Here is a 112,155-nt window from a genome sequence, read left to right on the forward strand (position 1 = left end):
TAAATCAGCATTGTATGTTGCAGGCAGTGCAAGTATTTCGGGAAGGGTTAAAGGTGTGAGTGTGGAGTGAAAGGTTCCTTTCCAGGTTGCAAGAGGCCGAAGAGGGAGGGAGGGAGGGAGAAGAGAACGGGTTAACTCGACGCCTCAGCTCAGTCCAAAGATAAGACGCTGGCTCCAGTCCAAGGTCGCTGTGCTTGAACAGACTCTATGCAGCCAAGAAGCCTGCAGCTGTATTTGTATCTTACCCAACCCCAGCCAACTGTGAGAAAAGAGAAGTAAGCTGAACAAGACTGCAGGGGATTGCAAAAACTAGTGAGACAGTGAAGGCCAGCGAGGGGGAAAACAACAGTTTTGCGTCCCTGAAGCCGGTGTGTTTTGGGAAAGCTGAAGAAGCCACAGAAAGCCAGTTTGGACTGGTACAAAGAGCACGGGGGACAGAGGTCCCTGAACGAAATGCCCCCAAAAGACCCCAGGACTTAAAACCCTCCTGAGAGCTGAAGCAAATCAGAGATTAACAGCAGACCCTGGATAGCCTGTGCACAGGACAGAACTCTTGTCTACCCTTCCCCCTCTTCTTCTTCCGTTACACCCAGACTTGGCCAGCCTGGGGTTGTTTGTGTGTGAGTATGAAAGTGGGTTAGGGCTCGGGCACTAATGCTTTTTTCCTTCCTCTGAGTGACGTGGGGGCGGACCCATCACTCACCGCTGTTATTTTATTAATAAACCCTTAAAATTTAGTCACTTGGTGAGCTCCTTCATCTCCTCCCCTAACGATCCTGCGGCCTCAGCCTGATCACCTGATGCCTCAGGCAGATTGGTAAAATAAATCTGTCACATTTTTGGTGGAGAATTGCACGGCGGGGGCACCAACTGTTCTGTCCTTGATATTTCATGTTGGCCTGCCCAGCACTGGGCCTTTCAAGTTGAGGATTTTGTGATAAAGGTATGCCTACCCTCAATCGTAGCAGAAATGGAGAGAGGTTTAGCATTCCTTTCTCCACCCCAGTCCAATCTGGGCGGTGGGGGAAATAGTTGCAGGTGAGTATATCCCCAGTTGTAGTATGGCAGGGCAATAGGAGGAGGACTTAGCGATCCTCTCTCCACGCTGGTAAAATCCTCGGTGCATGCACCCTCAGCCATAGCATGACTGCACATAAGAGGAGAACTTAGGGTTTCTCGCTCTGCCCCTGGGTTTTTGCATGGGGTGTATGGAGCCTCAGTGGTAGAGGCCGAGTAATACAGAGGGAGGCTTAGCGTCCCTTCCTCTGGCCCAGTGGGGTAACATTGTAAGCCCCAGTGCCAGCTTGGGCAGCGTGAAATCTTAAGTGACTAGAGAGATTTTAAGAATGGTACCAACGGATTGTGATGACATGTTTAGGAAATGGAAGGGTTCAACTGCAGACTCGGGTGTCCCGCAGTCATGGGCGATGGCGGCGTTCACGGTGGGATCAGGGCTGGATGCACAGGCATTAGGCAGCGTGGATACGGGAGTCCAGCTGCCTGGCCCGCTGGTGTCACGGGAGGCTGGTGGTCTTGATGCCCGAGCTACAGAAGTGGTGACAAAAATCCGGTTGCCTCTTTCACGGGGGGGGGGGGGGGGGCGAGGACCTCTCCCGGCTGGAGAGGACTCTCACCAAGGTGGGATATAATCCTTGGGGTTCCATCGCAGAGCTTCAGAGAAGAGTGCATTCTTGGCAGGATTTGTTAGACCTATATGCTGAGTATGAAAAGCAGAAGAGTAAAAAACTAGGGCAGCTGAGGGATTGATATGGACTGCAGCAGCCATGTGGTATCAAATGTTGTCGGGACAGAAAGAGGAGTTGGGGAGAAGGGAAGCAGTGTGTACCCGACAGCTAGTGGAAATTGAGCAACTGAAAGTGCAAATTACTAACCAGGCGGCAACCCAAGCTTACGCCCAGGACAAGTTGCTGGCCTTGAGACAGGACTTCCAAGCAGAAAAAGCAGAACACACCTGCCTGGAAGCACTGGCTAAGCAAGTACTGGTCCTTCAGGGACTCGTCAAAGATTTGACCATTCATGCCCAGCATATGCCGCAGCAGCAGTGTGTTCACCATGAAAAGGAAATCGAACAGTTGAAACGCCAATTGGCCATGCGTTCTGTCCAGGTGGCAGCCATTATGGTGGGTGAAGGGGGAGAAGGTTGTATGTACGGCGCCCCCAATTATGAAGAAGAGCACCCCATGGGGTGATTATGAAGAGGAAAGGGACCAGGAGGGATGGGGGCTAGTTGAGGAGCCCACCCTCCTTGCTAAATTGGTAGCTGAACAAAGCTTGTGCCCATGGAAAGGGACGGTTCAACGAGAAAAAACAGGATCGGGCCCAGACAAGCAGGCAGGCAACAAATAAAGAAATCAAAAAACAGGTTGGAAGCCCTGAGGGCATAGTGGCAGGAGTAAGGAAAGGAGTAATTGCAGACATGGGGAATTCAGATCCCTGAAATAGTATTTGGAATGGTGAAATCTGAGTTGATGAAGGTGTCATTTGGGGAGATAAGCAAGTGATTTAAGGAAAGAGAGTGAGAAGTTAACTCTGCAGAGGCTGGAGGGAATTAAGCAGTTAAATGTTGTGAAAATGTCAAAAAGGAAAAGTGTTACGAAAAGAAAATTCTTGGTTTCTTTGCAGCCATTCTGAAGGAAAAATGGGCCCTTTTCCAAAGAAATGTCTGTAAATAATCCAGGCAAAGAGACTATATAATTGAAATCATTTGACTATGAACAATTTAGTCAAATTTGCTAAAAGAATATGAGGGGGTTCTATTGGATCTTAAATGCCCCAAATGTATAAAGGGAGTGTAATTTATTTATATAGCTATATACATTTATTTATTTATATAGCCTCCCCCGCCGCGTTGTTGGGCATCTGGGTGAGGAGGATATGGAACTTGGGGAGGAGGGCAGGCAGTTATTCAGTGGATGCAGTGGCAATCTGTGCTCTTGTTGGCTTTCCTGCAGCTCCACCAGACGTCTGAGCATGCCCGTTTGCTCCCCCATTAGCCTCAGCATCGCATCCTGCTTCTTCTCATCGTGCTCACTTAATGCTTTCCTGGACTCTGCCACTGAATGCCTCCATGCATTAAGCTGTGCCCTATCAGTGCAGGAGAACTGCATAAGCTCGGAAAACATGTCATCGCGAGTGCGTTTTTTCGCCTTCTAATCTGCGATAACCTCAGGGACGGAGATGATAGGGGGAGCATAGAAACATTTGCACCTGTGGGGGGATAAAAAGGGAGAGTAAAATTTAAGATGATACATTTCTGAGAACAAAAGGGAGACTCTTTCACAGTGAATCAAGCAATTCACAGCAGACAGCACATGTGCTTTTGGTACAAGGTCACATTTTGCCTTTTATATTGAGCACCTGCCAGTATGGTGACACATCACACACGGCTGGGCAACAGAATTTGGTTTCCACGCAGCCATGGTAAGCCAAAGGGTTGGCTTCTAACGCCTTCATAACATGTGGGAATGGTTTCAAACTGCAGCGCCCTTCTTTCCCATAGCAAGCAATGCCAGTTGGGTTTGCCATTTAAAAGGAGGGGCTGCAGTTTTTGGGTGGATGTGCAGCACACTCTTCCCCCCACCCCATCACGAGGCTATTCTCTGGGATGATCCCTTCACCCCTCCCCCCGCTGCATGGCTATTCTCAGGGGTGATCCCTTTTAGCCAAGCGCAAACAGCCCAGCATGCCCAGGGTCCTTTTACTGTTCCCTTACAAAAATTCCCCTATTTCAACCAGGTGACCATGAATGATATCACTCTTCTGAGGCTAACACAGAAAGATATAGACCGAATGTTGCTTGAATGTGACCAAAACCCAGGACCATTCACTGCCATGCTTTGTGCTGCAATGATTCCAGACATCTTGCTACTGGCTTGGCATGATAAAGTGTCCTACTCTGGAGGACGAAATAAGGCAGTCCTCCCCAGAAACCTTCTGCAAAGGCTTTCAGAGTACCTCCAGGAGAGCTTCATGGAGATGTCCCTGGAGGATTGCCGCTCCATCCCCAGACACGTTAACAGACTTTTCCAGTAGCTGCACTGGCCGCAAACGCATTGCACGTCTTCAGGGCAAATCAAACATTAAACACTATTGCTTTTAAACCCTGTAGTGTAGTTACAAATGTGCACTGACCAGAGGTGCCTTCTCTGGCTTCAGGGTTGGGGATCCCGCCTTGGGAGGGTATTGGCTCCAGGGTGATGAAAAGGTCCTGGCTGCCGGGGAGAACAGATTCACCACTTGCCTGTTGCGCATTCTCCTCCTCCTTCTCCTCCTCTTCCTCATCCACAAAATCCTCCTCCCTGTTGAGTGAGACTCCCCCCTTGCAGGTGTCCACGGACAGTGGTCAGGTAGTGGTAGGATCTCCCCCTAGAATGCCATGCAGCTGATCATAGAAGCGGCATGTATGGGGCTCTGACCCGGAGCAACCGTTTGCCTCCTTTGGCTTTTGGTAGGCTTGCCTGAGCTCCTTAACTTTCACGCAGCACTGCTGTGTGTCCCTGTTGTAGCCTCTATCTGCCATGCCCTGTGCGATTTGGCATATATATTAGGATTTCTTCTTTTTAATCAGAGTTCTGCCTGCACAGATTCTTCTCCCCATACAGCAATCAGATCCAGTGTCTCCCGTTCGGCCCATGCTGCAGCTCGTTTGTGATTCTGAGGGGACCTGTGCTGCTGAGCTCGCCACGCTGACCAAACAGGAAATGAAATTCAAAATTTCCCAGAGCTTTTCCTGTGTATCTGGCTAGTGCATTGGAGTTGAAAGTGCTGTCCAGAGCGGTCACATTGGAGCACTCTGGGATAGCCCCGGAGGCCAATAACGTCAAATTGCGTCTGCACTACCCCAAATTCGACACAGCAAGGTTGATTTTAGCACTACTCCCCTCACTGGGGAGGAGTACAGAAGTCAATTTTAAGAGCTTTTTAGGTCAACGGAACTGGGTTGGTTGTGTAGACGTATGTGTTATAAAATCGATCTAACATGGCTAAATTTGACCTAACCCTGTAGTGTAGATGAGGGCCTAGTTGCAGTATTAACTCCCTTGCCCCCATGAGAGAAGAGGGAATGTACAACCACAAAGGGGAAAGCCTATTTATAAACTAGGCACAAAAAACCCCTCAAGAATGAGTGAGCAAGAATAAACTTGTTTTCAGTAATTACAAAAGCAACTGAATCTGTAAATCCAAGTTTATGAAAGAAAGAAAGAAAGAAAGAAAGAAAGAAAGAAAGAAAGAAAGAAAGAAAGAAAGAAAGAAAGAAAGGAATTTTTAACAACCCAGCATTGTTAGTTTTCAACTCACTGTGGAGACTGGTTCAAAGTGACTTGCACTCCACTCATACTTGTACACACAGATGGTGAATTGCATGTTTGCCTCTTTGGTGAGGGCAGGTGCTAAAAATATGAATTTCAGCAAAATACAGGCGGAGGAACAACAAGAGTGACAGCTGTTCATTTTCCTTCCCTTTCAAAACAAGGTTCATAATGATGCTGCTAGAAAGCGCTCAGCTTCAAAAATTAAAGAATTTCACGGAGACAACACTTTTCAACAAAAACCAGAGAGATATAATGCTGATTACATTATAATCAAGCTGCCAGGTATCCTGACTTCTGAATGACAGTACTTTTTGCTTTAATAACGCCTGGGTGAATTCTGTGCCACTGCACAAGCGCAGAACTAATGTCCCCTGCAGATTATCCCCCCACCCCGCAGATTCTGATAGGGAGGCAAAGAGAAGCTGAATTTACACCTTTTGCCCACTAGGGGCTGATGTGGCACCAGAAAAGAGGGCAGCTGGCTCGCCAGCCAGAGCAGCTAGCTGCAAAGAAGGAGGGGGCAGAGGCTGCCTTCCTGACAGTTGCCTGCTGGTGGGGCCAGGTGAGGAGGCACGGAATATGGGGGGACAGACAGAGTGGGGGACAGGAGACTGCTGGGGGGGTCACAGACTGGGGTTCAGAAAGGCTAGTGGGAGGACAGACTGGGGTGGAGGCACAGGAGCTAGTGGGGTGACAACATTGAACCAGGGGCTGAATGGGAGTTGGGATGTAGGGCCACATGGGGATGAGGGGAGTCGAAGTGGCTGAGTGGGGCTGCAGGGACACATTGGGACAGGGTCAGCTATGCCTGGCTGAATAGGGCGTGGGGGTGCAGGGACACATGGGAACGGGACAGGAGGGTGCAGGAACACATGGGGACATGTGTAGATATGCCTGGCTGAGTGAGGCTGCAGGGAGACATGGGGATGGCGGGAGTGGAGGTGCAGAGGCACACGGGGACGGGGCAGATATGCCTGACTGTATGAGAGAGGCAAGGGGCCAGCCAGGGGATGCATGGGGGAGGCTCCCCAACTCCCTAACAATCCTTCCCCTCCCCAAAAAAACTCTGTTCCATACTTTTCCCACTTACACCCAACAACCATCCAGGGTCACTTCCAGGCTTTTTCCTAGCAATTCCTTACCTTTCAGCTCCTCTGTTACCCCTGACTCCCCCAAGCCTTTGCACTGCTTCTAAGGGTGTGGGAAATATGTTTCTGTATTGTAGTTTAAATGAATTATTACTCAAAGGTTAGGGTCCACTATTATTAGAATTACAGTTCAGTTGGAAACTCCGACCTGCATGGCTGCAACACTCACACCTAAGAAAATGCTTCTGCATTTGTAATAGTTTTATTAACACAGTTAGAAAAGTTACAAACACTCCAATCCAGCAAGCTAGAGATAATACAGAATGAGCATCTGAGCATTTATATATTCACACTATCCCTTGCAGAACAACCTGAAGTGTTAGTCATTATCATCCTCCTCAGCATCTTCCTCATCACCATCACCTGTTGCTGTCACCCAAGAGCTATATCTCTCAAGGCACATAGGCTGGGATACAACTTTTGTAAAGTGTTACGCTGATGCTTATGCATAATGCATATTCAGCCAGGGTTCATCTCCTTTTCCATATTTGTTTTCTCACCCTATGATGACTAATATATGTAGGCTAGCACATAAATATATATCATAATAATATGTATTATCCACACCATGTATATATTAGTATGCATTAATCACCAATAACATTAAGCACAAATATTGTAATAGTGATATAGCCTAAACTGGCCTATACCATAATCCTGTTCACTTATGCTAAGTATCCCATAACTCCTTGCATTTGCTGAAGTAAGCATTTGGCATAAGCAGATAGGCAACTTGTCAAATCAAGACACATTTGTTCCATGTCTTAGTGCAAGCTAGGGAAGTATCTTGATGGATCAATGCCTGGAAAGCTGGTATCCAAAACAAAAATAAGGAAGGAACAGAACAACAAGTTAGGGAACTGGGACAAACTGGTGGGTTGGATTTCAGTGATGTGTAAAGAAATGTGTAACTTATAAAGTCATATAAATAATACCAGCTGAAATGTGCAACTTGGGGAGCATACCTGCAGTGTAAGGTGAATGCAACAGGACTGACTGCTCTTTGGAGACTGGTATTGTATAGAACCTTTTTTCTATATTATATTAATAAACCTGACTGATATTGGTTATCTGGGATCTTGAATGTACACCTCTACCCCCGATATAACGCGACCCAATATAACATGAATTCGGACATAACGTGGTAAAGCAGTGCTCTGGGGGGGCGGAGCTGTGCACTCCGGAGGATCAAAGCAAGTTTGATATAATGCGATTTCACCTATAACACGGTAAGATTTTTTGGCTCCCGAGGACAGCGTTATATCGGGGTAGAGGTGTATTTCATAACAAACCAAAGTGTAGTCAAGCAATTGACTATACAATTTATCAACACCCTACTTTTTTTTTTTTTTTTTTTTTTAATGGAGATATCCGATCTCCTAGAACTGGAAGGGACCTTGAAAGGTCATCGAGTCCAGCCCCCTGCCTTCACTAGCAGGACCAAGTACTGATTTTGCCCCAGGTCCCCAAGTGGCCCCCTCAAGGATTGAACTCACAACCCTGGGTTTAGCAGGCCAATGCTCAAACCGGGGTGCCCTTCTCCCATTGGTTACTAATCCTTTTACCTCAAGTTTATTAGCATATGCATCCATTAGTTACCATGGTATCCATGTGGTTGGATACCTGCTGATATTCCTAACTTTAAAATATTGAAAACTGGTATAAACTAGCATCTTGTGGTTTTCTGTCAGCAGTTTAGTCATACTTGTGTATTACAGCATTCTATCTTGTGATACCTTATGATCTAGGGTTATTCTTGGTTAGCTGCTTATGCTAAGGTTTTTGGGGGCCATATGCCTTGATTAGTTTAGCTAAACTATTGTCTTACAGGCCTTGAGGCTTGTAAACTCATTGCATTACTACCTTAACTTATACCAAAGTCTTACCTATAAGCTACAATATAACCCTGGCAAGGATTTTTCCAGCACAATGATTATCTACAGATAATGCCAGAGTGATTATCACAGTTTGTCCTATCACTTTTATGTTTGCAAAGGTGAACACTTTTGGCATCCTTTAAGTCCTGTGGCACTGACTCCTGCTCCCAGATAATGTGGAAGACCCTAGTAAGATGTAATCTCCAGTTCATCAGTATGAGGGAGTCTGGGAGGGAATGAGAGCCATTCTGAGGTCTCCCTGCTAAGAGAGCATGTGGAGGTGTAGGCTGTCAGTCACTCCGTTGAGTGGAAAAGGGGCTATGAAGGCCAAAGAAAAAACCTACATGGGTTTTGGAAGAAGCTGTGAAAGGACCTGGATAGAGACAGCTGGCAGAATGGGAACCCTGGGGTGGGGAACTTGATATGGACTTTCAGGATAGAACAGGAGGGTTGACAATAAAGAGTTTTCCTGAATTACCATGTGCAGAGGGGTTCTGAGGTTAAAGAGCCAAACATAGTCAAGTCCTGTAAAGGAAGTTAATGGACTGTAGCAGAATGAAATAAGAGATCTTTGGTAAGGGAGCAGAGGTTTAGAATGTGAATTGGTCACTAGCTTCCTGTTTTGGGACCAAAAACTGGGAATTCCAAGGCAGGATGGTCAGAAATTCCAATTCTGTCTTCCCACCAAGGAAGAAGATCACACAAATGTGGAAAACCTGTGAACAAGGATGGATTGGTTCAGACCTTTTCTGCAGAGCCAGTGACGTTACCTAGGGTGAGTTTTGGTTTAGCTGGAGACTAAACTACCTTATTAGTGAAGGAGGCTGATGCAGTAGTCACTTGGGAAATAAGAGACCTTACCACATTCCCCTATTAGACTTACCATAGATAATGATGCAAATTATGAGGTAACCTTCCTTAGTTACCTAAGACAATAGGTAAGTTTTTAAGGGTGATCATCGAAGCCCTAGTTTGTTAGAGATACACATGGCAGGATTCAGGGGCAGGGGGAGAGGAGTTCTCATCCATTTTAATTCTTTGAAATGACAGATTAATTAAAAGTCACAACTTGTACATTTTGAGTAGGGCCTTGCAGAAGCTGGAGCTAACTCTGCTCAGAGATCCTGTGTGTCCTGTAATATGGATAAACCAGGCAAGGAATCAACAAATGCTGTGGTCTTCTGGCTAAAATCAATCTTGAAATTTTGGATACACAAAATCAGAGAAACAATCTCTTTTCTGTTAAGAGCTGAAGTTAAAAGTTAAAAATTCTTTCCAAAGCCTTTTAGAGTAGGCAGTCTAACCCCCACCACACCTGCTGTAACACAACATAACTAAAGCTTAGCGCTCGTTGAATTTTTTTTGGAAATTACATCAATTTGTTTTCCACTGAATTAGAAAAAAAAAATCCCCCCAAAATTCATCACTTTTTTCAATCAGCTTTGCTAAAGATAGAACATTTAGCCTAGATACATTCACATACACAATTTGAGAAGCATTTGGAATTATAAAATCTGTCTAGATGGAATTTTTAGTCTACTTGCAAAACCAGTTTAGACCAGAGACTGCAAATTTCACATGGAGCCCACACTAAACATTGTGTTCATCTGATTTTAATACAAACCCATAAATGTATAATATTAAAATGTGTTTCTTTTCCACAGTCACCTAAGACAGTGGTTCTCAAAGTCGGTCCGCCGCTTGTTCAGGGAAAGCCCCTGGCGGTCCGGGCCGGTTTGTTTACCTGCCGCGTCCACAGGTTCGGCCGAGAACCACAGACCTAAGAGAAGTCAAGTGTTTTGGATTGTATGAACTGTTGGGGTACCATTGAAAGCAACTAAATATGAAGGCCCTGAAATTGAGACACCCCTCAAAATGCTTTCACAGGAAAATTTCTAATCAAGTTTCTCTGCCATGATTCACTAATAAAACTGGATTTTGAATTAAAAAAACATGTTTAAAGAAAAGAAATGTTGACATTGAAGAATCATTATGTTTTCCATCACTCCCCCTCCCCTTTCTAATAGATTATGGGCAGCACAGAATAACATATTCTGACTTATAACATTGAAATCCAAAATGAAGACTTGTTAATGGTAAGATTAAGATTTTGATAACTGTATTTTTAATGATTTGTAATTATGACTAATGAATGGATACAGATGAGGTAACTCTTAGGCCGTGTCCTTGCTGGCATAAGTGTGGTTTTGCTAATTCTTCTTTTGCACAGAATTGTTAATCTTCTTAAAATGTTATTGCTGATGAAACAAATTGTGCTGGAAGATGTAAGTAAAAGATATGCAAACAGGTAATGATAAATAACCCCTCCTCTTTTTTCTGGGTAGACCTAGGGAAGGGTGACACAAAACAACATAACTCAGAAATTACAAATCCAGCAGGAAAAATACAGATGTTGTGTAACTGAAGCTTGCGCATGCATAAAGTACAGGTTACCTAAAACCCAAAGGGTTGATATGTTAAAAGCCGATTGCATAAAGGGTAAGTAATCTGTAATGTAGAAACATGTAACAGACCTAAGTGAACATGGGCCCAAACAGGAGAAACACCAGACGAGAAACTGAAGAACGGGACTGAAGGACCAGACCTAGTGATCAGAGAAGGTGGCAACTACCATTGAAGGTGGAAAAACTTCCCCATGTCCTAGAATGTGGTAACTTGGGCCCACTTATCAATTCTGTCTTGTCTGTTATTATTTGTCTGGCAAAAATGTATGTCTGGACACTACATGACAAAATTCTGTCTGAAATTGTATAAATAAAGGTGAAAATTGATTTAGTCCAAACCAGGTGGATTTGTGACTCAATTTCCCAATTTATACCCCCAACATTGGCATCCCTGTGTGGGCATGAGTCCAAGACATCTTATTGTCACTTCTAGGTCTTAGGGATTGTGACCTAGAGATTCTGGGTATTTAACAAGGCTTGGGAGATGATAGGGAGAAGTGCCTCTGGCCTCCACCTGTCAAACACCCAGACAAGAAAGTAAGTACTTATAACAATAATGGAGGAGTATATGAATATAAGCTCCCATAGAGGGAGATTTGTTAAAAATGTTTTAGCCAAGGAAGAGCATTGGGACATGGTGAAAAAGATTTTTAAGAGTAATGTTGTGATTAAGGAGAAATATAAAAACTCCCAAGAAAGGAGAGTGTGTACAGAAGAAGTATATCTAATGGTCTTGTATCTGTCGAACAAGTTAAAAGTAGTTAAAGAATCCTGCAAACAGTTAAAATATAGAATAGAAGAGCTTTGGCCAATGGCCAAGTGACAGCCACAGTGTTTCCTCCTGGAAAAAATCAACGGTGAAACTAAAAGCAATACAGAATATGCAGTTATTGGAAGACAAAACACACAGTAATATGTCCAAGAATATGAAATACAATCAACCTATAGAGAATTTAAGGAAATGTAAGGGTACTGACACTATTGTGGACTTGCCCCATCCATACCTTTGGGGAAAGGATAATAGCTAGCCTGATTTTGTACTCCCTTCCATAAACTCTCTTGCTCAAATGCTGGTCACTGATAATTTTGATGATTATAGACTTTTTGAATTGTTTGTTAAAAGGGATGTGTTAAGTCATGGAAGGTGCTGGAGGCCACTCACGACCCGGATCCGTGAAATTATGTTTGTTAATTTTTTTTGCTAAAAAACAGAAAAAAAGATTGAGTAAAACTGCAGTTTGGCAATGTGAACAGTTTAAATGCGTCATTGGCTCACAATCTGAAAAATAGAGAGGAAAAATTCCAGGAGTGTCAAACCCCAGTTAAAGAGGAAGGTATGTGTAAAAAATGAATTGGCTTTTGAAAGATTTCCACTAAAAATCCATTTACCTTAATATTCAAAGAGCTTAAATCTTTGATGATTTTAAATATGTAATTGCAAAGGTAAAGTAAAGGTGTAAATTAGCTGTTACCATTCAAGAAAGAGATCTTGGAGTCATTGTGGATAGTTCTCTGAAAACATCCACTCAGTGTGCAGTGGCAGTCAAAAAAGCAAACTGAATGTTGGGAATCATTAAGAAAGGGATAGATAATACGACAGAAAATATCATATTGCCTCTGTATAAATCCATGGTACGCCCACATCTTGAATACTGCGTGCAGATGTGGTTGTCCCATCTCAAATAAGATATATTGGAATTGGAAAAAGTTCATAAAAGGGCAACCAAATTAATTATGGGTATGGAACAGCTTCCATATGAGGAGATATTAATAAGATTGGGGCTTTTCATCTTGGAAAAGAGATGACTAAGGAGGGATATGCTTGAGCTCTATAAAATCATGACTGGTGTGGAGAAAACAAATGAGGAAGTGTTATTTACTTCTTCTCATAACACAAGAACTAGGGGTCACCAAATTAAATCAATAGGCAGCAGGTTTAAAACAAACAAAAGGAAGTATTTTTTCACACAATGCATAGTCAGTCTGTGCCAGAGGATGTTGTGAAGGCCAAGACTATAACAAGGTTCAAAAAAGAGCTAGATAAGTTCATGGAGGATAGGTCCATCAATGGCTGTTAGCCAGGATGGGCAGGGATGCAAAACCATGCTAGCTAGATTGGTATAGGAATCAGGGCTGGCCTTACCATGAGGACAACTGAGGCGGCCGCCTCAGGTGCCAGACTGTGTGGGGGCGCCACTAGGACCCAGAGTGTAGAAAATTGTGTCTGCTGCTGGTCCATATGTATTCTCTCTGCTCTAGATGCACAGAGATGGTGGAGTGCTGTGCTGGAGGAAGGAGGGCACAAGAGACATAACAGGCAGGCAGGAGAAAAGGTGAGAGGGAATAACAGAAAGCAGCAGGAGCTGCAGGGAGAGCGAGGAGGAGGAGCCTCTTATGTACCTCTTTAGCACCCCGAAGAGCCTGGACCGATTAACACCAGCTTCTCAGGGAGCTTCCTGTTTCCTGCTGCTTCCCTGAACCCACTTGAGGAGAACAGGCAGTCAACTGAAGTAGTAGGAGCCAGTTAGGCCCTTAAGATGCTGAGGGCCCTCACTCAGGCCCTGCTACCAGCCTCCTTATTTGTCCCCTTCAATTGAGTGTTAACAGCCACTATAGCTGGCACAGAACAGCAGTCATGAGTGAAAGAAGAAAACGCCCCTCTGGGGCAGCATTCAGAAAAAAAAGGATAGCAAAGGAAGCTTTTCTATCTAAGCAGGAAGGAGCTCTCCTGAGATACATAGACACAAATGTTCACGGTGAGCCTTCTGGCTCTAGTGAGGATGTGAGTGGTGAGGAGATGTCTGATCTACCAGTTAGTCGGAGTGCAGGTGACCTGGCAGCTACTGCAGCATCCATATCTACATCTCAAATGGATGTAACCATGCACATTCCTGAAGAAAAATGTAGATCAGAGAAGAGTGTGGTGGAGGCGCAAGAAAGAGCTGCTGCTGAGTTTAGTTCCTTAAGTCTAGATGATCCAGGACTGTGGACCAACTTGAGCAGTAGCCTGCGGGACTTCCTTGTACTGCATGGGCCACAGCAAGTGAAAAACTTCATGTTCCCCAAAGACAATGAAAATAGAAGTTTCCATCCAACAAATTACTGGCGTGAAATCCCCAATGGTGACAAAGTGGAGAGGCCATTGCTTATGTACTCAAAAACCCAGAATGCTGCATACTGTTTTTGTTGCAAACTCTTCCAGTCTAATGTTCCAGCCACACTGGGTTCTACAGGAACAAAGGACTGGAAAAATCTGGCTAGAAATCTGGCATGCCATGAGAAGGCAGTAAATCACTAGAAAGCATTCCATAGGTGGAAAGAGCTTGAGATGAGACTAAGGTTAAAGGCCACCATAGGTGGAAAGAGCTTGAGATGAGACTAAGGTTAAAGGCCACCATAGATGATCAGCATCAAGAGAAGATTGCATCAGAGTCTCTTTACTGGCAAAATGTTCTGAAAAGGCTCATTGCCATTGTGAGAATGCTTGCTACCCAAAACCTAGCACTGCGTGGCACTTCAGATCAGTTGTATGTGCCAAACAATGGGAACTTCCTTAAAATTGTGGAGCTGATGGCTGAGTTTGATGCTGGACTCCAGAAGCATCTAAGAAGAGTCACCACCCAAGAAATGTACACACACCACTACCTTGGAAAAACAATTCAAAATGAGATCATACAGTTACTGGCAACAAAAGTCAAACAGAAGATTGTGGCAGATCTGAAGTCAGCAAGATATTACTCTGTTATTCTGGACTGCACACCTGACATCAGCCATACGGAACAAATGACTTTAATGGTGCGTTTTGTAATAACAACAGAACCTAGTGAAAATGCCCCTGCAATGGTGACTGTCGGAGAGCATTTTCTAGAATTTATTGATATTGATGATACTACAGGAGCTGGTATGACAAATGTGCTTCTTAAAAAGCTGGAAGATACGGGAATTGCGATAGCTGACATGAGAGGGCAGGGTTACGATAATGGTGCCAACATGAGAGGAAAGAACAGAGAAGTGCAGACACAGATCCGAGAGTTAAACCCTCAAGCTTTTTTTGTCCCATGCAGTTCTCATTCATTGAACTTGGTGGTCAGTGATGCAGCATCATCTTCTAGTGAGGCTGCTGAATTTTTTAATGTAATTGAAAGAATCTATGTATTTTTCTCTGCATCAACTCACCGATGGCAAATTTTGAAGCAACAACTGGGAACATCCTCTTTGACACTGAAACCACTGAGTGCCACATGATGAGGAAGTTGAGTGGAGACGATAAAGCCTATCAAACACCAAATTGGGAAGATAGATGATGCCATAGTTGCCATTTTGGAGGATAATGCTATGACAGGAACTGTTCGTGGGAGAACAGTGGCAGAGGGAAATGGAATCACCAGAAACATACATCGCTTCAAATGTCTGTGTGGCTTAGTGTTGTGGCATGACATACTGTTTGAAATAAATGTTGTAAGCAAGAGACTCCAAGGTGTTGACCTTGATATATCTGGAGCAATGGAACAACTGGACAAAGCAAAGTCATACTTAGTCTTACCAGTCAGATGAGGGATTTCAAAACGTTCTGAAGAGTGCACAGAAGTTGGCAGAGGAACTTCACACTGAAGCTATTTTCCCACCCATTCAAGAATACAAGAGTCACTGAAGAAGAAGACATTTTGATTACGAGACACGGGATAATCCCATAAGAGACTCCAAACAACAATTCAAAGTTGAATTCTTTATCCAGGTGCTAGATTGTGCAATACAGTCAGTTGAAGAAAGTTTCATGCAGCTCAGGGAACACAGCAGTATATTTGGGAGGTTGTATGATATTCCAAAACTCCTCACTATACCTGTAGAAGACCTACACCAGCAATGCAGGGCACTAGGGACAGTGTTGCCACATGATGACATGCGCGATATTGATGAGAGTGATTTAGGTGATGAATTGAAAGCTCTTTCAAGATACATTTCAGCAGGATCAACTCCAAAGGCTGTTCTGGAATAATTTTGCACAAATAAGATGACCACCCTCTTTCCAAATGCTTTTGTTGTTCTGCGCATATTTCTAACCCTTCCTGTAACAGTTACCAGTGGAGAACACAGCTTCTCCAAGCTGAAGTTAATAAAAACATATCTATGCTCCACAATGACACAGGAGAGGCTGATTGGCCTTGCAACCATCTCAATAGAGCATGAGCTGGCCCAGACTGTGGACCTTCAGGAAGCAGTTCAAATCTTTGCAACCAAGAAGGCCCAGAAAGCACCACTTTGATTATTCAAACAGATAAAAATGCCAGTGTTTACTATGCAGACAAGAAAAGTTACATTTGCTGTTCAGGCGTTTGAAAGTTAAGTGTTACTTACAATTTTTGAACAAGGCATTTTAAGTTAGTTCTCCTTTACTGGGGTAGGTAGCAGAGCAGTACCATGAGAGGAGTAGAACAGGAAGAAGGCAGAATTGAGACCTTTCAGAGTTTTGGCCCAAATGAGGGAGCATGGGGGCATCATTTGAGCTCCCCGCACAGAGTGGCTACATGAGCGATCTTACAGCAGCGCAACTGTATTGGTACAGCTGTTCCACTGTAAGCTTGCTAGTGTAGACATGGCCTGAAGTAGCAGACTTTCTTAGGGCAGGTCTTCACTACGGGTGGGGTCGATTTAAGATACGCAAATTCAGCTACACGAATAGCGTAGCTGAATTCGACGTATCGCAGCCGACTTACCCCGCTGTAAGGACGGTGGCAAAATTGACCTCCGCGGCTTCCCGTCGACGGCGCTTACTCCCACCTCCGCTGGTGGAGTAAGAGCGTCGATTCGGGGATCGATTGTCGCGTCCCGACGAGACACGATAATTCGATCCCCGAGAGGTCAATTTCTACCGGCCAATTCAGGCGGGTAGTGTAGACCTAGCCTTAGTCATTGGAGCCAGCCACAATATGATACTATTCTCTAAAACCAGTGTATGACAATAGGATGAATGAGCAGAGATATGTGAGTTGATGCTGCTGGGGAGAGATCTGAAATGGGATTACTAACAGCCATTTAGAAGTCTGCACTCCTGAGGGTGAGGCATTTCTGTTGAGGTTATTCAGGTAAATACATCTCATTCTGTGATGCATTGGTCATTTGTAAAGAGCATGAACCCATCTTTCTTTACAAGCAATTGCAAGCCAAAAACTGTCCACAGCTGGCAGACAGCTAGAACTAGGCTTCAACTCTAGCTTTAGAAGAAACACAACTCTAAGAAAAGACTAATTGAAACTTTTTAAACAAATGAGGAGCAGTTTTTGAGAGGCTACAGCTTGATGCTGATGGCACTCAATCAAGGACAAACACATTATTACTGGAGGTGGAAGGGAAATAATTCTTCCTTAAAAGAAAAAATCTGTCTCCAGATTACTCACTCTAATCAGAAGCACAAGTATTATTCTTCCCTTAAATTAAAAGCAGCTGAACAACAGAGTATAATATCCCCAGTCTTGCAATCAGATATAGACAGATGACACTGGTCCCTGTCTGAAACCTGTGAATCTGCTCACATGGCTCTGGTTGCAGGATTGGGGCCTAAATTCAGAACAACATTAGAAAGTGCAAACAAAATAGCAGATGACCAAAAGCAGGAGCCATCAACCTGGGAAACAGTTTGGTTCCATGAGAGTTCTGTTTAATTAAGAATAGGGAATACCTGGTATATTTGCAGGAAGCAAAGTAACACACATTAGTTTTTATTAGGAAATGTTCTATGGGAAGATTTTGATAATACAGTACAGTATTGCATGTTCCATGAGCAATGATATTCAGGACATTCCACACCCCTTATGCAGTGCATCTCAGCAAGATATTCTGTAAACATGTACCAAACAATGCATGCTTGATTTAGTGTTAGCACCTTAACATCATTGCTGGATTACAGGCGGCTTTTATAAATTTGACTGATAAGACAAATTGTGATCATCTTCACTTTCCATGAGTAAGGGCTGTGTTTCTGCAGTGCTTCCCCTTCTCTTCTTCCTACACCCCAGAACAATGAGTCCTGTGATCAGAGCAGTAATTATACCACCAACCACAGCTGCTCCGACCAACCACTGCCAGATCTGACGGGCTTGCTCCAGGTAGGGCATCAAAAACTCCTGGAATGAGTCAACTGCAAAAAAAATGACAAAACTCATTTTATGTTATGTAATGCACTGTCAATTTGTGGAAGCTAGCAGTTATATGATAGCTCATGCTGGAAGACTCTGAATAATAATAATAATAATGCTTTGTATTGCTGTAGTGCCTTTTATTTCAGAGTCACACAGTATTTTAAAATCTTTAATAAATCAAGTCTCTCCTCATTCAATGAGGGAGAGAAGTATTATCCATAACTTACAAATGGGAAAACTGAGGCACAAAACCTAGCAGCCCCTAAATGACTTCACCCAATGTCACATAGGAAATGGATGAAATTAAGAATAAAAGTAGTGCCAAAAATTTCAAATGTAGGTGCCTAAAGTTGGGGACATAGCTAACTCCATTAGTGAATCACCTAGATAAGTGGCCTAACTTTCAGAGGTGATAAGGAGCCACAGATCCTAATAGCACTAATGTGAACTGCAGGTGTTAAATATATCTGAAAACAAGGCCATTTACTTAGGGCTAGTCTACACTTACCCGGTAGTTCGACGGCTGCGGATCGAAGTTCCGAGTTCGATTTATCGCGTCTGGTGTGGACGCGATAAATCGAACCAGGAAGTGATCCCCGTCGACTGCGGTACTCCAGCTCGGCGAGAGGAGTACCGCGAAGTCGACGGGGGAGCCTGCCTGCCGCGTGTGGACCGCGTCTGAACCGCGGTAAGTTCGAAGTAAGGTATGTCGAATTCAGCTACGTTATTCACGTAGCTGAATTTGCGTACCTTACTTCGACTTGGGGGGTAAGTGTAGACCAGGCCTTAGATGCCTAAATATGGATTTAGGTACCTCATTTTTGGCACCAGTTTTTGAAAACATTGATCTGGATCTCCCTCCGCTCCCCCCCCCCCCCCCCCCGGCTGTGTCTTAACCACTGGATAATTCTTCATCCTGAATCTGACCCTGCTTCTACAAGCTGTGCGGTACTTCTCAGTCTTTGCAGTAAAGCTGTGATTCTCAAATGCAAACAGGCTTATTCTGTCCTAGTTAAGAATCAACTGATTTCTCTTCAGGGATTATTTCAGTCCATTATCCCAAGGGCACCATGAGAGTCAAAGTTCTCAGTTTAGCTCTTCATTATGTAGCACTATAAATGTACACAAGACTCTGGAGTAGAAGACCAAACATGATACTGTTCACCCAATGGGGTTTATATTCTATGGGGTTGATTCTCCATTACCTTGTCTGTTTTGCAGGCATTTACATCTGAGGAAAGTGAGTGCACAAGGCTACCATGCTGGTTTGGTAATGTTTTCCACCTATTTTATACTCACTTTGCGCAGGTGTAAATGTCTACTCAAGGTGCCAGGTAGTGGAAAATGCATCCCTCAAGGTAAAGAATGGGGTGGAGTCCCTAAAGTCTGAGTTAGTTGCATTATCAGAGTGGACAAAGAGGCATTCTTTCTGAAACACTATGAGCCTGAGTCTGATCTTGGTTATACTGGTGAAAATCTAGAGTAACTCATTGACTTCACTGGTGTTGCACTCTGGATTTGCACTGGTTTAATTGATGTCAGAATCTGGTCACCCAACTCTAGTTATTTTCACTGGTGGGAACGAAGAGAATGAATCTGATGCGAAATTTATTCATCAGTTTTAATTACAGCTGAGAAAAATATTCAATGAAACCAGGCCAAACTTTGGATGAGCTCCTCATCCCCCTCTGGGCTCTTTATGCAGGATAAAAGGTCCAGAGTGGTATAAAGGGTTGTCAAAGCCATGTATCTGACTGGTTGAGGATTCTCCCAGGCCGGAATTGAAGATGACAACCATAAGTCTGTCCTCCAAAGACCTCCTCGCAAGCCCTGCCATAGGGGACTTGCCAGGGGCAAAGCTGGGGGCGGGAGAGGCATGTTGAAGGCAGAACTGCTGCACACAGCACTTCAGAGATTCCTGGTGGAGCTGTGGTCTACAGGGGACCGCAACTTAGGCCCCCAGGCACTTCAGCCCCTGGTGCAGCCCCAAAAATGGGAGGTGGTTTGCCATCCACTGAAGACTCCTGGGATCCATTTAAAGTAGACCCAAGATGGTCTGTGGTTTCCCTGGGAAAGTATGAACTTCTGCAATCTTGACTGACTTGTTTTGATGAAACCAAAATGTCAAAACCAAACTCTGTGGAAAAGGGCAAAAAAAGCCACATGAATCAATACTGGTATTAATGCTGGTGTGACTCCTTAGTGAAGCACAACTGGTGAATTACCAGTTATAACCACTTATAAGTTATGGGTGAGGAAAGCATAAACTGCTGGATGACTGTACACCTGTGCAGTAGGAAATTTGCTCAGATGTTTAGAAGTAAGGGTGTTGATAGTAAAAAGGCGGGGGTGTTAGTGCTGTTGGATATTAAATATGGAATACCCTCTCTATAGTTAAGGATTCCATTTTAAGTCTGAATTGGACCTCACCTAAGCCCTTAGCTATTTTCATTTTAAGCTTTGCATGTGTGGGATATGGCCAGCAGATTTTTAAAGATAATATTTGAGGTGACTTAGACAAGCTGTTCTGGAGAAATGAGGCTCAGAAAGCATAAATATTAATTATGCTTTGAACATCCTCGTAGCATTCTTGCCGCTTTTGTCCCCAAATCCCTTGTCCTAGAAACTTCAACTGAGGTTCACTCAAAGCACCCTTTTAGAAGGGAAAAGCAGTGCTGGGAAGCTGTATCCAGGTGTATTCCAAATGGTCAATTGGTCTCTAAAGGAATTTCAAACAGCACTCAATGACTAGTGGGGACCAACACATTCATCTGAGAAAAAATAACAAGTCTCTCTAGCCCTTTTCTTATGAAGACAGCCTCCAAAATGAAAACCAAATCAATCTCTAACATATCTATCCTCACAACACCCCTGTGATATAATCCCCATTTTACAGATGGGGAAACTCAAGCAGTGAAAGATTAAGTGACTTGCCCAAAGCCATGTAGGAAGTCAGTGGTAGAACAAGGAGTTAAACCCAGGTTTCTTGGATCCCCAGACAGCACCTTAACCACTAGACCATCTTCCATTGCTAGAAAGAGTTTTCCCTGTGATGATCACATCAAAATGAACCCCCTCTACTGCTCTCTCTCTAGTGCAGGGTTACCCTTTTGTAGGAACATTTTCTCCCAGCATGCCTTTATGGGACTAGCCCTTACACTCAGCAGAGCCAAGCAGCTACAACTCTAAAGGGGCCATTTTGGAGCTGGTTGTATTTTCCTCTCTTCTAGCTGGTAAGTACCTGTTTTATTTTCCCTTTCTTATTGTTGAGTAGACGGCACTTTCTCACAGTCACAGCTATTTTCCATAAAATACAGGGTTTGTTGCTGTTTTTTTTAAAAAAACTATCCTATCCATTTTATACCAGCCAATGTATGGGTTTCTTTTAGCTCCAACCTTAATTCTGAATTTCCTGGCTGCCAAATGATTGTTTTTTGTTTGTTAATACTGTTACTCTAAAGTTTTCTTTTTACCCTTAAGTTTCTAACAATGGCTATTAGAGAGGCAAGGTGGGTGAGGTAATATATTTTATTCGGGCAGCTTCTGTTGGTGAGAGAGATAAGCTTTTGAGCTACACAGAGAACATCAGGTCTGGGAAAGGTACTCAGAGTGCCACAGCTAAATACAAGGTGGAACAGATTGTTTAGCATAAATAGTGAATACGTATTCTAAGAGCCCGTTCAAGGTGAAGTAGCCAGTTAACACCTCGACAGTCATAGGACAAAAAGGGGAGGTTAGCGGGTTACAGATTGTTGTAATAAACCATAAATCCAGGACCTTTATTAAGTGAATGATTTTTAGTGTCTAGCAAAGTTATGAACTTAAGCTCCCAGGCAGTGGATGTGCTCTTTATCATTCCAATCACTTCCCTATGACCTTGTCTTGCTCAGTTTTTTTCCCACCTGTTCGGCCACAGCATATCTGCACTGAAAATTTCTGGCCCGTTGTGTCTCATATGTTTAGACAGTAAGCTATGTAGGGCAGGGCTGACTTGTTGTCATTCCACAATGGGGCCCTTATCCCAGTTTGATGCATCTAAGAGTTACGGCAGTGCAAACAATAACTGGTATCAATACACTCTCTGGTACTTGACTCTAGTTCAATGTTTTTTGTCTGAGAATAGGGAGAAAAGAAAAATCTAAAAGGGGTGATAAAATAGATGCTTTGTGGAAGGGTAACAGGAGGGAGCGTAGTTCTTGAGCATTTTAACATACCTAAGGACTTATTTAAGAAGTATTAGAAGCTACTTATGTAGTCGTCCTTATGAGTCTGGCTAATATGTAGAAAGAGTATGAGTGGCTTGCTAGGAAGTATAAAAATATGAACCCAATTTTTGAGAAAAATGTGAGATATTGAGATCTTAGTTACAACTTATTCTAGATGAAGCCCTGCTTCTCTTATTTTTTTATTGGGCTCTTTCAATCCCTTCCCCATTTGTGTTATGCCTTTTGCTATAAGATTGTGAGTATAATGAGAACTGTGTTGTTTACATATATTGTCTTGGGTTTTTAGGTCTGTGTGTACTTGTGTGTGTTTACACACACATCACAGAATCAGGAAATATTTCAGCTCCTTAAGTAAATTGGAGCAGGAAACTTACCATGGAAATCTTGATACTGCCAAAATGGCACTGAAAATGAGCCTTGTTGCGCGGTCCTCCTTCCTGCAGAGTTTGACTGAAACAAAATATGTTCCTCCGTGGCTTCTTAAAACCTTACACTATGCTGCAACCATCTTTTGACTCCATCATTATCGATCTGGAGGACAAGGGCTCCTCATTTGTCAGCCTTAGCCTTGGTAAAATGTAATGTGGCACGGGGACAGATGGGGCTGCCACATGATCTAACAGAGGGGAACAACTACTGTCTTCCATTTTACCACTGACTTAAAAGCAGTTAAGCATGTCTCTGCCCTGTTTTAACCTCAACCTGCACAGGATTTCTCTAACAAGCTAGAAGCCAGCAGCCACCTCCAGGCATCTACTGCCTGTTTTCAGTTTCCTTTGCCACAGAAAAGATCCACGCAATCGCTACCTTGAAGTTACCATGGCAACTTGGATGCCAGAGCATGGAGTGTCCCCAGAGGCAGTGCTAACCAACTGGGAGCCCTAAAAAGGAATATTTTGCCCCCCTACAAACAACACATACTACTAGTTAATAGGGGGTCCCTTTGAGCTGCTCAAGCACCTAAGCAATTGCTTAGTCTGCTTATGCCTACTGGTGGCTTTGGCCCAGTGATCTGTAATGCACACCAGTAAAAATACGTTTGTTCCTGTACATGTATGTCTGCCGATTAGAACCCCCCAGAATTCCAAAGACCCAGTTACCACAGTCAATTACTTTAATCCATAATACTGCCAGGTCAGAGAGCACGGCAAAAATGGCCCCTCTGAAACACTCAGAGTAAAACTGGGTGATTAGGAAATGCCACTGAACTGAAAAATCCATTAAATAAATAAATGAATGAATAAATAAATAGTTTGGGGTCCAACAGAACATTTTTTTGACCCCAAATGAAATACTTCATTTCAGTTTTGAGCATTTTTTTAACAGTTAAAAAAATCTTTAAAATAAAATTAAAGGAATTTTCTGAATGCAAAGTCATTTTTAATTTAAAAAAATCAAAATGTTTTGTTTGGAAAATGTCAAAATGAAACATTTAGATTTTGGATTTTTTTTTTCGGGTGGAGAAGGCTCTGACACAGACAATTCAATGAAATCAACATAAATTCACAAAACATTTTGGTGTCGCTGAATCTGCATTTTTCAACAAAAAAAGTTTTGGGTGAAAAATTTAACTCCGCTCTACTTGAGAGACACTTTGGTGAGTCAAATTCAGTTTAACTTATTTGTTTGTGTTTTACTTTAATAAACTTAAAAGAATGCTCATCCTAAATGCTAGGTGTCGTTGTCATTGATTAAAAATGAACTCTTAATTAAGCTATTGCAAAACCAAAGAGCAGCCAATCCCCTCTCCTGACATCTAACCATCAGTTAGTAACAATTACCAGCAAAATCTCCCAATCCCTCAGTTTTCCAGAGACAAATTAAAATAATAACCCCAGCACAGTCCCCACATTCCATTTCTTAACTGCCTATTTTTAAAAACAAACAACCCTGCAATCATTCAATGTGTCTCTGTTGCATTCGTGGAACTATATGGACTCTCTCTGGTGGCTGCTAGGAGAAACACTCCTATTCCCCAAAACAACGAGGAGTACTTGTGGCACTTAGGAGAAGTACTCCTCGTTGTTTTTGCTGATACAGACTGACCTGGCTACCACTTTGACTCCTATTCCCAGTGGCTGGTCTAGCACAGTGCTTCCTGGAGATTTTGCCAGGGTGGTGTTGCCCTGAAAAATAGGCCGGTGCACTATTGGTACAATAGAACACTAATAAAGAACAAATCCACCTTTAAATTTAGAAGTCCTTTTAGTGGTACACAGCTGTAACAAACCTGCTGGGACTTGGAGGATGGAGCACAGGTTGCAGGAGAGAAGAGTTTGGAGGAAGCACCAGAAAGTTAGTCAGTGTGCACATGATTAGGATGCTAGTTCAATTGCAGCAGCTCTGTAAATAGTTCTCTTAATAAAGAGTGTGTTTAGTTTGATAAGAATAGTCATTTTGTGTTATTACTTGGTATGTGATGCATGATACAACAGACTTGTAAACATTTCTTCTACCCAATCTGAGTCTAGGATAAGACCATTTCAGGGTTAATTTTGGACACATCAAAACCAAAATTCAGCTGCCTAGCAAAAGGGAAAAAACAAAAGCCATTGAATCACTTACTCATTCACATACACCCCAGGATATATTGGCAATGACTTGCTGCTTCCTGTCACATGCATTTCTATCGCCTTATCCAGTTAGCTATTTGACACCAAGTTTAAAAGCAATATTTGAGACCACAAAGAAATTGTATGCATCTAGCTCAGCCTTGCAAAATTCTGCTTCCCCAGGGTGAGTCATTGTTTGTGTTTGTTTGTTTGTTTTTTCTTGATGGACAAAGAAAGCGTCAGTTGGATTTTAATCACCGTTAGTTATGAGGGGGGAAAGGCCAGGAAAGTAGGGTTTGGTTTTTTTTTTTTATTTAGCCAGATTCTTGTTTGCTTAGTCCACTTTGCACTGTGTAATCATGGCTGTAGAGATGGTCGGTGGAGAATTCCTGCTGTGCAAGGGACATTTTGGGGGCAGGGCATTGCTGAGGGGGTAGAGCATCGTGGTGCTTGATCATCCATTGTGGCAATTAGAGTGGCTCCCTTGAAGTTCTAACTTGTGTCAAAACTGGGCAGATTAGGGAGCCATGACTGGGTCCCTGGCAGGCCTCCTCTCACTCTGCTTGGCAGCAGTTGAGAATCAGTTCCTGTGTGTGTAGGCTGGTGAAAAGTTTTATGATCGTTTTTAAAGGCTGAAGCTGGGAAGAGCCTTCTACCTCTCACTGCAAAATCACATTGCAGTAGGTTCCAATCCACACACCTACCACTGACGACACACGCATATAAAATGGTTACTGACAAAAATGGGTTACTTTTGTATCTTTAAGTGATATCAATCAAATGTTCCCCGATGTATCTATAGCACAATATAGCATGTTTTCTTCTGATTTACCCAAAGTTAACAATTACATTGACAAAGCTGCTCTTTAACAGCTTGCTCATCTTTACTCCAAGAAAGAAGGCTGGCCACAGCTATACAATATCCAATGTTCTCCAGTTATATATTTTTTTAATTTGTTCCTGGCTTCCCAAATGATAGTTGCCTGCTACAAAAGGACGTGCAAGTAAGGAGAGGTGCTGACTTTTTACAATCCATATTTCCTGTTATCAGTTAAACAGCTTTAGCTAACATCCAAACTTTCCACTCCTATTCTCTCCTCTCCAAGGCTCATTTTTAACATTGGTTTCCTCCTCCTTTTCCAATTAACCTTATTTTTCACTTTCCAGAGCCTGAGGAAATTCCCATGATTGAATCACTGTCTCATCTTTTCTTTTCTTTTCTAACTTGATAGTCTAATTCTTTTTTTTCAGTCATGCAGTTTAGGGATTTAAACTGCATCCCAAGAGGACATTTAACACGCACTGTTGATTTTAATTACATACTATCATCCAAGCATCTGCATTTTATCTCACCTAGCTGTTGCTATTTTATTGTCAGCTCTCCAATTCCAAACTGAGCCCTTTCTATTCTAGCCATAGTGTATGCTGCTGAATACCTCAAAGATGGAAAGGGTCATCAAGGTCTCTTGAAGTTGGCATGGGTCTGTCTGTGTGCTACTATGCTGCTGGTCAATTTGCCATCACAGGATACTTTTGAGTGGAGATGACAAAGTTCGATTCTGGAAATGGACTTCCCCAAAGTCATGGGTGTCAGCAGTCTTGTCTCTTTAAGAACTCCTCAGACTAGGCCTTCAGGAGCACACCCAATATCCACCAAACTGCAAAGCTGCACTGCAGGCCTATTAAGCATCTGTGATGCTGGTAGGCCAGATACCAGCTCTTGCCAAGAACTAACAAACTCATAGCTGGAGACCAGTTCACCTCTGTTTTAGTTTTGCTCAAAATAGGCATTAGTCTTATAGGAATGTATTTAGTGTTTAGACTCTATGGAATGCTTGTAAATTGCTGCATGTGTTAATCTCACTTGTACTGTCTCTATTCCATGCCACAAGAAAACATGTAAGTTTTGCTTTATAACTTTGAAAATGTTTTCTCTGAACTTCTGAACCCAGGCACGGGAATCACAATTCCCTTTTCCTAGTTAATAAACTTTTAGATAGTTTATTACAACATTGGCTACAGGTGTTGTCTTTGTTGTAAGATCCAAGGTACCAAGTGATCTGGGGTAAGTGACTGGTCTCTTGGAACTACAAGCAACCTGAATGTGGTGCAATTTTTGGTGTGAGTGACCATTTATCACTAAGTCAAGTTTGCGTGGGTGGCAAGATAGACTGGAGAGTCTAAGGGGACTGTCTGTGAGTCCATGGTAAGACTCTTATAGTGATCCAGGAGTTCACATTTGTTACTGGCTTGGTGAAATCTAATTATCGACCACACCACCAGTTTTGGGTGTCTGCCCTGTTTGTGGCAGTCTGCCCTGAGGTAGGAACTCACAGCTGTGAGCCACTCCAGACAGTATCCATACACCATTTTAATCATTACCATTTTACTCTGCCTGCAGCCCAGCATCAACTGCACCTCTCTTCACCTTAGGGTGACCAGATGCCCTGATTTTATAGGGACAGTCCTGATATTTCAGGGCTTTGTCTTATATATGTGCCTTTCACCCCCCCACCTCCTGTCCCAATTTTCCACACTTGCTATCTGGTCACCCTACTTCACCTGTATCTGTTGAAGTTACAGCATCAAACACCTTAGTTAAGTATTTCAAAAAGGGAAACTTGTAGTTAGGCTCCTAGGTTTATATTTAGGTATCTGCCTGACTCTTCAAAAGTGTGACTCAGCCAGCAACACCTAGTGAGGTCACCAAATATCTCCCACTGAGATTAAGGGGAGCTGTTGGGTGAAAGTTGGGTATGTGTCTAAAAATGGATTCAGGAGTTAGCTTTAAGGAATTATTTCTGGAAATAACTTGGCCCGGGCTTCAAACACTAGTACTCAGCATCCTGTTTGTACTATAATAATACATATTATGGCAGGCATCACCAGGTGGTGCTGTTACAGTCTTCCAAGTCTTTTATTAGCATACAAGCAAATGTTCAGTCTTGGGAAGATAAGCTGTGTGGTGGCGTTAATTTTACAGGCAAGTCTCATCTTACGCGCATTTAACATGCGCGAATTCAGCTTTGCGCGGTTGGCAAAAACAAAACAAACAAAAAAAGAGAGAAAAATAACAATTTAAATACTGTACCTTTAGTGCGGGCGATTCCGCCCGCCATTACACTCAATGTAATGTTGACTATACGCAATTTTCGCTTTACGCGCTGACAGCGGAACGTAACCCCAGCGTAAGATGAGACTCGCCTGTATTATGCAAGGTGAGTGGGATAGTGGGCTCTTTGCCTCAGCCTGAGTTAATTCTTGGGGCAGAGTTGGTTCCTGGGACTGGGCTATGCATATTTGCATTGTAATTCATGAAAGAAGGGATTACTCTTTGTGATCACCTCTGTTCCAGGAGTGGTGCATGTGTCTAAATAAGACACTCTGAATATATGCAGACTCCACCTTATTGATTTCTTCTCCACTGGGAAGCTAGCCTGCAAGACTCCAGACATCTACTACTACTCAGCAGAAGTGCAGCAATATAATTCCTGTCCTTGACTGACCCTTTCTCACTGGGTCCCTTTCCATCTTTATATGTCTCCTACCTCCCTGCTCATGTTCTATCTATAATCACAATTAGTCACTTCATTTCAACATCTCAACTGAATCTCTGCTATTGTCACATCACGCCTTTCCTCCATCTGCTTTGAAATAAAACTTTTATTTGACCATTCTTCATTCTCCTTACTCCTGTCCCATTGCCCATCCTCCTACTCATCAGCAAGGTTCTGCATAAGCTTCTATCTCTTCTCAGACCATGATCTATGAGACAATCGTCACTGCTAATTTTTTTTTTTGGCATTGTACCTTTTCACTGTACCTACCATGCAAATCAACCGTAGCTCCTTGCCTTTGATCACAGAGTCCTCTTTTCTAGTCCTTCTTGATCACGTTGCAGCATTTTGGTGTCTTGTAGCACATGAGCTCAAACAAGAAGCCAGCACTTGTCTCTCTGAGGCTATGTCTACTCTTCAAGTTGGAGACTCAAATAGACATACCTGCACTAGCTCTGATTGAGCTAGTGTGCTAAAAATAGAAGTGGTGCTGTGGCAGGGTGAGTGGCAGGAGGGCCTAGCCATCCTCAGTAAAATTCTATCCGAGTCACTAGGTACGTACTTGGGCAGCTGGCATCTCTGTCACTTGTGCCACTGTGGCTCTGCTTCTATTTTTAGCACGCGAGCTCGATCAGAGCTAGCATGGGTATGTCTCCTCAAGCTGGAAATTATACTTCCAGTTCAAAGTGTAGCTATATCCTTACTGTGAATCCAACACTTCTAACTAGGGAAAAGCCCAACTCCAAACACTCAAACCCACCTGAATCTTTGGATATCCAGAATCTGAATGTTGTTGCTCTGGCCCATTTTTAATTTTGAACCAATTATTTCTTTCTAATAAAGAATGACAACTTAGGCTCCAGCCCTGCAAATGGGACTGAAGAGGAACTTGAGTGGCACATAGACATTGTGCAGGTTCTCTGTACAGGTATGAATTTCACCCTTACTGCTGATCTTTCAGCAGAAATAAAGAACCATCTTAACCCACCCTTCTGCAAAGCAACTAGAAAGGACAGACTTGATTTTGTCTGCAGTGTAGTTGTAGCTGTGTCAGTCCCAGGATATTAGAGAGACAAGATCACTGCGGTGGTAATATCTTTTATTGGACCAACTTCTGTTGGTGAAAGAGACATGGTTTCTAGCCAAACAGAGCTCTTGAAAAAGAGGTCTCTCACCAACAGAAGTTGGACCAATAAAAGATATTACCTCACCCACCTTGTCTCTCTAATATTGAATTTAATCACTTTTAGTTCTTTTTTATACCAGATTCCTCCTGTGTCTGATTTCCTGTATACTTCTGCAATGCTAATGTGTTCTGCAGTGTTTTGAACTTTCCCAATATTTGCCATTTTTTCTTAAAGCCCCAGTTCCTGGAATTAAGCGATTGATGTGAAAATCACAGTTTTCATTTAAAAATAAATGAAAGGTTCTAGTTCAAGAGAAAAGCTTGAAAACATGAACCCTAAAGATTCAGAAACTAGAATACAAAATAAGCCCCAAATGTATCACTTAAAAAAAAAAAATCTCAAGAAGGGTTTAAAAAAAATCATAGGAGAAACACTGATTCCTGCTTATGCTGTAGTTCTAAAATGGTCATCAGATTAGCTAGGGCAACGATACTTGAAATAACCAGCCATAAAAATAAGCTTTCAGGGTAGCAATGAATCACAAGCTGCTAGACTGTGTTTAACAAAAGAATTGAATGAGCAGGCTGAGCACTATTTTGGAGCAGTTTACTAAGCATGCAGAAGTCAGACCCTGTCATGAGGAAGCAAAATCTTTCCAAGGGCCAGAGCTGCCTGAAAGTACTGTAGTATTGTTCAGACAGAGTAAAAAAAGCGATTAGGGTAAACGTTAGTCTTGCTAAAATGTCTCTGCTGCCTTTGATATATGATTACTGGACTCTTGGCTGCCGATTGCGTTTGCAACTGAACAGACACATTCACAAAAGGTTGCACAGTTCCTTGATCTCATTCATTTCTTGATACTTTATAAAAGTCTTGATCTTCTAGCTGTACCTTGTGTCCCAGGTTTGAGTCCCTGATCCAAATGCCCCTCAACATTGGTCTAATCATCCCAGTGGCCTATCTTGGTAATCACTGAACTTAAGTCCAAGATTTGAATGCTCCTCAGCTCTGGGGAAAGTTTAGGTCTCGAACAAAATTTGTCCTTTATCTTAGTGCATGCAGCTCTTATTGAAGCCTACACTGCTAAATGGCTCCATCCTACATATCAATACTATTTCTAAACAATGCACATTTAATCTATTTTAAGTAATAATAAAGACCCTCATGCAGCCCTTTAGTTGCATTCTGTAAAAATGACACTGTGTATCTCATGGTGAAATTCACCCCTGTGCAAAGAGGCAGTACAAAGCTCATGAATCACTTAAGTCCTACTTAAGCTTTATTTTGAGAACTTAAATAGTTCATTGGCCATTTGCTGGGGTGAAGTTAATCCTCGATAATTAAGATAACAGATTTATTAAGTTTCCAAGTATAAAAGGTGGTTTTCCAGCTGCCGGTCCTGAAACCTGAGCCTAGGATCTGAAACTCCATCCAGGTTCTGTGTCTCTTGCAATTATCACCACTAATAAAGAATCTGCAGGACAGATTCTGCCCTCAGTTATGCAGTTACATGGGGCCAGATCCTTGGCTTGTGTAAATCGGCATTGATTTATGGAGCAGGGCTAATTTACACCAAGCCTGCGGCCTTTGTATTAGGCCCTCAGTGAAACCTGACTTAGTCCTGCTGTACTCATTGGGTTTGCACTGGTATAGCTGAAAGCAAAATATGGCCCTGCCTTTGGACATTTTTTAAATAATTCTGTTGATAATTACAGTCTCCCGTAGCTGCCTGTGTTGGCTGTGCAGTACTGACAGACGACAAACTTCCTTTGGTCACTAAACCAATCAGATATGACTGTGAATACTCTCACTGAATAAATCTGATTAAGAAGGCACCTTTTGAACTTAGTCTCTTTACAGATATATGCTATATAAAGGTGGCAGATTCAGAATCTGCTTATCACTAAACATTACCTGGGTCTGCTAGATATTCATAATCATATCCCAGCTCCCTTGATGGGGTAAAAAATTCTCCATTTCTGTAGAGAGGAATAAATGGGACCATGTAATATTCACGATTGTGTCCAATGGGTGCATTGGCTGCTGGGTAAACTTCTCGCAGAGGTCTGTGTCTTCTAAGCCATTGTTCAAAAATACTGTAGAAGAAAGAGAATGTGGATTAATACTGTAAATAGACAACAATGCTCCTCTTTGCAACAACAGAGAAACTCAGTGGGCCTGATTCGCTACCTTGATCCCTAAGGAGTGATTAATACCTGTCCAAAGTGAATTTGGGGGTATGTGTAAAATGCTATCAAATCAGCATGGTAGCATTTTACGCCTACCAGGTTCTCAGCACAGCTGTAAGTGCCTGCACAAAGTGCAAGCCAGTGAAGGCTCAAGCTTGGTATCTGCAATGCTGTGCAGATACTGGTTATGTTTTATAATTCAGTGACTGTAATTTATGCAGCACTTATAGTGTAATTACACTGTGGTTGTGCTTTCTGATAGTTAATTTCTACTAATTCACATAACCAGAATGTTAACTATGGGACTGAATTAAGTATATTACTGCCCCTTTGATTTCATACTTAATATGTGTGCTCTTTAGAATCTAGGCACATTATCTGTATTGCATTCACATTGTAATCAGTCTAAGCATTCATTTATTATAGCAGGGTGGTAGCACTATAGTTAAGGTTGAGACTAGCTTACTCTTGAACAACTGATTTCTCCAAGTGGTCTAAAATCCACATGCTTATTTAGATTGTCTTGAAAACTGCTGGGCATCGTGATGGCTTGGGGCAGTGTTAGTGGTCCAAATTGGAGGTGGTTTGAACAAGGTGGTTTGACATACAGCCCCTCCCCCCTCAAAATCAGGTGATATCAAAATGTCATGGTTCTTAAAGCTCAGGGCGCCATGCTGTGGCCACTGAACCCGAACAGCAGCACTGTACTGTGAGTTGGAGTCCTGGTAGCTTTCTGAGAATGTATTGTGCATATTTATTGCTCAGTTCTGTAGGAGCTCCTTCTGGAGATTATGCTCCAGGAACAAAGTTTCTGGCTTATGAGCTGATATTTCAAAGTGCTCTGATATTCACATGCATGCTCAGATTTTACTTAAGAAGTATCATCTAGGAAAATGACATTAAATAAATAGAGGGAGGACAAAAGTTTGTGGTAAGCAGCAGCATTAGGGTAATGAAATCATGTGGTAGGGTCTTCATCCATTTCCTGAACAGTGGGACTGACTGGAGGAAAGTAAGTAGCTGTGACTCTCATTGATGTCAGCATGACCAAAAGGGGTTGCTGAGCACCAGGAAAAGTTCTATTCTAAGGACTGGGGTAAGGTTGACATTGTCTGATACAGTGCCAGGATACAGACACACAGCAGTAACTTAAGTTTATCACGAAAAATAAACACAGACACCATTTTCACAATTACTCATCTCATCTACACAAACCAAGGGATCACACATAGAGTTCTTGGGGAAAGGGGTGTGAAGGAAATGTCAGGCACTAGAAAAATGTAGTCACGTGGGCCAGGGTCCTTTTAAAAACAATCATAGAAATCTTCCAGTGATATTTTTTACCCCACAAACTGCTACATAAAAGTAAGCAGTGGAAAAGCTACAATAAACTTTTACAAATGATACTCTAACCCAAAGGGCAGAATGTTTGGCCACCTTTCTCACCTCTTGTTAAGGTGGCACCAGATTTTCATTTTAACTGTGGTGATACTATCACTCCACCATAATATTGCTGTGGCATATTAGGAGTAGCGGTATGAGCTGTGGTCATTTGGTCAATGGTGTCCTCAGATAACCCCCATCCCTCTCTCCCTCAATAAGGAGCTGATTTTAATAGTCAGAATGCTCTAAAATCCACAAGCATAACTGATTGCCTTGAAAACTGGTATGCCACAATGGAGGCTAGTATACAGTTTGTGATGCAAATTTGGGGTAATTTGACCTAGGGGTTCCCAAGAATACACCCCCCCCCTCGGTAACAGGAGCATCTTTTAATTTTTAAAATACTCTAGAATCATTGTGCATAGTGAGATTCTCAGAATGGGTATACTTCTTGGTACAAATTTGGAGTCATTTGGTCAAGAGATTCCTAATATATAGCGCCTCCAGCCCCCATTAAGGACCTTATTTTATTAAATCCACATGCATAGAGAGATTGTCTTGATCATTCATATTTAACAGAGGTTGGGTTGACAGTATGAGGGGGGCGGGGAGGAAGAACACCTATTGAGATGAATGGGTTAGTTCACACTTAGAACTGTTGTGTCAGGCGGCATTCATCTCCATGGGGTATTCTGATTTGTCTGAGAAGAATGGGTCACTTTACATCTCTCCAATTCTCCTGTGCCATTGAAGCTTGTACAGAGCCCTTCTCCCTATATTAGCTCCCTTGCTGGTATGGGGCTCTCCTCCATTCTCCTTTCTCCTCAGAGACCATCAGTTACCACCTGCCTTCCCCCCTGTAGTCCTACTGGGGGCATGGATGGGCCAGGAGGAGGGCAGAGGTCATAGTTGAGTGACAATGGGTATTTCCTGGAAGCCTCTCTCTGCCCCCTAAAAGATGATCCTCAGTCATGACCTCCTCATTCCCACCACTTCCTCAAAATAAAAAAAGGGGGGAAATTCCCTGTTTAAAACTTTGTCAATGCAGAATTAAGGTCAACCAGCAGTGCTTTGTACCCTTCCAGAACAGTGAGTGTACCTATGCTTAACCTTCTAGAAACCAGGAAAGAAAAGTTAACATAAGACCAACATAAACCTCTGAAAACTAGGAAATGTGGCATTAAGGTACACACTAGCCCTACCCCCCAATCCTCCGCACGGGAACCTGCGAGTTAATTCTGCTAAAATCTGATGCAGGTTTCTGCTCAGAAATTCACAAGGTGTTGAGTGGTACGGGGAGAAGCTGTTCTGTGGCTCCGATCCCTTCTGTTCACACCAAAGCCTTAGGGTGCCAAGGAGGAGGTCATGAGGTCTTTTGAGGTAGGTCAGTAAGGTACGGAGCCATGGCTTGGGCCTTTTCGGCATGAGTTTGATCCCCTCTACGCTACGCAGCTGTTAATTTCATAGAATCATAGAACTGGAAGGGATCTCGAGAGGTCATCTAGTCCAGTCTCCTGCACTCATGGCAGGACTAATTATCTAGACTATTCCTGACAGGTGTTTGTCTAACCTGCTCTTAAAAATCTCCAATGATGGAGATTCCACAACCTCACTAGGCAATTTATTCCAGTGTTTAGCCACCCTGAAAGTTAGAAAGTTTTTCCTAATGTCCAACCTAAATCTCCCTTGCTGCAATTTAAGCCCATTGCTTCTTGTCCTATCCTCAGAGGTTAAGCAAAACAATTTTTCTTCCTCCTCCTTGTAACAACCTTTTACATACTTGAAAACTGTTATCATGTTCCCTCTCAGTCTTCTCTTTTCCAGACTAAATAAACCCAATTTTTTCAATCTTCCCTCATAGGCCATGTTTTCTAGACCTTTAATCATTTTTGTTGCTCTTCTCTGGACTCTCTCCAATTTGTCCACATACTTCCGGAAATGTGGTGCCCAGACTGGACACAATACTCCAGTTGAGGCCTAATCAGCGCAGAGTACAGCGGAAGACAGACATGAGAAGTAATTCTTACAACACTCCTGCTAATACATCCCAGAAGGATGTTCACTTTTTTTGCAACAGTGTTGCACTATTGACTCATATTTAGCTTGTGGTTCACTATGACCCCAAGATCCCTTTCTGCAGTACTCCTTCCTAGGCAGTCATTTCCCATATTGTATGTGTGCAACTGATTGTTCCTTCCTAAATGGAGTACTTTGAATTTCATTCTATTTCTCCAGTTTGTCCAGATTATTTTGAATTTTAATCCTACCCTCCAAAGCACTTGCAAACCCTCCCAGCTTGGTATCATCCGCAAACTTTATAAGTGTACTCTCTATGCCATTATCTAAATCATGGATGAAGATATTGAACAGAACCGGACCCACAACTGATCCCTGCGGGACCCCACTTGTTATGCCCTTCCAGCATGACTGTGAACCACTGATAACCACTCTCTGGGAATGGTTTTCTAACCACTTTTGCACACACCTTATAGTAGCTCCATCTGGGTTGCATTTCCCTAGTTTATTTATGAAAAGGTCATGCGAGACTGTATCAAAAGCTTTACTAAAATCAAGATATACCACATCTACCACTTCCCCCCCATCCACAAGGCTTGTTTCTGTGTGAAAGAAAGCTAACATGTTGGTTTGACATGATTTGTTTTTGACAAATCCATGCTGACTGTTACTTATCACATTATTATCTTCTAGATGTTTGCAAATAAATTGATTGATTAATTATTTGCTCCATTATCTTTCCAGATACAGAAATTAAGCTGACTGGTCTGTAATTCCCTGGATTGTCTTTATTTGCCTTTTTATAGATGGGCACTATATTTGTCCTTTTCCAATCTTCTGGAATCTCTCCTGTCTTCCATGACTTTTCGAATGCCTCAGATATCTTCTCAGTCCGCTCCTTGAGTATTCTAGGATGCATTGCATCAGGCCCTAGTGACTTGAAGACATCTAATTTGTCCAAGTAATTTTTAACTCGTTCTTTCTCTATTTTAGCCTCTTCCGATCCTACCTCATTTTCACTGGCATTCACTACATTAGACATCCAATCACTACCAACCTTCTTGGTGAAAAGCGAAACAAAGAAGTCATTAAGCACCTCTGCCATTTCCACATTTTCTGTTATTATTCCCCCCCCCCGCCGCATTGAGTAATGTGCTTACCTTGTCCTTGGTCTTCCTCTTCTAATGTATTTGTAGAAAGTTTTCTTGTTACCCTTTGTCTCTAGCTAGTTTGATCTCGTTTTGTGCCTTGGCATTTCTAATTTTGTCCCTACATATTTTCAATATGTTAGGTTTTGTGTCTGAAATCCCTGTCCTGATCTCCAGGTGCCTACACTGCAATAATCTAGTCACACAAGGGGAAATTCACACATTAGCAGCATGCTCATGGACGGCTCAGGAATCTCCTTGAATGGGGAAGGGAGTGATCAGATACAAGGGATAGCCTGTCCACCCACTACATATGGGAGAGGAGGGCTCCATGCTGGCTTAGAAATTGCTGTTGCAGAGGCAAACTTTGGGGACAAGCTAGGGGCGGGATCAGGGATTCAGAGGTTGGAACCACCAGGAAGGTGCAAGACAGAGCTGTGAGTCACACTTCAATCCAGCTACAGTGACTGGTGAGGGGCTGTGGAGAATGCTCTATGCCCTGGCCATTAGTTGGGGGATGTGTATTTCTACCATAGGTAATTTAATCTTTATCAGTTCAGGGAAAGGGTTTCTCCAGACTACCCCAACAGCTGAACTCGGCACTAACATGTCTTTAAGCTACACAAGGTTTCTGCATGCAAGTTGCACCTTTCATCATCGGAGAAAAATGGCTGACTTTAATTCAGAAACATCCTGCTTATGCCAGCAAATTAAAGCTCTCTCCCAACCAGGCAGAACTAGGACCAGAACCTCAGTTCTTTTTTAGGACCAAACAATTTAATAGATGAAAGAGTTGCAGTGTTCATCCACCTTGTCAACCCCCCAAAATGAAGGTATTAATCTTGATTAAATTCTTCATTTGTGGCTCTCATCTTTTTAGCTAATTTCATCAGCCTTGTCTAGAAGAACTCTCTTGTCAGAATAATAATGCTCAGCTGAGGCAATCAGATTGACAAAATTGAACAATTATTTCAAAACTTTAACTTCTATTTAAACAAAAAAAGGAAGTTGGAATAAAAACTCTGATCAGCTTAAACTTCCAGAAAACAGTTTGCAACATAAAGAGGTTCAGTGACCACTAAATAAATGTGCAAAACCATGCAGGATGGATGGTTCTGTGGTTAGAACACTAGACTAGGGCTTGGGAGACCTTGGGTACATGACTTAGTCTCTGTGTCTCAGTTCTCCATCTGTGAAATGGGATAATAGTACTTCTCTGTCTCATAGAGAAGTTGTGAGGTGCTCATATACATATGGTACTGGAAACCATAGCAGTATCTTTAGACAGAAGTAGGAACTAAGACCAGGATTTTTGAAGGTGGGTGGGTGGGTGGCTGTCTCAACTTATGGGTGCCTTAGTTTTTGAATGCTCAGCCTGGGATGCCTTATGGGTTTCTGAGCACCTTGGTTCTGAACATCCAGCCTTTGTAAGGTGTCTTGAGTTCAGAACCTAAATTGCGAGTCATTGGAAAACCTTGCTCTAACCAATATGCAGTTTTACAAACTAAAAGGGAGATTTTTCAAAGGCACAACAACCGGCCAAACAATGCTTATGCCTTTGAATATTATTATTTGTATTATGGTAGCACCTTAGAGCCCTAATCATGGACTCCATTGTGTTAGGCACAGAACAAAAAGGTGGTCCCTGCCCCAAGGAGAGATCTCCCACCAAATCAATACATCACACTTGCATTTTGCCTTTGTTGACAGAATCTGGTCTCTTATATAGTGTAACCAGCGACAATGTGGGCTAGTAGGTACAGCAGGGAACTGAGAGTCGGGAGACCTGACTTCTGTTTCCTGGCTATGCTAATGACTTGTTGCATGACCTTGAGGAAATCACCACACCATGTCACCATGCCTCATTAAAATGATTTAAGGTTCTCCGATGACCGATGCTATATATGTGCAATGTGTTGTTATTACTGTAGCAAAATAACTGAATTCATAAACAGACATTTAGTACCATTTTAATAATAATAGGAAAAACTAAGGGTAAATAAGTTCTGGCATAGGCTTCCTAGGGAGGTTGTGAAATCCCCATCACTGGAGGTGTTAAGAACGTGTTGGACAAACACTTGTCAGGGATGGTCCAAGTTTATTTGGTCCTGCCTCAGTGCAGGGCTGGACTTGATGACCTCTCAAGGTCCCTTCTAGCTTTACATTTCTAAGATCCTATTCTGAACTTCGCCACAGACCTGCTCTGTGAATTTCAGCAAGGTCACTTAACATCCAGGTGCCTCAGCATCACCAGGTGAAAAGGGATGGTAAATGATTCCCCAAGATGAAAGGTAATGAAGACTCCCACTAGGTTGACACTTCAATTGTTTGAATTTTCATGCATGATTGTGTTCTGTTGAAATGTACTTTGCTTTTGCAAAGAGCTTTGATACGGTGAGTTGTAAGGGGCAGACCTTTCCCGTACAAAGAAAATTAAACCCATCCATAAAAAGCAGGAATATAACATTTTCCTGTGATTACATATCAGATGGATTTGAATCTTTTCCTTGTAGCACTGTCCAATACATACCAGATTATAGAAAAATAACTGAAATGAGCCTTAGTGGAAAATTAATTTTAAGAAGGTTGGTTTAGGGGATCGGGGGCAGGGGGAGGAGGAAGACGAGTCATTTGATGGTGATTTAAAAAAAAAAAGCCACCCAAAAAAATTGCTGGATATGTATTGTTCCATGAATAATATATGCAGCACAGATTATGGCTAATGAAGCAATGATTCAAGAAAATGAATAAGCGTATGATAAAAATAGTCACATTTGCTGCCAGTGAGAAAGATAAAGGATAGCATAAACTGCATTGCTGCATGTAATTTCATTATGGTGTTAAATAATGTGCTCTCCTAGAACATGTTGTGCACAAGAACATATTGTGTACAAGGAGAGAATCTTAAAACCTGGAACAAGTGATGTAGAATAACTGGAGAAGTTATTTCCCTTGTAAGTCCTCCGCTGTGGTGGATTCTCTGTTACTGGACATTTTAAAATCACAGTTAGATGTTTTTCTAAAAGACATGCTGTAGTTCAAGCACAGTTATTGGACTTGAAGCAGGAAGTCATTCAGGGAAGTCCTATGGCCAGTGTTATGCAGGAGGTGAGACTAGATCAGTAATTTTCAACCTTTTTTCATTTGTGGACCCCTAAAAAATTTTGAATGGAGGTGCGGACCCCTTTGGAAATTCCAACTGTGGTTCGTGGACTCCTACCATAGAAATCTTAGGGCTTGTCTTCACTACTTGGGTAAGTCAACCTAAGTTAGGCTACTCCAGCTATGTGAATAATGTAGCTTAGGTAAGTAGAAGTAGCTTAGGTTGACTTACCCGGGTGTCTTCACTGTGCAGCGTCAACAGGAGACATTCTTCAGTCGACTTACTCTTCTCGGAGAGGTGTAGTACTGGAGTTGACTGGAGAGCGCTCTGCCATCCATTTAGTGGGTGTTCACTAGACCTGCTAAACCGACCCCTGCTGCATCGATTGCAGCAGTGTCGATCTCCCCGTAGTGAAGACCAGCCCTTAGACTGAAAACTGGCTGAACAGAATTAAACTATAAATGTTGCATGTGCTCAGCAGAGCATTTGACGCAGCATGAGAAAGGGTGTTAAATGCAGGTTTCTATGGTAAAGACAACACTTCTGGGTTTTGACCTGTAGATGGGGGTATTCACATACTTTTGATCAGAAAAATGGAATGCCTTTTCTGGAATCTGAAACTTTATTTTCATAGTCACCTTGTGTGGACCCCTTAGACATAGTCTGCGGAACACCCGACTGAAAACCACTGGTCTAGATAATCACAATCATCCTTTCTGGCTTTCAAATCTACAAAAGATTCACCTCTCAACAGTTTTACATCAATGTCACACCACAAACATACTGTAGGTTTTGCATTTAGTAAAATAGATCTAGCAAGAATGGTGTATTTTCCTTTGGAATTTACAGCTTTTATTCTTTCTAAAACGGAAAGAAAAAGGAAAACAAATGGAGGGAGAATTTAACTACAGTCCAGTTCTGGCATGCATTGTGTCATGCAGTGGTCCCCATTTACATAGTTAGCGCTTGTCATCAGATACTATAAAGTCACCACAGGTATTTCTTATTCTTAACAGTATATTTACACTGCAATCAGAGGTGTGATTGCAGCACATGTAGACATATCTGAGTGGGCTATAATGGCAGAGAGAAAGGAGAATCAGGGCAAAACTGGGAGGCAAGATCAAACCAGTATCTTAGATGCCTATATACAAATGCGAGAAGTATGGGTAATAAGCAGGAAGAACTGGAAGTGCTAATAAATAAATACAACTATGACATTGTTGGCATCACTGAAACTTGGCGGGATAATACACATGATTGGAATGTTGGTGTGGATAGGTACAGCTTGCTCAGGAAGGACAGACAGGGGAAAAAGGGAGGAAGTGTTGCCTTATATATTAAAAATGTACACACTTGGACTGAGGTGGAGATGGACATAGGAGATGGAAGTGTTGAGAGTCTCTGGGTTAGGCTAAAAGGGGTAAAAAACAAGGGTGATGTCATGCTAGGAGTCTACTACAGGCCACCTAACCAGGTGGAAGAGGTGGATGAGGCTTTTTTTAAACAACTAACAAAATCATCCAAAGCCCAAGATATGGTGGTGATGGGGGACTTCAACTATCCGGATATATGTTGGGAAAATAACACAGCGGGGCACAGACTATCCAACAATTCTTGGACTGCATTGCAGACAACTTTTTATTTCAGAAGGTTGAAAAAGCTACTAGGGGGGAAGCTGTTCTAGACTTGATTTTAACAAATAGGGAGGAACTCTTGAGAATTTGAAAGTAGAAGGCAGCTTGGGTGAAAGTGATCATGAAATCATAGAGTTTGCAATTCTAAGGAAAGGTAGAAGGGAGTACAGCAAAAAGAGACAATGGATTTCAGGAAGGCAGATTTTGGTAAGCTCAGAGAGCTGATAGGTAAGGTCCCATGGGAATCAAGACTGAGGGGAAAAACAACTGAGGAGAGTTGGCAGTTTTTCAAAGGGACACTATTAAGGGCCCAAAAGCAAGCTATTCCGCTGGTTAGGAAAGATAGAAAATGTGGCAAAAAAACACCTTGGCTTAACCACGAGATCTTGCATGATCTAAAAAATAAAAAGGAGTCATATAAAAAATGGAAACTAGGACAGATTACAAAGGATGAATATAGGCAAACAATACAGGAATGCAGGGGCAAGATTAGAAAGGCAAAGGCACAAAATGAGCTCAAACTAGCTGCAGGAATAAAGGGGAAACAAGAAGACTTTTTATCAATACATTAGAAGCAAGAGGAAGACCAAAGACAGGGTAGGCCCACTGCTCAGTGAAGAGGGAGAAACAGTAACAGGAAACTTGGAAATGTCAGAGACGCTTAATGACTTCTTTGTTTCGGTCTTCACCGAGAAGTCTGAAGGAATGCCTAACATAGTGAATGCTAATGGGAAGGGGGTTGGTTTAGCAGATAAAATAAAAAAAGAACAAGTTAAAAATCACTTAGGAAAATTAGATGCCTGCAAGTCACCAGGGCCTGATGAAATGCATCCTAGAATACTCAAGGAGCTAATAGAGGAGGTATCTGAGCGTCTAGCTATTATCTTTGGAAAATCATGGGAGACGGGAGAGATTCCAGAAGACTGGAAAAGGGCAAATATAGTGCCCATCTATAAAAAGGGAAATAAAAACAACCCAGGAAACTACAGACCAGTTAGTTTAACTTCTGTGCCAGGGAAGATAATGGAGCAAGTAATTAAGGAAATCATCTGCAAACACTTGGAAGGGGGTAAGGTGATAGGAAATAGCCAGCATGGATTTGTAAAGAACAAATCGTGTCAAACCAATCTGATAGCTTTCTTTGATAGGATAACGAGTCTTGTGGATAAGGGAGAAGCTGTGGATGTAGTATACCTAGACTTTAGTAAGGCATTTGATACGGTCTCGCATGATATTCTTATCGATAAACTAGGCAAATACAACTTAGATGGGGCTACTATAAGGTGGGTGCATAACTGGCTGGATAACCGTACTCAGAGAGTTGTTATTAATGGTTCCCAATCCTGCTGGAAAGGCATAACAAGTGGGGTACCGCAGGGGTCTGTTTTGGGACCGGCTCTGTTCAATATCTTCATTAACAACTTAGATATTGGCATAGAAAGTACGCTTATTAAGTTTGCGGATGATACGAAAATGGGAGGGATTGCAACTGCTTTGGAGGACAGGGTCATAATTCAAAATGATCTGGACAAATTGGAGAAATGGTCTGAGGTAAAAAGGATGAAGTTTAATAAATACAAATGCAAAGTGCTCCACTTAGGAAGGAAAAATCAGTTTTACACATACAGAATGGGAAGAGACTGTCTAGGAAGGAGTACGGCAGAAAGGGATCTAGGGGTTATAGTGGACCACAAGCTAAATATCAACAGTGTGATGCTGTTGCAAAAAAAGCAAACGTGATTCTGGGATGTATTAACAGGTGTGTTGTGAGCAAGACACGAGAAGTCATTCTTCCGCTCTACTCTGCGCTGGTTAGGCCTCAACTGGAGTATTGTATCCAGTTCTGGGCACCGCATTTCAAGAAAGATGTGGAGAAATTGGAGAGGGTCCAGAGAAGAGCAACAAGAATGATTAAAGGTCTTGAGAACATGACCTATGAAGGAAGGCTGAAAGAATTGGGTTTGTTTAGTTTGAAAAAGAGAAGACTGAGAGGGGACATGATAGCAGTTTTCAGGTATCTAAAAGGGTGTCATAAGGAGGAGGGAGAAAACTTGTTCACCTTAGGGCAGGTCTTCACTACAGGGGGGGGTCGATTTAAGATACGCAAATTCAGCTACGCGAATAGCGTAGCTGAATTCGACGTATCGGAGCCGACTTACCCCGCTGTGAGGATGGCGGCAAAATCGACCTCCGCGGCTCCCCGTCGACGGCGCTTACTCCTACCTCCGCTGGTGGAGTAAGCGCGTCGATTCGGGGATTGATTGTCGCGTCCTGACGAGACGCGATAATTCGATCCCCGAGAGATCGATTTCTACCCGCCGATTCAGGCGGGTAGTGTAGACCTAGCCCCAGTCTCTAAGGATAGAACAAGACGCAACGGGCTTAAACTGCAGCAAGGGAGGTTTAAGTTGGACATTAGGAAAAAGTTCCTAACTGTCAGGGTGGTTAAACACTGGAATAAATTGCATAAGGAGGTTGTGGAATCTCCATCTCTGGAGATATTTAAGAGTAGGTTAGATAAATGTCTATCAGGGATGGTCTAGACAGTATTTGGTCCTGCCACGAGGGCAGGGGACTGGACTCGATGACCTCTCGAGGTCCCTTCCAGTCCTAGAATCTATGAATCTAGCTAGCTCAAATAACAATAGCTGTGAAGCTGCAGCAGTAGAGACTGGGTATTTACTCAAGCAGCTAGCCTGTGCTGCCATGATGTCACTGTTATTGTTGTTCAAGCTACTTAGATCAAAGCTAACTCAGGTATGGCTACATGTGCTGCAGTCACATCTCTGACTGCAGGGTGAACATACTCTAGGCACTGGGGGAAACTGGTATCTCAGGTATCACTGTGTCATCTGGTGAACTGTTGGTGAATGGCGAGCTATAACTGCTGATGTTTTGAAGTTGAACCACAGTATATTACAGCGTAATTTTTTTAACTTGTCTATTGGGCACCATGGGGACTCTCAGTCGGGTTGTCGACAGATTACACAGACCACAAGGCAAGTGCATAATTAAAAATTAAGACATTGCACATGGCTTTTGTTAGAAAACCAGCTGAGGTTTCCAAGAGTCTGAACAGTTATCACAGAAAAACAGAAGCTTTTCTTTTAAGATGTGTACTGGACAAAAAAAAATTCAAATATCATATTTTTAGCCCACCAGAGGGTCTCCCATACCTAATATTATGGTAGTAAATCTCTGTGTACAGTATTTATCCACACAGGTTGACCATGTATCCCAGAAAAACTATTTTACTCTCTTCCCTCCCCCCACTCCCACCAAGGGAGTTTTTTTGGTGTGGTGTTTTTGTCTTTTGTTTGTTTGTTTGCAGACTAGACTACCCAAAAAAGCCAGGTAATATTCAGATACTATGGGAAATTTAAATATCTAGGTAGAGTGATATTGACAGCAAGCTGCATACACATCCCTGAAAAGGTGGAACATCCAGACTCAAAGATATAAAACATTTGTGTTTATCTTGGCTTTTAAAAATACAATTTGTGCTGAACCTAGACATGGGAGTGCTCTGACCAGTAGTCATAAAATATCAGGGTTGGAAGGGACCTCAGGAGATCAGCTAGTCCAACCCCCTGCTCAAAGCAGGACCAATCCCCAGACAGATTTTTGCCTCACATCCCTAAGTGGCCCCCTCAAGGATTAAACTCACAATGGTGGGTTTAGCAGGCCAATGCTCAAACCACTGAGCTATCCCTTCCTCCCAAACAAAAATTTGGCTCAAATGAGTATGCTTATTATAATTGGGAAATGGTACCTAATGATAGGCTATGACTGTCTTTGCACGTACACTGGTGGACGTCAAGTGTAACTGGATTGAAGGCCAGAGTCCTACACCAGTGCAGAAAGGATGCGAGTTGGAGGAGAATCCGAATCAGAGTTTTGTTTTTAGCTGGATGTGGGTATGCTCAACTAAAGAAGACAAGGGAGTTCCAGAAAATATAACTCCTTCCCTCCAGCCCTGCTCCCAGGAACCTGTGTATCTTCATTTCAGGAACTGAACTCAAAGTGAACATTCTTTAAAGCTCCAGTGTTCAAATTACCGTAATTTCTCCCACTTAACCCTCATTTTTCATACCTTTGCACTTCTTGGAGCAGATATGCTGGAAATAGCACAAGGAACCCAGCTGTCGTGGAATTGCTGGTCTATTATTATGTATGCAAAAGCACTTGAAATTCTGGGTGCGTATCCAAACTTTTCCCAAACTCTAAGCCTTTTGAGGTGTGCCTATGGATGCAAAAGGGGTCCCAGTTTGCAGCAGAATATTTTGCAAGCCATTATACAATAATAATTGTTATGCATTTATTGCCTAAATAGAGAATCAGGCTCTCTTCTTAAGAGTCTCTTCTCACCTTGATGAGTAAAAGTGGCCTGGCTTAGCTAATGCATGCTAAGCCTGGCCTAAACTTGACCCTTTTCTTAGGCTATGTCTACACTACAAAATTAGGTCTAATTTATAGAAGCCGGTTTTATAGAAACCGGTTGTATGCAGCCGATTGTGTGTGTCCCCACATAAAATGCTCTAATTGCATGAAGTCGGCGGACCGCGTCCACAGTACCGAGGCTAGTGTCGACTTCCGGCGCATTGCACTATGGGTACCTATCCCACAGTTCCCGCAGTCTCCGGCGCCCATTGGAATTATGGGTTGAGATCGCAATGCCCGAATGATGCAAAACAGTGCCGCGGGGGGTTCTGGGTACATTGCGTCAGGCCCCTCCCCCTCCATCACAGCAACGGCAGACAATAGATTCGCGCCTTTTTACCTGGGTTACCTGTGCAGACAACATACCACGCCAAGCATGGAGCCCGCTCAGCTCAGCTCACCGTCACCATATGTCTTCCGGGTGCCGGCAGACGTGGGACTGCATTGCTACACAGCAGCAGCAGCTAACTGCCTTTTGGCGGTAGATGGTGCAGCATGAGTGGTAGCCTTCATCGGCGATCGGGATGCTGGTAGCTGTGGGGCTGGCAGCCGTAGGGCTGCATTGCACCAGCCCCTTGCCTTTTGGCAGTAGATGGTTTATTACGACTGGTAACCGTCCTCGTCGGACAATCATGGATATCAGTCATAGTATATTATTTTCTGCCAAGTATTGTCTGCTGAGCACCCAGAAGAGGCCGAGGGCGATCTGGGTGCTGGCAGACATATGGCTGGCACACGTGGGGCTACATTGCTACACAGCAGCAACCCCTTGCCTTTAACCGTCCTCGTCGGACAATGATGGCTATCAGTCGTAGTATACTATTTTCTGCCAAGTATTGTCTGCTAAGCACCCAGAAAAGGCCGAGGGCGATCTGGGTGCTGGCAGACATGTGGCTGGCACACGTAGGGCTACATTGCTACACAGCAGCAACCCCTTGCCTTTTGGCAATAAATAGTATATTATGATTGGTATCCGTCATCGTCATACTGGTAAGCGCCCAGTATTTGCTGCCAAGCACCCTGAAAATGCCGAGGGCTATCAGTCATGCTGCACTGTCGTCTTAAGATGTAAAAAATAGATTTGTTCTGTATTCATTTCCTTCCCCCCTCCCTCCGTCAAATCAACGGCCCGCTAAACCCAGGCTTAGGAGTTCAATCTCTGGGGGGGGTGTGTGTGCATTCTGTGTGACAGTTGTTTGTATTTCTCCCTGATGCACAGCCACCTTTCTTGATTTTAATTCCCTGTACCTGTACGCCATGTCGTCACTCGCCCCTCCCTCCCTCCCTCCCTCCCCTGGTCTTTAGATACTAGTTTCGCGCCTTTTTTCAGACCAGACGCCATAGCTATCACTGGGATCATGGATCCCGCTCAGATCACCGTGGCAATTATGAGCACTATGAACACCACGCGCATTGTCCTGGAGTATATGCAGAGCCTGGACATGCCAAAGCAAAACCGGGACCAGCCGAGGAGGAGGCGATTGCAGCGTGGCGACGACAGTGATGAGGAAATTGACATGGACATAGACCTCTCACAAGGCACAGGCCCCAGCAATGTGGAAATCATGGTGTTACTGGGGCAGGTTCATGCCGTGGAACGCCGATTCTGGGCCCGGGAAACAAGCACAGACTGGTGGGACTGCATCGTGTTGCAGGTCTGGGACGATGCCCAGTGGCTGCGAAACTTTCGCATGCGTAAGGGCACTTTCATGGAACTTTGTGACTTGCTTTCCCCTGCCCTGAAGCGCCAGAATACCAGGATGAGAGCAGCCCTCACAGTTGAGAAGCGAGTGGCGATAGCCCTGTGGAAGCTTGCAACGCCAGACAGCTACCGGTCAGTCGGGAATCAATTTGGAGTGGGCAAATCTACTGTGGGGGCTGCTGTGATCCAAGTTGCCAGGGCAATGAGAGACCTGGTGATATCAAGGGTAGTGACTCTGGGAAACGTGCAGGACATAGTGGATGGCTTTGCTGCAATGGGATTCCCAAACTGTGGTGGGGCGATAGACGGAACCCATATCCCTATCTTGGCACCGGCGAACCAAGCCACCGAGTACATAAACCACAAGGGGTACTTTTCAATGCTGCTGCAAGCCCTGGTGGATCACAAGGGACGTTTCACCGACATCAACGTGGGCTGGCCGGGAAGGGTACACGATGCTCGCGTCTTCAGGCACTCTGTTCTGTTTCGAAAGCTGGAGGAAGGGACTTTCTTCCCGGACCAGAAAATAACCGTTGGGGATGTTGAAATGCCTATCGTGATCCTTGGGGACCCAGCCTACCCCTTAATGCCATGGCTCATGAAGCCGTACACAGGCAGCCTGGACAGGAGTCAGGACCTGTTCAACTACAGGCTGAGCAAGTGCCGAATGGTGGTGGAATGTGCATTTGGGCATTTAAAAGCGCGCTGGCGCAGCTTACTGACTCGCTCAGACCTTAGCGAAAAGAATATCCCCATTGTTATTGCTGCTTGCTGTGCGCTCCACAATATCTGTGAGAGAAAGGGGGAGACATTTATGGCGGGGTGGGAGGTAGAGGCAAATCGCCTGGCCGCTGATTACGCGCAGCCAGACACCAGGTCGGTTAGAGCAGCACAGCAGGGCGCGGTGCGCATCAGAGAAGCTTTGAAAACTAGTTTTGTGACTGGCCAGGCTATGGTGTGAAACTTCTGTTTGTTTCTCCCTGATGAAATCTCCGCACCCCCACCCACCCGGTTAACTCTACTTCCCTGTAAACCAAGCACCCCACCCTCCCCTCCCCTCCCCTCTTCAAGCACCACTTGCAGAGGCAATAAAGTCATTGTTACTTCACATTCATGCATTCTTTATTAATTCAGCACACAAATAGGGGGATAATTGCAAAGGTAGCCCGGGATGGGTGGGGGAGGAGGGAAGGAAAAGGACACACTGCACTTTAAAACTTTAAAACTTATTGCTCTGGAAATCATCTAGGCTGGAGTGACTGGGTGGCCGGAGCCCCCCCCACCGTGTTCTTGGGCGTCTGGGTGAGGAGGCAATGGGACTTGGGGAGGAGGGCTGTTGGTTACAGAGGGGCTGTAGCGGCGGTCTCTGCTCCTGCTGCCTTTCCTGCAGCTCAACCATACGCAGGAGTATATCAGTTTGATGCTCCAGCAGCCGGAGCATCGACTCTTGCTTTCTGTTTACAAGCTGACGCCACTTCTCCTCTTCAGCCCGCGTTTCAGCACGCAACCTCTGCTCTTCAGCCCGCCACCTCTCCTCTCGCTCATATTGGGCTTTTCTAAAATCAGTCATTGACTGCCTCCACGCATTCTGCTGTGCTCTGTCAGCGTGGGAGGCAGTCTGTAGTTCAGTGAACATTTCGTCACGCGTCCTTCGCTTCCGTTTTCGAATATTCACTAGCCTCTGTGAAGGTGAAACATTTGCAGCTGGTGGAGGAGAAGGGAGAGGTGGTTAAAAAGATACATTTTAGAGAACAATGGGTACAGTCTTTCACGTTAGATTTTGCTGTTCACATCACACAGCACATGTGCTTTCGTTACAAGGTCGCATTTTTCCTCTTATATTGAGAGCCTGCAGGTTTGGTGTGAGAGATCACTCACGCAGTGCCAGGCCACAGATTTCAGCTTGCAGGCAGCCATGGTAAGACACAGTCTTTTGGCTTTTTTAACCTTGTTAACAAGTGGGGATGGTTTAAAACAGTACTGCTCTCATTAACCATACCAAGCACCCGTTGGGTTGGCCATTTAAAATGGGTTTGCAATGTAAAAGGAGGGGCTGCGGTTTCAGGTTTAACATGCAGCACAAACCCAACTAACTCCCCTCCCCCACAAACCCAATTCTCTGGGATGGTCACTTCACCCCTCCCCCCCACCGCGTGGTTAACAGCGGGGAATATTTCTGTTCAGCAGAGCAGGAAGGGGCACCTCTGAATGTCCCCTTAATAAAATCGCCCCATTTCAACCAGGTGACCGTGAATGATATCACTCTCCTGAGGATAAGAGAGAGCGATAAGGAATGGATGTTGTCTGCATGCCAGCAAACACCGGGACCATACGCTGCCATGCTTTGTTATGCAATGATTCCAGACTACGTGCTACTGGCCTGGCGTGGTAAAGTGTCCTACCATGGCGGACGGGATAAGGCAGCCCTCCCCAGAAACCTTTTGCAAAGGCTTTGGGAGTACATGAAGGAGAGCTTTCTGGAGATGTCCCTGGAGGATTTCCGCTCCATCCCCATACACGTTAACAGACTTTTCCAGTAGCTGTACTGGCCGCGATTGCCAGGGCAAATTAATCATTAATCATTAAACACGCTTGCTTTTAAACCATGTGTAATATTTACAAAGGTACACTCACCAGAGGTCCCCTGTGTGCCCACAGGGTCTTGGGTGAGTTCGGGGGTTACTGGTTCCAGGTCCAGGGTGATAAACATATCCTGGCTGTTGGGGAAACCGGTTTCTCCGCTTCCTTGCTGCTGTGAGCTATCTATGTTCTCTCCATCCTCATCTTCCTCGTCCGCCGAACCTGCTTCCCTGTGTCTTTCTCCAGTGAGGGACTCATAGCACACGGTTGGGGTAGTGGTGGCTGCACCCCCTAGAATGGCATGCAGCTCCGCGTAGAAGCGGCATGTTTGCGGCTCAGCCCCGGACCTTCCGTTTGCTTCTCTGGATTTGTGGTAGGCTTGCCTTAGCTCCTTAATTTTCACGCGGCACTGCTGTGCGTCCCTGTTATGGCCTCCGTCCTTCATGGCCTTGGAGACCTTTTCTAATATTTTGCCATTTCTTTTACTGCTTCGGAGTTCGGCCAGCACTGATTCATCTCCCCAGATGGCGAGCAGATCCCGTACCTCCCGTTCGGTCCAGGCTGGAGCTCTTTTGCGATCCTGGGACTCCATCACGGTTACCTGTGCTGATGAGCTCTGCATGGTCACCTGTGCTCTCCACGCTGGGCAAACAGGAAATGAAATTCAAACGTTCGCGGGGCTTTTCCTGTCTACCTGGCCAGTGCATCTGAGTTGAGAGTGCTGTCCAGAGCGGTCACAATGAAGCACTGTGGGATAGCTCCCGGAGGCCAATAACGTTGAATTCCATCCACACTAACCCAATTCCGACCCCCTAAGGCCGATTTTATCGCTAATCCCCTCGTCGGAGGTGGTGTAAAGAAACCGGTTTAAAGGGCCCTTTAAGTCAAAAGAAAGGGCTTCGTCGTGTAAACGTGTCCAGGCTTAATTCGATTTAACGCGGCTAAAGTCGACCTAAACTCGTAGTGTAGACCAGGCCTGAGTGTAGATGCAGCATAACACCTTAAAATGGATTTTAACTGAAGGATGAGACAATGAACCATACATGACAGGTGTCACTTAATGCACTACTGGAAGGCTCTCAGACACTGCAGTGTTGTGTATCCTGTAAGACCCTATATGGAATAGAATACTATTCTAAGATACATCAGGGCCATCGGATAGACTAGCAGGAACCTACTACTTCATTCGTAACATTCAAGCTAAAGATTACCCTGCACCTGTATTAGGAAAAGGTTGAGTTTGTCAGGCTTAGAGAACACTTTAGCTAGGTTTGAACTAAACTCAAGCATTTTTCCTATTCAAAACAGTCTGTTTATTAAATGAGTCCAAGTCAGCAGTATCTCCACAGAAGTGTAGGAGGAGATTCTGTTCCTTGATATAGATACAACTGTGAGCCTCTTTCTCGTCTCATTTTCAAAATGATGTAACTCTGTTTGCTTAGGTAGTTGTTCCTAATTCACACCAGTGTCACTGGGTATGTCTACACAGCAACTAGACACCTGTGACTGGCCTATGCTAGCTGGCTTGGGCTCGGGTTGCAGGGCTGTTTTATTGCTGTGTAGACTTCCGGACTAGGGCTGGAACCTGGGCTTTAGGACAGTGCAGGGAGGGAGGGGCGCAGAGCTCAGGCTCCAGCCTGAGCCCAGAAGTCCACACAGCAATGAAACAGCCCTCTAGCCTGTGTCCCGCAAGCCTGAGTCAGTTGGCATGGCACAGTCACAGGTTTTTCTTTGCTGTGTAGACACACCCAGTAAGATCAGAATTGTGTCCTCCTATAGTGTGTAAAAGACAAACTACATATAAGGGGGACTATGACATAACCTGCTTTCCAAAAGAGGAGAAATAAGGATTTATAAATGCAACGCTGTGTTCCATGAATAAATTGTTAACTTAAGAATCATCCTCCGAAAGGTCTTATCTCTATTTGGTTCAACAAAGCCACATTTTGCATCTGGGGGGATGGAGAGAAAGGAAGGGGAAATCGCTTGAAATAAGAGATGGTACAAATGCCAGCTGCTCCAAAGTTTAATAACTAGTTTCCCCTGAAGAAAAAGATAACAATATAGTGTCCAAGTAGATTAAAATGGATGGCCACAGAGGTTGCTGGATTGCCTATATGGATCGTACTTCTGTGCTCTGTAATTTATTTCTTCTGAGCTTGTCATTATTAAGGTGCACAAGGGCCCATAAGCATATACATCACAACCATAGATCATTTCTTTTTTGATGAATAGATGCTGCCTGCATGTGGGTGAGAAAAATACCATGTTTTCCTGTGATTTTTACAGTATGATCAATTATGGCAGCTATGACCGCAAAGGTACGGTGGGAAGGAAATTCAGGGTCACATTGGTTGTCTGTATCAGAGTTCGTCTGGATCAACTGTACTGTGGAGAGAGCTCTCTTCTCTCACAACGAGATTTCTCTCAGCAGAGCCTGAAGGCAAAGTAACCTTTTCTTTTAAAATCACTAACTGTTTGCATAATATGTAGCCCGGACAGTAATCCATTCTATAACTGCCCCAGGTGGGTTGGGATATAGATACACCTTGGGTGGTAATGTTATGGGACCTTCGCTTACATTGACCGTACTCGCTTGAGGAAGTGCTCACCAGCTGACAGATTGCTACGGCCAGAAGGGCTAGTCTCACCTCCTGCATAATACAGGCCAGAGGACCTCACCCTGCCTTTAGCCAAGGGGGTTAGGGTGCTAGTCTGTGACTTGGGAGACCTGGGTGCAACTCCCTGCTCTGTGTGACCATGGGCAAGTTGCTAAATTTCTTTGTGCTTCAGCTCCCCATTTGTGAAAGGGCGGTAATAGCTCTGCCCTACCTCCCAGGGGTGTTGTGAGGATAAATACATTAAGGATTGTGAGTTGCTCAGATACTGTGATAATGGAGGCCATAGAAGTACCTTATCTCAATAGATGTAATGGTTCCAAAAATCACTACCTAGGCGTATGATTCACCTCTCAAACACAGACCCTAGCGTACTGGGGCATTTTGTGAGAGATCCTGAGGCACAACGCCCTCTCTCAGCTCCTCTGGGACAGCACAGCCAGCCCCCAAATCAGAGATGTGCCATAAAAGCCACAACCCTGTTTGGTTCAGCATCGATAGTGCGCTCAGCACTGTGTGAAAAACCAAAAGGAGACCATCTCTTCCCAAAGAGTTCACAGCCTCAGAAACAGACACAGAGAGGAGAGGTTACATTGTGAGACCCACAGGAGGGAGGGAAACCTTGAACGTGACTGAAGTGATTCTGATAATGAAGACTGATTGGCTTGCTCTGCTTTAGATGTGCTTAATCAACACCTCAGAGAAAAGTGGGGTTTAGATTTCCTTTAGCTACTGTAGTTTTAAGATGAAAACCATATTTTCCAAAAATTGCTGTCATACACCCTTGTACCAGCCTCCAGGAACTTTGAAAGCCCCTAACCAAGCCCTCCTCTGGCCCACCCTGACTGTGCTCACTTTGGTTTCTGTGATGTCCCGTCTGTGACATGGTGGCTTTCAGCACAGCAATGGCTGCTAATAAAGCAATTTTGTTATTCCTTTGGGAAGTGCTAGGGATATGCATTGCTGCCTCCCCGCTATCCAACACATTTCCATGCTGCAGAGCAGTCTGTTAGATGTGCATTGTGCATGCTTGCCCTGGCACACTTCTCAGCACGGGTTTTGTAATGTATGCAAGGGGGAGAGAGGCAGAAAATCTGACAGGCAGCTGCCAACATGGAAGCATTGTGAAAAATGTAATTAATTTGCGTGTGGGCTTTGAGAATAGGGAAATATCCTGAGACTGCTTCATAGCCTAGGACATCTTTGAGCATAGAATCATCTTTCTCTAATATTCTTTTAGAGTGAGGCTAAGGGAGTTAGGTACCAAAAATCACAGGTGTCTAACTCCTTTAGGCATATTTGGAAATCACAGCCTTAATGTATTTTCATATTGGCAATTAGTGTATCGTTATTTGTATTACAATAGTGCCCCAACTGAGATCTGTAGACACATAGCAAGAGAGAGCTCCTGCCTAAAGAGCTCAAAATCTAAACAGACAAAGGGTGGGAGGGGAAACAGAGGCACAGAGATGAAGTGACTTGCCCAGGTCACCCAGTGACTGAACTGGGAATAGAACTCAGGTCTGCTGACTCCCTGTCCACTCTGGCTCAGTTCAACTAGCTTTACATAAAAGGAAAGTGTTATGTATATATTAACCAGACGCAAGGTCATGCTGGGGTTGTGAAGGGAAACTGTGTGATCTCTAACAACCCACAGAAAAAAGGGTACAATTGATACTCCTGAGGGAATTCTGTGCCACTGCACAATGCAGAATTTAATGTTTTTTCCCCAGAATTTCCTTCCCCCCACAGAAATGGGCTGCAGTGCTGCTGGCTGCCACTAGGGGCTGCTGGACCCAGCAGAGCCCAGCTTGCACATAAAAGACACTGACTGGGGGTGGGGGAGGGAGCTAGAGGGTTCCCGGCAGCTGCAGTTCCCAGCACACCCTGAGGGAAGGAGACGGCGGCAGGCAGTAAACTCCACACAAGCCTGGGACCCAGCATCAGGCTGTTTCTCCCTCTGGATCCCTGAGTTTCTGAGGAGTGGGGTGGGGGGGTGTCAGGGCTGGGGCCCCCATGGCTGGGTCTGAGGAGGAGGGGGCAGATGTCTGAGATAGGGGAGCTCATGGATGTGTTCTGGGTGTGTGTGTCTGGGCTAGGAGGGGCCCATGGCTGGGCTTGGGGGGAGGGACGGTAGGTGTCTGGCCCCCCGGCTGGGCTCTGCAGGAGGGAAGGGGCAGAGAAACAGGAACTGGGTTGTCATAGGGGTTTCTTTAATACTCTACTCCTGAGGGAATTTTTTTGTGTCTGTATTGTTACAGACATACTCGTCAATAGGTATTTTGAAATAAATTACAAAAATAATTGAAACTGGTGTGATTATGTACTGTTATTTTGACAAATAAAATTTGCAGAATTTTAAAATATTGTGCACAGAATTTTTAACTTTTTGGCGCAGAATTCCCCCAGGAGTACATTGAATATTGCTGCCCCTTTTGACCCAAGCAATTAGCCACTGTCCTTGGTCTTGGTGGTGGTTTCCATTAGTAGGAGAAGTTGATGGATCAGTCAGGTATGTCTCTGTTAGGATCTGTTTATTGACAAAATTCTCCCTGAGCTTTTCTCAAGGTCATGCTACAAGTGTTAATCTGGCTGTCCTTGGTTTTCTTCTGCCTTCTCTGCTTCTATGGTGTTTCTTGACTGCTTCTCTCTCTCTCTCTCTCACACACACACACACACACACACACACACACACACACACACACACACACACACACACACACACACACACACCACCACCACCACCACCACCACCACCACCACCACCACCACCACCACCACCACCAAAACAATATCCATCTCCCTGTATTTGTGTTCAGTCCTCAGTGAAACCCCTCCACCCACAGAGCTCAGTTTCTGATAGACCTTACATATGACATATGTTTTGGGTTGTGGCTCCTATGATTTGAGCTATCTCACTCCAAACAGGGCTTAACTTCTTACATTTGTCCTGAATGAAGGGCAGCTTTTACATTCATCAGCTTCAGAGAGATTCCACCCAACTCCCAGCATGATGATACTGTATATCATCATCATGCTGAAAACTGTTATGGAATGAACCAGCAGTTGGAAACACTAGGGGCTATATTGTTGCAGAACATCACAGCCCTGCACTGGAAGCAGCACAGAACAGCCCCAGAGGCCGTTCTTGTACCGCTCTTGAAAGCATTGCAGAGTCTAGCACTGTGTAGTCCTTGCTGTCCCTGAGTGCAAAGACTTTAATTGTGCCTGGCCGTTCTGCTGGGGGCAAGTCAGGGAGAGACTTCTCTTATGAATGAGCTGGGAACAGACTAGTACTAACCCTCCCAGACACAGACAGATCAGGACCATGAGTTGACAAATCCTTGACATGAAATGTTATGGGTTTACTGTGACTGTGGATGGTGGTGCATTATTAATGGCTGCCTCTTGAACTGCCTTTGTCTAGCAAATCTAATATGACTCCAAGCCACAGTTCATGCAGTTCCAGAGAATATTATTTGTCACATATGTCATCATTTTTTGCCAATATATCTGACAAAGCAACATGAGACTCCCTGAGCCCCATTGAGTGAAAAATGTAATAAAACTTAGCATTTACTCAGTGTTTTTCATCTTTGCAGCGCTTTATAAATATTAACCAATTAATCCATGTACTAATGTCATACAATCCCTGTTTAACCACTATGGTTAAGGTACTGGACTCAGGTGATCCTGATTCAGTTGCCAGCTCTGCTACACGCTTCCTGTGCGACCCTGGGCAATTCACTTAATCTCTCTCTCTCTGTCTGAAGTCTCCATGAGCAGACGGGATAATACTATCTTTCTCCCCACTCTGTCTCTTTTTTCTATTTTGATTATAGTCTCTCAAGGTCAGGGACTCTAGCTCACTTTGTGTTTTAGAACAGGTTGGAAACCTGAAATGTTTCTCATAAGAAATTTCAAATGAAAAATCTCTGATAGTAATTTTTCAGCTGAAAAATTTCAGTTTTTTCTGCACACCATTTTGAATTAGTTTGAATAAAATCATTTTTTTGAATCAGCATTTCAAAATAAGATAACATTTTCCTGCCATTTTATGGTTTAATGATATTTTAAGATGAAATGAAAAAAAGCATTGCATTTCAAAATATTGATTAGAAATGAAAGCTTTTATTTTGACATTTCTGTGAGGAAAATTGAATTTTTTTTAGTTGGAATGGACGTTTTTCCAGAAAAAAATTCTCAACAAAATGTTTTTTTGGCAGGAAAAATACCCACACAAAATATTTTAACTATATAAAGTGCCTTATACAACAGGTCATTAATTCAACTGGGGCCTCTACATGTTATTTTAATACAAATAATAATAAAAATAAGCTGAAGAGCACAATACTAGAATGAGATTGCACCGAGACATATAGCTCCAGCCTGTCAGTTCGGCAGCCATCCAGAATGGGCTGAGAGCACCTGGGGAAGAGGAATAGGACAGCTGGCATTGCTGTATAGCCTTGACCAGGCAGAATAGTGGAGTTCTCATGGGGCTCAGAGGATGATAGCTAGGGGAGTGCCAACTGTACCTGTTTGGAAGAATATCAGTGGCCTCCTCTTTCAGTGTCTCCCTCTCTAGCAGCCTTTGGGTGGTAGTATGCTTAATTTTACATCCTTAGACGGTAGAATGTTCACACATACACGTGTGGACACACATCACTGTGTAATGCTGCCTCCTAAAGCAAGAATCTAGCCCTAAATGGCAGCTAGCAAAAAGATCATCATACAGCCAACAGCAATGTCAAAATATGGACGCCTACATGTTTATTGTGATGTGAAACTTCAAAGTCAGTAATGTTCCAGTTAGGCTCTGAGACCATCATTGAGCTTAGTGAAATCCAAAAATGTATCCAATTGCTAGGACCTCAGTTTAATTTGACGGTACTAAATTCTATTATTTGTGAGACTTGGGTGCTACTAATGATGGCTTGGTTGAATAGGTGTATCCAATCCAACAGTGCTGTAAATAGGCTGACAACAAATCCAAGAGAGTTGTGGATAGGGCTGGTCAAGCAATGATATTTTTTTATGGCGAAAAATTTCAAATAACCCCCCTTTTTAGGAGTCATCAGTACTTTTTTGGGGTGTCATTGAATTTTTTGGGGAGGGGGAAGGAGGCTGTTGAAAACCAAAACCCAGAAATGTGGGGGTTTTGGCTACCAATAAATTGAAAGTTTGAGGGTTTGGAATCTTCAGTTTTTTAACAAAAACCTGAAAGGTTTTGACAAAAATGGAAATTTGTTGATGAAAATTTCTGTTTTGTCAAAAAAACTATTTTCTGTCAGGAAAAAAAACAACACCCAAAGCAAAATGCGGCATTTCTATCCGTCCTAGTTGTGAACAAGAAGTTCCAGGGCCTTCTGCTCATTATCCATTAATATCACATGACCACTTGTCCAAATGGGGTCCATCCTTTGAGTCCAGCCATTTCAAGAAAGGATGAAAGCCCTGATGAGTTATGTTCAGGCTTGCTTTGTGCTTATGACTTATGCCACTAGTTAAGGGTCAGCAACAAAATCCCGTGGCCTGAGACCAATTCTGAAACTCCATTTCTAACACTGGATGCTTTGTTTGAATCATCCACATAATAACAATTAATAATTGTTATGAATCACGTTTATTATGTAAACATGCCTAGGGATCAACTAGTAGTGCCTAGGGATCAACTAAGAGTGTAGTTTGTGATCCACCCTCAGATCCTTTTCTGCAGAACTCTTTCCTAGGCAGTCATTTCCCATTTTGTATTTGTGGAATTGATTATTCCTTCTTAAGTGGAGTACTTTGCATTAGTCCTTATTGAATTTCATTCTATTATTTGGGACCATTTCTCCAGTTTGTCAAGATCATTATGCATTCTATTCCTGTCCTCCAAAGCACTTGCAACCCCTGCTAGCTTGGTATCATCTTCAGACTTTATAAGTGTACTCTCTATGCCATTATCCAAATAATTTATGAATATATTGAATAGAACCAGGCCCAGGACAGATTGCTCTGAAACCCCACTCAACATGTCCTTCCAACTTGACTGTGAACCATTAATAACTACTCTCTAAGTACAGTTTTCCAACCAGTTGTACAACCATCTTATAGTAAGTTCATGCAGATCACCTGCTTTTAAAAATTAGATTCTGGGTTTGGTCCTTAGTTACCAACTAACGAGCAAATAATAGGTGAAGAACCCGATCCTGCATTGACGACAGAGCTGCTGGATGGGCACCAAGTTACTCCAGTCTAGCTGTATAGGTGGGACTGAAGAAGGGACTGTATTGCTAAGTATCCCATTAGCATAAGGCACATTGCAGACACATCATTTTCCACCTAAATCTGCTGCCCTTCCCCTTTTTATACCCTGCACACTTGCAGGTAGGGGAGAGTGTGAATAGGAGACCCACTATCACTCAGTATGGAAGACCACCCGTAGTGCTTGATGAATTTCAGCCCTGCCTCCCAAGATCCTACCCACACTTGGGGTTGAACATCTCATGGCAGAAGACCGAGGTCCAGAACATCAGAGCTGGACCACCAGAACCCCCCGTGCAGGTGTAGTCAAGTACCATGGACAGAGTTCGTGAATTAATCTACCTAGGCTACAAGCAGAGTTCAAATGGTTTCAGCAGACCGGACGTTCTTTGATTAATGGGTCTCACCACCTCCTTTGTGAAGTCCATGTCTCACCTATGGATGCAAAAACATCTTTGACTGAGACATAGTTCAGGATCTATCAAATCTGTATTGTTATATGGGTCAGAAACCTAAATCCTCTTACAAGCGGACTTGGAGTGTCTAGAGGTATTCCAGTGTGCTGCCAGCACCAAATCCTGAAAATACAGTGGTTTGGCTTTGATTGAAATGTCACAATCTCACAGAGATCTAGCCTTCGTCAACCGCTCATTATTTTCAAAAGTGGCATTGCTCTTTGACTGTCACCAGGATGGACAAAATCATCCCAGCATATTGTGCTGTCAAACTTTATCAACACATGTAAGGGATGCATGTCATGACGCTACCTGACGCCATCTGCAGGGCCACACCAGAGATTTGTGGAATCACAGGATTGAGCCAGATCTGGGTACTTCACTACACAGTCCCTAGTGGAGCACCATCAACCATGGTCACCCTGGCTGGTGCAACGGTCTGCAATAGATTATACGTGTTTGATGATGCCTAGTGCTTTGCTTGCACTTGGTAGACTCCACTCTACACTTGTGCTGGAGCAGAGCAACCATGCGTATCCTGCTGTGCATCATGTGCCTCTATGTAAAATCAATTAAAATTCATCTATTGCCCTACTTCTATGGCCCCCATAACCAGAATAGTTGAGCACTTCATCATCGTTAATGTACTTGTCCACACAATAACCCTGCTAGATAGAGAGACACAAGATGCAGATTCTCAGAGTTATGCAGACACCTAACTTCCATTGATGTCCATGGAAATTAGGCACCTGAGTCACTTGTCCAAATTCACACAGGGAATCTGGTGGAGTGGGGAATTAGACCTGAATCTCCTGAGGCTATCACCAAGGCTATCACCCAATGCACTAGACCATCCCTCCTCTCTGAAAAAAAGTTAAAGATATAGCACAGTTCTCTGCCTCTACGAGGGTCTGAAGGTCGACAACAGTGGTTGGTATCACTGTCTGTGTGTACCTACTTGCACTATAGGCTTTTTGTTTTTTAAATCTCCCTTCTATAGGCCATCACCTCACAGGTCTCCTAATGTTTACTAAGTACTCCAGTGGGTAGGGAACTCCTATTGAAGTCTTTAGGCAGAGAGGGTTAGAAATAGAAACCCACTGACCCAACACTGTAATTACAATCGGAGTTCTAATGCATTCTGACTGAAGCATAAAAGTTGAGCTTGAGACAAAACTTTCCCCACTGCTGCAGTGATTATTGTTCTCTCTTTCTACACTATTCTTTGTATGCCCACCTGCCTCTCAAAAAAGGAATCCTCCACAGCCCTTAGACTATGTAGGAGAGGAACAGTTTATTAAATGTACTGTACTTACCTATCAGTCACCTACTTACTAATTACAACTAAAAGCATGATTAATCTGTCATGGATAAGGCTGCTAAGTAACCCTAATCATGCTAATGTATTTTTTGTCACTTATGCAAAAGGCAGCATTATTACCATTAGCTGCAAGTGGTGGTGACATTTATTCTGCCACAGACAGTATGAGGTTGCACCATAGCTTTTGCATTGTCTTCACAGTTGTGTGCGGTGATTTACTTCGTCAATACCAATAGGATCCCATGATGTTTTCTTTGCAAAGTTTATCTTAGAAAATTGATAATGATTACAGTTTTTGAAAGTGTTTCCAGAGGCTCATAATAACTAGGAGTGAAATTCAGCATGGGGGCCTATGCAACATGTAAGCCTTGGTCTCAGTGGGACTGAAGTGATGCATAGATCTTGTGCTGGTCCCTCTGTGTGGGGTGAATTCCACCTGGGAGGACTCTGTGGCTCTAGGCATATAATAAATTCTGAAATTATTGAAAGACTGGGCACTGGTCATCTGCTCTGAGGGTTGTGGTCTCATGTCAACTATCCTGTTCAATGTGTCCTGGGGCAGTTAGGATGGTCAGTGAGGAAATATGGGTTGCAGTGTGTGGAAGGCATCTCCTTCATCTCACTGGACCAAGCACTTCCCCCTCTGGTGATGGCGGTCCTGGGATAAATTAGCCCCAGCCCACTCTGGGCAGCATTCATCCTCCCCCTTTCTGTGCTCCTTTGGCCATATTCCCTGGGTAGGCCCCAGGGCAGGCCTACAGGATGATCCTCCACCAAACAAAAGGGGAATAGTCCCATAAACACAAAACCAAAGGGTGATACCTTCCCCTGCCTCCTCACTGGGGCTGGGGATTGCCCTGTAGTCTGCCCCAGGGTACCAGTCCTTCCCCTAGCAGGCACTCAGGTTTGTCTGCTTCCCCTATGGGGAGAAGCCGTAGCCTCCCCTCCTGGAGAAGCTTACTTTCCTGCTGCTACTATCCTGGTAGCAGATCATCTTTCTCTCCTGGTTTTAAAAGGTCTCAGGCAGCCCTTAACTGGATCCAGGTGTTCCTAATTGACCCGAGGTAACCCCTTCTCAGCTTATAGGGAAGAGGCCTTTAACATTCTAGGGCTAACATATCTGCCTTCCCACACCGTCTTGCAGCTGTCCGGCCTGAATTTGTCACAAGTGTCTTTAGTACACAGGTGATTCCTAGCTTTATAGTTTCACCTCTCCCAGCCCAGCTAACTGATTGATTTACTGAGCAGAGTGATGTATGGAAGAGGACAGGGCTTGGGAAAACCACTCACCCTCATGAGCAGGAATTTTTCTGTGGGGGAGTGACATCAACTTTTGCAAAATTCATTTTAAAAGAACAAAATTATATTTCTAGGGCCAGATCTTCAGCTGGTGTAAATCTGGCCTGGTTCCACTGATATCCATGAAGCTATTTTAATTTACATCAGCAGAGGAACCCTCTGTGCCTTCCCAAGTCTGCAGACAGACTATTCCAGTGTCTCTGCTGCTGCTCAGAGCTTCTACAAGTACAGCAGAAGGAGATCTGACCAGAATCTTGCCATTTTCCATTGCTGCTATTCAGAACCATGTGGGCAGCCACATAGCTGATAAGAATCTGGTAAATTTCAACCTATTTTAAAAGCATTGCTCATCAGATATTTATGATTTTGCAGTTGTCTTTTGATTAACTGGCCATGTCTCTTTCTTGCTTGCTTTCTGGTCTTTACAAATGAATAGCAATGCTATAGTACAAATATTTGTAGACACATATATAAAATCTATTTTGGCAAACAAAATATTTTACATTTTTAATTTCAGCTTCAAATCTTGGAAAGTCACAGAAATCATAGAAGTGTAGGGCAGGAGGGGACCTTGAGAGGTCATCAAGTCCTTTACCTTGCACTGAGGCAGGATCAAGTAAAACCATCCCTGACAAGTGTTTGTCTAACCCAGGGATCGGCAACCTTTGGCACGCGGCTTGCCAGGGTAAGCACCCTGGTGGGCCGGGCCGGTTTGTTTACCGGCCATGTCCGCAGGTTTGGCCGATCGCGGCTTCCACTGGCCGCAGTTCGCCATCCCAGGCCAGTGGGGGCTGCGGGAAGCAGCGTGGAACGAGGGATGTGCTGGCCGCCGTTTCCCGCCGCCCCCATTGGCTTGGAGCGGTGAACTGCGGCCAGTGGGAGCCGCGATCGGCCGAACCTGCGGACACGGCAGGTAAACAAACCGGCCCGGCCTGCCGGGGTGCTTACCCTGGCGAGCCATGTGCCTAAGGTTGCCGATCCCTGGTCTAACCTGTTCTTAAAAACCTCCCATAACAGGGATTCTATAACCTCCCTTGAAAGCCTATTTCAGACCATAACTAGTTAGAAAGTTTTTCCTAATATCTAACATAAATCTCCCTCCTGTGAAGTAAGCAGATTTCTTCTTGTCCTACCTTCAGTGGACATGGAGAACCATTGAGCACTGTCCTCTTTATAACAGTCCTTAACATATTTGAGAACTATCAGGTCCCTGCTCAGTCTTTTTTCCCTCAAGACTAAACTTGCCCAGTTTTTTAACCTTTCCTCATAGGTCATGATTTCTAAACCTGTTCTCATGTTTGTTGCTGTCCTCTGGACTCTCTCCAATTTGTCCACATTCTTCTTAAAGTGTGGTGCCCAAAACTAGACACAGTACTCCATCTGAGTACTGAGTAGAGCAGAACAATTACCTCCTGCATCTTAAATGCAACACTCCTGTTAATACAACCCAGAATGATATTAGCCTTTTTTGCAACTGCACGTTAGGGACTAGGACATAGGTGGTCTGGCCTACTGGTCAGAGCAGGAGTCAGGTGTAGTGGGCAGAGCAGGCGTCCAGGTCAGGGAACTGAGTTGAGAGTCAGCAGCTGAGTCAACTGCTGACTACCAGAGCCAAGGATCAAGCCAGAGTTGGCGTCAAAAGTCAGAGCTGGGGGTTAGAGCCAGGAAGCTAGGCAAGGATCAGGCACGGAGCAGGAGCACAGTGGGAACTAGGAGAGAAGGCAGGGCCAGGAGTGGAGCAGAAATCAGGAGCAGGATTGGGTGTAGAATGCAGACATGAGCAGGGTCTGCTGTTGCTGCTACTGCTATGGTAAATCACCTAGTTGCTCAGTCAACTTCCTGTGCTTCCTTCTGGCTTAATTAGCATAGCTGGACTAATTAGTGGAGCTGGTCAATCCTCCAATCAGCGCTTTTGTGCATGATGCCTTGGCTGAGGTTGTAGTCCTGCTAGCTCCTTGGCCCTTGGGGTTTCAGAAGACTTCAGGTGGCAGCCAGCATGTGATGGCTGTCTGGGAACTCACAGCCCTGCACGTCACATGTTGGCTCTTATATAGTCTGTGATCCATTGTAACCCCCAGATCTTTTTCTGCAGTACTACCATCTAGCCAGTTATATTGTGTTTGTGCATTTGATTTTTTTCCCCCTAAGTGTAGCACTTTGCATTTGTTTTCATGTGTCTGGCTGGAGAATCTTGCCCGCATGCTCGGGGTTCAGCTGATCGCCATATTTGGGGTCGGGAAGGAATTTTCCTCCAGGGTAGATTGGCAGAGGCCCTGGAGGTTTTTCACCTTCCTCCGCAGCATGGGGCAGGGGTCGCTTGCTGGAGGATTCTCTGCGACTTGAAGTCTTTAAATCATGGTTTGGGGACTTCAACAGCTGAGTCAAGGGAGAGAATTATTCCAGGAGTGGGTGGGTCAGCTTTTGTGGCCTGCATCATGCGGGAGGTCAGACTAGATGATCATAATGGTCCCTTCTGACCTTAAAGTCTATGAGTCTATGAGTAATTTCATCTGGTTGAATTCTATCAGTTTGACAGCAAACCATGGATAACTACTCTTTGAGAACAGTCTTTCAACCAGTTGTGCACCCACCTTAGAGTAATTTCATCTAGACCATATTTCCCTAGTTTGCTTATGAGACTGTCACGTGGTACTTTGTCAAAAGCCTTACTAAAATCAAGATACATTATGTCAACATCTTCCCTCCATCCACTAGACTAGTTACCTTGTCGAAGAAGGAAAATAATCCTTCTCTTAGCAATTTTGTCCATTGTTTGCAGAACTGAAGTTCTTTTCCTGTTTCTAACGAACCTGGCTTCCTTCGGTTTGATTTTCTTTTTGTCTGCACAACTACAGCTTCTTTCTGTTCCAGCTGAAGGCTTTCACAGTTTTGTGTGTCGCACTGAAAAGTTGGATTTTGACATTTTTGTTTATGAACAATCGATATGATTTTTTTTCTTGTGAATGATCGATTCAAACAAAATTAATATTTGGAATTGAGAGGAATTCCATCTGATCATAGCAATGTTAAAGTAAATCACATTTTTGACTCAGACTCCTTGACACTGAATAAGTTTCTATTCACCACAAAATCACTGAATTATTATTAATACATTTGTCTAGTTTTTCAACACTCTTTTAATACGGTGAACATAAAAGTATGAAAATTAAAACACGATTGCTGTCTATTAGACTAAATTAATGAAGAGCTCAGTTATGTATGTCTGAAAATATTGTAAGTTTAATAGCATCTAAATTATCTGAAGTTTGATACTAATGTAAAAAGCACATTTTAAATACACAAAACAGATCAGTTTTACGAGGAAGAGTCAAACTCACCTGTCAACGAAGGCATGGTGAAGGATAAAGATAGGATCGTTAGCAGATCCTTGTACCTGGGACATCGAGCCATTCATATAGATGTGAAGTGCATTATGTAAACTGCTTTGAGACATGTTCGCTATTCCAGTCTGTGGATTGGCAAAGCCTATATGTGAAGAGGAAATCATACACTGATATGAAGATGTGCTTAATTATTCTTTCAGTAAAACAGAAGCTCAAAGTACCTACTAATTAGATTTCATTTATGTTCAGCTCTTTAGTATAATACTAAGATAAATGTTTAAAGAAAGAACACTAGTATACTTGGAAAGCACATCAGAGATGACATTAGAAGAAACTAAATTAAAACTATTGCCATAAAACTAAAGCAACATGCCATTACATGAACTACTTAATTGATTTATATTTTTAGTTCTTTGTCCAATATTTCTGGCTGTTAAAAAAGCATTCTAAGATCCCAATCTTGCAAATATTTATGCATGTGAGTAACTTTAGTCATATGAATATGAAATTTATTTGGGCCCAAACCTACTAAGGGAATTATTTAACTGACTTACTGTATCTCTGACAAATCACAGATAATTGGTGAAGCAGTAAAAGTCTGAGAAAAGTAAATGAAAGGAGATTGACCCTGGCAATTACTAGTCCATAAGTCAAAACAACCTGTTGTGTTTTGTGATACAATTAGACTGCAAGCTCTTTGGAGCAGAGATCATAGTTTTATTATGCGTGTACAGTGCTGAGCACTTTTCCCTGACTGGGGCCCTTAGGAACCACCGCACTGCAAAAAACAGTAGTAGTAAAAGGATAGAACAAATAATTGGCTATGTAAGCCCCTTCCATAATCAAACCTACAGGACAGGGTTCTGGGGAAAGAAGTCTCTTTGAGGGTTGCCCTGAGGATTGGACTTTTAAAGGCCACTGGGCCCATCCCCAAACCCAGCAGACCCTGGAGAATATGTGACACCTGGCCCCTACTCTAGGGGCCATGTGTCCCCTTACTGGTTCTGGCCCTGGTAGCCCCTGGTGGTCCCTTCTGGCCTTAAACTTTATGAGCCCTAACCTAGCTTCCTGCTAGCACAGGTGATCCCTAGCCAGCAGGAGATCCATCAGAGTGTCAGTACGGCACTGTATTGTCTCTTTCTGGGAGTCTCCACGGCTATGTCTATACTGCAATTAAAATCCCATGACTGGCCCATACCAGCTGACTTGGTCTTGTGGGGCTCAGGCTAAGGGGCTCTTTGATTGCGATGTAGACATTCGGGCTCGGGCTGCAGCCAGAGCTCTAGGACCTTTCCACCTCGCAGGGTCCTAGAGCCCAGGCTCCAGCCCAAGCCCAGGCATTTACACCTCAATTAAAGAGCTCCTTAGCTCAAGCCCTGCGAGCCCGAGTCAGCTAGCACACGCCAGTCACAGCTTTTTAACTGCAGTGTAGACATACCTTATGGTGTCAGGGTTAGGATAATCTGTATAGGCCCTCCTGGGTCCTGTCCTACCCATAAGGTTGGAGGACTTTCTAATTGCACAAACCCAAACACCCTTGCCCTGCCCCCTGCCCCACCCCTCTTCTGCACCCCCCGCATTCAGCCCCCCCCCCTCGCTCTCCCCCACCCTCACTCACTTTCACTGGGCTAGGGCAGGGGGTTGGGGCAGGAGGGGGTGAGGGGTGCAGGAGGGGGGTGCAGGCTCTGGGGTGGGGCTGGGGATGAGGGGTTTGGGGTGCAGGAGGGGGCTCTGGGCTGGGGCCAAGGGGTTTGGCATGTGGGAGCAGGCTCAGGACTGGGGAAGGGAGTTCAGGTGTGGGAGGGGGTGCAGGCTCTGGCTAGAGGTGTGGGCTCTGGGATGGAGCCAAGGGGTTTGGCGTGTGGGAGCAGGCTCAGGACTGGGGTGGGGGGTGCAGGCTCTGACTGGGGGTGTGGGCTTTGGGATGGAGCCAGGGATGAGGGGTTTGGGCTGCAGGAGGGGGCTCAGGGCTGGGGCAGGGGTTTGGAGTGCAGGAGAGGGTGCAGGGTCTGGGAGGGAGTTAGGGTGTGGGAGGAGGTTTCTACCTTGGGCAGGGGTTGGGGTGCAGGTGGAGGTGCAAGGTCTGGGAGGGACTTAGGGTACGGGGGGGTTCTGACCTGGGGCAGGAGGTTCGGGGTGTGGGCGGCGCTTACCTCAGGCGGTTCCGGTCGGTGGTGCAGCAGGGCTAAGGCAGCCTGCCTGCCTGCCTTCCCTGGCTCCACGCTGCTCCCAGAAGCAGCTGCCATGTCCAGCCCCTACGCCAGGTGGCTCTGAGCAGTGCGTGCTGCCCATGCCTGCATGGGCCTCCCCCGCAGCTCCCATTGGCCATGGTTCCCAGTCAATGGGAGCTGTGGAGCCGGCGCTGGGGGCGGGGGCAGCACGCGGAACTTCCCTGATCACCCCTGCACCTAGGGGCCGGACATGCTGACCATTTATGGGCAGCTGCGCAGAGCCAGGGCAGGCAGGGAGGCTAATTTAGCCCCACTGCGCCGCCAACCAGACTTTTAACAGCCCGATCAGCGGCGCTGACTGGCGCCACCAGGGTCCATTTTTAACCAGGCATTCCAGTCGAAAACCAGACGCCTGGCAACCCTACCTACCCACTGATGCTGTAGTGGGGTATTACTGAGGTTGGTGTTAAACATGGTGTTTCTTTAACCTAGCCTACTATGCTTCTACTCTCTCTTCTGAATCACTCCTTAAAACACTCTACCAGAACACACACAAATGCTAGGCCTCCCTGACACTGAAGTATATCAGAACAGACAGAAAATCTTTTAAAAATAAAAACTTAACAAAAAGAGTGGAACTAACAAGATGCCTTCAGCGCTAAACTTCAGTGCTCCATCACTTTATTGTCACATCTCATCCCCGTCCATACATTTTACATTGTTTATTGAGATTGTAAATGTAGTAAGGCAGAAACCTTGTCTCTTTGTTTGTCCGGAAAGTGCCTTGCATGCTTTGAGAACAGCATAAATCATAATATCTCATGAGTGACCTGGGAGAGTGTTTTATTATATCACGAAGCAGTAAAGTCATGGGGGAAGCAGAGTGGTCTAGCACAGTGTTTCTCAACGACTGGTCCATGAACTGCTGTCGGTCCCTGAGAACTCCCTGACACAGGTTAGGAAGGTAGCAAGTTGGTTCCTGGAATCAAAAAGGTTGAGAAACACTAATCTAGTGCAGAGGGCCCTAAATGGGGATTTTGGAGACCTGGGTTCTACTCCCAGCTTTAGAATTGATCTTTTTGTGTGGTCACTTCACGCCATCTGTCTTTGTCTTGTCGGTTTAGATAAGATCTTTTTGGGGTCAAGGACTGTTTCTTACTACGTGAATTCGTGGTGCCTGGTATAAATGGGGCCTTGATCTCATCTGAGGCCTCTAGGAGCAAGTGCAGTGCTTCTAATAGAAGGAATAGTCCCTCTCCATAAGACTAGAATTTTGAGCTCATTTCCAGTTGTTGAATTCTCACAATGAGGTTGCCAAATCCAAGGGAAATCCGAGAAGAAGAATGATGATCCAAGAGACTGGAGGAATTGACTTCTGAGGAAAAAATTAACAGTTCTAGATAAGCATAGCTGGAATAAGATGAAAAAGGGGCACATATCTGAAGGGTCTGGACACAGCAGGAGAGGAGTGGAATTACCTAAGGCGGTATATAGGGAAATAATTAGTAATTGGATGAAATTAATATCAGGGAAATTTAGATCAGGAAAAGCTTCCTGATAGTAAATATTAAGCTGTGCAATAGTCTCTGGAGGGAAGTGATGGGAGCCACATCACTTAGAAATTTTAAAACTGGATTGGAGAAAACACTAGAAAATGTGTTGTATGGGGCAATCTGGCATGGACAAAGAGGTATGTTCTACTTCAGCCAGAAGTTATTGGGTTTGCTGGAATTACTGGTGAAATTTTATGGCATTTTTTTTTTCAGGAGACCACATTAGATGATCCTAATAGTTCCTTTTGGTTTTAAAAGCTATTAATCTAGGTACTTAATAACATGGTAAGTTTCTTTCAGATCTGACTTCTAGGAAATGTTCTATGAAAATCAGCTGAAAAAAATCTACTTGTCAGTCTTCTTAAAATGGATAAGACTTCAGGCCCTTCACTTGTATCATACTACAGCTCAATATGGGGGGCGGGGGTGAAGGGAGATTGGTAGAGTACTATTTATATTGCTTCTAGAGTACTCTGGCCAGGAAACTAGATGTTCTGCATCAGTCTTAAAGAAGCTTTGACAAGTTTCAGCCCTAAAAATGATGTTAGCACTTGAGTTATCGTATGAAAAGGGTTATACAGAATACTTCTGTATACTAAGATGCACTTAATCAGGGCAGCCTTTTCACAGGGACATCTCCCAGAGAGTCAATTTCGCCTAATGTGGACATTGTCATTCATACCAGCTACTGATTAACTGGGACAGTATTAGCACTAAAGGCTTAGGTCATGTTTAATTCTAAACTGTGGGCTCTTAATGTGGAAGATTTCATATAAATATTAAAGAAAGAAGAAATAATAATTAAATGCAGCGAGTATCACTTTTACCAGTGTGCTTTTACACAGTACGACCTTTATTATGATTTCATTTGAATTCTTTTCAGACTTGTTTGAAAGGGTCTCAGGGCAACCATTTACTCCGGGCAATGGGTGATGAACCAGGTTGAGCCAATTCAGAGAAATCTACAATACGAAAAGACTTTCATAGCACTTAGGGAAAATTGTACTTCCACGAGGAGGAGAGGGTGTGAATCTGTAATTCACCACTATGATAAATCTCAGAAGTTCTTGGAGGGAAGCCCCATTAGAACGTGATGTGCTAGAACCAGTAGTTATGGCTGGAGCTTATGTTATTGAGGTCAATAGGAACTTTGCAAGTGATTTAAATTGGAGCCAAATAAAATTCTTAAAGACCACATGCCTGGTTCTTCTCTTGCTCATAGCACTGTAAATCAAGAAATCAGTGGTTCAATGGAATTGAACTGACCTCAGTGGAGCTGTGCCAATGTACACCAGTTGGAACTGTGGCCCAAAGTTTATTAGATTGAGCCGATAGTGCCACCTACAGTTGCCCAACACTTTCCATTATAATTATAGACATGCAGTCTTCATAAAGCATTCAAGTGTATCAGGTGTCTGTCTTTTAATAGATGCTATTTAATTATACTAACAACAGTCTAGCAGCAGAGATCAGGAAACTCCATATACAATCAGTCAGGGACACAGCTGTATAAATATAGTGCAAGTCAAGTGGTGTCTTCCTTCACTACTCCTCATTTGCTGCTGAATTGACAGCACTAAGTGCATTTGGTAGATTTCAGAGTGTATTAGGGGCTTTGATAGTATTATCAACATTAATTACTGCAGTGATGCGGCAAATGTCCCATACATCATACCACCTCCTGCATTCTTTTGGTGTATTATTTAACATCTGTGACACTCTATCACTTAACCACATTAAGCTATTTAACTCTTTTCAGGGTTGTTGGATTTTATAAATGCACTTAAGTAAAATTCACTTTGCACTATTTCCAAGTCAAGTACTAAGGACATCAATCACTTTGAAGGTGAAATTTCACTCTGTAAGGTGCATGCCTGGGTCGCATTGACTCCAACACATCTAGGGATGTACATCTGGGATGAATGTGGCTGTAAGAAGAATTCCATGTTGCAGAGAAGCACCCACTCAGACTGATGTATCTATTTTAAATACATGAGAAGGGGAAAATAAGGCTGTGTCTCTGCTATGGGCACTAATGTAGCATAGCTTCAATGCTGTAGCTATGCCACTGTAACCCCATAGAATAGACTCAAATTACAGCAACAGCAGGAGATTTCCATCAGCTGTAGGAACCAAGCAACCAGTAGCTAGGTCAACAGAAGCATTCTTCTATCGATCTAGCTGTGTCTACAATCGGGGTTAGGTTGGCATAACTACAGCACTCATGGGGGTGGATTTTTCACACCTCCGAGTGCCATAGTTATGTAGACCTAAGTTTTAAGTGTAGATCAGGCCTAAGATAAATAACATGATTCTGAGGGTCGGATCTTCAGCTGATTATGGAAAATACTGGCACTATACCTGTTTACGTCAGCTGAAGCTCTAGCCCTTAGCGATCTTTTTATAGGAGACATTTCAGGGCTAAATTCAACAGTGCATAATCCATCCTTTTTCAGCCAACACTCCTATTGGTTTCTGTTGGGATCTTGCTGGAGTGAGGAAGTCATAAGGACTGCAGAATTGCCCTCAGGAGCTATAGTCAACAAAAAGTTCAGAGCTGTCTGATTTGGACAATGTCACCCCCCTCTGCGGTGATTGGAAATGACTATCATGGAACTTCAGTGTGACCCTGGAGCCAACAGTATCCCTGAAATGTGCCCTTGGTGATGACACTCCAGGGTTTGGCAACAGTCTCTGATTGCGGAGCACAAACTTACACCTCATTGTTCACAAGTTTGCCCCCCCCCTTTGTACTAAGCATGTGCCAGGAGTGATGTTCATATAGGCTAGGGCTAAAAGTATGACAGTGCTACCAACACCAAACCATAGACAGAAAAAAGCGCACATCTCTGCCTCGGACAGCTATAGTGATCCATTTTTGGTTTTAGGTGATGCATGTTAACAGCCAGATTTATATTCCATACTCTACCCGCATGCCCCATATAATCAGGCATGTTTCCCAGGCAGAACTAGCATTCACAAAAGCTTTTAAAATGTTTGCCTCTCCTTTAAGGGGCATTGCACAATCTACCATTGACCTGTTATTTTTCAGTTCCATTGGATGGCCATTTCACCGTGTGAGTGAACAGCTTGTGCTCTAAGCTCCTTTGGGTGCGGGTTTTATTGGCTGATGTTGACCTTTGTTTTCCGTGGCATTGTGGTTGGTACTCTGATGTAACATACATTTTGTCAGCCTAAATAGTCTTCTTTTTAAGTTAGCCATTGGATTGCAGCTTATGTTGTTGATAGCTACATATAATAATAATACTAATAATAATATCTAGCTCTTACATAGAGCTTTTCATCAGTAGATCTCAAAGTGTTTTACAAAGGAAGTCACTTTCATTATCCCCATTTTGCAAAAGGGGAAACGGAGGCACTGAGACTTACTCAAGGTCACCCAACAAAACTAGTCCCCAGAGTTCTAGTTTACCAGTTTAATCACAAGACCACACCATAAACTTTATTTTAGCATATGATTAGTCTGATACTTATCTCACATTGGCGTAAATTAGGAGTCATTCTACTGAAGTCAATGGGTTTGATCCTGAACTCCAGTTCCACTCACGTAAAATTGGAGTAACTCCATTGAAGTAAATGGAGTTATTCTGGATTTACACTAACTGAAATCCGAATCTGACCCTATGTGGAGTTACAGTGGTACAAAAGCTGTGTAAATAAGATCAGAACCAGGTGCTAAGTATCTGGGCTCAAGAGCTCTTGTAAAGCTGTGAGGGTAACAGCAGGTATCTTGTAATGCAGTGGCAGAGGAAATGACTTCATAAGCAGTGAATTCATAAGCAGAAGCAACAGGCTGGACTCTTCAAAATAAGGCTTTATTATAATCAAATCAGAGCTACATAAGATAACGGAGAGCTAAGTGCTCCTAGCAGTGTGTCTGGTGAAGCTGCTGCTAGACTGTGTCCAACAGGTTCTCATTAGCACCAGTCCAGTTCTCTCTAACATGCTTTGCTCTTAAAGGCACAGTGCATCCTCCTAACATCTCCCCTGTCCAGCAAAAGCAATTCCAAACAATTTAGCGTACATAACAACTTTTTCTCTACAAATAGCACAACAGCTCAACTTTGTTAGCAGTACTCCAGGAGCCTTTCAGGTGCCCTGCACAGACTATCAAATCGGTGAGGTACCACTTTCAGCCCTTGCACTAGCGGACTCAGCAAACTGCTCTGCTTTCTGGTCCAAAAGATCCTCAGTGGTTTCCTCAGTGCTTTGTCCTGTAGCTGTCAGTGAATTATCTCCCTCCTTATCTCCCTCTTCTTCAGGAAGATGTTGTAGATGTCTCTTGTTCCTCTGAAAAGTATGTCCATCAGGAATCTATATCTGATCAGATCATGGGGTGACCTCACGAGTCACTGCTGCCCTCTGTGCCCAGCAAGGACCATCATGAATCCGCACAGCATCGCTGAGCTTCAACGGCTCTAACAGACTCTGTCACAGTGTGTCTTTATTTACACTTACGTTACTTATACACATCTAAGTCAATATTGCCATTAAAGATTGCTACTAAGTTAGGGAGTCTGGTTCTCAACTTCCTGCCAAACAATATCTCTGCAGGTGACAGTCCATGACTCACTGGTACTGCTCAATAGTTCAATATAGCCAAATATGGATCTGTACCTATTTCAAAAGTCATTTAACAATTTTCGCACCATTCTCTATAAGGCTGTTGGGTTGAGGGTACTTAGGACTTGAAGGTACATGCTTAAACCCATATACTCTAGTTAATTTTTTAAATTCATGTCTATCAAACTGTGGACCATTATCAGACATGATAACTTCAGGGATTCCATGCATGGAAAATATGGATTTCATGCACATCATAACATGTTTTGATGTGATATTTTTTTAAGAAAACAACCTTGCGATAATGAGAAGAATAATCCAAAATCAAAACCTAGTCTTTACCTGCATATGCAAAGAAATCCACACCAACTTTAGACCATGCCCTGAACTGTTCATTGTTTATCTAGACTGTTTTTCCTGTTTAGGTTGATATTTTTGACCTTTCACACATTTTAACAGTTTTCTTTATCTTCATTTGTGGCCAGTGCAGTGTATCTCTGGCTCTGTGTTTACATTTCTCCATGCCCAAGTGTCAATGTATTGTTGTGAGCATGTCAGCTTGTAACATCTTAGGCACTACTGTTCTATCTCCTCTAAACAACATGCCATCAATAACAGGCAGTTCTGCTTTGAACTCCATATGCCCCCCCACACATCGCCTATGACTTCAAGGGTTTAAGAAGATTGCTATTTTCTGCTGATCTTCTTTCCCACCAAAGCCAGCTTGAATCTCTTCCAGGAGTCTGCTGCAGTCCCTGAGAGTTTCAACTCCGTGGGAACTTTTAGTTGCTCCAGCTCTACCAGGACTCCTTTTCTCCTTCACCAAAGTGCTCACTCTGGTACCATGTGCTGTCTTTTGAATTCATAAGAAGGAGAAACAGGTTGGACTCTAAGTAGTAAGGCTTGATTACAACTTTGCCAAGGGGAACATTTCTATTGTTCCTTTTGCTACTTTTTCACACCAGAAGGCTAACTTAGACCTAAACCCATGCTGTGCTGGAGAGAAGATGCTTGTTTTCACCTTGCATTTTCCTGTTCAGTTCATTGAGACAGCAGAATCTATCAATCAGATAGGCAAGCTTTGTGCAACATCTACACAGATTTGATTGCTGATGTGCCATTGATTTTTCCACAGTTAGGAAAATTTTGACCTCCTCTCTCAGCTCATACAAGCATGAGAGAACTTTTCCATGGTTAAACCAGTGTATTTCAGTATGCAAAAGTAAACTCGGGTGCTCCACTCCCGTTTGCTTACACAGCAAGGCGAAAAGGCATGATTTTAAGGGCTGTGAATTTGTAAAGTTCACTATCTTTACTGCTCCATCCAACACTAACAACAGTTCTTTTGGCGGTGTTTTGGTGATGAGCGCTTCACAGTGCAGGAAACAGTGGCTCACCAACATGGGGTTTTGTTCCCTAACCTTGCTTACAAACTCCTTCACTTTGCCAGTCATGGAAGCTGCTCCATCGGTGCAAATACTGATACAATTTTTCCAGTGAAGTTCTCCTTCCTCAAAGTAGACTTTTGTCACACTGAATATTTCCCCTCTAGTCAGGTGACCTGGCAGTTCTTTGCAAAACAAAACCTTTTCTTTGATACTATCTCCATCAACGTACCTTGCATTAGCCAAAAATTGAGCATGGCCACAGATATCTGTCAATTCGTCAAGCTGCAATGCAAACTTTCTGCTTGATTTTAATTTTTCTTGTATCACCATCTCAATATCACTGACATGTCATCAATGCAGAGACTTATGGTATCTGAAAGAGGAACTTTTTCAATTTCCTTGGCTGCATATGCACCTAACAATTACTCTCATGATTTCTTTGCATGCTAGTAAAATTAATGTTTCTGCGATTGTATGTGGCTTTTTTGCCTTTTCTACAAGCTCAGTGGCCACGTAGCTTGCTTCCAGCACTTTGTCAGAAACAGCTGCACAGTCGATCATCAGTCATGCTTGATTTTCATTCTGATCCCTCAAATGCATAAAAAAAAATGTCCTTTTTGGCAAGGGATAAATGTTTGCTTGTAAGGTGTCGTTTTAACTTAATTGGCACCATGGCATGGTATGAAAGTTTCTCCCTGCACACGAGACATTGTGGAAGAGGGCAAGATGGTTCCCCTGTAGACTAAAATCCATATTGCAGATAGCTCTCACAGAAGTGTTGGTTCACCACTTTTACTTTCTTAGTTTTATGTTCATCCCTGCAAGTAGAGGTGGAACAGCCAAAATCTTTTTTCTTCAAATATTTGTCCATTTTTGGGTCAAAAATTTGAAATTCAATGCTGTAACTTTCGAGATTTGTAAGATCTGAAAAACACACTGACCACCATTTGATTCCCATAACGTCAAGTTCATATGAGTGTAGACGCAATGTTACGCTATCATAGGCCATTCTTAATGTATATTCATGAGCCGATCAAGGCTAGTAGGGTTAAAATCAAAACCATGGTGGCTAATGTTAGATTGTGATCTGTCTTTTGTGCCAGAATTAACATTTTCAACAGTGGAAACTAACATTAAAGCTAAATATAAGAACTCTGGACAAAAGCATGCTCAATGGAGAAAGTGGCATGCACTTGAGAATAATATTTTGGCATGACAAGCAATTAATAATTAATCGTTTCTTCTCATTTCCAAAATGTGTGTAACTTTCTCTGCTGTTTTTAAATGCAATATAAATAATGACAGTGTTGTTCTGCGTCAGGCTCATTCTAGCTTTTACCCCCAGTCAAATGTAAATATAAAATTTAGGCTTGAGTTGTATGTCTTTTTTTTTTTTTTAATATGCATCATCATCAAAGGCTCATTACAGCACGTTGCGTTCATCAGGGCACGCCATCTTTGCTTACTTTTTATCCCTCTTAACCTCACTTTGGGGACTGGAATGTGACACCTGCGTAATATTGAAAGGGGCCTCGTCCTGAGAAGCAAACGTACAGAATGCGATCCGGCTCCGACACTAATTAAAATATCAGGGAAGGTTTAGTTCTCACATGTAGTTTTTAAAAAAATCCCACGGCACGCCTCTTCAGGCCTGATGGTTGGGAAACACTGCTCTAACATGTGCTCTGCTCTTAAAGGCACAGTACATTCTCCTAACAACAGTGGCAGTGTTATGCAAGCTGGCAATTTAAAGCTTGCCATCTGAACACAACTAAAAATTAGCCAGTCACAATGACACACCTTACTCATGGTCCTGAGCATAAACTTGCGCAGTGATCTTCTATGCCTATCAAACATATTTATTCAAGGAAGGAGCCTCAGCCAAAAGCATCCAGACTCCCATTCTTCATGTGGCTTTGTGTCTATGTTTCATAGGATGGGACATGATCCTGTCCCTTTCAAAAGTATAAATAGCTTCTTGAACCACATAGTCACAAGGTTATTGGCCGGATTCTGTGTTCACTTACTCATGATTTACATTTTTGGTGTAACGCCATTGAATTGACACCAGTGTAAAACTAATGTAATAGGAGAATTAGGTCTGGTGACTTAGAGGTGGAGGGGAATGAATAGATCACAATCTATTAGAGTCAAAGTCCCTTAAGGCATTCAGGGGAATTGCAGTGTGCAAAAGTCCTATGCAATAGCTTTATGCGCACATAAAAAGTGTGCATCATTTTTGCTGAACAAAACCTGTATATGCTGTTCTGAAAATCTGGTCTTATATTTTGCTATTATTTGTTTTTCTGTTTAACTCTATTAGAAGAAGAGAGCTGAAAAACTTACTTGAAATTGACATTGTATCGGGTCGTGGTTTGGGACCAGGTGTCATGTGAATGCAATTACGGTTCTTGTATCGACCTAGTCCCGTGTCAATACCCCTGCCCCTTTCCAACACCCTCCACACCTGTTCCCTAGCAGGGTGGCTCCATTTAGACTTTGCTACAAGAGCTTCCAATAGCCATGACTTCGCTCTTAAAGGAGGATCCCCAGAACAGACAGAGAGAACCTGCAGAAGTGGACTGTGTTGCCTTCTTTGTGTAATCTCTGCAGAACGGACAAGGTGAGGAGGTTCATGCTCTTAGTGTCACCACAGACTCAACCTCTCTTCCCCAGGCCCATCTTTCCCTGAGGTGGATCCTGGAGCCTGTGAAGACCCCTCTGCACTGTTCCAGGAGCAGGGTAGTATCTGACCATCCTTCCCACCCCCTTAAAACCAGAACAGGAATTATCCTATCATGGATCTCAATGGGCCACTTAGTCTCCATTGGAGTGTAGTCGATGCTCCTTCACTGGAACCATTTAAATCTGGACTAGACAAAGCCCCAGTTAATATACTGCCAGCAGCCATCATTCACCGTCTTTCTATGATTCTTTTAAATTAGCATATGTGTGTGGTGGAAGAATAGGTGTTGGGTTAGAAGAAAGATATCAGTGTCGAACTTCTGAGAGGTTATTATAAAGAACAGCGGATTTGCTGTATATATTATAAAATACGCCTCAATGTCCTTTCAGCTGTAGCACAATCCAAATTAAAGCAATAACCCATTCACAGTGTTGGTGGGAGCACACGCTATGATATTAACAAGTCTCAACACAAACTGCTGTGACTGTGCGCAGCAGCCATGAAATTAAAGTGACGAAGATACAGCATTGGAGAAAGGGTTCAATGGATTAATCAGACAAAACATTGATTGCTAGTTTAGCAGACTGCAAAATAAGAATTAAAATAGGTCTTCCCAACCTATTCAGGTACTGCAGGTTTTCAGTTCTTTCTTGATTCTTGTGCAATTTTGTTGAACATCTGTGCTACTGCCTTTTAATATAACTTTAAGAGCTATCCCAGAATATATATAATATTTCAAAGTGTTTTGTGATGCATCTTGCATGAAGACACTATACAAAAATAAATTCTAATTGTAATATGAATCATAATGTCAATACTCTAACATTCCCTGCCTGTCTTTCTGACGTCCAGACACCAATTTAAGCTCAGCAGTAGAAAAAACTGAGCTCTTCATTTTTTTTTTCTCCAAAGCCCTTCACACTCCTTCCATTCTCATGAAGCAAGGACAACACTTTCATCCTACCTGTCATTTGGGCCTACAACCTGGGTGTCTTTTTTGACTCTTCTCTCTCTGTACTTTCACACATCCAGGCTGTGTCCAGGACTTGCTGCCTTTTCTTGTGCAACATCTCCAAGGTCCAGCCCTTCCTCTTTGTCCATGCTGCTAAAACTCTGACTTAGGCCCTCATAAAGTCATGTTTTGACTACTTTTATCTCCTCCTTTCTGGCTTTGACATAATCTCCCCCTGCCTCCCAATACTTAAATCCATTCAAAACACAGCAGCAAAAAAAAAAAAAAAATCCATTTTCCTGGTTCTCTGGCTTGTCTCTCCAGCCATATCACCTCCCTCTTTCCAAAAACTCCACTGCTTCCCTGTTTTCCACTGCATCAAGCACCAACTATTTCCGGGACTGGGGTCATTCAATGTCTGAAATCGCTTGCGGCTTCGATGGAGTTACTCCAAATTTTTCACCAGTGTGAGAGGAGACTTTGGCCCACAGTTCTGATCTGAGAATATTTCATTGTATGTTGTGAAGGAGGTAAAGTGTTTTATGCATAAATTTAAAGGCTTCAACTGCTGGTCCTTGCTGCAACTTTGTGTTGTGGTGGAATATGATCGTGGCCCTTTGTCGTCTCCATGTTCTGTGAGAAGGTTACATACCTGCCAACTATATGGGGCATTAATGGAAACATGACCTGCCCCATGCCCTGGGCATATCAGGCAGCACTGAAGCAGTTAATACACACATTATATAAATAGAAATAATCTTCCAGCATCATTAGCAAGGTAGCAAGATTCAAAAAGGGACTGGCTTATAGTTAATTGTGCCTTTTGCAACTTTTCATGAAGGCAAAGTTGCAATAAAATGTTAACATGCTACATCTTATATTTCTTATTACTTACTCAGGATCAGATTAATATTCAAGGAACTTGGCTAAAAAGATTCTGGCTTGCTAGCTGAGGTGCTCTCCTCCTCTGAATACGCTAAAAAGGGTGACCAAATTTCTAACTACCTATCCTTTTTTTGGTGCTTCTCTTGTGTAAGTACTTGGTGTAAAAGTTTGTCCTTATTTTACTATACCACTTCCATAGGAGGAGAAGTCACACTTTTCCAATAATGTGCATTTTTGGAAGGGATATTAAACCTCATATCTCAAGGCTTAACCTAATCTCTAACTATGGGTATGTCCACATTGCAAAGAAAAACCCACGGCACTGAGTCTTAGTGCCCAGGTCAGTTGATTTGGGTTTGTGGGGCTTGGGCAGCAGGGCTAAAAATATCAGTGTAGACATTCCTGCTTGGGCTGGAGACTGGGCTCCAAGCCCCTCCTCCCTCACTAGGTTTACAATCCCAGGCTCCAGTGCAAACAGAAACTACGCTGCTATTTTTTAGCCCCTCCGCCCAAACCCCACAAGTCTGAGTCAATTGACTGGGCTCTGACACTCAGCACCACAGTGTAGACACTTGCAGTGTAAACATACCCTGTGTAGATATGTCTACACAGCAGCTGGAAGGTGTGATTCCCAGTGTGGGTAAACGGACATGTGCTAGCTGTGCTCGAGCTAGCAGACTGAATAGCCGTGTTGCCAGAGTGGCTTGGGATAGCCACCTGAGCACACACCTAGGACCTTGGATGGGGTTGTACTCAAGCGGCTAGCCCGAGGCACCATGTATGCTGTACAATCACATTGCTATTCTTAGCCACTAGCTTGAGTTAGTGCTTGTACATCTACTTGAGCTGGGAATCGCATCTCCCAGCTGCTGTGTAGACGTACCCTTAGAGATTTCCAGGAGGAACTGTGACATCAGGTATATTATCAGTTCCACCCCATGAAATCAGTCCAAGCTGCCCCAGGTTTACAGGCTCTACTTATTTACACGTTACAACTTCCATCTTGAAACAGCATTATTCTATATCCCTGGAAAGGATCATCCTATGACTGGAAATGCCATAGTAGAATAAAATGTGTTACCTTCCAAAGTGTTTCTGAAGCTGAAATTGGCCAATTTATCCATGGACCCTGATTCGTATTGAGTCAACGTTAGACAAAATTCAACCTCCGCTGAAGATGGGAGCCGAGGTGTCCTTGTTTTATCATGGTTCCCAGGGTTTCGAAGTATAGGGCCTTCATTGGTGGCATTGCATAAAGCCTGCCGGCTGTTGTACTCCTCCGATAGGCTGCAAATTACCTGTGTAAAATATCAGCACAGTTGTCGTGGTTACAAAAAGGATAAAAGCAAACATTGTTTTACCTTTCAGAATAAGTTCTTTGACCTATAAAAACCCAAGCAGAAAATGCAAATATGATAACCTCTGTATAAGAAATGATGTTTGTATTAATTTCAGACTACAAAAATGACTCGTATGTAAGTGGCTCCCTTTCATATGACAAGCACATGTAAAATATTTAAAATTGACACACACTTAACATTTTGAAATTATGTATTTTTCCCCATATGAAATACACATGGCCTTGCCACTTGGGCTAAGGGCAAATTCAGCCCTCATTTAGAACATAAGAACGGCCATATTGGGTCAGACCAGTGGTCCATCTAGCTCAGTATCCTCTCTTCTGACAGTGGCCAATGCCAGGTGTCTCAGAGGGAATGAACAGAACAGGAAATCATCAAGTGATCCATCCCCTGTCATCAACTCCCAGCTTCTGGCAAATAGAGACTAGGGACACTCAGAGCATGGGGTTGCCATTGATGGGCCTAGCCTCTACGAACTTATTTAGTTCTTTTTTGAACCCTGTTATAGTTTTGGCCTTCACAAATCTCCTGGGAAAGAATTCCACAGGTTGACAGTGCATTGTGTGAAGAAATACTTCCTTTTGTTTGTTTTAAACCTTCTGCCTGTTCATTACATTGGGTGATCCCCAGTTCTTGTGTTATGTGAAGGAGTAAATAACATTTCCTTATTCATTTTCTCTACACTAGTCAAGATTTTATAGACCTCCCTCATATCCCTTCTTAGTCATCTTTTTTCCACGCTGAAAAGACCCAGTCTGTTTAATCTCTCCGTATATAGATGTTGTTCCACATGCCTAATAATTTTTGTTGGCTTTCTCTGTACCTTTTACAATTCTAATATACTGTATATACTCGATCATAAGCCGGTTCATTTATAAGCTGACCCCCCTCCCCAAGATGGATAAGTAAAACTGGAAAAATTTTATGACCCATTCACAAGCCGACCCTATAATTCAGGGGTCAGCAAACTTTGGCTCCCGGGCCATCAGGATAAGCTGCTGGTGGGCCGAGATGGTTTGTTTACCTCGAGCATCCGCAGGCACGGAGGTAAGCACCAGCTACTTACCCTGACAGACCGGGACAGCAACTGGTGGGGAAATTTTTTGGGGGAGAGAAGCTGGGGGTCAGGGGTGTAACCCCTGTGACCACCCGCGACATGATTCCACCCCTAGCCCGGGACCCCCACACTCTCCCCATCCCATCCCTTCCTACCTTATCTGGGGAGGGCCAGGGGAGGATGTCCCTGACCTGGCTGGAGCTGCTCAGGCAGGCTGGGCAGCACGGCCGCAGCCTGCTACGGCGGGCCAGACCAGGCAGCGCTGCCGCAGAATGTTCCAGTGGGCTAGGCCGGGGCCGCGTGGCCGCAGCGTGCTCCGGCGCCTGGGCGGCGCAGCCACAGCCTGCTCTGGGTGGCGGGGCCGAGCGGCACGGCTGCAGCCTGCCAGCCCCAGAGCTGCAGCTGCTTTGGAGGCTGGGGGGAGAGCAGCGTGGCCAGAAGTGGAGAGACTCTGGCCCCGCCTCTTCCCTTCTGTCTCTCTGGCTGTGCTGCCTCTCCTTGCTCCCTCTGTTGGGGGAGGGGCTGTCTCCCACCTCTCCCTCTCTATACCCATTCATAAGCTGACCCCCGTCTCTGGTGCTTCCCTTTTTTATTAAAAAAATTCAGCTTATGAACGAGTATATATGGTATCTTTTTTGAGATGGGGAAACCAGCTCTGCATGCAGTATTCAAGATGTGAGTGTACCATGGATTTATATAGAGGCATTATAATATTTTATGTTTTATCTATCCCTTTCTTAATGATTCCCAACACTGTTAGCTTTTGTGACTGCCACTGCCCATTGAGCAGATGTTTTCAGAGAACTATTCATGACTACAAGATCTCTTTCTTGAGACGTAACAGCTAATTTAGACCCTCTCATTTTGTATGTATAGTTGGGATTATGTTTTCCAATGTGCATTACTTCACATTTATCAACGTTGAATTTCATCTGTCGTTTTGTTGCCTAGTCACCCAGTTTTGCAAGATCTCTTTGTAACTCTTCGCAGTCTGCCTTGGATTTAACTATCTTGAGTAGTTTTGTATCGTCTGCAGATTGTTTGCCCTTTTTTCCAGATCATTTATGAACTGCACTGCTCCCAGTAGAGACCTCTGGGGGACACCCCTATTTAGGTCTCTCAATTCTGAAAACTGATAATTTATTCCTATCCTTTGTTTCCTATCTTTTAACCAGTTACTGATCCATGAGAGGTTCTTCCCTCTTATCCCATGACCGCTTACTTTACTTAGGAGCCTTTGGTTACGGACCTTGTCAAAGGCTTTCTGAAAGTCCTAAGTATACTATATCTACTGGATCCCCCTTGTCCACATGTTTGTTGACCCCCTCAAAGAATTCTAGTAGATTGGTAAGGCATGATTTCCCTTTACAAAAGCCAGGTTGACTCTTCCCCCAAAATCATGTTAATCTATGTGCTAGATAATTCTGTTCTTTACTATAGTTTCAACCAATTTGCCCGGTAATGAAGTTAGGTTTATCAGCCTGTAACTGCCGGGATCACTTCTGGAGCCTTTTTAAAAAATTGGCGTTACATTACATTCCACAGTTAGTAGTTCTGCAATTTCATATTTGAGTTCCTTCAGAACTCTTGGGTGAATCCCATCTGGTCCTGGAGACTTATTACTGTTTAATGTATCAATTTGTTCCAAAACCTGATTCTGTTACTCAGTACACTGAGTAGTACCTTAACCGCAAGTTGTCCCATTGAGTAAGCACAGCTGGGCCTTAGTGCAAATAAGGAAAAGGGCATACTGGTTTGACTTCTTAAATTGTCTCTGTTTTATGCTCTGACACAGCCTTCCTGTGTGAATGTGGGCAAGTTGCTTAGGCCTGGTCTACACTAGGAGTTTATGTCGAATTTAGCACCGTTACATCGAATTAACTCTGCACCCGTCCACACAACGAAGCTATTTAGTTCGACATAGAGGTCTCTTAAATTCGACTTCTGTACTCCTCCCCAACGAGGGGAGTAGCGCTAAATTCGACATGGCCATGTCGAATTAGGCTAGGTGTGGATGGAAATCGACGGTAATAGCTCCGGGAGCTATCCCACAGTGCACCACTCTGTTGACGCTCTGGACAGCAGTCCGAGCTCGGATGCTCTGACCAGCCACAAAGGAAAAGCCCCGGGAAAATTTGAATTCCTTTTCCTGTCTGTGCAGTTTGAATCTCATTTCCTGTTTGGACATCGTGGCGAGCTCAGCAGCACTAGCAACGATGCAGAGCTCTCCAGCAGAGATGGCCATGCAATCTCAGAATAGAAAGAGGGCCCCAGCATGGACTGATCGGGAAGTCTTGGATCTGATCACTGTGTGGGGCGATGAGTCCGTGCTTTCCGAGCTGTGATCGAAAAGACGGAATGCAAAGATCTACGAGAAGATCTCAAAAGCCATGGCAGAGAGAGGATACAGCTGGGATGCAACGCAGTGCCGCGTGAAAATCAAGGAGCTGAGACAAGGCTACCAGAAGACCAAAGAGGCAAACGGACACTCCGGATCCCAGCCCCAGACATCCCGTTTCTATGAGGCACTGCATTCCATCCTAGGTGCGGCCGCCACCACTACCCCACCACTGACCGTGGACTTTGAGGATGGGATATTGTCGACGGCCGGTTCCTCGGAGATGTTAGCGGACGGGGAAGATGAGGAAGGAGATGAGGAGGACGAGGCAGTCGACAGCGCTTACAACGCTGATTTCCCCGACAGCCAGGATCTCTTCATCACCCTTACAGAGATCCCCTACCAACCGTCCCCAGGCGTTAACCCAGACACAGAATCAGGGGAAGGATCAGTCAGTAAGTGTTTTAAACATGTAAACATTTATTTTTAACAGAACAGGAATATTAACAATATTAACAATGGGTTTTTCATGATTAGTTTGCCCTAGGCGCTTAACGTTTCAGTCCTTGGCAGTGCAACTACTGAAAAAAAATCTAACAATGTCCGGTTTAGCATGATTGGTTTGCCCTAGGCGCTGTACTGTTTAGTCCCTGCCAGTGCAGCTACAGTAAAATCCGGTCTATATGTCCGGGGATAGAGCAGAAATCCTCCTGGGACATCTCCACGAAGCTCTCCTGGAGGTAATTGGAAAGCCTTTGCATCAGGTTCCTGGGGAGAGCGGCCTTATTGGGTCCTCCGTGGTAGGAAACGTTTTCGCGAAAGGAGACAATCAAGTACTCGGGTATCATTGCCTTGCAGAGCATGGCGGCATACGGCCCTGGTCTTTGCAGGCTTTCCCGAAGCATCCTTTCTTTCTCTGTCTCTGAAATCCTCATCAGAGTGATGTTGCTCATGGTGACCTGCTTTGAATTAGGTAGGGGAATGTTAGTATTGGGACTGCTTGCCTGTTCCTTTACAGAACTGTAACCGGTGGTTTACAGCCACGCGGTGGAGGCGGGAGAGGAGCAGCATACAGGGATCTTTCCCTGGGACAGCCGCGAGGGGGTGGGACAGGGGCAGAGTTCATGCTTGCCGGATTGCTGGCAGCAGGGACTGGCATTGCTTTGAACGTGAAGGGAGGCCAGTGCTATTATTAAAGTTTTAAGCAGCCACAAGTCTACAGCTTACCATGTCAGCCTGTTACCCAAATTCTGCTGTCCTGTCCCGCTTGTCTGATCTGCACTGCAAGACCCCAGGCACTGAATGCGAAGGCCGAAAATTCGACCTTGTCCTGAGTGCGCATGTGATAGGTGCTGTGCATGGTCTTGTTCACAGAGAAAGACTATGGTCTTTGTTCACAAAAAGTTTTATCTTTCTGAGGAATTCACTCCCTTTTTCCCATCCCACAGCTGCGACTGTCTCCCGACCTACCCTGGCATCACACTCCCAGAGGCTAGCGCAGATTAGGCATAGGAAGAAGAGGACACGGGAGGACATGTTCTCGGAACTTATGGGCTGCTCCTGAGCCCAGGCAGCCCAGCAGACCCAATGGAGGGAGAACTTGTCCCAAATCCACCGATCACACATGGAACGGGAGGAGAGGTGGCGGCAGGAAGACCAGCAGGCGACTCAAACGCTGCTTGGACTAATGAGGGAGCAAACGGACACGCTCCGGCGCCTTGTGGATGTTCTGCAGGACCGGAGGCAGGAGGACAGAGCCCCGCTGCAGTCTATCTCTAACTGCCCTCCCCCTCCACAAAGTCCCAAGAAGGAGGGGCGGCAGAGTCCGTGAAAACTCTCACTCCACCCCTGCAGACTGCTCAAGTACCAGAAGGCTCTCATTCCCCAAAATTTGATAAGTCCTTTCCTTCCCGCCTCACCCAAGCCCCCGTCCCAGTTTCATCCCCCAGTTTCATGTGTAGTTGCTAATAAAATATACATTTCTGTTAATTACTGTTTCCATCATGTTCTTTTAGAGGAGAGTCTGTTTGAAGGGGGGCAAGGGGGTTGGTAATTGGACAGGACAGTCACCTTTACCAGGGTACAGACGCGGGGGCAGGTTCAGCAGCAGGGCACACACACATTGCAGTCACTAGTTACCCTGGTCAGTCTGGGAGGTGGTTTTCATGTTCTGTGTGTGTGGGGGGGCTATGTGACTTTGTGGCGGGGGAGGGCGGTTAGAGATCTTATGCAGCGGTCCTTCTCCTGGATCACAGAGCCACGCAGCAGGGGATCTGTAACCGTCCTCCCCCTGCCACAAAGTCACATAGCCCCCACACACAGAGTCCCGAACAGGAGGGGTGGCAGGCTCCGTTGAAACAACCAGTCCACCAGTGCGGAGCCTGTCATTCCTGGAGTTTAGAAGCGTCCTTTGCATCACTACACTACACCCGCTCCCCACCACAGTCTGCGTCCCAGGTTCAACACTTTACCGCGAAAACAGTAATAAAGAAAACGGTGTTCATTAACAAATTTCAAATGATTTTATTTTTAAACATGTGTTGGAAGGGGGGGGAATGGGGTGAACGGGGTATGTAACTGGAGAGGATAGTGAACATTTACTGGGTAAAGAAACGGGGGCAGGTTCAGCTTCTCTGTAAACAAACTTAATAGTCACAGGTTACCCTGCTCACTGTGGAACCTAGCTTTCAAAGCCTCCCGGATGCACAGCGCGTCCCGCTGGGCTCTTCTAATTGCCTGGCTGTCTGGCTGGGCGTAATCAGCAGCCAGGCTATTTGCCTCAACCTCCCACCCCGCCATAAAGGTCTCCCCCTTGCTCTCACAGAGATTGTGGAGCACACAGCAAGCTGCAATAACAATGGGGATATTGGTTTCGCTGAGATCACAGCGAGTCAGTAAGCTTCTCCATCTCCCCTTGAGACGTCCAAAAGCACACTCCACCACCATTCTGCACTTGCTCAGCCGGTAGTTGAAGAGTTCTTTTTCACTGTCCAGGGCGCCTGTATAGGGCTTCATGAGCCAGGGCATTAGCGGGTAGGCTGGGTCCCCGAGGATGACTATAGGCATCTCCACATCCCCAAGAGTTATTTTGTGGTCCGGGAAGTAAATACCTTCCTGCAGCCGTCTAAACAGACCAGAGTTCCTGAAAACACGAGCGTCATGAACCTTGCCCGGCCATCCGAAGTTGATGTTTGTAAAACGTCCCCTATGGTCCACCAGTGCTTGCAGCACCATTGAAAAGTAGCCCTTTCGGTTAATGTACTGGCTGGCCTGGTGGTCCGGTCCCAGGATAGGGATGTGAGTTCCATCTATAGCCCCACCGCAGTTTGGGAATCCCATCGCGGCGAAGCCATCTATGATGACCTCCACGTTTCCCAGGGTCACTACCTTTGAGAGCAGTACCTCAATGATTGCGTTGGCTACTTGCATCACAACAACCCCCACGGTAGATTTGCCCACGCCAAAGTGGTTCGCGACTGACCGGTAGCTGTCCGGCGTTGCAAGCTTCCAGAGGGCTATGGCCACTCGCTTCTGGACACTCAGGGCTGCTCGCATCCGGGTGTCCTTGCGCTTCAGGGCAGGGGACAGCAACTCACAAAGTTCCAGGAAAGTCCCCTTCCGCATGCGAAAGTTTCGCAGCCACTGTGATTCATCCCAGACCTGCAGCACTATGCGGTCCCACCAGTCCGTGCTGGTCTCCCGGGCCCAGAATCGCCGTTCCACAACATCAACATGACCCATTGCCACCATGATGTCCTCGGCGCGGGGTCCCGAGCTTTGTGACAGGTCTGTGCCACTCTCAGACTTCAGGTCCTCACCGCGCTGCCGTAGTCTCCTCGCCCGATTTCTCAGCATCTGCCTCTGGGAAAGGTGGATGATAAGGTGCGAGGTGTTGATAACGGCCATAACTGCAGCGATGGTCGCAGCGGGCTCCATGCTTGCAGTGCTGTGGCATCCGCGCTGTCACTGACCAGAAAAGTGCGTGAACTGATTTCCCGCCGGCACTTTCAGGGAGGGAGGGCGGGAGTGACGGTTGGATGACGACAGTTACCCAAAACCACCCTCGACACATTTTTTTCCCCAGAAGACATTGGGGGCTCGACCCAGAATTCCAATGGGCAGCGGGGACTGCGGGAACTGTGGGATAGCTGCCCACAGTGCACCGCTTCCAATGTCGACGCTTGCCCCGTTAGTGTGGACTCATAAAGTCGAATTACTGTCCATAGTGTGGACACACACGTTCGACTTTGTAATATCGATTCAACATATTCGATTTAAGTAAAATCGAACTACTCTCGTAGTGTAGACATACCCTTAGTGTCTGTGTGCTTTATTTCCACATCTGGTAAATAAGGATAACCCCACTTCCCTACCTCGCAGGGATATTGTGACGATAAATACTTTGAAGATTGAGATACACTCATACTGTGGCAATGGGGGCCATATAATGATCTTAGATGGGAATATACTAAGTAATGTCATACTACAGCATGATTTTCTTAAGATTACATTTCAGCTCTGGGTAATGCCATCTAGAGTGCAGCTTTGTGCCAATATCGCCAATGCACAAGTGCTTTAAAGTTGTCCACCAATCATCCCCCAAGAACAGAGTGATGTTCAGGTGATGTAGAATCATGGGTCTTGAAGGGACCTTGAGAGGTCTAGTCCAGTCCCCTGCACTCAAGGCAGGATTAAGTATTATCTAGACCATTCCTGATAGGTTTGTCTAACCTGCTCTTAAAAATCTCCAATGATGGAGATTCCACAATCTCCCTAGGCAATTTATTCCAGTGCTTAACCACCCTGACAGTTAGGAAGTTTTTCCTAATGTCCAACCTAACCCCCCCTTGCTGCAATTTAAGCCCATTGCTTCTTGTCCTCTTCTCAGAGGTTAAGGAGAGTAATTCTTCTCTCTCCTCATTGTAACAACCTTTTATGTACTTGAAAACTGTTATCATGTCCCCTCTCAGTCTTCTCTTCTCCGGACTAAATAAACCCATTTTTTTCAGTCTTCCCTCATAGGTCCTGTTTTCTAGACCTTTAATCATTTTTTTTGCTCTTCTCTGGACTTTCTAATTTGTCCACATCTTTCCTGAAATGTGGTGCCCAGAACTGGACACAATACACCAGTTGAGGTCTAATCAGTGCAGAGTAGAGTGGAAGAATTACTTCTTGTGTCTTGCTTACAATGCTCCTGCTAATACATCCCAGAATGCAGTTTGCTTTTTATTCTACAGCGTTACACTGTTGACTCATTTTTAGTTTGTGATCCACTATGACCCCCAGATCCCCTTCCGCAGTACTCCTTCCTAGGCAGTCATTTCCCATTTTGTATGTGTGCAACTGAGTGTTCCTTCCTAAGTGGAGTACTTTGCAGTTGTCCTCATTTAATTTCATCCTATTTACTTCAGACCATTTCTCCAGTTTGTCCAGATCATCTTGAATTTTAATCCTATCCTCCAAAGCACTTGCAACCCCTCCCACTCATTATGCCCTTTCAGAGTGACTGTGAACCCATGGAAAAGAAGCCCTTGAGGAATTCCACCATGATTTCAATAATTTCCATCCCACCATCAACCTCAGCCTAGATCAATCCACACAAGCGGTCCATTTCCTGGACACTACTGTGCTAATAAGCGATGGTCACATAAATACCACCCTGTACCGGAAACCTACTGACCGCTACACTTACCTACATGCCTCCAGCTTCCATCCAGGACACACCACACGATCCATTGTCTACAGCCAAGCTCTAAGATATAACCGCATTTGCTCCAATCCCTCAGATAGAGACAAGCACCTACAAGATCTCTATCAAGCATTCTTAAAACTACAATACCCACCTGCTGAAGTGAAAAAACAGATTGACAGAGCCAGACGAGTACCCAGAAGTCACCTCCTACAAGACAGGGCCAACAAAGAAAATAACAGAACACCACTAGCTGTCACCTTCAGCCCCCAACTAAAACCTCTCCAGCGCATCATCAGAGATCTACAACCTATCCTGAAAGATGATCCTTTACTCTCACAGATCTTGGGAGACAGACCTGTCCTCGCTTACAGACAACCCCCCAACCTAAAGCAAATACTCACCAGCAACCACACATCACTGAACAAAAACACTGACCCAGGAACCTATCCTTGTAACAAAGCCCGATGCCAACTCTGTCCACATATCTATTCAAGTGACACCATCATAGGGCCTAATCACATCAGCCATACCATCAGTGGCTCATTCACCTGCACATCTACCAATGTGATATATGCCATCATGTGGCAGCAATGCCCCTCTGCCATGTACATTGGCCAAACCGGACAGTCTCTACGCAAAAGAATTAATGGACACAAATCTGACATCAGGAATCATAATACTCAAAAACCAGTGGGAGAACACTTTAACCTGTCTGGCCATTCTTTGACAGACCTGCGGGTGGCTATCTTAAAACAGAAAAACTTCAAAAACAGACTCCAACGAGAGACTGCTGAGCTGGAATTGATATGCAAACTAGACACAATCAACTCAGGGCTAAATAGGGATTGGGAATGGCTGAGCCATTACAAACATTGAATCTATCTCCCCTTGTAAGTATTTTCACACTTGCTTCTTATCAAACTGTCTGTACTGAGCCATCTTGATTATCACTTCAAAAGTTTTTTTTCTCTTACTTAATTGGCCTCTCAGAGTTGGTAAGACAACTCCCACCTGTTCATGCTCTCTGTATGTGTGTGTATATATATCTCCTCAATATATGGTTCACTCTATATGCATCCGAAGAAGTGGGTTGTAGCCCACGAAAGCTTATGCTCTAATAAATTTGTTAGTCTCTAAGATGCCACAAGTACTCCTGTTATTTTTGTGAACCACTGATAACTACTCTCTGGGAACAGATTTCCAACCAGTTATGCACCCACCATAGAGTAGCTCCATCTAGGTTGTATTTCCCTAGCTTGTTTATGAGAAGGTCATGCAAGACAATATCAAAAGCCTTACTAAATTCAAGATATACCACATCTTTCACTTCCCCCTTATCCACAAGGCTTGTTAGCTTTGTTTGACAGGGTATCAGGTTGGTCTGACATGATTTGTTCTTGACACATCCATGCTGACTGTTATTTATCACCCTATTATCTTCACGTGATCACAAATTGATTGCTTAATTATTTGCTCCATTATCTTTCCAGGTACTGAAGTTAAGTTGACTGGTATGTAATTCCCCGGGTTGTCCTTATTCCCCCTTTTATAGATTGGAACTATGTTTGCTCTTTTCCAGTCCTATGGAATCTCTCCCGTCTTCCGTGACTTTTCAAAGATAATCGCTATTGGCTCAGATATCTCCTCAGTCAGCTCCTTGAGTATGGTAGTAGTGCAGTCATAGCATCTCCTATGCATAGCAGCTCTTCCCCACCTCAACTGTTTGCATAATAGAAGTGACCTGGGGAAAAAAGATGTGTCCAGGTTTCCCTGTATCTTGGCTTCCATATTGATCTTGTGAAGCCTCACACAACTAACACAAGTTAGGACAAACCTGAGACTACTCTAACCTATGCCAGGAACCTACCTGATACTCAGCCTGCCCAGGACTGGGGAGAATTTAATGGCCTTTGGTAAGCAGGAGATCAGTTTAGATGATCTAATGGTCCCTTCTGGCCTTAAACTCTATGAAATCTATGAAAATGAAAAAGTGGAATCGTGGCTTAAAAAGTGGAATAGTGTGCTCCTCAGCTGTACCTGAGGATCTGGGCCAACAGCTATATCTGTGTTGAATGATTCTACCCCCTATAAAACAAACAAACAAACCAGAAAAACCTCTCTATCCCCACCAAAACACAAAACTCTGCGACCAATTGTCTGCCTTGTCTGCGTGCTTGGTCATGGCACGTGTGGAAAGCGGATGTGCAACAGAAAACAGGCCAGGGGGAAATTCCCAAAGAATGCCTTCATGCTTATTGTATATATGTATTTAATGAAATAAAATACTGAGCAACAAGAAGAGCAAGAGGCATCCTGTAAGCATGAAGTGGAAGGAACTAGGATTGTTCATCCTTAAAGGCAGTGTCAAGAACTGATGTATCAGTACTCCCCAAAATGCAAATTGCATTTGATTTATTTTTAATAAATAATTAATCTTATTTTTCCCGTAAAGCCCCCTCTTATGTCTTTAGAATGTAAGTAGATTGGGACATAGACTTTGTTACTCTCTCTCTATAGCTACACCTATGCAATTCTGTTGTCCTCATGACGGTCATATGAGTGTAACTGAGAGCAAAATACGTCCCTCATGTTTGTCTGTCATATTTTACCTTTTCTGCAGCAAGCTGTACCTTTTCTACACATGCAATGCTATACATTATTACTTTTAACAACAAATAATATACTTAAATTTGACTGGTGATGGGGCCCAAACCTCCCCCAAAGAATCCACGCCTTGCCCATAGAAGTTCAAAATAGGGTGGGGAGGTAATGGCTAACGATGATCATGATAGTGCTCCAGAAGGTCAGAGTTTAAATGTAGAATGAGCAGCTTGGATAGGCATGTAGTGAAAGGTACAATGTTTGCCAGTACAGATAGGCCAGGGGTGGCCAACCTGAGCCTGAGAAGGAGCCAGAATTTACTAATGTACATTGCCAAAGAGCCACAGTAATACGTCAGCAGCCCCCCATCAGCTCCCCCTTTCCCCCCCACTCCAAGCGCCTCCTGCCCACTGGCAGCCCCGCTGATCAGCGCCTTCCCCTCCCTCCTCGGACCTCCAGATCAGCTGTTTCATGGCATGCAGGAGGCTCTGGGGGGGAAGGGGAAGGAGCGAGGGCAGACTCGGGAGGGGGTGGGAATGGGTGGAGTGGGGGCAGGGCCTGTGGCAGAGCCAGGGGTTGAGCAGTGAGCACCCCCTGGCACATTGGAAAGTCGGTGCCTGTAGCTCCAGCCCCGCAGTCGGTGCCTAAACAAGGAGCCGCATATTAATTTCTGAAGAGCCTCAAGTGGCTCCAGAGCCACAGGTTGGCCACCCCTGAGATAGGCTCTAGAGAATTCCCAGCACAAGCAGTTCTAAAAACTGGGAGACAAGCCGAAGGCTATTAAAGTAAAAAATCAGAAGCCAAAGAGAAAGTCGTTTGCTTTGCAGAAGGTAAGATGTGACATTTGAACTTCAGAGAAAGGGAATCCTTGCTCTTTTCAGTTAGGCAAATTCATTTTATTTGTGTTTTTAGTCCTATGTACTATGTGATGCGGTTTTACCAATGTTGTTAAAGCTAATGTCACTAGTGGGCATAGCTTGTATATGCCAATATTAATATCTAGTATGACCAAGTCATACTAAAATCAGAGGGGTAGCTGTGTTAGTCTGTATCCACAAAAACAACGAGGAGTCCGGTGGCACCTTTAAGACTAACAGATTTATTTGGGCATAAGCTTTCGTGGGTTAAAAAAACACTTCTTCAGATGCAGCTTATGCCCAAAAAAATCTGTTAGTCTTTAAGGTGCCACCGGAGTCCTCGTTGTTCAAGTAGGGTCAGTAAATTATAGGGAGGAACGTTAAGAGAACACTTTCATGACAAACTGCTGCAAACTATAAAATATATGCAAATAATAATACTTAGCTCTTACAGAAGGGATTGAACAGGGCACATTCTATTTTATTAATTTTTTAAAAACCCTCTAAGTTAAAAGATTATTATTTAGGTTGCAAAGTCAAGAATTTTAAAGTTAGGAAATTCCAGATTTACCATTGACTGTTCAACCTTAATGATCCTAATGCACATGCCACAAGGGGAGAGACCATTTTTAATTAGATGATCACATGCTATTTTTTTCCACATGATGGGACCCCTGCCTTATTCAGTGCACAAGATGGATGCACAAGGGGTCAGAATGAAGGTTATGCAGGCAACAGTAAAATAGGCAAATCCTAACTTTTGACTTCTTGACTTTGCAATTAAATAAGGCCAGCACATACAGGTTACTCCACTGATTTACATCAGCTGAGTATCTAGCCCATAGATTCATGGATCCAGCTTCTGCTCTCTGTGTAAAAATCAGGAGTAAATATAATGCAATAAAATGTGTGAAAAAGAATGGCGATGAAACAAATATCAGGCCTTCAGTGTTCAAGGTCAGGACTGCATGTTCTGGGGGGAGCAAAATCAAGGATGATCCAAGTTCAGGCACCACTTCTCAGAAAGAGACAGACAGATCTGGAGGAGCCCTAAAGATAAAGCAAACAGGTTTTTACAGATTATTGTTAGTATTATAGTAATGCCTGGAGGCCCCAACCAAAATCAGCACCCCATTGTTTAAGGCCGTGTAGAAACACCTAGTAAGAGACAGTCCTTGCTCCAAAGAGCTTCCTATCTAAATAGACAAGAGAGCAAAAGATGGGAGAAAAGAAATTGTTGTATTCCCATTTTACTGAGCTGCAGAGAGATGATGTGACCTGCCCAAAATTCCATGGCAAGTCTGTGGTTGATCTGGGAATCCAACTCAGATTCCTCAAGTCCCAGTCAGGTCCTTACACATCCTTTCCCCTGGTCTTATTTTTGAAATTTATCAAACAAATTCATCTCTGATGTGCCTTCATTAACTTCAGTTGGGCCTTGTGTGTTAAAACTCCTAGGACTGCTGTTGGAGATAGGTATGTGTTGCCCTGCAATGGGTTTCATCCCAACAGCTGGATGGAACCTCACTGGAGTCCATGGGGCTCTGCAGGAGTCTGCCTGCACAGAGCAGCTTTTAGAATCACAACCTAGGAGGGTGCGCGAGAGAGACAGTCAAATCATAAATAAATTTAGGACACTCATATGCACTGGGATTTTTATCATTATTCATTCTATAAATAGATAAAGTCCCAAATATTTCCATCTGCCTCTCAACCTAGCCATCATTACTTGGCTGGCTTCTTATATGCATTCCAGCAGACGTGGGATGCTTATAAGAAATCAAGTAGCTCTGGGTCAAGAAATGTTGATTTAAGAAAAGAGAGTGAAAATGACTGTGACTTTCTATCTGTTTTGAGCCACAAATCAGACAATCTGGCCTTAAAATTAGACTGGGTGTCTTTCTAGCAATGGTATTTACTAGTTCAAACAAAAGTTACGGACCTAATGCAGAAATTGTTGGTTAGGTTCTGTGGCCTGTGTTATGTAGGAAGTCAGACTAGATGATCATAGTAGGCCTTTCTGGCCTTAAAATCTATGAAAAATGGGCCTTTGTCACCCCCTTTTCTCCTAATTCAAGATCAGGCCTCCCTTTTAAAAATTGCACTACTGACGTTTTTCTCTTTTGGAACAAATTCATAATTCACATTGGACAATGCTCACTCCTGCAAACATTGCAAGGGCCCGATCCTCAGCAGGCATAAATCAGTGCAGCTCCATTGAAGTTGGTATGAACAAGCACAATAGCTGCATTTATATAAACAGTTAATAGATAGCGCGCCAGTAGATGGCACTCAAGAATATGCAGCATAGTTCCTGGGTTTAATAAAACTTCTTGTTGTGCTCTGGAAATGGGTTCCTTTGTAGAGCTCTTCATGTCATCTCTTAGCACAACTCAGTGAACTTTGCTAATTTGCACCAGCTGAGGAGCTGGCCCCAAGAAAAAGGGTCTGATTCTCCACACTTTCAAATGGAATATTAAGGTTAGGAAATATTTGTAAAAGTTTGGTAGCATTTACTGTGACTCTCACACCTTTCTTTAAAGCTGTTGGTTTTTTACCGTAACCCTTAGGCCCTGATTCTGCAGTTGTCTCTGTGCAGACAGATCCCTACACCCATGTGGAACCAATTGTAGGACTTGGAGCCTTAGCCTTTCTTCAGCCTTGTTTTAAACTTTTGTAAATTGCTTATTTTCTTAACTGCAAATATTTCATTTTTTAATGCTGGCATTATTTGTGATACTTCTTTAAGGTTAAGCCAATGAGAACAGTGACATGCACTGCTTACAAACATCAAGCCAAAGATTTTATGTTAATTGTGATAAATATTTTCTCAAATACATGGGAAGCTGTTCAAATATATACCGATCTACACATTAAAGGGAGATTAAACTAACGGCTAGATTGAGCCTGTGCTCATTGCCTTCATTAGGGGGTGGTGCGTAACTCAGCCTCACAAATCTTTCACTACTTCTGCCTGGCTCTCAGGGGATAATAATTCACACCACCTCTTTGCTAGGTATATATTACTGCACTTCCCTTCAGCTCCACTGGCCAACATATTGAGTGGAGAGAGCCCCTCCCCACCTGCTTGCTTGGGAGTGGGACTGGGCATGCAGCCCCAGCTATCATCTCACGCCTGAAATAAAGATGCATGGAGGCTGCCCAGGGGTATGACTCTACATGGCTGCATTAGGGCCTGGCACAATCAGGTCTTCATTAGGTGGCATCCAAATGCAACTCACTCACCAAACGTAAGGAGATGCAAGAAGAATCCTGAGCTATTGTGAAACAGAACAAGCTGAACTTTGGAGATCCTATGATAATAATGTCCTGTCTTTAAAACCTTGCAAGGAACTCTGATAGAGATTATGCATATTTATACCCAAATAAGAGCACTTGAAGAGCTCTTTCTAACATTTGTGGGGCTGAAATATAGATTAGCAAATGGACTGAATAAAAGAAAAATTTAGAAGTAAAACTTCAAAGAGATTGTAAGAGACAACTCAACAAGGGCATAAGGTGACAAATTATCTTCAGTCTATGAATTTCTGACCCCTACTGCATATGCATAAATTAAAGGCGCTACTGAAAGTGACAAGACTGAAGCAAACCCAACCTCTATAAGGTATGTTCTCCATGTTCAGTGAACTCTGGTTGAAATTCCTCCCTATGCAGAGGGGCAGCCCAATGCCTGAGGACATCTTACTTCCCAACAGAGCTGGGGTTTGCTAGCATGGAATGGATATTATTGCAAATCACTGCCAAAAGTTTCGTTCACTCTTGCTGGTATTTCCCTTCTGGTTTGCCAGGGTATGACACTGTGCTGCTTTTCTGGCGCCAGGCCAGGCCTCTTTGGTGTGGCCAACCCTGCACCCCAAATTCACACTGACTCAGTCTCCTACAGGTCAGATCTCTTTTCACTGAATTATTAGTGTGCATTAGCATTGATGGAAAAACCTGACCTGGGAATTTCTAAACTTCTGATCATTTCTGTCATTGAGGTTATTTTTTTTTACTAGGCCATTCTTTACAGCTGTTGCTACATATGCGGGGAACAAACTAGCAACTATAGGCCAAACTCTCCTCCCAGATGTGAATCCAAAATAAATCCAGTGAATGAAATCAGTGGGATTACTTTGGGTTTACAGCAATATAACTGATGGGAGAATCTGGCCCACGCTTCTTGTTTGGGGGCTTTCTTTCTATTCATTTCTTTGTGGCATATAGAGCCTAATCTCCATGGAACACAGCATGTAGATTCATTTCTGCTTGGCATGTAGATTCTAATCTCTCTGTAACACAGCATGTTTCAGACTTAAAATCTCTGTAAGTAGACAGCAAGGAGACTAATCTTCATGACCACCTGATTGACAGCTACTTGCTCACAAACAGCTGTCAGGGTTTTATTTTTTTCTTTTGAAAATGAACCTGTGCAGCAGATATGGTCTTAAACTTCTTGTGTTGTGAGTTGCAGTCAGGGGCATAAGCAGTTTCTGAGATATGGGTATCTGTGGCTAGGAAGTGGGGTTGGCTTCAGAGCCTGAGCCGCAACTTCAAAGTGCTGCCTATACAGGCATTTTTAGAGCACTACTGTGAGCCCTGCTTGCCCAAGTCTGTCAAACCGGCCTGGGAAGCTTGCTTTCACTTGCTCCAAAATGCGGTGTAGATCTAGCCCTTGGCTAGTGCCCTATGCTCTGGAGCATCCTTCCTGTCCTGGTTTGGTCACAATAGCCAAATAAGCAGACAGCCCTGTACAAATATGTGAGATGAGATGTGAGGGGTTTTTTTTTTCCTAAGCAAATATCTTTAAAATAATGCTTGCAATTTTATTCAAAATTTAAAAAATAATCTGCTTTAGTCTAAGAACACACACAAAAAAAGGCACAATAAATACTGGAGCAAAGGAGGATTGGCTCTTTTTTCGTTTGGTGATTGGAGGGTTTTTTTTTTTATTTACAAGTTTGGATGTGGGTAAAAATAGTGTTTGGAATGATGCCCTGGTGGCCCCCTTAATTATGCAGCCATCAATCCATCTCTGCGATGAATAGACTGGGCCTAGTCCTTAGTTAATGTGCCCGACTATCCAATTTGCACACCCCATACAGGGGTTGCTCACCATTGCCGTCCCCGGGCACATCCAGGGTGGAAAAATACTACTGTACTGATTCAGCAGCATTTTATACATATTTGCACAGGTGTAAATGTCTGCATGGAGTACCAGGGTAGTGGAGAATCGAGCCCAGAGTGAAGACCTTACATTGCTGTGACTGAAAGCAGAACTTAATTCAGTCTGGTCAATTACTTCCTCTAGGTCAATCTATTTTTCAAGGTGTCAGAGTACACCAGGCCCAATCCAATCCAGCTGCTTTTCATTACAGGAGTGGGACAAAGCAGCCAATACTAGTGACTCCGGCTAGAATTTATACTGTATTGCCTTATTTTGTCTGCAATGTACCTGGCACCCAAACCCAATCGAATCTAACGCTCAATCTCAATAAACGGAGCCAAATTCTGCTTTCGCTTTCACCAGAGCGAATCCTTGGTAACTCCATAGACTTTAATAGAGTGACTCTAAATTTACCCCAGTGCACCAGAGAGCAGAATGTGGACCAGAAACATTCAAACAGGGCACAGTGCTTATTTCTATTAGCCAATATATTATCCTGAAGAACTAAAACCCCCAAAAATCACCTCTCCAACTTCCGTGCAAAGATTCTGATTTCTTTCTCCCTTGCCCTGGATTTGCATGCGATTGTATAGCTCAGTACAGCATTAATGAGTGCATATGGGTTTTATTTAAGACAAAGAAATCTAACGGCAATAGTTCAGCCATTACTTACAAACACCTGCAAGGATAAGGTAAACTCTAGAGGAAAAAAACAACCATATTAGCTGTTCCTAACAGAAGCAGGAGTCAGAAGTCTTTCTTATATGATAAACATGAGAAAAAAACGTGCACAGATAATTCACTCAACTAAGTGGTAGCAGTAGCATGCTGAAGAATAAAAGTGATGGGGGGGAGCTAGAATTTCAGCATGCAGGCATGGGTATCCATGTTGCCATAGCAACTTTGCAATGGAATAAAGTATTTTGCTCCTTTCTTTAGAAAGAGATGCTGTGCTACAAATAGGCACTTTACATTTTTTTTAAAAACAAATCCATAACAACCCCTTGAGTGTGCCACCGTGTCTTAATTTTCCTAATGCTGCAGAATCCGCAGTCATTATTTTATTACATTTTGAAAGGGCATTGTGGATTTTAAAAGGACACTGTGATACTTCTTTATTTTAAAGTCATTTTTAGCTGTTTCTCTTCCCCTCTCTATCATTTAGATTACCCTATTAAAAGCCTGAATTCCTACACATCTCTCAACTCTCCACTCCCTTATTAGTTTGTCCTTTGTTATTTGAGTGGCAGTGCTTTGGCAATCAGCATACACTGCACTAGATCTATGGCTGCCTTCCGGCTGAAGCGAAGACTGTTTGTTTCCTTTTAGTTTTATGGAATGAGATTCTGATTCTAGTGTCAGACTAAGGCACTCCATTGACTTCAGAGTTGCTCCATTGTAAGTAGAGCGGGTTGGGAATTTTCTGACAAATCTTTTTATGTCAGAAAATGGCAATTTATTGAAACAAAAACTTTCCATGAGAATGTATCTGTTGTGATACAACTTTTGTTGGGAAAAAATGTTCAGGTCCAGGAGGGAGGGAGCAAATGACTCACCTGAGAATGGCCCAGTGGTTAAGGTGCTCACCTGGCATGAAGAAGACCTAGCTTCAAGTCCCTATTCAATCTGATCAAAAGCAGGGACTTGAACTTGGACCTTTCACATCCTGGATGAGTGCCTAACCAATGAGCTATGGAGTCAATATCCTATTTCTTTTTTCTTTCTTTTTTGGGGGGTAAAAACCTTTAAAGATCTTGGTTTCATCCAAATGCAGACTGGAAAAAATGGTGGGGGTCTGGAATACCATTTTCTACCCATCTCTAATTTTAAGCCAGAGAAACATTTGGCCTCAGAGCTACTAAAGCAGTGGTCTCAAATGTATTTGACCATGCCCCCCCTTCTTTCTGTCTATAGTCGCTTATGTCCTCCCACAAGTGCATATACCATCACCCAGCTCTGAAGGCAGAGCAGAGAGCAGCAGCTGCTGGCCAGGCACCCAGCTCTGAAGCCAGCGCCACACCAGCAGCAGTGCAGAACTAAGGGTGGCAATGTGAAAAGTGATATTTGTCAATATCACTTTTCACAGCAGACTTAGCGCCCCATTGCCACCCTTACTTCTGCACTGCTGCTGCCACCTCCCGGTGAGGGACTTGGGGGCGGGGAAAGGAGAGACCAAGCCTGGGCTGCCTTTTGGTGAGGGTTTGAGGGGGCGAGGAAGGAGAACCCTGGGGTGGCGGGGCTCCGGCTGCTCCCTTTATCCCATCCCCTCCCCTCCCGGCTGTGCATGGCCCTTCTGCACAAGCCCCAGCCGCCCCAGGGCTGACAGCCAGAGCTCTTTTAAAAAGGCACACAGTTCACACCTCCCTCGACAGATTCCCGTGCCTCCCTTGGGGGGCCTGCCCCATAGTTGGAGAACCACTGTACTAAAGGAACATCAGTCTAACTTGTACCTTGACCACATGCTCCCCAAGTCAAACCATGATTCTACTATCTTGCCATCGTAGTTCAGGAGTAAATCCACTGACGTCAGTAAGTTACACATGAATGTTAGAGGGGAATCAGAGCCATTGAATGCGAAGTCATAGTTGGAACTGGTTTGAAAGTTTTAACAAATAGGCACTTTACAAAATATTACCAAGTGACTTACATGCCTAAACCCCATCTTCAAAAGTGACTTAGGAAATGTTGACAATGGGACTGTGAGGTGCTTTTGGAAGTTTTACCCCAAAACTAAACATTTTAAAAACATGCTGCATTCTCACCTTCCCCACACTAGCACTTTTGTGCTTAAGGCATACAAAGACTTTATTTTGACGAGATTTGTCTGGTAAGAGAAGCTTTGCTTCATTTATAGGATATCTGAATGACAGCCAGCCTGAAATGGTAAATTATAGAACACCGCTGGTTTTTAAATGTACTGTAGCAAAGCTTTTATGTGCTCAGATACTACATTGATAGGGAAGCTATACATATCTAGCTATATCAGTCAGACCTTTGAAAGGGTAAGCAAAGCACCGCTCACTGACCCCTCCTGCTTTGTAGGAAACAGTATTACGTACATGTGGAGACAGCTAGAAACTTGCTAATCCTGTTATAATACCTGCACCCTGTTACTATTGACCTGTCCTCCAGTGTGCTATATATGTCTTAATTAGACTTCACACTCCACAGGACAGGCACAATAGGCCTGATTCTAGTTTCACTTACATCAGTTTCACATTGGTGCAACTGCATTGACTTCATGTTATTCCTGGTTTAGACCAGTGAGAAATCAGACATGGGTCTGCTGTATTCTCTGGGTGAGATCCTGGCTCCACTGAAGTTAATGACAAAACGCCCACTGACTTCAATGGTGCCAGGATTTCACCCCATGTGTTTAAGTGCCACATGCACATATGGGACTATATAAATAAAGTTCTGCAGGACTTCGCTAGTTTCACTTTTTGTTGGAATGAGAAAACCACACTCTGAGACAAATGACATCTTTCTATATATTGGACCAATTTCGGTACTTTTACAATTCTGAACTGGTGTCAATCCAGAGGAATTCCACTTAAATCAATACTCTGATTACACTGCTGTAACTGAAAGGAGCCATGCATCAGTTCAAAATACAGGGCCAGATTCATTGGTATATTCTGCTACTTTGTGCTACTCTGGTGATGCAAAACAGCCACAAATCCAGTTTACCAGGCTGGCGTTAGCCAAGTTTGTCTTTGTTTTGTGACACCAGAGTATCACAGAGCTGCTGGAGCATATTGGTGAATTTGTCCGACAGTCCATTAAATCATGGAAACAAAGGACCAGATCCTCAGCTGGTGTAAACTGGTGTATCTCCAAGTAAGTCAAAAGAATAATGCCAGTTTGCACCAACTAAGGACCTAGCCTTTAAAGCTTTAAACTCCAAAAGTGCATTGCACTAGGACACCACAATGTATATTGGATGCACTTCAGCTAGACAAATAAGCAAGGCTTTATTGCTTTATAGATTCAGCTGAACTGTTTGAAATGTAGGAAGACTCTGAGTGCTAAATTCTTAGCCCATTTTAACAGGGAGATTAGCTTTTATTTTTCTTTTGAATAAATCACCGGACTTTATTTGGAAATGACTGCTGTTAACAGCATAGCCAATCCTTTTGGGTGCACTAAAGACTTTTCACTTTAAACTAGATAAGCTTAATTGGATAGTTTAAAAATCTTGGCTGGAAAAAGAGGTTGTGAGGGGGCAGGGGGTGGAAAGCCTTTCAGATTGCAAAGCACATTGATGACAACTCCGTGCCTTTGTTTCCATTGCTCAGACACTAACACTGCCATGAAGAGGCTGTACGCCGGCGACTTGCATACAAATGCCCTACTTTCTCTTAGCAGGATGTCTCTATCCAGCACTGTTGCAATGTCGTGTTATGCACCTTGCTTTAGGTGCAGTGATGCACCCAAAAGGTAATTTAGGATTTATTTTGGTGAACTAGATTTCCCTCTTGCCACAAGTCGATTAGCATGTAATGTATCAGATCTCTTAGCATAAAGCCACTCTTCCAGCCCTCCCTCCCTGCCAGCCAGTCCTTACCTGCCACGAGGAGAAAAAGGATGCTGGGCTGAGTAACTGAGGGTTAGTGGGGTGTCTGCCTCCCATCAATTCATCGGTGCAGACATTGCAGCCTTCGGCATCTCGCCAGTCCCAGTAAGGAATGGTGAAGTTCTCATCTCCTGTGATCTTCTGGATCTCGTGTTCCCACAGCAGCAAGAACAGCCGATGCCAAGGTAGAAAACCTGGGGCTTCATGGGCAAAATCAATATCCCTCCATACGCTTGACCCACCTAGCAAGGTGTCATGAGAGACGTAGTAATGCATCCATACGAAGAGGTCGTAAACGTTGATGTTCCTGAACATGGGGGTCGAGCCATTGTTCATCTGAGCATAGGTGCCACTGGCGATGACGTAGTCCTGGCTGGGGGTGTGCTTTGCCAAGTTGAGGTAGGCAAGGAACTTATTCTTCTCTCTGCTACTAAGCTGGAAGATGCTTCTTCTCATGAGCATCCTCCTATTGGCACAGTTGGGCCCTGAGAAGCCAAACCTGCACTCCCCGCAGTTGAATCCCATAAAGTTGCTGTTGCATTGGCATGTCCTGTTATAAAACACAGCAGGCCAGTCCTCTCTGTCGTCCACCCCTGTAAAGGGGAACTGCGGCCCGAGTGGGGCACGGGACAGAAGGATCTCCTGGCAGGAGCCCCTGCCAGAGAATTCCCCACAAGGGGACCCGTCCCCAGCCCACAGTGGGCAACATTCCTTCCTCAGCAGGCTCTCTGAAGATGCACAGGCTCGGGGGAACTGCCCGGATGAAGGCTGTAGAATCCCCAGCAGGAAACCCAGGGCCAAGAGACACATCCTCACACAACAGCAGGCAACCTTCAGTGCTGTGGCTCAGTGCATGAATAGATCTAACCCCTGCCACAGCCCTGCATATGAAATAAATTTTTCCCCTCCAGTGGGAAAGTTTCACTCCTGCCTTTTTTTTTTTTTTTAAACCGTGCACCCTTCAATCTCCTTCGCCATCTACTACACGTACACACAATTCTCTGTTAATCTGATTATCACATGTTCTGGGTGAAATCCAAGTGACTTATTTTCCCCTTTAGCATTCAACATACACAGACTTATTATAAGCAGTTATCTTCTGCCTGTCACATGACCCTTTTCCTCTGGCAACTGTAGACCAAGTAAAACTTGGATACAGAAATAGTGACAGCCGTTTTAATTCCTTGTTTGCTTATGTGCATTAGAATAATGATTTGGTTTAAAAAAAAATAGACAAAGTCTGTTGAATTAAATAAGCATAGCAAATCTCTGGATTAAAATAAACTTTATTAATTTTATTTTTAATCTATCCCCCTCAGTCTGAGACTCATAAAATGACCCTATTAAAATGAGGCCAAAGAGAGTGTGAAAGTAGGATCCAGTGCAGAATTAAGGGTTTGGTTTTGGTGACGTGTTCAGACTGAAAACACTTCTCTTCCTCCTAGCCTGGTTCACTGCAGAATAACTTCACAGCATCCCTTCTCTGACAGAAGGTTCCATTATAAACTTTTAGGGGCAGGTCCTCATCCAATAGCTATATTGAGATCAGTGCAGCTATGACAGTTAACACCAGCCCAGGACATGCTTCCTGGCTTCCTCCATTAGTAAAACGTTGTAGTAGGGAAATTACAGGGAGAAAATTGCAGGGGAGAGAGTCAACCTGGAACAGCGCTGCAGCCATCCATCCCCTGATCTGGAAAAGGGACCATGATTTCCCCTGGGAGGGAGTTTGCAGACACTGGATCTACATGTTGTAACTGATGTTACATTGGCTGTGTTCCAGACTATCCACAACCCTTTTCTTCTTCTCCGCTGGCCTAAGCAGAGCCTAGCTGTGCTGCACGCAGGGTGTGGGAGTGCCCCTCTATGCCTGCTTTGAAGCAGCACTGCAGTCATTCCACTGTGTGTGGATGGGGGGAGCCTTCCACTGCCCCTAAATTGCTGGGTGAATTGCACATTTAGAAATTTCCCTCCGTCTTGTCTTTTGTGAAACTGGGGTTTCTGTTATTGAGGGACATTTTTTTAAAAGCAGGGGGATGGGATTACCACTGACTGAGGATTGCTGAGAGTTTCCGTGTGGCTGGAGCATCAGCCAGGCAAGGGGAGGGAGAGCTTGGCTGGGAAATGTTGCCTTTTGCTGGAATCAGCAGGTCATCACATGATCCTGCTGAGGAGCACGAGGTGCCTTAATCCTGTTGCCGTCTATGCTCCAGCAATGCAGACAGATTATCACAGGGTCTCCTTGGGCTCGGGGCCTGCGGTTTGGGGTTGCTTTTTTAATTGCTTCTAGCCCCACTGACGTTTATCGTGCTCTCTCCGTTATTCATCTCTTTCCTTTCTCGTGCTAGGCTTGTTGTACATTGCATGACAGAACTCCCACCCATTTAGTTTTCGGTGTCCGGATGCTTAGGAAACACGTGCAATTCCATGTCTTTAACTAGCTCTGCTAGGTTCGCTGGTGTAGAGCCAGATAATTGAGAAGAGACACAGAAAGCCAGGCAGGAGGGGGGCTGGGGAAGGCTCTGGGTGGACGTTTCACATTGAAGCGCAGAGAGGTGCGCGCACACACACACGTGTGTGTGTACACATGCTTACTTTAGGGATAATGCTATTTTTCGTATTCTAATGGAGTTCCTTGTTCAATGGTCAGAAAAAAGGTGAATCTGAGGCTTTACCACTGTCCCCTGACACCACGTTTCTGAAACAGCTGATTTGCAGGAGACTCCATGGCGCAGAGTTTAGGCCCCAATGGGACAAGTTATAAACTTGTCTCTCTCCCCAACAGAAGCTGATCCAATAAAATATATTACCTCGCCTACCTTATCTCACATTGAATCAATGGCAGGATCAGGACTAGAAGGCGGATTTCTGGTCCCATGCTGTAACCTCTAAGCCGTGCCACCCCTATAGCTGTCATATGTTGCTCTCTGAATTAATGATGTGAGCCATACTGTTAAAAATCAAATTGCACAATCAAAATACAGAACTATAGAGATTGCACAAGAAGTCACAATGATGTGCAGAAATAGCTCTTGATTCCCACTGATTTTCAAATCTGTCCAGTGTGCTTTCAGCCCATTCTACTTCCTTTAAGGGAGAAAATGAAAATATATTTCTCATTCGGAAAAGGTCAGTGAAAATAATTTCAGCTCCAAACTGCTGACATTGCGGTAGTTCTTTTCTCGGTTTCATGTTTCTAGTAAAATTACTATATGTTCTTAAAGCCTTTTAACCTGTGTGTCACTGTGCTGATGCGATCTCTTAAAATCATCTTTTAAAAAGGTTTTTAGGCAATTCTGTGCCTTAAAGTTTTAATTGTCTCCTTGGGAGCTAAATAAATCAATCTGGGATAGTGAAAGGGGGCTGGGAATCACTCTTGCAGTTGCAAAGGGTTTTATCACTGATAATATTTCAGCATAATGTTGGATAAAGGGATGTCAGAAGAACTCAAATGAGAAAGTTAGTGCAGACCAAGTACAGTAGAAAGAAGAATCACGTGGGAAAAGAGTTGAAGATGTGGCATAAGTAAAAGGAATTCTTAGGCAATGTCTACACTACACAGCTTTTAGCAACATGGCTGTGTCGCCACAGCTGTGCTGCTAAAAGTTGCACAGTGTAGTCGCTGTTTGTCGGCGCTCCTGCCGACAAAAAACTTCCACCCCAACGAGCGGCGTCCGCGTTGTCACAGGAGAGTGCACCTGCTGACAATGTGCTGTTCACACTGGCACTTGTCGCAGCAAAACTTTTGTCTTTCGGGGGGAAGGGGTTAACACCTCTGAAAGACACAAGTTTTGTCGTTCAGTTGCCAGTGTAGACATAGCCTTAGGAAGGAGCAAAAGGAAGAGCGAAAAAGTGGGAAGGACAGCATGAGATAACATAAATAGGTCCAAATTGTGCTGTCTGTTGCACAGGTGCTACTCCCTATTGGCTAGATTCTGTACCCTTACTCAGTTTTGGAGGACTCATAGATGGTCCCTTCTGGCCTTATAGTCTGACCTCCTGCACATTGCAGGCCACAGAACCTTGCCCACCCACTCCTGTAATAGACCTATAATCTCTGGCTGAGTTACTGAAGTCCTCAAATTATGATTTAAAGACTTCAAGTTAGAGACTCCACCATTCATACTAATTTAAACATGCAAGTGACCTGTGCCGAGGAAACTGCAGAGGAAATGAAAAAAACCCAGGGTCTCTGCCAGTTTGACTCAAGGGAAAATTCTTTCCCAACTCCAAATATGGCGATCAGTTAGACCCTGAGCATGTGGGCAAGACCCACCAGCCAGACACCTGGGAAAGATTTCTCTGTAGTAACTCAGAGTCCTCCCCATCTAGCGTCCCATTACTGGCCAGCGGAGATACTGGCTGCTAGCAGTTGCAGATCAGCTATATGCCACTGTAGGCAATCTCATCATATCATCCCCTCCATAAACTTATCAAGCTCAGTCTTGAAGCCAGTTAGGTTTATTGCTCTCACTGCTCCTCTTGGTAGGCTGCTCCAGAACTTCACTCTTCTGATGGTTAGAAACCTTTGTCTAATTTCAAGTCTAAATTTCTTGATGGCCAGGTTATATCCATTTATTCTTGTGTCCACATTGGTACTTAACTTAAATAACTCCTCTCCCTTCCTGGTATTTATCCCTCTGATGTGTTTATAGAGAGAGCAATCATATCTCCCCTCAGTCTTCTTTTGGTTACACTAAAAAAGTCAAGCTCTTTGAGGCTCCTCTCATAAGGTAGGTTTTCCATTCCTCTGATCATTCTAGTAGCCATTCTCTGCACCTGTTCCAGTTTGAGTTCATCTTTCTTAAATGTGGGAGACCAGCAACTGCACCAGTATTCCAGATGAGGTCTTACCAGTGCCTTGTATAATGGTACTAACACTTCCCTATCTCTACTGCAAATCTCTTGCCTGATGCATTCTAAGACTGCATTGGCCTTTTTCATGGCTGGATCACATTGGTGGCTCACAGTCATCCTGTGATCAACCAATACACCCAGATCTTACTCCTCCTCTGTCACTTCCAACTGATCAGTCCCCAGCTTATAGCAAAAATTCTTCTTGTTAGTCCCTAAGTGCAGGACCTTTTGAAATGGTGTTGTCACGTGCTGAGTGAGGGTGACAGAAAGGGAACAAGATCTGTGTGATCAAGAGTGCAGTTTGAGCCATAGGATGGAAAAGAGAGACAAACTGGGGTGATAACATAAGTACAAAAGTTTGATTCCAGATTCTATTTCATCCAGAACTCCAGTAGGTGGGTGGGTGAAGAATGGAAGGTTACATAAGATTAGATAAAATGTTGATTCTATTTTTTCAAAATAAGAGGTACAAGCCATTACTGAGTGGCATATAGGTAGCCCAGTATGTTTACATTACACACAATTAGGACTAAAGTATTTCATTTCTACTTAAAATGTAATCTTAAGGTAATAAAAGAAGTCAAATCTCTGGCTGTTCAGTAAGAGGACTTCACCAATTTCATTATACTAAGCAGGACTCTTTACTAAGAAGCAGATAATAAATTACCATGATCCATCTTTTTAGCCTAAAACAAATACCTACAGACTTATAGGAATGATATTTAGGAGATGAGGCTTAAACACACTGGTTTAAATATATGAAAGGAGCATGCTCCTGGCAGAGAAACGATTCTGAATGTTATAAGTAATCAAGTTTTACCTCCAGACCAGCATACTAATGTCCTGCAAGCACAGCTGATGACCTGATTGAGTACACATCAATCATGACTGGAGAGATCGGTCCCTGCTCTAAAATTCAAGGCAGACAGAATTCTATTAAAACCTGGGTAGTGCAGTCATTCAAATAAATTGTCCCAAATAGGCAGAGAAGAATCCAAAATCTGGTTGGTTTCCAAGGAGGAACAAGCCATCACAGACTAAATATTACAGGAGTCTTCTAGGATTAGAGGAGTTTTGATGAAAACAAGAGGTTTAGTAGGAAGCACTCATGTGATAGTCTGGATGAAGTCAGGTATAAAAGAACTATGCAGAAAAGGAGTCAGGCTATGCAGAAAAGGAGCGGCCACATTCAGAGAGTAACACAGCAATATATTGGTTCAAATTGGGTTTTCCAGGGACCAACAGATGGGGAAAAAAAGGAATTTTGATCTAAAAAGGCTGGATTTAAATGGACTCAGGGCCATCTGTACAATGGGTGCCCCAACACTTGCAGAAGGGTTGGAAAGACTTTGGCTTACTAGTGTTCCATAGACTAATGGGTAACTCCTGGTGTGTTTAGTGTATATTTAAATCTGTTTGTTATTTTTGTTTTCTCCGTAATGCTTTTACTTTAAGAATACATGTACTTAGAAAGATCTGTGTGGTAATTTGCAACTCCTGGTAAAACTCTGTCATTGTCCTCCGAGAGAATTGCACAGGGGCTGGCTTTCAGGGAGACAGAGGATGGCAGGGGACTGCATAGCCTTAAATCCCCGTGTCAGAAGGGTGTGGAACAAGGATCCTGGCCCATAGACAGGTGATGGCTGGAAACCTGAGACCTGACTGGGCACTCCTGGAGTGGGCCACAGAGAGGGAGGATACAGGTCTAGTTACTCTGAAACTGTGACAACAATCTCCAGTGACTAATACTCACCTTGCCTTGGCACACAATGGCCTAGTAAAATGTAGGAAGTGTAGATGCAATAAACAGTGGATATGTACATTTCTCTCTGAGTGTGTTTAAATACCCTCCCAATTTACTCATAATCTGCCAAAAGTTTCTTATGACTTCTGATGATGCTCATGAGAAGAATGCTAATAGTTCGTGTGTGTGTATGTGTGTTTGTAGGGAATACTGGAGCAAGAAGAATAACAACATTAAAAAATTTGGGTCAGTTGATCCAAGTAGAAGTAAATTGAGCTGTTTGAGGGGGAAAGGGAAAATATTTGACTATTTATTTTTTGAACATTTTTTTTCCAATTCTTGTTTTTCAAAATTCAAATGATTGACATTGAAAAACGTTTGGATTTTGAAATTTCCAAAAAATCTTGTCCATCTTTAAAGTTGATCAAAATAGGGTTGGGGGAGGGAGACAATTTGTGAAAATTTCATTGTAAGTTCATGGTGATAAATCAAATTTTGAAATTTAAAAATTCTGAAACTGAAAATGTTAACAAGCTGTAGTCAGAAAGATCTCATAGAGTCAGAATTTTAGGGCAGAGGGGACCACTGGATCACCTAGTCTGACCTCCTGTATATCACAGGCCACAAACACCACCTGCACCTGCACACTATACCCAACAATTGGAATTAGCTCAAAGTATTACAGCCCACAGAAACTAGACTATTATGCCACATAAAAACAATAGGAGGGACTGAAGTGCACCAGTTGCCCCAGGCCAACACAATGGCAGGAAAAGGATTAATTGAGATATAACCAGATAATCCTGGAAAGTGACCCATACACATTCTGCAGACATAAACTGGAACTGAGCCCCAGGGCTGCTGAGCAGTACCATCACAAGCAACCCCATCATACAATCACACTCCTAAATGGTCCAGCTCTCTCTGAAAACCATGTAAGTTGTTTGCCCCCACAACTCCTATTGGGAGACTGTTCCAGAACCTCACTCCCCTCATGGTTAGAAATCTTCCTCTGATTGCCAGCCTGAATTTGTTCATGGCCAGTTTATATCTATTTGTTCTTGTGATATCATTGTCCTTTAGCTTAAATAGCTCTTTACCCTACCTGGTGTTTATTCCCCTTGACATATTTATAGAGAGCAATCATATCCTCTCTCAGCCTTTTCGCTAGACTTTTCACTAGACTAAGTAAACCAAGCTCTTCCAATCTCCTCCCATAAGATAGGTCCTCCATTCCCCTGTTCATCCTCATAGATCTTCCCTGCACTTGTTCCAGTTTGAATTCATCTTTCCTGAACATGTGTGACCAGAATTGTACACAGCATTCCAGCTGAGGTTTAACCATTGCCTTGTACAATGACATTAATGTTTTTCTAGCTCTACTGGGAATGCTTCACCTGATACCTCCAATGATCACATTTACCTTTTTCTCAGCTGCATCACATTGGTGGCTCATAGTCACGCTGTGATCGACCCACACACCCAGGTCTCTCTCTTCCTCCTGTTGCTTCCTGCCCAGGTCTCTCTCTTCCTCCTGTTGCTTCCTGCTGATCACCTTCAGCTTATAGCAAAAGTTCTTCTTCTTAGTTTCTAAGTGCATGACCTTGCACTTTGTACTATGGAATTTCATCTCATTTCTGTCACTCCAGTCTTCAGTCATTCAGATCTTCCCATATAATGTTTTTGATATTCTCCTCCATATTGATGATGCCTCCCAACTTTGAATAATCAACCAATTTAATTAGCACACTCTGACTTTCTGTGCCAAGGTCATTAATACAAATATTAAATAAGAATGGTCCCAAGACCGATCCTTGAAGAATTCCACTAATAACCTCCCTCCAGTCCAATAATTCCCCTTTCAGCATAACCCACTTCTTTCTTCCCTCTAACCAGTTCCTTATCCACCTTATAATGCCTGTACGGATCCCCATCTTCTCTAATTTAACTAATAATTTCCCATGTGGTACCATGTCAAATGCTTTATTGAAGTACAAGTATATTTAATCTACTGCATTTCCCTTATCTAAAAAAATGAGTTATTTTCTCAAAGCAGGAAATCAGGTTCGTCTGGCATGATGTAACTTTGGTAAACACAGGTTACATTACATCCCCTTTACCATTACTCCATGAATTTAATTATTCTTTCCTTCACAATTTGTTCTAAAGCCTTACATACTACTGAGGTCAGAATAACAGATTTGTAATTGTCTGGATCACTTCCCCCACCCCTTAAATATTGGTATGACATTAGCTATTCTCCAATCACATGGTACCACCCCTGCATAAATAGATTTATTAAAAATCTTTGCTACCAGACTATAGGAGAGGAAATCTTGTGCATTCTCATTCAGGGTCTTTTCTTTAAATCATCTCATTTGATAAGGTGATGTTTTATTTCTCTGTAGAATAAGAAAGGGGTTTGGCCTGCAAGATCTGTGGCTGTTCCCAAGATCTGCACAGATTGGGATGCCTGTATTTGCAAATTGGATCTCAGCCTCCTGGCTAACCTCCTGCAGCTACCTCTTGAAGCACCTGCCTTCCAGAGGTTCTAGTGGACGGAGCAACTCAAATGAAATAACTCTGACTGAGGCTGCATTACAAGGGCATTTCCCAGAGGCCACTGGAGGAGAAGGAATGCTGCAGAGAGTGAATGTTCCCTACATTCCCAGTTCACAGCCTCTGAACGTGCTGAACCCCATGCAATTCTCATGCAGAGGCAGGTCTTAGAGGCAGGGTCACCTTGCTTCAAGAGCAAAAGTGTGGGAAGGTAGTTCATGG

At 43.8% G+C, this 112,155-nt stretch overlaps 1 protein-coding gene across 1 annotated transcript; it reads right to left on the reverse strand.

Moving 5' to 3' along the window:
• Nucleotides 1–17,734: 17,734 nt before the first annotated feature.
• Nucleotides 17,735–103,583, reverse strand: TYR (tyrosinase). Its single transcript, XM_065421911.1, has 6 exons — nucleotides 102,765–103,583; nucleotides 80,206–80,422; nucleotides 64,900–65,047; nucleotides 31,336–31,517; nucleotides 29,270–29,272; nucleotides 17,735–17,958 (listed from the first exon to the last, which is right to left on the reverse strand). Exons 1-6 carry the CDS (start codon nucleotides 103,581–103,583, stop codon nucleotides 17,735–17,737), a joined length of 1,593 nt encoding a protein of 530 aa, XP_065277983.1.
• Nucleotides 103,584–112,155: the final 8,572 nt, after the last annotated feature.

Source organism: Emys orbicularis, chromosome 1, assembly GCF_028017835.1.
Source record: "Emys orbicularis isolate rEmyOrb1 chromosome 1, rEmyOrb1.hap1, whole genome shotgun sequence".
Classification (NCBI taxonomy): Eukaryota; Metazoa; Chordata; order Testudines; family Emydidae; genus Emys; species Emys orbicularis.

Coding starts and splice junctions, on each gene's coding strand:
- TYR (XM_065421911.1), bottom strand. CDS start 103,583: ATGTGTCTCTTGGCCCTGGGTTTCCTGCTGGGGATTCTACAGCCTTCA. Junction 65,048..80,205: donor CTTCAGAAACACTTTGGAAG/GTAACACATTTT, acceptor CTTCACATATAG/GCTTTGCCAATCCACAGACT. Junction 31,518..64,899: donor CACCATGCCTTCGTTGACAG/GTGAGTTTGACT, acceptor TTTCTTCTACAG/TATTTTTGAACAATGGCTTA.